At 41.9% G+C, this 144179-nt stretch overlaps 2 protein-coding genes and 1 non-coding gene across 4 annotated transcripts; 1 reads left to right on the forward strand and 2 right to left on the reverse strand.

The window, feature by feature from the left end:
• Nucleotides 1-1157: 1157 nt before the first annotated feature.
• On the reverse strand, nt 1158-79871 carry NCOA7 (nuclear receptor coactivator 7). 2 transcript variants are annotated; one of them, XM_058800907.1, is made up of 16 exons: nt 79741-79871; nt 61180-61311; nt 41862-42115; nt 25348-25427; nt 24446-24553; nt 23438-23536; nt 22241-22366; nt 19857-20041; nt 17393-18426; nt 15816-15984; nt 9332-9479; nt 5957-6085; nt 5677-5829; nt 5068-5163; nt 4364-4437; nt 1158-3442 (listed from the first exon to the last, which is right to left on the reverse strand). In XM_058800907.1, the coding sequence occupies exons 2-16, from the start codon at nt 61230-61232 to the stop codon at nt 3307-3309; spliced, it is 2844 nt and encodes a 947-aa protein (XP_058656890.1). In that variant the 5' UTR covers nt 61233-61311; nt 79741-79871; the 3' UTR covers nt 1158-3306. The 2 variants fall into 2 exon arrangements, with proteins under 2 accessions (XP_058656890.1, XP_058656889.1); XM_058800906.1 differs by having other exon boundaries at nt 17393-18459.
• A 6840-nt stretch (nt 79872-86711) lies between these two features.
• On the forward strand, nt 86712-86783 carry TRNAE-CUC (transfer RNA glutamic acid (anticodon CUC)). Its single transcript has one exon. It is a non-coding gene; the product is annotated as a tRNA-Glu (tRNA).
• Nucleotides 86784-97121: 10338 nt separating this feature from the next.
• On the reverse strand, nt 97122-108439 carry HEY2 (hes related family bHLH transcription factor with YRPW motif 2). Its single transcript, XM_058802249.1, has 5 exons — nt 108285-108439; nt 107047-107125; nt 106857-106940; nt 104176-104257; nt 97122-99346 (listed from the first exon to the last, which is right to left on the reverse strand). Exons 1-5 carry the CDS (start codon nt 108365-108367, stop codon nt 98661-98663), a joined length of 1014 nt encoding a protein of 337 aa, XP_058658232.1. The 5' UTR covers nt 108368-108439; the 3' UTR covers nt 97122-98660.
• Nucleotides 108440-144179: the final 35740 nt, after the last annotated feature.

Genomic DNA, 144179 nt, shown 5'->3' on the forward strand with positions numbered 1-144179 from the left:
GAGATTTTCAAAAATGCTTTTTTTTTTTTTTTTTTTTTTTTTTTTTTAAAGCAAGCTATGCCCATACAAACAGGACGTGGTTGGCTATTCTACCTGAAGCAGTTCACTTGCCAGATGTGCCAACCTGCAGAGTGCTAGGCAGTCCCTTTGCAATGGCCTCACCTGCTCCTTTCTCTGTTACAAACAGGCAAATCAAATCTTTAGGGTTTACGAATGAGGATTATTCTAAATATAACTAGACCTTCCTTTGCTCTAAAGCCAGCCTTAGTGCAAAACATCCAACATAAAACCTGCACTTAAACCAGCACCAAATAAAACATCTGCAGTTACCTGGGTACTGACAAGCCTGATTTGTGAGCCTGTGTTTGAACACAGTCCTTAATCAAAAATCTGTACCCAAGTACCACTGAAGGAACACATATTTCATGTTGCAAGAACAAGATCTTGTTCTTTCTGAGAGAAAAATGACTAGTGACCATAATTTTCCAGTTACTTTAGCAAAGTTGTTACTGCCATTTCACTCAGAGCAAGGCTCATGGATAGCACACTTGTTCCGTTTCACATGTAATTGTAGTTTGTTTTCTTTTAATGCCACTGTTGTATACAATGAAAACCAATAAAACCCAAGAACCAGGTACTTTTAAGACATCTTTGCTTTGCTTGGCTGGACATAAAAATATATGTGAGCACTTTGGAAATATGAAAAGGGTGCATACAAAAATTATGCACATGGGACTTTTGAATTTTGGGAAGAGGATGGTCAAAAAGATAAGGGGATACATGTCATTCACTGCAGCTGAGAGCAGCAGCAGGAACTACCAGGTAAACTGCTGTTTACTAGCATTTCTTAGCCCTTTGTCAGAGTCTATCTCAGGGTGAATTCAAAACACAGCTCTCTTTAAGGACACAACATACTACACACACAAAAAACCCAAACCCCAAATCCAACCCCACCAAAATCTTCAACCTCCTTATCTGTTTTTGTAAAATACAGTATAGCTGAAATCCTCTTTTTTATGAGGTGGCACAGGTATTTGTCAGCATAACCTGTAACTTAAGCTGCATCCTTTCATCTTTAAAACCGTCTAAAGTTTGTGAATAAAAGAGAAAGCATCTGTAACAAGTTTCTGAATGCATAAATTCCTTTATTGAAAATATTGTGATAGCACTGCATTACATATATTCAATATTCATAGTTTCAAGGGTCACAGAATTCTGATTGAACAACACTTTTGAATATAGACCACAGCATTTAGATATGCTTTGACAAGGATAATATAATGGAGTAAGTTGTAGGTAGCAAGAGTGAAATGTATGCAAAATGTTGAACTTGGTTTCATTTTGTTTGTTGTGAGGATTTTTTGTTGGGTGTTTGTTTGGTTGGGTTTTTTGAAACTATTAAGTGGCCTTCTGCCACCATTTAAAAGAACAGTGTGGTAGATATTCTGGGTATCTTCAAAGCATTATGCTGTTAACAACTTCCAAAATATTTTAAAGCATTACCAGTAAGAACTTTATTTATGGCTGTAGTGGACCACAAAGAAAGGAAGTGTGAAAAGCTCATGTGCAGCATGTTACAGGCTTACTGTGTATAGCATTGTTTTATTAGACTGTGAAACTTCTGTGCAAGATTAAGATTTAGAAATACTTTTGAACGAAAAGCAATTGGCTTTTTTTTTAATTATTATTTAATCTAGTCAAAAAGGAAAGAGCAGTAACTAAATTGAGTTGTATTACTCAATTAGTAACATTCCAACATTAGATTGTACTGCTTTAATGCACACTACTGTCTCTAAAACTTGCCTTTCTCAGGACAATGAAACACTCAAGTCTAAGGGCAGGACAGCATCCTAATATTAGTTAGGCCTGGATTGTGTAAACGAAACCACAGCTTAATGGCAATGCTGAATTCCCTAGCAAACAGTGAAGACTGCCAGTCCTCTCTCACACTCTCTCCATTCACCAGATGTTTTATAATTTGTAATATATTTTATTTGTAAAATAAATTTTACAAATTTTGTAATATAGAGTCTTTTCAGCTTTGGTGGGGGGGGGAAGTATCTGATAATTTCATTAAAAACAAACAAGAATAATTAGTTGACTGTCAAATCCTAAACCAGACTGCTGCTTGAAGTATTCTTTTAAAGAAAATTATATGTGTAATTATTAGGAAAACAAGTTTTACACTAACATGACCTGGTCTGTTAGGAAAAGAACTTTCTTCTCTAAATCTCAATTGTATTTTGTCCTTAACAAATTCTTCAGTTTGTAGAGAAATGCTCATAAAAGCATAGTGGGTGGCTTATTTTGAACCATTTTGTGATGATACAGAAAAATAGTTCTCTTAGAAATCTCCTTCATAATCAGTCAAATAACACTGAGGCAGGTGCTCAGAGCATGCTATCCCAATTCTGTGGACTGCAGCTGAACTGATGAAGTCTACACCAGGGGGCACTTGCCCAGTGTCTCCATACACTGCCAAAACAGTTATCTATTAACAGGAATGTGACGGCAGAGTTAAGAAGAAGCACTATCCACCTTCTCCCTCATTTCAGGAAAAGAAAATGAAACAGAATTATGCACTCAAGTGTTTCTGCCAGGAAAACAAACCCTCTAATTAGGGTATAATGAAAACCTAATCTCATTTACAAAATAAAAATATAAAAATTAACTTCAGAAATCAAATAAATTGATTCAGAATAAATGCCAATGCATAAGAAACCCACCTCAACAGTAATTATCAAAATGAGATTTGAAACATTGAACAAAAAACTCATAGCTAATACATTTACAAAAAAAATCTACTATACAGTAACAATAAATAAATAATTTTAAAAAACATGTTCCCTTAAGTGCTGTGTACACCTATTTCTGATTCTTTTCCATGGCAAACATTATACTGTAGATTTTGGTAAAGTAACCTTTTATTTTTGGTCAGCATTTGCATGTTGAACATAAATACACATGGAATGTACTAGACAGTTAAAGTTCTTCCACAGGATCTTTTTCACAGTTACATAAGAAGTTTTCAACTTATACATCATGAACATTTTCATAAGCATTGCATCTTCAATGGAAGAGTGCTGAAGAGGAAGTAAAAAACACTTCAGAGTGATCTCGCACTGTTCTGTCTCTTACTGCCTCTCAAAACCAATTCTTTCATTCTTGAGTTGTTTGGTTGGATTTTTTGCGCAGTCATGCTCTGGTACAAACTTGAGGAAAAAGCGTGTAACATTGTGAGGCAGCCTGCACCTTCTGGATAGCTTTAAGTGCCTAATGGATCCAGTCCTTAAGGCAGTCAGTGTTTCACTCAAATGTCCATACTTCTACATCTTGTATTATGAAATCTTCTTTCTTAGTTAAGATGTCATTATTGAAGGTGCTGCAGGAGTTGCTTCGCCCGTGATACAAATCTGCATCTAACCATAAACCAAAGCGGCCACTAAAGGGAAATACAGAACAGATTTGGCGTTAGATGGAACAGTAAAAGCACTGGAAGCTGTATAAACAATCAAAGAAGTGATACAGAGGAATCTAGGTGACTCTGAGGCCAAATGTGAAGAGCTCAGTACTGGCAAAGCACTCTCCAAGAAGCTCATGGAGCTGTTCCCTTGCTTTTGTTTGCAGCAGTGAGCGGGCAGCGTGCAGGACTCTGTGAGTGCCCACAGCCCTGGGCCACACCCAGCTGCTCACACTGCCAGCTGTGGCTATACCAGGGCACAGGCCTTGGGGTCCCTTCTCTGGCTGCTTGGATGTGGACAGACCTTGGGGTCCCTTCCCTGGCTGCTTGGATGTGGGCAGAGCATCTCCTGGTTATCCACTCCTGATGCAAACCATGCCCAGCTGTCCCATGGTGCAACCCCCAAGTAAGCTTTAGTTGGTTGTACAGTCTTAGCCCTTGATTTTATACCTACTGACCTTTGAAACTCATTAACTGATTACGCCCTGTCTGTATCCTTGCTCTGTGCATCAACAGAAAAACAACAGCTTAGTAAGGACCGCTTGATAAACCCTAGAAAGTGATGGCAAAATTGCCATTAGGGATTATCTTCCAGTGACAAACTGCTTCAGCAAGGAGTGATGTATCTACCCAAAACATCTGCTTTTTTTCCTGGCTAAAAGCAACCCCAACTCTGCAACAAACCCTACTTGCCTAACATCAGTCACTCTAAGCAAACAAAATTGCTTTCAGTCTGTAACCGAAATTAGATTGCTGAGGTATCTCTGCTAAACAGCTTACTAAAATTAAGTTCAGCCACTTTACTGCAAAGTTTTTCTTGCACCTACCACTGTCCCTATTTCCATTTAAAATTAAAAAAAAAAAAAGTTGGCAATATGATTTGAAAACCAAACACACACTCACCCTCCACCTCCAAGCTCCAGAGAGGTAGTGTCTCCATTGATGAAGTAAGTGTTTTCTCCACTCCATTTAAATACCTGAGAGGGGAAAAAACATGAACATATTTGGACTGAGGATTCTTGCAATCTCAAACTACTGGGTACCCTCTTAGCAGCTAAGAGGTTTGGTCATCTTTTATCTTTTTCTTCAAAGAGGAAAAGGTAAGGTAGAAAGTAAAAGATCAATATATATTTAAGACTATGAACAAAGCATCCCAATCCTTATTTTAAATGCTGCTTCCCTCTCTAAATCAAGTGGTACCCTGTTAAAAAGGAATAATGTGTTCAATATGGAAAAAGTGCATAAGCTATGAGCAGCAAGGGGTATTTCAGTAGCACTCTTATTTCTCTTTTTTGTGGTCACTGTGATCCTAAGAATGCATGGCATTATATCCTGTTCTTGATATCATTGCCTTCTAAGGTGAGTCTTTGACACTCTTTAAGTCCTTCCTGCTTCACCCTTCAACTCATTTAAAACTCTCTCCTCACACTTACAGACTGTCCTCTCTTCAGATAATTACAGACACTTTTGCTTGAAGTATTGCATTGAAGCAATGAATGATTAACTTCATTCATCAACATCTGGCACCTCTTGTACACTCAAAATCTCATACATGTTTCTGAAGTGGAACCCAAAAATCTTATTTCAGAAAGTGGACACTCACTTACCTTGAAATGTGGACTGAAAGTGTAGAGGAATGTTTCACCAGTGCCATAGTAATGGTCACTAAACCTGAAGGGATGAGTAGCATACGCTCCAAATATCTGTCAGAATAAAATGATTACACGACTTTAAGGGAAAGTGCAGAATTCAAGAGAAAAACCCCCAAAGATGTCAAAATGCTTTCTAATAACGACTAAGCTGATCTTCATGTTAGAAGAACCAACTAGTGAAGCGCATCAGATATGCAGGTATTCCTCCACATCTTCTGTATCCTGCAAGTTAAAGCAGATGACAACCATGGCAGCAGCATTGCTGACTAGCAGCTACTGAAGAATGAGACCCTCCAGAGAGGCATTGCTTGTGACAGCTCCTTAACTGAGATACCTAAGAAAGGTATTTCCAAAGGCACTACTGCACGCACTGCAATTCTAAAACTTTTACTAGTGCTGAAGTTCTTTCCTCTGGTAACTCTAGTTTAGGCAGTAGAAAATATAAAAGAATACACTAATGTCTCATTTTGGTATGACATGACTTCACAGTATGACTAGCATTTCATACTGATCACTTTACAAAGTGCTGCCCTTTCTGCCCCACCCCGAAGAAGCGCTCCTGACCTGGTTGTCCATATCCTTGATGACGAGGAGAACGGGGCTGTCGAGAGCGGCCGATTTGCGGTACAGAGTCTTGAGGCTGGTGCCGTGCTCCAGCGTGCTGTACGCCAGGCGCCACGGGTAGCCCTGCACCCGCGCGGGCAGGCGCCGGGCCAGCTGGGCAGGGGCAGGCAATGAGGGAAATGGTTACACAAGCAGCACAGCCAGTGCCCCAGCCTCTTCCTCGCACTCGACAGAGGCAGCACCACATCTCAGAAGGAAACCTGAGGGCTTTCAGCCATACCTGCTCTATGTGCATGTTCTCCAGAAGAGCGCTGTGATGCTTTAGGATAGGCAAGGTATCGTCATCTTCTTCTTCTTCATAGTAACTGCAAACGCTCTTTCGTCGTTTAGCTTCTTCTACGGTAATGATCTGTGGCAAGAGAACAAGTGTCCAACCTAAAGCACAGCTCTTACACCATCAATCCTCTGTTGAAGACAATTCATCTAAAACTTACTCCTCAGCTGTCACACTGTTTGGAGAAAAAACACCATATGGGATAATTTTATCAAGCACAGGTACCCTTAAGCAAATGGGGAAAATCTTTAGCTGGGGCTCAGTGCCACCATGGCACATAGCAAGCAACAGCAAAAGCTCTGAAATGGAGCTGATGAGAAAGAGAAGGGGAAGCAATGAAGCCTAGCTACAAAACAAACAGGAAACCTTAAACTGTCTTTTCCTTCCGTCAGTGTATCACCACAGTGGTCTTATCTGGGAGCAGGAATTTCAGGATGCAGCTGCAGAGCCCACTGTGCTCTGCTATGTACCTCGCTGCCAATAAGGCTTCCAAAGGGCTTTCATGTTACACACAGATCAAGTTTTGCATAATTCCTCCACGCCTCCACGATCACTGCTAGAACTTGCAGAAGCTGTCAACAGTCAAGACAACTGGGAAGAGATGCCCGGAGGTCCTACACACACCTGGCCCTCAGGCGAGAAAGCAAATGCAATAGACTGACTCCAGGTGTGGACTGAACCACACATCAAAGCACACAAGTTTTGCATGAGGACCAGGGCTGGTGAGGAGCTCTCACAGCCCTAATACCCTCAGTCACACCGGGCATCCCCAGTGGGATGAGAGCTACACATCTACTGCATGCACTCATGTCCAGTCCATGCTCTCCCGCAGATGCCTGGAGCTGAGCAGGGCTCATGGGCTCTGGCACTCCAGTGCAGGGTCAGGAAAAGAGAGGAAGGCAGATCACAAGGCAAAATCCAGCCTGCAGAACAAACACCGCTATGTGTCCCTGCACACCTGAGCAGTTACAGGTATTCCTGCCCATGACAGCAAGAGCTCTACAGCTTCATCCTGACCCTCTAGTCTCTCCTTCTGAGACTGCAGATAATCCTGTGCTGGGAAATTTTTCATACGGTTAATTTCAGGAAAGGTTTGCACTGCAAAATTAGAGTAATTAAAAACAAAACAAAACAAAAATCTGCCCACAACAAACTGCTCAGAAAAAACAATCTTTCTACTTGTATCATTGTTCTTTTTTTTTCACCTTCAGACTGGTTTGCCTTCGCTCCGCATCTCCCAGAACATGATTGTATATTTTTTAATTAACACCTTTTAGACATTAAATCAAAAATACACAACTTTCCTTTTGAGGACTTTCTTTTAGGAACAGTCTCCCCCCCCTTCAGGAGTGGGGGAAAAGTACCAGACAACAGCAAATCAGCCAAGAGGTATCTGTAGCAAAATACAACTCAAGTCACTTAGGGAACCAGAGAAAATCTGTTAACAATTGTAAATTGCAAACTGGGTCCAGAGACAGACAAGCCCCCCTCTTCTCTGCATACACATTTATTCAGTCTCTGAACTGAATATGTGAATGAAGTTCAGTCAACAACTGCAGAAAGAGGCATCTGCAAGATCAGGTATTTGCAGACCACACAAAGGCAGAAATGGATGAAAAGAACTGACCACTACAGAAACTGGATCTACAAAGTATTTCAAAGATTTTATGGGGCTGAGAAAGGAAGCCACCTGAGGTGGAAATGCCCCTCACCTGAGTACAGAGCACGTTTATTACCAGGACAGAAGTTCCATCATCAGAACCACACTGTTCAAATGGGAAATAATTCAACATACCTCTACAAAAGGTTCCTCCTGATCCGGTCTGGCATAGTAAACAATTTGAATATTCAAAGGCATTTGTCTCTGTTTCATCATCTAGCAGTTTATTTTCAGTACCCACTATTCTATCCTTGTTCTAGTGGCAAGAGTTCTCAGCCCCAAGAGTGACAGACAGCTACTGGCCATGGCATGCTGTGATAAAACTGCTTATATACTGCTCTACAATTACAGTTTCTGTTTCCCCGCAAGCGAGAGTGAAACTTTCACTCTCATCATTTCACAGTCATCATGCCCAAATTTGGACTTCATTCAATAGAGATTTCCTGGCAAACCTACTTTAAATTGGTGAAGCTGGAATATATTACAAATAAAAAGACACACCTTTAAAAGCAGTTTCCAGCTTTTCTTCCTTTCAATAAATATCTAAAAAGAACAATGAGAGACAAGCTCCCAGTGTGGCCAGATCTCTCCTACATCTGTCTTTAGATCACTGACTCTCCTTCACTGTGGTTTTATGAAAATGGCACGCAAATAACTGAACAGTAAAATCCAGAGCAATGTATGACTGCATTCAGCTCTAAGCAAAACAAGGATGACAGGTTTTTTGCATTTCAGCTCAAAAAGCACTAACATTGAGAAGCTACAAAACTGTAAAAATATTAGTTCCTTGGGAATAGAAGTTGCTACATTTAAAATGACAGGTCTCACTTCCAAGCTCCATTTTTCAACAGAACATACTGTGAAGATCAAAATGCTGAAACAAACAAAAAAGAGGGTAGTAGAATTTAAAGAAAACAAGTTTATGTTTAGGATGAATCATCAGATAACTTATTTAATCACCATCAAGATATTTCTCACTTTGGAATGTATGTGTCTGTTTCATTTATCCCATATTCTTAGCACAGAAAGTGTTTGAGCATTGAGAAATATGACTTTTAAAACTGTGTGTAAGCTTATTTCCCTTAGAAACTAGGCTTTGTATATAGAAGGAGGAGATAACAAGCATAGGCATGCCAAGTGGTTAAAACAGATTGCAGAAGACCACACATGAAAAAGCCAAAGTCCAATGATAAATTTATCCCACTTACACCCAATATTCAAACAAAACTGCTGTGTGCACCCTAGAAGCAAGGGTCTGGCCTATCACCACACAACAATCCATTTCAACCAGCACACAGGAGCCTGGGTTGATGTTTAGATGCATTATACATTTTGAAGAATTTATTTGTAGCATATAAATACATTAGGAATTTAGCAATGCTGACCACATATTCCTGTGTAGCTTTGCAAAAGACTAATATCACACGGTCAAATTATTTACACAACTTCTGCTGGTTGCACACCAGAGAGCTCCCAGTTGTTTACCTGCTCTTTCTAGGGAGAGAGGAAATGAAGACTGAAGGAATATGAATACATTTGTGAGACAGATAGAAGCCTTAAGGAAACACCATAAAATCCTCAAAAGAACAACTGCTGAGATTCTTAGCAGAGGATGCACACTTGATACGCACACGCTTCAGGCAAAGGCAGAAGGCACTCACCTCCCAGCTTTTAGTAGTGGGCTCACTAAAGAAGTTGTCAATCATGTCAAGCTCCTCCTTTTCCACCACAACAAAACCTTGGTCTTTGGCATCTTTCCCATATATTTCTGGTGACCACTGAACAAAAAATGTGTACAAGTGATCCACCCTGTGAAGAGAGGAGGAGGAGACAACCATTGTTTAGTAGTCCATGAACCCAACACTGTCACGTAGCACAGAGGTTTTGCCCAATGCCAAGGCAGGGACAACTACACAAACAGGATATCCATGTACCTCCAGCCTCCCATACCACACAAGGCAACAGCTCCCTCCACCTGGCAGCCTGAACCACTTCAAGGTTTCTCTGCTTGTATTTTCCTCCTCCCTTTGCTATATGCAAAGCCAAAGAATCATGGTAAAGCAATATGGCTTGTCCAGTCCCACACAATTCATATTAAGAAGTCAAATTGATTGATATTAGATCATAGTCATTAAAGTTAATTCTGTAAAACATTCACTTTACCCATTTAGTTTGACTTCAAGCATGAAACCAGCAATGAGATCACCAGTGAAATCTACACTACAGTTTTAGCTGCCCTTTAAAAGTTATAGAGGCTAGCCACAAAACAATCTTCATTCTCTTAGCATTATGAAAATAAGCTGTTACTGACAGCTTTGCTAATGATATAGTACCAGCAGCACACACTCTTCCATAAAAGTAGTCAGCTCTCAGCCACTGTTTTTAAAACGATATTCCTTGACAACTTCCATAACAAACCACAAAACAATTTCTGAAGAAGGAATTTATGTATTAAGTTAAAATGACCACATGCAATTTCAAACAGGAATACAACAGTGGATCCACTCTACAAGGAGCTAAATTGCCAACAAAAAAATCAGACCCACAGCAAAGAGGGCAGATAGAAAGATAGTAAGTGCTTATGACATCGGATCTTCCTTCAGCTTTTCACTAGGAAGTTACATCCAGCAACTCTTACACCAACAGAAAACAGGAAAAACCTTTTAGAAATAGACATTTCCCCCAACCACCATATTTCAAGTAACTTGGATTTATATGTATGCACAAATAATCTTAAAATACCCTTTCAGCACTATTACAATTTGTTAGGATCACTAGTATAATTCCAGACTTTTTCAAATAAGTCTACAAAAAGAATAAAGAATTTACTTTGCTTCATCATGGAAATAATGAAAAAGGAAAAAAATAGCATTGCTCACAGAGGTTTCAGAAAAAGCAGTCCGATTAGCTCTTTGCTAATTAATTTGAGCTTTAATTGAAAGAGACAACTGACTTGAGCACTGTGTATTTTATATGCAGTAGTCCTACTCTGGAAAGCCATCTACTTAATTCCTACAAATCCCTAAGAAAGGACAATAAAAGTAGTGGTTTCTGCTGTCTGGGTAAGATCAGTTTGAAAGCACATTTATGCAGGTGGATGAAGGAGAGCAGCACATTCATATCTCAGAATCACAGAATGTATTTATGTTTTAAGCCATCTCTGGAAATCATCTAGGCCAGCTTCTGCTTATAGCAGAGCTAACTTCCAATTTAGAGGAGGTTGCAAATTCTTGTCTATTTGAGTTGGAAAATCTCCAACAATGATTCTACAAGTTCTCCATGTCTTCTGGGTTTTTTTTTTCTTTTATCTTATCACTATTTTCTCTGAAGCATGCAGCACATGATCTGAGAAGAGTATGGCGCCATCCAACATTTTCTGTTTCTTGTCCCCTCCCCTCCATTTTTTAACCAATTGCCTAAAAGGAAGAGGGGATTAATGACTACATAAATTGTTTGGCTGTACTTTTTTACTTGAGTCAGCAAGAAGCGAAGCCTTTGTTACTGCAAGGACACACCACTGACATGTTGAGCTTGCTCTCAACTTTCCCAACTCCTTTTCAGCAGAGCTACTCCCCAGGCTGCCTTTCCCCACCTACTGCTGCAGCAACTGCTCCATCCCAGGTGCACAACTTTTCCATTTGCCTTTTCTGAACTTCCTGACATTTCTGTCAGCCTGTTGTGTTGAGGCCTCTCTGAATAGCAGCCCTGCCCTCCAATTATGAGCACTCCAAATTTTGTGTCATTCCCTAAAATCACAGAGGTGTGTTCTGTCTCAACATCCATGTCACCACTGAAGACATTAAGCAGTATCAGTCCCCAAGAATACCACTTGTACCTCATTGCCACTCAGACCAACTACCTTTGAGCCCAATGGTCCAGTCAATTTTACAACCACCTGTAACCTGCCTGTCCAGGTCATATCTTACCACTTTGGCTACAAGGATACTATGGAAGATTGTGTTGAAAGCCTTAGTAACGTGATGGTATCAATCCCTTGCTCTCTCCTTGCTCAAGGAGCTAGCAATCTCAAACAGAAAAGTTATTTGTTCAGTAGAAAAGCAATTTGCCCTTGGTAAATATATGACAGCTGATCCTGATCACTTCTTTCCCTCTGTGTGCTTGGAAATGGTGTCTGTAAGGACTTGCTTCCCAGGGACTGAGATGAAGCTGACTGCCCTGTGCTCCTACAGATACTTCCTTGATTTTTCTGACAATGGTTGCAGCGTTTGTCTTTCCAATTATTAAGGAACACTCCCCCTCAACACAACCTTTCAAAAGATGATAGAAAGCAGCTTTGTAATAACACCAACCAACTTCCTCAATATACTCAGAACGTTTCCTGTTAGGCCCCATGGACTTGTATATGCTCAGTTTATTTAAGTAGTACATAGCTAAGTTTTCCTCTGCAACGGACAGTTGATAAATCCAGACAGTCCAGATTTAAAAAGCAGCAGCATGAAATAGAAATAGGTGATTACAGAGGTGATGTCATTCTGAAAAGGGATGCTCTGCTAATAAAATCCTAACATTATGCTACCGTGGTATTTCCAAGCTACCAAATGTAAAACACTTGATCCAATTTTTAAATTGAAAAGCCACTTCTTGAGGAACTTTCTTACAGTCAACTAGACAGCTGTGAGAAAATTTATCCTAGAACTCAATAGCTGTTTTGGGGATCACATGCTTATGCGTGAATCATGCACTAAAAGAGACATCAATAAAACAAAGTACTTAGAAAAAGACTACTATAGAAACCTGAAGTTAGTAACTCCAGAAAGAAAATATTCAAAAGGCTCTAAGTCCAGCCACTGCTCCTGAGCCAGAGAAAGACAATAATCCAGAAGTATTCTATGACTTTTTTATAAATGTGCTTGACTAAATGATGATTCTTCTCAAATCTTGAGCACTGAGGTATTGTAAGCCCTCATATGCTTTTATGAGCTTATAGAGACTTCTATGAGTCCTCATTCTAAGACATTAAACTATAGATACAAACAAGTTTTCATAAATTTTCTCTGTACAGTTTGATATCTTATTATCAGGAGTCTAGCAGTATTCTCCTTATAAAAGGCTAATTTAAAGGGATTCTACGTCTAGCAAAAAAGTGGATGCCCTCTCAGCAGCACGATCTCAGTGCAGTGTCTTTTATATCAACTTCAGTGCAAATTATATATTCATAAAACAAACATGTTTGCAGAATTTACACTGGAAATTTAAACAGATTTACTTCTTGAATGAGGAACTAGTTAATGCTATTACTTACATGCAAAGAAATTCTACATTACTATCTGTGTCTCTGTGCAAGGCATTTTCTTGTAAAAGGTCTTCAGGAAATGTGTGACCTATTTACTGAGCTACTGCTACTCAAAATTCATTAGGGTGGGAAACCACACACCACTTAAACATAAATCCACATAGTAAGAGCACACACAGACTTACCCTCTAATGCTGTAAGCTATACCCATTGCAAAACTTCCCAGCAAAACAGTCAATCTCTATTTGTGTCCAAAAGCATGGGTGCCCCTCTGCTCAGCTGAACCTGGCCAGAAGCTGCCCTAGGCTGAGTAATCTGTATATAAGGCAACTCAAGATGCCCAGCATCCCCTCTGCATGCTGTGGTGAGCCCTGCTGTGACCAAGCAGGCAGCACAAAGCAGAGCTGCAGACACTGATTAACTCAGCCACAGCGTGCTGGCCATGGGCCGATGTGTGCCAGGACACACTCGGTGCCTGGGAAGCCACACATGGAGAGAGAGCACCTACAGCAAATGAGACAGAAGATTTAGTGCCTTTATAAAGAATACCAGCCTAAAAGTCTTCTTTCTGTATTCATAAAGTTTCCAGAGGCTTCCAACAAAAAAATATATATAAAAATACTGGGCCCAGAAAGTAGCTGGAGCTACTGGAGCTGGCATGTGGAAGAGCAGCTCTGCTGGGAGCTGTGGCTGTGGGACCAGGCTGAAGTTGGAGCCATTTTCACAACTGATGACAGAAGCTGCTTTAACAGCAAACACTATGACCATGGAAAAAAATGTAACTAAAAGCAAATCAGAGGAAGATTTAACTTACACTAAATATAGGCATACAGACCAATTTTTTCACAATTTCACTCCAAATTTGGACTTTTTTTTTTATTTTGCTTTGGTTTTTTTTTTTAATTACTACAAAACATTAAGATGCTGCACAAGCTACTGTGACTAGACTGGAGAAAGTGTTTTATTTATGGCTGCCTTGTGGCTAACAAGATGAGCGTTATTCTTGATATTTTCACACATGAATATAAACTGCATTTCAAGTAGTTTTAGACTTAGTTCACTATCTCCTATTTTGTCCAAAATACATGGCAAAGCTATCCCAAACCTACTGTTCATGGCACTCCCAAGATGCAACACAAGGTTTATATTCTACACAATACTGATTCAAGAATACTCCCAGAAGGTAGGAAGTGTTGTGTTTTGCTTTGGGAAAGCATCCAAGGGCTTGGAGAAAACACCATCTTGTTCCAGAGGCACAGACATGCCTGGCATTAACACAAAGGTGTGGGTCTCATGATTAATTTCTGCTCCAAGTTCTACTTGATCTGTCATGCAAATCTGGGGTGTTAAAACAGGCATGAATAGCACTAAAAAGACTCAAACTTACAACCCACCATTCAGCACTACTTTTGATCAAGATCCAAACAGCAGCCCTGACATCAAAGATCTGGTATGTCAGCCAGCATGGCCAGGTGCTGCTGCAGCAGCTCACTGCAGAAGTTACTTTTTTCTCATTATAAAAACTGAAGTACAAACCAGTTGTCAACACTTCAGTTTATAAATGGATTAGGTCTGCTCCCCATTCAGAAAGTTTCTGCTCATAAAAGGACAAGCAGCAAAGCTGTTTTCCAAGTCTGTGGTTAGAAGCTTGACATACTTACCTGTTACACACAGAAGTGATTAGATATGATCTCAGGCAGCTCAGCAGCTTTATTCACTGTTAGCTGCACTATCCCCAAAGCACTAACTGACCTTGTGTTGTATTTCAGCATCACTCCAACTCATCACTCCAGCTCCCTGAAGTATTTACTCAAACTTCAACCCAGAATTTTCTGAACCCACCCTTTTGCAATCCCTCAGAAGCCAAGGACTGGGATCCACAGATAGCAAGCACACCAAAAGCCATCCAGCTCCTCTCCCAAGGACCACATTCCAGCTGGATTAAACTCTCCCTCTCCTCCAGGAAGAGTTCCAAGACAGCAACTTCCACACTACTACAGACAATCAAAACACTCCTTTTCAAATCACAAAAAATATAAACACTTAAATCAACACACATGATACACATTTGGAATTAAAATTATTAAGTAAAAATTATTTTGAAAAAATTGACTGCATCTGAAAGAGACATCTCTGAGACAGATCACAAGTTCAGATTCCTCCTTCCTGGCTTCTAATTTACCAGAATCACTGATTTTGGTTCAACAGACCAGAGAATTGCTCTAGTTGCCTTCTGTCAACAAAAGAATCACATTTGATTTTTCACAGCCTGTGAAAATTCTTGGGTGATTTATGTCGAAGATCATAGACTTCCACTTCTCTAGTTTGTTGGTTTGTTTTTTCTAGAGTACTATTTATGCATTAATACATACCTATAGGAAAACATTTGTGTTCCTCAATTTTACTGCAAAGGGACTATTTTTAATGGGACAAAAGACAGAAATCCTCACACCTGTTTAGTTAGGAGTGTCTCCCTTTTCCCACATGATTCCCTTTGCTCATGTGAAATACTTATTTTTTTTAGCAGTGACACCTTAGTAGATTCCACGCCCCTCCAGCCACTGCTCCCTTTCCCCCACTTCCTAGACTACAGCAGAAACCCTGATCATCTCCCAGTTCTTTTCATATGTTAGCTGCATATATATCCCTCTTTCCATCTTCCAGTGGCACCTGAGGCCTTTTTCATTCCCACTGAGAGCCATATTAGACTATATTAGCAAGAAACATTGCTTTATGTCACTGGCATGCAATGAAATGAGGGCACCCTTCAGCATCCCTGCTGCACTTCACAACTTGGGCCATGTAGGCAATGTAAGATTCAGCTCTAGAAAGCACTTCACATTTAAAAAGTAACAAACAGACATTTCTGTGCTGACAGGAGTGCAGCTTACCTTTCCCGAGGAACAGCAAACCAGTACTCAGGTTGCTTTATCTTTTTGCTGTACTGCTGAGACATGGTTGTGCTCTGAGACACAAAGGACTTTCTCATGGGCTTGCCTACTTTAATGCACAGAAACATTGGAGGAGTCTTGCTCTTCTCCTCTTTTGAAGGAAGCATATCTGAACAAGACACAAAACAAACAGTCTGCTTATGTGAAAGCACAAATGCTGCAGCTGATAAAACACTGACAAAGATTAACAATCTTGTGCAAAGGAACACTCAGAGGCACCATACACAGAATTACACCTGACTTCAACAGCACAGCTGGTTTAGTAAAACCACATTCATCCTAAACTGAGGCCATTTATTCCCACTTTTTCACAGTCTGTTCCCCCTCAGCTGTACAGCTGTGTACAGAACAGCCCTGTAAAGAAATGGGTAAGATGACCAGGCCGAGTGCTGCCTGCAACACAAGGCAGGCAAAGGGGACATGTCAGGGTCCAAAAAACCTATCCAGGCTGAAGGGCAATCCTGCATGCACACACGCACGCACACAAAAAGCTCAATCAGTTTCTCAACTCTGTCAGCCACACAGCCACACCAGCACCTTTTATCTGCACAAGACAAGGCCAAGCCTAGAAGCAGTTCAGGCTCCTTAAATTGCTAGTGTGATAAAAAAAAAACTTGCTTAATTAAGTACAGCTTCAGTCACACTGAAGTTTCCTTGTTTCAGCAGTACACATACAGCCAAATACCACCAGCAGAAACCCTTATGAAAAAAAAAGAAAAAATCATTTTAAGACCAACTATTCTTAAAATAGAGACTTCCACTTTATTCATCCCCCACCACCTCATCTGACTCAAGGGTATGTCCACTGGTTCATTAAATTACCCAGAGAGGAGCATCAATGCTCCAGGACAGACTACTGCTCAGAGGCACTGGGCTGCCATAGAAATGGCTAATATGTGTGCACACGCTCTGAACGGAGATTGCATTCTGGTATCTACTCTCCTGGAACAGCCTGAATTATTTCTGATAATGCAGTGATCAATCAGGAGAAAACTGACCACTCAGTAGGACTATACATGTATTCCTATTTATCACTTTTTTAAGGGTTTCCATAGCATGAGAGACACCAGACACATGCAAATATTGTCAAGAATACTTCAGTGCCCCCCTTCACAGCAATGCTCTACTACTTTGGATACTATCGGAAACAAAACTGACAGACTTCAATGAGCCAACAGTGGTTACCAATACCAACAGTGAAAATTCCTAGGCCATGAAGTGTCCCTGCCAATACTGAAACTAGATGACATTTCACTATCCTTCTTAAAGCCAGCAAACAGAAGTCCAGATTGTATAAGCAGTGATCACTGAATGTGGAGAGAGCACACAAGCTACTTATCAAACAACAAGCATTGAGAACTTGAAAATAGCAGGTTATATAAAATTGAAATACACAAGGAGTAAAAAAGAGACCAGGTATTACAGAAAGAAGAAATTTAGAGAAGGCTGTCAATTCAAAGGTTACCGTCATAATGCTGTCCAAGTCTCAGAGGAAACAAGGATAACCATAGACCTACCTTCAATTGGCACTTGAATTTTCTGCAGCAGCCACAGTCTGATTTCTGATTGATTGTCTAACTGTGTTTCTTGACAGGTCTTGTCTACAGCTGGTACTAATGAAGAGTCCACAGACTCTTTCAGATCCTTTTCCTCTGCTGCTGCTGAGCTGATTTCTAATGAAGGTCCTTTCCTTTCAACACAGCAGGAACCAAGCTCCATACTTTTAACTGTATGGACTTCATTAGCTTGGGACTTTGAACAGCTAAGTGTAAGGTCTATGCCAATTGCTTTATTGTTTTCACCTTTCTGGATTTCAGCCTTGTGTAAGTCTTCAGATGACTGAGACCCATTTCCATCTTTATTGAGGTAAAATTCAATAAGTTTATCTTTCTCTAGCTCTTTCTTTGTGTCCAATTCAGTCTCCACCTTACCTGTTGGGGTACTGACACATTTGTTTACTTCTGGAATAACATCTTGCTTTTCACACAGCTCTAAGTCTAAGTCAGCTTTAGGTTCAACACTGTCCTTTTTTTCCAAGGAATCAACTGTCAAGTGCTCCTGGACTTCTGTAGTAGGTTTGGTTACCTGCTGCTTAGTTCTCCCCAAGTCCCTGGGGTCAGCCAGCAAGCCTTCCATTACTGAGATTTTCCTGTCCAACCCTTTATCCATACAAGATGATGTCTTTTCCAGGTCAGTGAACTCATCTTCTCCTTTTCCTAGAAGGGATTTTTCTTTGGTTTTGGTATCTGAAGCATTTTTTTCCCTGGAAGGGTCCTTGGTACATGCATCTGCATCAAACTTTTCCAAATGGTCAGTGGCAGTGATGTTGTTGGGAAACTCCAGAGACTTTGATTTGATTGAGCCCGTACTCTCCGATGACTGAAGAACTTCAAAATCAGCAGACTTTTCCTTATCTGAAGGCTTTATCTGTTTGGCACCCAGAGCAACAGATGCATCCCCACTCTGCTGCCTCTTTTCCTTGCTAAGGGATTTGAATTTGCTGAAAGGATTGATATCTTTCTCAGAGGACAGGTCTTCCCATTCTCCTGGCCTGTACAGAGGACAAAGATCCTTTGGTATGTCACTGTCAGGGGAAATGATGGATGTACATACGATGTTAAAAGCAAAATGGAAATGGAAAAAAATATGAAAATAAAAACTAAACATCAAATTAACTTAAACCATGAAACTCATTGAAAAATAACTTTCTCCAAAATAAACATACAGTACTTGAAATAAGTGACTTTAAAGACAATGGAGGAAAATGCTGAAAGTGTAATACCAAAATAAAATGAGTAAAGCACTTGGCAGAATATGCCATGAGGGTGAAGAAATGTAACACATGTAATAAGAATGTGCAAGTCATCAGAAGGTCCATAACAAAAAAACACAGGACATGTATTTAGCTGCTGGAATTTAATTCAAATCCTGTTAATATTGTAATTTCCCATACCTGACAATGAGTCAACATCTACAACCATCCATGCCTCCCTGTCAGTACAATGCATTTTTGAGAAGAAAAAAATCGGAGATAAGCTGTGTCCTGTTTGAACACGTTTACTGCAGAACAGTAACAGGCAACGCAGTTATTAGCTTTCTTCTATTTGTCTCCATTATTCAAACATACTGTTTGAATGCAGGCTTCCCTAAACATTTCTTTTTAAAGCAGGACAATCATAAAATATTTCAAAATGAAAAATTCTGAATAAACGTATCAGCATAAAACTTCAGCTCTTTGTTACTGCTAAAACTCTGAGGAGAATCAGACAACAAGATCCTCATCACTTAAAAATTACTAAGAAGTTATTAAATATTCCAGAAATGAGTGTACCAAGTATCTGGAAAGTTTTTCTTGAAATGAGAAATTCAATGAATTTCACTGTTCAAACAGGTATTGCCTGTAAGAACAAAATCCTGCTTAGAACAAATAGATAAGAAGTGCCTTGTTTGTGCATAAATGAAAGCAGCCCACCCTAGAAAGTCTATAATGTATTATAGATTATAACTATCGATGCATTTCTGGTTCTGAGATAGAAGTATTCCACAGTATGGTGTTTCTGTAAGTCCTGAAGATGGTAGCTATGGTGGTGTTACCTTCAAAAGTTTCAAATACTCCTCTGAGAACAGTCCTGGTAACACAGTAATGGTCAAAATCTAAACCTCTTCACATCCACTGAAAGGGCCCCAGAGACAGGTCAGTGCCACAGCCCGAGTGTGGCATATTACGAATGCTTTTATTAATTACTGCAAAGGAGTCTTTGCACTTGGGTTCTCATGTTTGTCACCCATTTGTGTTTAATGTCGCTTTAGTGTTCTAAAGAGAGAATTGTTCTGAAGAACAACACAAGTGAATCATTCCTTAGCCAGCACTTCACTCTGTTGCACTGAAACTCTTCCCCTCCATTCCCCCATTCCCCAGCCCTTTTCCATGACCCTTACTGAAAATCTGCAAATGTAAGTTCAGGGAAGAACACTCCTTACGATGGCAATGCATCTTTAATCTTCATGTGAGAGATGTCATTGTAGAGAGCTATGGAGACAACCTCCTCCATGGGGCAGATGAGCCCATACTCCTCACAGCCATTCTCAATCACCAGAGGATCAGACTTATGTGGGTCAAACATGATATTGTTTGGAGTTACTATCATGACTCCTCCAACGACGCCCTAAAACAGGAGAAGAAAGAGTCAGCACATCACATGTAATGCACTTATCACTGGGTGCTGGATTTTAGGCTACTATCCTCAAAAGCAAAACCACTTCCCTCCTTCTTTATATTGTGTCGTGTAGTGTTTGATAGCAAAATACTTTGCTTTCCAATACTTTGCATCAAGTCAGACATTATAAGGAGAGAAAAAAAAATTCTTAGTAACATCCAAGTTCCTGGCTGAGGAGGAAGAACATCTGACCTATTCAACTTTCAGTGCTGACTGCTATAAGCTAAAAATGTGATTGTTAATCAATCTCAAAACAAATTAGTGGATTTATTTTTTAAAATCTACATAGCATTTTATTCTGGATGCAGCTACTTTCATTTGATCCATGAATTTACATGCAACCAACACACTTGTATGCAGTTTTACTTATGGAAAAATCCAGGTTACTATGCCAAGCTAACATCAGAGGTCCCCTTGATCTACTTTCCCAGAGGTACACCCAAAAAGCTTCTCCATACAGGGATCTGGTATGAAGCTTCTTCCCACAGAAGCTAGAAACAACCTAGAAACAGCTCCTATGACTGGTCCAGGCATATTCTGCACAGCTGCAGAGGACTCATTTAATTTTTCAAAATGTGCTCTAGCAATGGATTTGATAAAATGCTGCTGCATCAGCCATTACTCATCATCAATCCATGGCAACTGACCATCTTCCAAGGTTTAGAAGGAAGATTGCCACTGTCTCGCTTCTGCACCGTCTCCTCCACGTGAAGTACAAAATTCACCAGACTAACTCAGAATCTGTTTGTAAATCATGACATCTGACAAATGAGAGACAGAGATCAACTGGAATGGCCCACACTGCAGGTACTATTAATTATATGAGGTCATCTGCAAGGCAAGCCAAGGAAGGCTCATAAATACACAGGTAAAAGACCACAAGCTTGGTTTGTGGGGCTTTTTTTAAAGCAGTTAAGATATCAGGCTGATGGCTTGGCAGTGGCAAATGAGCACATGAATGTCTGCTCCTTTATAAAGCAAAGTCTATTTGTATTCCCATTCACTTCTCCTGTATGACTCGCTCCTCAAGCTTGGTTTGTGTTTGGATGACAGAATGAAAACAAGTGCAGAGGCTTCTCCCAGAAGTCACAATAGAATACATCAGCAGGATGTACTTCTCACCCAGCCACTGCAGGAAGCCAGGCAACAAGGGATTTCAGCTAAACTGGCAAAGAATCCATCTCATTTTTGATTGCTCTGGCTGAAAATTACTTTTTTCATCCTGCAGCCATAAATCTGTAATTGGCAATCTGTATCCCCTGCATCTAACAAGCATCACATAGCAAGTGACAGTACTGCCCTAATTTACATGCCAGACATCACGCTGTCCTCTATTACATTCTACAAAATGCAGACTGTAAAACTGCAGTTGATAAATACAGCCTACATCCACTCAATGCAAAAGAAGCCAGAAACCCTAGGTATAAACACATCCATCTTACAAAAGTCAGGGCTAGGGGGAAAAAAATGTTGCAACTACAATGATTAGCATCTCCAGTGTTATAAATTCCAGAGAACTTGAAAACCCAAACACGCAGACAGCTAACTGAAGCCAGAGTCAACAGGGACAGATATGTCAAAGTAGGCAGTTCAGGAAGAAGTGTCTTGCAACCTTGAGAAAAGGGCTAAAATACTACCCAAGCTCTGTGCTTCTAAAACACTTGCTGTAATTTAGGATTACAGTCCTGGCCTATGTTACAAGAAACAGAAAGAAAAGACTGTATAATGGAATATTCATTCTTTTATTAGGCTTGCACAACATTCATTAGCAAGTGCAGAAGCAACATAAACATATTTGGAAACGCTGCTCTGGAAACAGTTAAAATTTATCTTCATGTCATAAATGAAATAGACTGGCATGTACTCATTTTATAAAGCTGTTGCTCAATTTGATGGAACTGGACCACTAATCCAGACATGTTTTAACTCTGAAGTGCAGTTCTCTCTGTGTATCTAGCAACACTCAAGCAAAAGAACAAAATTATACAGCATATTATCACAGTACCAACAAACGCAACAGTAATAGATAAAGCCAACATCACTTTTACATTCTTTAAAAACATTAAGCAGATTTGACTCCCCCAGTATTCATCTCTCACTTATCCAAAGATAATCTCAAACAATGCCCAAAAATCAGGTTCCACCTACCTTACCATCTGTGAAGTAACGACAATTCATTTTTAAAAATTTGACAACCACAGGCTCATCCTCTTCTGAAGTAGAGGAAAGGACTCTCTCCACTGGTTTGAAAGCCTTTCTTGCCAAATCAGCATCCTTAGAAAAGAAAAAGTTCAGTGCAGAGCAACAGGACAAGAATCATATACTTCTAGATTTTTGAAAACTAAAAGGCCAGTTTTAAACAATTATTTTCTGTTTGCATAAGGAAGAAAAGCAATGGTCATGTATGTAAGTATATATGTACACTTCCTACAGTGTCCTGTATTGAAAAAAAAAAACAACAAACCCACCCTTGTAACCTTACAAGAAACTCCATACAAATAACAGGCAAGAAATTAAAAAACATCAAGGCAGGTCAATTCACCAAAATTCAATTACACATCTCAGTAGGAGAGGGCCTGCCCTGACACATCATCTACACTGAAGACCTCTGCTCACAGAGCACTGGTGTGATTCCCCATGCAGATGGCACAGGGGTAAGGTTAAACACAATTATTCACTCCAAGCTTCTCTTCACTTTGGATTAGTGATGTATTTGAAATGACTAATTACTTTCATCTATGACTAATCACTTTCATCTCAGCAGATGTTAAAGATGTTGAAGGCAGCTAAACTGCCTAAAGGTACTATCTAAAAATCATCATGGCCAATCACCCTTCTAAAGAAAATGAAAGATCAGCTATGCCAAGACCTTTTACAAAAATTAAATCCAGCAGTCTTGTCTAAAGACAAGTTTGTATATGGGTACCACTACAATTTAACTAGAAAGAAACTGACTGCTCAGACTAAACCAACAGCCTCCCTGTTCAAGGATGCCAGTGCAGGATCAAGGATCTGGACTACAGAGCAGCATAAAAATCTCCAGTAGGAAACACTACATAATGTTTCATATTTAGCTTTCCATTCTTTAAAGATTGTGTACTACACTATTTTAGTAGTTTTGATAGACTTAGGGCCCAACTGAACCTGTAATGTGTTTCCACAAGCAGAATTCCCTTAATATGGAGTATTTTTAAGACAATGGTAAATTTTGTAGTACAGCAAACTAATTTAATGCAAGACACTACACACAATGCCTGTAAACTCAAAAAACACAGCCTTGTTTCTCAGCTTCAGAATCAGAAAATATTTTGAGAGTTTAAGACCAGTGAAGCATGTCTGACTTACAGGGAGTTTATCATATTCAGCATCTGATGATGAAGGAGAAACAGGAGCACCAGGACTAGAAGACAGCCTCCCAGCACTTGTATCTGGCACAAAGAGAATCTAAATACAAACAGGCATTTCAAAACAGTGAAGCAAAAGCTTTAAAAGGTTATTAACTATGTTATATTAGAAAGACAACACAATACTGATCACTCATATCTGCAATGTACACCTTAAAAACATTCAGAAAAATTAAACTAATTTCCTTATTCCAGCTTTTGTCTGCTGGGTATTCTTAGGCAAGTCACACCATCTCTCTGTGCCTCAGTTTCCTTATCTGCAAATCAAGACACTTCAACCTCTGCATGGCTGTGAAGCAGAAGTAGAGACCTGCTGTTTATGAACCAAGTGTTATTCTCCACACCTGCATTTCCAGTCCCGGAAATTTCAGGATTTAGGACTCTCCTAAAAAGTCTCGCTTCATTTATTTCTCATCTTACAGGAGACTGACTCATACCCAACATAATGGCACAAAGGCATTTCAATTTCTGTCTCTAATTCTTTAATGCATTATAGATTGCATTTATCCAGACTTCCCAATAATCCAACTCCTTCACAACAGCTGTATTATCTTCTTGAGCTTCAGAGTCATCTTTAGGCTATAGTGACAGTACATAAATAACAAGTCAGATATGGCAATTACAAAGATTTCCCATCACACCAATTCTAAGAAATAATCTACTGAGTTTCCCTTTAAGGGAGGGCTTTAAATTAGCATCCATTATCCTTGTATCCAAGTACCTAAAATATACATGTAAGTAGTAAAAAACTTCTAAATACATAGCAAATAGTTATGTTTCAGATATTAAAAAAACCCCAAATAAATAAAAGATTTACCTGGCCTGGCACAATTGTCTATGTGAAAAGCTTATTGAGCTCCACCAGCTTGTTTGGGGTGACGTTGAACTTCAATGCTATGCTGTTTATGTTTCAGATATTAAAAAAACCCCAAATAAATAAAAGATTTACCTGGCCTGGCACAATTGTCTGTGTGAAAAGCTTATTGAGCTCCACCAGCTTGTTTGGGGTGACGTTGAACTTCAATGCTATGCTGTTTATGGTGTCCTGATTTCCAGCCTGAAGAAAGAGTTGGTGACTAAGATACCATATTGAACACAGCACCACACATGAACTAAACTCATTTAGCAGACTGTTTGCAGGGATAGACTTGACAGACATCTATTTAATAGCTTAGGTGATAAGCCAGTATCAAAAAAAAAAAAAAGGACAGAAATATTCTTTCACAATATACAGTAGAAAAAATGTAGAGGTGTTACAGATGTCCCTCTCCTCTTCTCTTAAAACTTTAAAGCAGCACATCTGTATTTACAACTGGTCTGGCAAGGGGTAAGAGGTCATACACTGCAAAGTTCACTACATCTCCAGCAGCGACAGCACGTCAGCATTTCTGCAGCTCCCAGCTGGGACACCACCTCCCACAGAGGCTCTGCGTGGTAGAGGGGAATGCACTGAGCGACCTGAGGGCTCACACACAGAGCAGAGCTAGCACACTGCTGCCCTGCTCCAGCTTAGAGGAACACATCTCACCCAGCACAGGTCAGCTGTAGAATGGGAGTATTTTTCAGAATAACAAAATCACTGCTCTATTAGAGATCCATAATGCAGAAGTAAAAATGGAACTGGCAGCTGAAAGAGACAGAGATCCTGGGTTGAGCAGAGATTCAGGATGTGACCCTAGCTCTCCCCATTATGGTGGTATTTGAATGGTAACAAGAGAAGCAATCCCTATTGAGGTAAGTGCATACTGAGAAGGAATTAGTGCTCACAGTTTTGTGCCACTGCCCCCCTCTCAACCTCAACAACTCCACTTTCAAAAGGCAGGCATGAACATACCACACACCAGCACTTACTATATATTCTATGGTACCATGGGGCTTCTGAGAAACCATCTTCTTCTCTTTCTTTTCATTGCTTTTGTTTTGATTATCATCTAAAGAGAAAAAAAAATTCAAGTGACTGTCAAGATGGTTACCTTTCAGCAGGTTTTGAAAGAAATCTACATTATGTGCAAACTGCAGCTGTGAAGAAGAACAAGAGGACACATTAAAATACCTATTAGGCCTTAAGATTAAATTGTAAGGCAAGAAAACTTCATCAAGTACAGCAGGTTTAGTAATCATTCAGGAACTCTGCAGGTGTAATGTATATATAATACCATAGCAATACACAACTGCTCCCATGGTTTCTTGGTGATTCCTACACAGTTCAGCTCTGGATACAAGTACTTTGTACCATCAGGTGAATATACTCATATCTACTGCGTTGGTACAACCACAACAAATACTGGTTAGTCACCACTTCATAAGTACAATATGTTTAAACACTGCTTAAATCTCTAAAGGTAAAAATTTGCCAAGAGTCCTGCAAAGCATGCATGTATACAGCCAAGTAAGAGAAAGCAGAAACTTTGTGCAGAATGGTTTTTCTATCAGCTGCAACACACAGAACCCACTACAGCAGCAGAACCCAAACCCTTGCAGGACCCAAAAGGCACTCGTGAGCTGTGAGCACCAGAGCAGGGCAGAGATGTCCAGTTCTTACGACAGCAGTGGGTGAGGAAAGCCAAGGCTCAGGGAGGATGGAGCTGCCCAGCCAGCCCCAGCCCCAGGCTTCTCTCCAAACCCAGAGCCCAGCCCCACGTACCTGGGGGGAGCGAGGGCAGCATGCAGCCCCAGCTCCAGGAGTGGGGATGGGGTGCCAGGAGGCAATTCATGGCTCTCCCTGCCTCACTGCCCCCAAGCCCTCAGAAAGCTCCCACTGCCTCCAGCAGGATGCTGCAGCCTGGATGAAGCGGGGAGAGCCAAGAAGACCAGGCAAGGCTGGGCCCAGCAAAACCAGCAGCCGAGACCAGGAGCAGGGACACGCTGTCCAGGGTGAACTCCTCCTGTGGTCCAAGCCAGCAGCTCTGGAAGATCAGGGAGGAAAGGACTGGAAATGGCAGCGCAGGGCTTCTGACTTGCATTCAGGCTTTGCTGCAACCTTTGCTATTTCCAGGGAGCAAGAGGCCGATAGCAAAAGGAAGGGCGAGGACTCGCCTGCCACACTGTAATGTACACAAGAAACAAGGAGGGGCCCAGTGTGCAGGACTGAGCCTTCTGCTGGCCCATGGCCACAGCAAGATGAATGCTGTGGGGCTGCCTTAGTGTGGGGCTGCTCCCTCTGTCAGGAGAGACTCACACCTGGACATTCTTCCAGGTGTTACTGCTGGCATATCCCACCCACCAGCTGCCAGGGATGCATCATGAGAAGTGCATTGGTTAGAGACACTGCAATAAGGCAAAAGAGGCAGGAAGCCTCTTTGGTGTAGAAACCAAACTCAGTTTAAGTACATGCATATGGTGTACATGGCATGAAGGACAGCGGGAGGAACGGGAAGATCAGGATGATGCTGGCTTTTCCCTGACAGCATTTTGAAACACAGCATCACTCAATGATCTCAGACACTTCACCTCAGAGACTGGACACCCACATTGGAACTTTTTTAATTAGCTTTCTTACTGTGTTTTTCTGGCCATTTGTGTTTTCACCATTGTCACACCACCTTCTGCTGATCAAAGTGAAAGTGTGTGGAAAAACAGGTAATGGCAGCATCAGCAGGGCAGAGTATTAAACCATCAGAAACACAATGGCAACATGACAAACAAAAAATCTGACAAATACTGGGTGTTTTCTTTATCCATTACCTGCATAAAACTGCCGATATAGCACAATCCTGCCTGAAGAAACCCTGCCAACTACTGAGTTCACACTGTTTTGTGCTACCAGGAGAAACCACTTCAACTAGTCCAGGATAACTGTAATTACAACTACATATCACACATGAAGGCAAACTACCTGAACTTTTTGTGACCTTTCCCTGGAGAAAGACAAGAAAGGTAGATCTTTCAGCTAGACTTGTTCTAGGTGAAAAAAGCAGACAAGTTTTCAGATCTTTTACCCTTACTTATCTCTGAAACAGTACACAAGGTAGGAAACAGTTAAGAGCAACAATCTCACAGTAACTAGACACATACCAGTAAAACCCTGGAAGAGTTGGAATAAAAATAAAAGTAGGCCAGAGAGACGTAGAGAGAGAAAGAGATTTTGCACCTGCTGAATGGGAAAAAGTTTAAGTCTGCACGTAGATGGCAGGAATAACAATATGCAATAAAAGCAGTTTCTCTGAAGAGCTTATAATATTTGCTATGAGCTGAACATTTTTTGTTTCAAAGTTTTGTGTTTAAAAATGGAGAGCTGACCACAACAGCAACCACTATGCCCCTGTGGCACAAAAAAATCATAAAACAGCAATACAGACAACTTTCTCCCCTGCAGCTTCCTACCCGGGAGGCAGGACACCTCTGTCTCACCCTGTGAAATATCAGTATTTTCCAGGTCCTCCTAATTGCATTGCCTGCTAAATTTGGAGATAAGAAATACTATCCAGGAAAAGGCTATAACCTGTATAACATTTACATTACCAAATATACTGTATTCACAGGAGACATGTAATATGCTCTAGTTCTTGGCTGACAGGACTGTGAACCTGTTTGTTTAGTAGGATCCTGAACACAAGTGTAGTACAATAGAGAACTAAGCAGGCACACATAGTTAAAAACCTAACTGCAGGACAAGAAAAAGAGAAGTTTGAAAGGCAAGCTGAGTTTAGATTAAAGAAGATACTGTGCTTTTTTTGTCAATAAATGTTAATAAATCCTAAATAAGTTGAACAGTTAGGCAATTTTCTTTCACACCTATGTGCAAGAATACATGTTGTATAGTCTGTTTAGCTGCAGGCTAAAAGAAGTCACAGTCACAGTCTATGAATTTATTTGTCTCCTGAAACAAAATCTGACATTTTGTGTTTGGATACTTTTTTCTTCTACCCCCTACTGCTCCCTGTTTTTTTTTCTATCCCAGTAACAAAGGGTTGAGAACACGGTCCATACATTATGCCTAACTACTAGACAGGCCTGGGCAATTCAAAATAACATCCTAATTACTTGAATAGTGTGAATTCTTAACTAGCCTATGTTTTTAATTGTGCATATAAAGATTTAAAATAATGAATTAAAAATTCAGACCTCCAGAAGAAAAGACTGCAATGAATCCCATTAAACCTGACAGAACTGCTAAGCCCACATACCCTCATGTGCTGAGGCCAAGGTCACAAAATCGTGCTCAAGATGAATGGTTCACAGCAGAGTGACTGGCAAGCCAGCCAAAGCAGCACACTTAATATACTTAAACACACACAATATACTGTCTCTCCAGTTCCCCTGATCTTTTCCCATTTCTCCTCCAGGAAGCCAAACGTTTTCTGACATGATCTGAAGGTAGGCAGCTCTTGTATAGCCACAGAGGCACCCAGAGCACACGCAGGCATGATGGAAGCCTCAGGAACCAGGTTTCTTTCAGTCAGAACTCCATAAAGAACTCCACAGGCTTTAAACAACTGCCTTTGACTACTTTTTGAACTTGAACACTTGCTTGGTGGTGAAATGACTCACGGTTCTGAGTCCCAAATTTTCCTACACTGCTGTATGCTGGAGATGGGATTGCACACCATGAGAAGTGACTAGGTGTTAATGCAAATTGGATCACACCACATTTTTAGGCAAAAGGCAGAGTGGGTGGACTGAACCTCTCTGTGGTTTTGGGAAACTTGGAAATTGAGAATTATGTAAAAATAGTAAAATAATAAGCAGGGAGAAGAAGAATGCCAAGTGAGAACAGGCAAGAAAATACAGGCTTACTGAAAACAGACAGGTCTAGAATGGGAATTTTTCTGCCTGTAATGATATATTTGTATCTCAGTTTCCTAGCAGACTCTTGACATTTCATTTAGCAGTGTTACAGGAAACCTTACAAAAAAGAGCTACCTAAGAGTAATTTGGAAACCAGCTACGGAAGGAGTATGTTAAAGAGGTCAATCAGTTTATCACCCAGAAGACCTTGATGCATGATAGGAGAATTACACCTCTGCAACTGTGTAAATAGCTCTGTAAGTAGATAGAACAGGTCAAGGAGCTTCAGGAGTCTCCTGGGCTGCCCAGATGGAGCACGGGCCATCCCCATGCAGGATGATGCCATCAGCACTGCTGCTGCCCTGCCCCGATGAGCGTGAGGTGAGGCAGTGCTGGCAGTGACAGCTGAACCCGCCGGGCAGCTCCTGAGCCACCGCCAGCCCCAGGTCTGGCACTGCTGGCAGGAATGCCCAAGCAAACAGGGGACAAAGGACTGACCGCTTTCCACGCCTGGCAAACAAACTCAGTAGCTTGAGAGGACAGAGGCAAGGGCACACTTGGTGCAAAAGTCCATTTTACTCATTAATTTCTGTCTTACCAAAGGTTTAGGCCGCCTGTCAGTAGGGAAATCTTTCCCCTGATTAGCCCCAAAATCCCAGATTTCCCAGAGTAACACCATTCACTGAGCTGTTCGACTCTTTCAAGAGCTCCACACCACTTCTGTGCCAATGAACCCCACGCTAACATGTGCTCATAAAGCAGTGCTTCCCTTCTTGTACCTCATACTTGCCTGAACATCCTAATTAATGCTATTTTAAGGGTGAAAAAATAAATAGTCATTATTCACCTTCTGCATACCACTCATGATGTCACAGATTTCCAGCATCTTTTCTCAGTTACTTCACTTTTTCCAAGTGACTAATACTGCGATACTTTGGACTCCCCTATTTCTCTGATCACACAGGATGCCCTTTTTGCTAGTTTTTCTTCTCCTACTACCTCCTTTTTGAGTTGGAGGAAGTAAAACCAAACACAGGTTTTAAGCTATGAGAAAACCAATAATATATGATGGTGACAGAAAAGAGGGTTTCTTTAAGCATGTATGATACTAGTAATTTTTCCATATCATATACAAATAATTTTTCCATGCTGTTCAGTATGTCACTGCTGTTTCAGAACACTCCAGTCCAGTCCCACATCTCTACTACAGATTTGTTAGAAGCAATAAAATTATATTACTATAGTGTAGCCAAGCACCAGGACAAAGGAGTGAAAACTTACAGGTAGCTTAAAAGAATCTGAAACACAATAAATTCAGGGGAGAGCAGTTATCCCTCAGAGTAACCTAATCAGGGTAGTGATAAGAAATTAAGCAAACAAAGCTTCCTGGGTAGCTTCCTTATCAATGAATGAGGCCTGATACCAATTATGGTGACAGAGATGGAATACAGTATCACTTAAGTGACTCTACACACAGAGATCCCAAGAATATGAAAGACCTACTTGGGATGATAGAGGGGAAAGACAAATCAGTTTATCTAAGCAATTCTTTCCATTCCTTCTCCCCTGAGATTTTAATAACTTTCAGCAATTCTGCTATGCACCAATTTGTGCACAGAATGATGTAATTGTGATTTAAAATATCTTTCTGGCTTTTCTCATTACTCTCAAAGTGATGAACTGAACAGCATTCACATTAAAATTACTAGTTTTAAATAAAAAAATCTTTCTTTTAGCTCCTGTCAAGCGTGGGTGAACCCCACCACCACAGGGGCCAGATTCCTGGTTTGGGACACCATCCACCCACTCTGATGTTTCAGCTGCAGCAGCCTCTGAGAAAAGAGACCCAGCCCCTGCTTCAGCCAGCTGCAGCAGTTAGGGGGCAGGCATATAAAAAAGTTTTTTAGCCATCTTATCAGACCTATCTCCCTGAAGAAAACCAGCAAGTTAGGCAGACACATTCCCTACCCAGATTTGGGTAGTGTACTGCTACCATGTTAAATGAGAAACAAAAAAATCCCAACACTTTCTCACCAATTCAGGTGTCTGCTTTTCTTTTCTGCTTCCTGCTTTCCCCAATCTCCTGAAAAGCCCTCACCTTATTTCTGCATATTTTTACTCTACTGAATCCTATCAGTTGGTTTTCTCCTTTGCTGCTGTTGAAGTCACATAAACCAAAAGGGCAGCTGTCACCTACCATGATCACACTTGTGCTCCTTCATCAGTGGGACTTCTCCTGATACAGGAACATCGCAATTCCCTGAGCAGCACAAATCCAGACACATGACCCTGAAATAGCCATGCCTTGAACAACTTTTCTCCACTCTCAATAAAAACTGACTGTCCACTAATTATTTGCCAAGCAATTCTTTCAAAGGAATAAAGAGATCACTAGAAATTACTGAGCCTCAAGGGAAAATGACAATCAGTTCAAAGAAGTGATAAAAAAAGTAGTAACTCCTTCTGCTATTAGGCATTTTTAGGCACACTTCAGTAAAAATTTTACTACTGATATTCATGCAATATTCACATACTGCAGCTTCTACACAAAAAACTGCAAATATTTAAGGAACTTAATTTTCCTCTTTATTTACTTCATCCCCAAGAAAGGGCTTTAGCTCCTTTGTGGTCTGACAGCATTACTTGTGAATCCTATTCAGGAACACGTCAGCATCTAAACACATCTTTCACTAAAGTATCACCATAAAATTTCTGGCTATCCACTACATTAGGTACTTAAGGACAATACAGAGCGAAGAAAATTAACCTGTCAACAAAGTAGGGCTGAGGGAAGGAACACTTAGGTATCACAAGAGAAAATATAGACATTTTAGAAAACGGTTAACACTACGCATGCTGGCTTTCTTAATTTACTTTGCTGCTTGAACACAGCATAGCTTGCCTGGGAAGGAAGGCTATGCCATGTAAGTCAACCTGGACAGAGTCTCCTAAAATCAAGCAAGGTACTGTCCTGTCTACTGAATGGTATTTACAAGGTCAGAGGCTAAAAATAGAGATGAAAATCACAAAGATTCTAAAGATACAGGACACATGCTCTCTTTTTGCATCTGGAGATGACACCAGCATCTGATGTGCTGCTGACTGTCATCACTTCATCATGCAGATGCTCAGAAGCCATAGAATAGAGCAACTCAGTTTATACAAGCTGCTGCTGGATCCCAAGCATGACCCGACAAGTTGCAACAGAGATGTCGCAACAGACTGAGAAGATATCAGGAAATGTCAGTAGAGAAGGCTGGGAGTGAGGACGTTACAATCAAAAAAATCTGGCTTAACTTTGTATTATTATTTAAACGCACATGAAGAGAGTGCTGCTTTTCAGAGCATTTATATTCACTTTCAACAGTGCATTTCAAGCACAATATGGGAACTTGGTGGAGAAGAGAAATTAAAAGCCTGTCTTGAGGATTCCATGCCTCAGTTATGCAGACACCCTAAAAATGACTGCCTCTGCCTCTGCTTGGAGACCAAGATTTGCAACATGATTTCAAATGCACTATATTGTGCTTTTTACATACTTGGCTTATGAATATTCCTGTCTTGGAGAAGAATGTCTGAAACCAAAATGAGAATATTCTGCCTATTCCCTGGGGGCAGAAATCCCAAGAGAGCTACGGTGAGTCACTGGGCAGGGGAGAGAGCTGACACACATGGGTGCTGCAGAGCACTGCTCCGCAGGCACTCAGGGTGCAGACTCTGAAGCCTGGGTAGGGCAAGAGGCAAAGGATGCAATCTGCCTGCTTGACAGCCCTCCAGGAAACATGGAAGAGAAAGACCTGTGAAAGTCCAACTCTTTATCCCAGCACAGGGCACACCACTGAAGAGCTGCTTGTGCCTTGCAGGTACTCAAGGCTAACTCCACAGGGCACCCGTGCTCAGCAAGCACAAGCCTCAGCAGGCAGCTGGCACAACCTAGAAAAGCCAGACTACCCCAGGCATGATGAGCCAGTGGATCCTGGAAGTGATGAACTTGCTAACCACAAAGACTTGTTTCCCTTCATTATCCCTGGCAGAAATATGACAACTCTCTTTATTAATTCTCCTGACACACTTCCTTTTCACCTCCTGCACACACACACCTGTCACAGCCTCACCCTGGGCTATGGGACCAACTGCTCCACAGCCTTCCTCTCTTCCTCTAGGACCACTTTTCAGAGATGTTAAGTGCATCTGAGTTTAAATATAATTAAGAACTTAAGTGCTCCCTCTTTCTGAAAACTCAGGCCTTGGGAAAACAGGCAGCCCTTGGAAACACACCTGGGTCTTTCAGCAGTGAGATCAGTTTTAGCTAACTAAACACCAGCCTGTCATTCCACAGCCTGACCTTTCCAGAATAGATCACAAGATGTCATTGACTGACAAGATGTCAGTCTTACTTTGAGTAATTGCTATAGTGGAATGTAACTTTGTAAAATAGCAAATCCTGATATTTTTTCCCCCAGGACAGAAACACCACTTTTTAATTTTCTGCCTCAGTAATTTATGCCACTGTTAAAAAGGTGTCCCTGATTTCTAATCTCCACTTGTTTCTCTCTATGTCCTGGTCTGCTGAGCCCGTCAAAGCTCTTTGCTATGATATTTCAATTACACAATTAATTTAGGATAAGGGTCTTGGGTTTTTTCTCCCTCAAGAAGAGTTATAACCAAGGTAGTCTCTCACAACTCCCTCTAGTCTCCAACATTTTCCTTCTTCCCTGAGCTGTGCTGAACAGAACTCACAGTAAAACAAGTCATAGAACCTGAATTAAGAGTAAAAACATCCCCTGTTCCAGTATCCTGGGTCCTGGAGGTCCAGAGAAGGCTAACAAGGACAAGCAAAGCCATGAAAGAGCATACATGTAAAGAATGCTGAAGATCTTCAGCCTGGAAAGGAAACTATGTAAGAGGGATATTTTATAGAGAGAAAAGAACAAACAAAAACCCAACCAACCAGCCAGAAAACAACAAAGAAACACACAAGAAAAATCACCGGAGTCTTGGAGATGGTGACTGACAGTTCCGTTTCTTATACAAGAACCCATGGGTACCCAACAAAGCCAGCAGAAGCAAGATTTGCTCTTTAAGAAAATGGCAGCAAACCTGTGTACACTTCACCAAAAGATCCTGCAGAAACCTGCACAGGCCCAGGGAGAGGCAAGAAAAGCACATGGTAGAGCACTCTAAATGCATGAACTATGAGCAGCTCAGAAGAGGACAGTACTGTGGAGACCTTTACAAAATTCACTGCGTTCATAATCTTCCCCAGACATCCACGTGTGGCTCTTGTGGGAGAACATAGGCTACCCTAAATGGGCTCTGGTCTGGAATGGGATGGGCTCTCCTACTGCCCCTCTCGCACTTCTTCCCCCTGGAATCACACACACCACCAGGCTTGGACACAGAGGTTCAGTAGCATTGTAGAGTAGCCACACTGTAATTTCTTTTACTCACCTGCATAAAACTTCCAAGTACTGTAGGATTTTTCTGCCTCCAAAATGATGTTTTCCAAGTTGACAGTCAGGTAAATAGGCACATGAAGCACTCCAAGTAATTTTTAACAGTTAACAGGCCATTCATCCTGGAAAGCTCTGTTCTACAACCTACCTTAAAACATGTAATCTGCCTGTACTCAAGTTACCACTCAATTCACACAATTCAGCATTGGTAACCTGTGATGGGCACTTTCCCCCCTCACCCAGAAAGCTACTGACCCCTTCAGAGCTAAACACACTTGGTCATCCTACCAGAGTGACCTACCATCCAAATCTTAAACTTGAGACATTCTAGAATATAAACTCACAAAGTACTAGTACATTACATCAGCAATGTAATGCTTACAAATGAAATTTGCCTTGATTGACTATTTGAAAATGAAGGCAGGAACATAAAAATTTTGTATCAACCTTTTTTAAAAGCTTACTGAAAAAAAACTACATCAGTTATCCTGAATTCATCAATAAACTCTCAGGACTTGTATGTGAAAAACAGCTCTGTCAATTAAAAAAAAACCAATTTGTGTCTACTACGCTACTGTTTACCTCCCTTTCTAACTGAGTGGAGAAAATCACACCACAGCATATAACTAGATTAATTCTTCTTCTATGTCCTTTCATCTTCCTTGCTGTCAGAAGCACCAGAAAATTACTGAAAATTCAACTGCTTAAAATTATTTTTAGTTTCTCTTTTGTTCTTAACACAGTTAAGAAATCTCTTCTTTTTTATGTTCTGGGACAGTTTTCATGTTCTTCTTTCACTTTCCCATTCAATTCCCTTGCTTTCTACTTGAAATATACATTAGATTACTATCAACAGGTGAATTTACAAGTTGGTTTTATACATCCATATGGCTTCATTTCCTTCTAACAGCAGTCTTAAAACCAGCTCAGTCTTCCATCTCAAGATTAGGTGCCATGTGTGCCACTCATTTCCTCTGAGCATGGTGCAAATAATGCCAAGGTTGTGCTGATGGGCAATACCTAGTTATTACATACAAAACACCAACTTTCAGCTATTTGAATCTTTTACTTAGTTAACAACAAATAAAAGCTTATCCAAGATGAGAATTTGAAGTGGACACCATACATGGGGAGCTTGCCCAGTGTTAAGATTTCCATACAAATTTTCAGAACTTAAATGCTAACAACATTATTACTGGTACTTACTGCTTAGATTGAATTCTCCTGCCTATGGACAAGGAATCCCTTCTCTGTGCAACTGTTTCTAGCAAACATCTGTTAACAGCACAGCTTCCATATAACCTGGTGGCCTTAACACTGATCCTCCAGGATTCAAGACCATTTGTTCTCATTCCAAAACAAGTCACCTGAAAACAGCTGCCTTTCAGTCATTGTCCATTTTATTGTTTCCATATGGTTTCCATGACCAGTGCTAATAATTCCTGAAACTTCCCAACCAGCCACTGCCCAGTCAGTACTTTCATTTTCCCCTCATATGCAAGTTATTCCAATCCCCTTGGTATTCTACACAGGCAATTATAACCAAAATGACTGTTTCTTACGCTGCTTCAATTTTATTTGAGATCTTCTATGTAAAACAAACAATTCTTTACATTTTCACCCCTCCTTATATCCACAGTCATTTCTGGGCTGAAGCACAAACACTAAGGCAAGGTCTCAGAACCTGAAGAAATTTAGACTCTGTTCTTACTGCTGTATTAAACAACTTAAGACAACACTGAGTAGTCCACTTTGTAAATCAGTTGGATCACTTAGAATAGAAAGTACTTTACTACATGAATAGGGCTGACCAAATCACGTCCCCAGAAATTACAGCTGATTACAGTTAGCTAGCTACAAGCAATATTTTATAAGGATTTTCTCTTTTTTTTTAAAAATTTTTCTTCTTTTATGAGTAGCACCAGAATTAGATCCTCAACTGCATCTTACTGTTCTGTACCAAGTAATACAAAAGACAAAACCAGGACTCATAAGCAGAAGGAAATTTCCATTTTTAACTCAATAAGTATTGAAAAGTCCACTTCAGATTAAGCCTGCTTAGCAGATGACCTAACATTGCAATGCACATTGCAATGTGCATTCAGGAAGTATCCCACCATTTCATTACATTTAATTCTCTATACATTTTCAACGCATTGCAAGCAACTTTCATCTTTGAAACAAAGTACCTCTGGTATCATGGGAGCTGCCTCTGCTGTTTGTGTGCCAGTCAGGGCCAGTCTCACCACATAATGCATAAGGAAAATTGTTATGCCCTCTCTGCTTTGCTTACTAAAATTTGTTCTTGGTCATTTATCCAGAACATTCAGAGGCTTGGTGACTGCACACACACTGCACTGCTCCTCCATCACTCCCTGCTAAGGGATGACAGGGAGGAAAAGTAAATAAAAGGCATCCTCTTTCTGCCTCTAGGGAGATACTCTGGCACCTCCTGCTCAATGTGTGATATACTCTCTCATTAAATGGACATACACTACTTTCCTTCTCATGGTGTTTAGGAATCCTGCTTGTTTTGATGTAAATCAGAGCTACACTAAGAGGGGGTTTTGTTACTCTCACCTCCCACTCCTGCAGAAAATGAACACCCTGCAATGAATGGGAAAGGATGGCTTTATGATAACAGAGCAGAATGATAAGCTGGTCAGCTGGATTTTATGTTGTTAACAAAAGTAACTCTGTGATATGGGACAAACTCCCTAAATCAAACTTTTCTTTATGGCATATTCTTTAATGGAGACCAATTCCTCACATATGTTGCCTGCTTAGGTTTTCAAGCAAAATCAGTGGAATCTAGGAATATTATGCACATCTGATATAAAGACACATTATATCGCGCTGGAATAAATACATGGATGAAATTCAGTGTTGTTTTTGACCACTGTTACACTGCTTGCTTTCAGAAGCTCACACTTTTACCTGCCTCAGTGTCTTCAGTGGCACAACACAAATGCTTTCATCCAGTTCAGCAACTCCTGACAGGAAGTTGTGGTTTCCTAATCTTTCAATAAAAACAGGCTTCCCAGAGATAGCACATCAAAACCAAGAAGCCAAGCTGCAAAAGTAGGTCAGCTGGGTTATCCCAAGAAGAAGGGGAGAGCATCCTGGGCACCAAGTACAGCAACCACTGTACTGTGCCAGACAGACAAATCCCCCAGAAGTCTGAACGCTGTTTACAGCAGCAACAACAGCAGAAAGAGTGAGACAAAGTTACAAAGCAGACTGCCACATAAACCAAAAGATTATAAAATATAAAAGTATAGAGAAAGGGTTGTTATTTTCATTGATCTTCAGGAAAAACAACATGCAGTATTAGTGTCTCTTTTGCCTGAGAGCAAAAGAGCAAGGGCTGTATCTGCAAGGCAGTGTCTTACAGGGTGAGATTTGGAGACTGAATGTTGCAAATTATTACAGAACTACAGACCCACTGAAGAACGGTGCAAGTGCTGAGAGAAAAGGAAGCTATGAGACTACACTGGAGAAACTTTCTAGCAGTAGGACCTATGCAGCCACTTAGCAGTGCCTCAAGGGAAATATCATTCCCGTATACCATCAGGTTATTTGTACAGTGTAAGCCGATGTGCTGCACTGGACAGTCTTGGCTGCGAGAGGGATGCTGGAAGATCCCTTCCTAGAGGATGCCCCAGTCGCACCTCTCCTTCCTCCTCCCTCCTCCTCCTCGGCCCGGCAGTGCCACCCGCCGGCTGCCGGCATTAACGCAACGCCACACCTGCACGCGGGACAGGAGCTCCTGGCTGCACTGCTGGCCTTCCACCTTCCCCAAACAATCCAAGCCTTTTAACCACCTAACCCGAACCCTTCCCCAGATAATCCAAGCCTTTTAACCACTGTCTCTTGTACAAAGCTTGCCAGGGATAACCAAGTTCTGCACAGCCTTCAGAAGCTGTGCTAGTTCTTCCACCAGAGAAGAGGAATTTACTGAGTCAACAAAATCCCCCTGACAGCATTGGTGCCTGCAGGAATCTATTAAAAAGCTATTAAAATCTATTAAAAAGCTCAGCATTCAAAGTGAGAGTCAGGATGGCACTGCATTTGCAAATTCAAAAAGGCAAACACATTCACGAGCCTCTAATGAAGGGATTTTGGTGTGCAAGGAACAAGTTATAATGAGATGTTACGATCCTTCCCCCAACTTTTAGAACAATAATGAAAGAAGGATTTATTGTCCTCTAAAATATGAAAGGAATATTATTCAGAAGACAGTGGTCTTCATTCTGTTAGACTGACAGACACAAGCCCTCTGGACTCAAATCATCTAATGACAGAACCTCCATTAATCCACAAAGCTTGGTTGTATCATGGCAATATGCAAGGCTGTTGCTACATTTAATAAATTTTCCTTCTGAGTAAAGTTAAACATTTTGATAAAGTGCAGAAAGCATTTAAGGAGAAAAGAAGTAATTACTGTGTCAGATTTTCATAAAGTTATAATTATAGAGCTGTTTAAGTTGAAAGGGACCTTAAAGATCATCTAGCTCCAACCCTCCTACCATGTTCTAGACATTAGTCAAAGCTGGCTAGTTGGGCAGGAACAGACACCAAAACTCCCAAACCCTTCAGAAAACATAAATAGAAAAATGGTTAACAGAGAGACAGTGCATGCTTTTTAGTCAGAACACTTCCAAAACATCAATAATGGGACAAGTCAGAGGGGAAAAAAAGAAGGGAAGGGGGGATAGGGAAATGAGACATATATATCCCTGATATTAAATAATTGAGGTATATGTATCCCTGACATTAAATACCTTGAGGTACATGTATCCCTGACATTAAATAATTAAGACACACATATATACATGGATAATCCCTCTCAGACACTTTCATATGAAAGCATATCAACAATGAAATGATAAAGTCTTTACAGATTAGTCAGTGCCTTCCCACCACTGCAGCTGACACATCTTCCAGCAGAGAATTGCTGAATGTACACCTGACAGAACTCAGCTGAGCAAGACAGATGGGTTTGACCTCTGCCACGCCATGTGCAGCTAAAAGGCAAACTACTTATACAAGTCGAGTTCTTTCAGATTGCTGTGGGTGCGCAGACAGCTCTCAGAAACTACTCAGGATGTTGGCAAAGGTGGCAGCTTTCTGGAGAGCAGCAGTGACAAACAGCTGAGCAGGTAACCCTGTGAGCTACAGCTGCAGTGGGTGAAGGCAGTGTAAGCCACGTAGCCCAGTGCCATGGCAACTAACAATTCTACTGAAAAGACTTCATTTTGAAACTTGCACATGGAACCACGGCACTTGTTTCACAATCAACTCTTTTCTGCCTCTATTTACACTTTCACTTCTGCAATTTGGTGCTCCAGCTGGGTAAAAGCCTTTAGGCACAACTGGAAAGAAGGCATTTACACAAGGAGGAAGTTTTTATCTCTCTGGATTTTGCCAGTTGAGTCTGTGCTCAGCTCAACAACAGCATTAAATTATTTCTCAACAGAAATTCTGTATTTCTGCAGAACCCAGAAACTCTGCACACCTACATGATGATAAGTAGCATTTCAAGTCACCCTGTAATGATGCCAATCCACATGAAACCAGGGAACGCTTACAAAACAGACATAAGTACAACCTGAGTTTGTACTGACTGTTGGATCACAAGTAAAAGACAGCTCAAAGACATCAAAGACACCTTTACATTCTCCTTAGCTAGCACTGCTGCATTCTTTAGAGACAGAGAGTGATCCCATTGCCCCCTATCTCACCACACCTAATGTCAAATGTTGCAGAATTTTTAAATTTAATTCCTGAAAAATTTGAGAAAAAAATTCAGCTACCTCACAAACACCTAAATTACCCTAGATACAAAGAAACAAGTGCTTCTAGAAGAAGCACTTTACTAGGAATGTAGCAGAAGCTTATATTTTGGTGTGTTTGGGTTTTTTTATATCAGCATACTACCAAAGCAGAAAGAATTTACGGGTTTGTTCATTAACAGTTCGACAGTTTTCCTTTTACAGATCTTATTTGCAGAACAGTGCAGTCAGAACTTCAGACAGAGAGAAGTTCTTTTAGTTCTCAAATAATTATCTCATGACATTCAAATCTGCCAAAAGTTATAGCCTGATCAATAAATCACTGCAAACCCCAGGAAGCATTACTCCAGGGTTTATCTTCCCTATGGCAAGGCCATACTGCCTCATAAAAGGCGCTTTTCGGTTGTGGGCTAGTCTGCACGACCACTCAACACAACATTTTCACTGCAGATTTCCTTTTTTTATCCTAAAATAAGACTCCTCCTTAGAAGTCAGCCATCCATGCATATACTCTGTGAGCAGTAAAAAAGTCTGCTTTGAGGATAGCTAGAGTTTTCTGTTCCATCTCTTTGGAAAAGGATTCCTTACAAGATGGAACCAGAGTTCTCCAAATCTAAGAATTCATTCCAACAAAATACCAAGACAAAATCTGGAATGAGAAGTAAATAATATAATATATCTATATCTAAATCATATCATATAAATCACATCTAAATCATATATCTATATCTAAATCATATCATATAAAACATATCTAAAATCATTTAAGAGTATCTAACAAATTACAATCCAGAAATACAGATGTGTGTATGACTCACCTCATATATCAATGTACAAAAAATTTTTTTCACAAGTACTTGCAAAAAAAATCTAAAAAGAAGTTTATAATTAATTGAGTTACTTTGACAGCTGCGGGGGAACAAGCCATCACACAAGCCCTTTGACATCTTGTTTAAAAATATGTAGTTAATTTACTTACTTCCTTGCACTTCAACAGACAAACATGAATATGAATTAAGACTGAAGCCTTGAACAGTATACATCAATTTATGAAAGAAACAGCCCTACCAAAAAAAAAAACTAAATCCCATAAAACATTGAAGACTAATCTTAAAAATAACTAAAACAAATGCAAAAATAAACTAACTGCTGCCTATAACAACACTGACTTTTAGAACTGAGAAACAAGATATAGGTATTTTTGTGAGAAAGCAAGGTTTAAGTTAGTACCAGATATTTTGAACTATATAATTCTATTTGCTTTTATAGGAAGGATATCCAAAGTTAATTATCCTTTTAAGAAAGGCCTACAGAATATGGGAAAAATACATTAGCAAACTACCAAAACAAACACATTTTAAAATACTATAGCATTAATAAAACTCACCAGTACTATAGTATCTTTTAAGTTCTGTGCGTCTGATGTCTTTCAGTTGATTGTACTTTTTCTTTTTCTTTTCCTTGTCTGGAGCAGTTTCCTTTTCCCCAGGAAATTTACAGTTGTCTTCAGAGGAACTGATTTGCTCCAAAATAACTTTACTTTCATCATCTTTCTCAGAAGGTGTTTTGGAAACAGGAGATCCAGGGGAATTGGCAGAGACAGTCTCACTGGTTTGTTTGACTTGCCTTTTCTTTTTCAAACTGTGCATAAAGAAAAGAAACCCACATTAAGATTCAGCCAACCTCTAGAGACAAGTAAACTCATTTTCTAAATTATCTTTTAAAAACTTAATTTAATATCAGAATTCTTTACAACCCTTTAAAAATCACACACTTGGCATCAGTAACTTGGTAACTCAGATGATCTTACCTTATACTATTTTTTCCATTATATCATAATCTTAAGGATACTTTCTCAAGAATAACTAAAAAGTTTTTACTGTTGTTTACTGAGGAGAAGGAACAAAGAAAAACAAACAAACAAACCATTGAAAATCTGTGGGTTTTTAAAAGGACCATACATCTAAACGTAAAAAACAAGGTACTGAATTAATGTTTTCAAGATGAAGCTTGGTATAAAATAAAACCTCAGATCACAATGTACTATAACACAACAGCTAACAACAATTCCACAGTCCACTGCTCCTGCTTTATAAAACCATCTGTTCTCATATAAACTTGTTGGTTTTTTCCATTTTGTCCAAGGTTATCTCCTAGAGGCCACTCATGCTAGTCCACTCAGCTGTTCCGGCACAACCCACACTAGCTGGTATTCCAAGTGTCACCCAGGAGCTCCTTCTGCAACATTATCAACGTGGCCACAAACTGCTTCTGCCAAAACATTCTCCAGCTGCCTAGATTTCTTCTGAGAGAAATCTTAAGCTACCTATAGATCTTCCAACTTATCACTATAGCAACACGAGTACTTTCTTTTTAGAAGACTCCTTAAAGCACAAATCAAATGAGAAAGATGCTTCAGGAATCCTAAAACAGAATTTTCTGCTAAATCACCATCTATAGCTCTGAATTTGCTTAGTGAGAGCGAAGACTGACTTTATGGGTTGAGGGTCACTGTCACTAAAATAGCTCCCGATTAATCACTGACTCATACCATCCAAAATGAAAAACTAATCTATCTAATGCTCCTTCTCTTCAGTACATTAACTTATTGGTTACAAGGTACCTAAGGGAGTGAGTAGTATATTTATCTTATTGATGCCAAAAGCTTTGCTTTGTGCACAGGAAGAATTATGCATAGAAAATACAGACAACCAGTGAGTCACCACAAATGGGAAAAGGTCTCATGAGCTCACAGCAGTAGCTTACGTAAGTGAAAACTTAATACAGTAAGTTATTAATATACTGCAGGAGTTTCAGAGATTCTTTCTTCCACCTTTTACATTTATATCCTTTTCAAGTATTCTTTTAGACTACAACATAGAAATACATAGAGCAACTGCAGATTTCAGAAAGACATTTCAGGCTACATACCTTTTTTTAAAAATAAAATACTAAAACCAGTTCCAAGTTCAGAATATTTAGACTGAGAAGGGTCAGCGTCTCAGAGTACATGTGACCAACACTTTCCAGTGAGACACTTCAAAACACGACAGTATTATTGTATTGTTTGTGTTACAATTGGTCTCTATCACACACATATGTATACATATTGCTTTCATGCGTCCTAAAATAAGAAGATTCACATCCTGCAGCCAATCCAGCGAGGATGCTGTGTTCCCCGTTCACTTAAATTCACAGATCTGTAAGATAACTTGCAGTAGTAGCTCACGCTGATGCTGTGTTCCCCGTTCACTTAAATTCACAGATCTGTAAGATAACTTGCAGTAGTAGCTCACGCTCTGCCCAGCAAGAGACAGTTACTGTATATTAAATTTATGGATTCAGTCCTGACTACATATGAAAATACCACAGAGCGTGTTTTAGAAAAGATAAAAGTGACTACATCTATTTAACAAATGAAGTGTTTAAACTGACTAAGTGTTAAACTAGACTAATTAAAATTTGCATATGCAAATGAGGCTCAATTTTAACTAGTAAGCCATAGCCCTTCTAAAAGGCTGCTGTAGCAATCACAAAACATTACAAACACTTTGCATGCACAACGTGTATATTTAGCTCTGGTGTAAATCTTGGCAACGCAGCCCTCTATGCTAAAATGGCATATTCCTACCATGGTTATACCCAATTACAGACTTCTAAATGAGCCACATTCCTGACTTTTGACTCCAGTGACTCAATGACCTTCCTGTGTGGGTGCATATCACAGGACACCCAAATCACCTGCTTCAGCAGATGAGAACTAGCAAGCATCCAGTGGCACCCCAGTTCTACTCACACTGCAGCAGAGACTTCTGTCTTCAGATTCACAGTCTATTTGTTTTGATCACAAACTGTTTAGTAAGCTTTATGTAGTATGAATGTAGTATCTCAAAACAAGAGGAGAGCCCCTAGTGGAAACACAGAACCCTTTCTGGCAGGGGCAAAAAAAGAATAAAGAGTAAAACCTCTCTAGAGGTCAACAGTCCTTCTGACAATACCAACAGCTTCTGTCAGGACTTTCCTTAAAACATTCTCATTTTAACTGGAGTTTTCAAAGATGTCCCTGGCAACTTTTAGAATGAAGAGCTAAAACAGAACTGGCCCATTAGTGATATTAAAAAGAAAAGCAGAAAGGAGAGTCTGAACTGACTCACTGCAATGCAATTGACTGGTTCTTGTCCTCGGTGTTTAATCCTGCAGCACACTCCCACTCCTGCAGCACACTGGGGGCTCACTACACAATGCACAGCATCCCCAGCACACAGCTGCTGCTGCTGCTGCTGTGAATGGGCAGTGTCACTGGTACTTCAGGTACAAGTGATCAAGGGTCTGGGGACTCTATAATTTCTATTCCATCACCATGGCAGCTACCAGATTTTCAGATGGTGCCAGGCTTATTCCTGCCCACTGCTCTCTTTCAAGGCCATGACCATCCAACTCCAAAAGCGCTCATCTTGGCACTAGGAAAAAAGATTAAATTAAGACCAATTATCCATGACATTCCAGGCAGGACTCAGAGTAACTGCAACTCTGTCAAGGGTTATGATCTCTGCTTGCAAGATGATTCTTCCTGAGGTTCCTAAAGCCTGGTAAAAATTACCAAATTACCCTCCAATTCACCACTCCTGAAAAGCCTTGCCTGTAATATATCAAGGAAAACAAGATACAGCATTTAAAGCCATAATGGCAGCCTCAAATCTACTATGCTTTTTGACATTATGCACCCTCTTAGTAAAGCAAAGCCCTGTATACACACAAGGCAATTCACCATTAATGTACTCTGGTACAGGGCAGCAGAGACTGGGCTGTGAAGAGCACGGATGAAGGGTTTGGTTTACTGCATCCTAAACTGCATTCCCTTGAGGCACCTCCTTCAGCCTCCATTCACCCTTCTCTCACACTGACCTCTACATCCCACACAAGCTGCCAGTACTTCCACAGCTCAGATTTCAAACCCATCACTCCCTAAAGAAGGTAGGGGCTGAAAGTCTAATCTACTCTTCTGTCAGGTCTCAGGTATTTGCTAACCTTCATGACAAGAGCTGATATGAACGATGGTTTTAAGAACATAATTTGTTGAATTATTTCTTTTTTCAACTATTTTGGAAGATTTTCAGTGGGTTTGTTCAGTTTCTAAGGGGATATCTGTGAACAAATCTAACATTCAGTTTTGTCCTAATAATTATAAAAGTAAAAGGGAGCTGAACAACAACAAAAAATTGAAACCCCCCCAGTTTGATCTTGTTCTGCAATTAAACCTGCCTTTCAGGCAAAACAAGATGCAAACAGTGAATTCATAAAGTGTTGCTGCAGAAAATGCTTGGTTTTCAGTATCGATTGATGGATATGTTGTGTTCCACAAAGAAAGCTGCTGGGGGAAAAAAGAAAAAGAAAGAAACAGGGAGGTCAGGATAAACAAGCATCTTATCTGCAAAAACACTCCTGTTTATGAAGAAAGTCTTACACATCTGTACTTTCATTTAGAAACAAGATAACATTTTTCAAGCTAGTTGATTCTGACAGGCAAAACATTTCTTCTGAGTTTATACAGCTCCTCAAGTGCTTTCTGAACAACAACCAGTAAGGCATTTTTGAAGTTTGTCCAAATACAAAGTTTGCCAGTAAAAGTAAAACTTGCTACAATACAAAGATAATTTAATTTAATAAAGACTAATGATCTGAAATGGGCACAATCTCAGAGTAGGCAGGTAAAAATGCCAGGTTAGCAGCGCTGACTTAAATTAATTTGCAACTGACTGTTTAATACCTTGGGCACTGACTTACAGGAAAACAGTTAGGAAGCATTCCAAGAAATAGCCTACTTCATCTTCCAGACCCAACTGTATTTGACTGCCTATGAAAGACAAATAACTAATTTTTAGAATAAAACAGCCTGAATTTCCCATTACACTTACAAGGCAGGTGGTTAGGATAAAAAGAATTGCTCAGAGAAAAGAGGGGTGATTTTGTCTGCCAACTTCCACTAGAAACTACAAGCAACCAGTAAAGCAACTCTGACACTGTGACAATAAAGACATGGAACAGTAACTTCTTTCCTAGAAATTTCATTTTGTTTTGCTTAACATTTATTCAATAGAGGTGTCTAACAGACAATTCAATAGGACCTCATTCAATACATAATGGCACAGTTGAAGAGCACTAGGTACTAATCATAGGATGATCTAAAAAACTCCTGTGATAGTAAGGCATGTTTTTTATGATGTATTAGATTAATAAAGATCATACACCATGAACAACTCTTGCTTTAGAAACAAAAGCATCTAATAAAGTGGCCCTCCAAAAATATAAGCAAAAGAAGGGGGAAGGGAGAAGAAATCTTTTTATCTTTTGGCTGACAAGCCAAAGTTTTCCTTTTTGGACATTTTCCACAATGTGCATCCTCTAAAATGTGCCTTGATATCTGGCATACAATCATGTTAACATCCTGCAGAGCACAAACAGATCATGTTTCTCAAATAGAATTTTTAAAAATCTATTTATGCATACAAACAATAAGATTACAAAAAAACCCTTTAAAACACTTCAAACACCTTTATCTGTTTTGTTCCCATTAGGATTCCTTTAGATAAAAATGATTTGTACCCCAATTATTTACTTCAGAATTAATAATTTTAATCTTAATTTAAATATCTGCATTGATTATAATATATACTAGTTTCTTTCTACCCTCCACGCCTTTCTCCACCCATCTGGAAGAGCTAAATAAATCAAATGTCATGTCAAAAAAAAAAAACAACCCTACCTACCCACAGCAATCTGATAGTAAAAATCTCATTAGTCACCCACTGGTCTGATCTTAATCAGGCCTTCTCTCCCAGCCTGCAGAGATCACCCCTCTCCCTTTTACCCAGCTCAGTGCCAGCACGACTCAGCCAGCTCCAGGCATGGCCCTGCTCTCATCCCACCCTTTGAACCTGAGGAATAAGCAAGTCTCAGACAAAATAAATCATTGCTGCTTGCAAAGCCAAAGGAAGTCAGACTGCTTGGCAAACCATAACAATTAACCCAGACCTTCCCAGTGCAGCTACTTTCACTTCAGCACAGAAACAAATACAAAGCCTTTCACCCTCAGAAATCTTCCTAAAACTGAACAGCATCCACCCCACAAGGAAGCACACTCCACGGAACACCAGCCATTTCAGGCTGGCACATGTCCTGTTTTAGAAACAAGCAAGCCACAAGGCTGTGTGTTTACCATCAAAACAGACTATTAAGGCAAATGTAAGGGAGAGAACACATCTTTTGGCAGATATTTAAAAAATACCTTTATATATTTATATCTTTATATCTTCCACAGAGAGGAAAAAACTACAAAAAATCAAGTCTGAAAAAGTTATCAAGGACAACCATGTGGTCACAGTATGGTGGTTGCAGACACTCAAAAGTGTCCATAACCTGGTCATTCCAAAGGACAAAAAACAACTCCTGAAAGCTCTGATGTTAGTAGCGCAGGTCAAAGCTGGAAATTTCCACTTTTATTGGAGCTCCTGTTACTGATTGACAGCAAGTACCACGACCAGGCTTCACAGATGGTCAGCCAGCAGCAATGCTCAAGAAAGCTGGCATGTTCCAGAGAGTGAAGTGCTGTACTGACAATCCAGGGTATGTCTATTTTCTTCCCAATATTGCCATTAGCTTAAAAACCAAGTCACTACATGCATTTCATCAGCTGCAATGTGGAGGGGAGGATTTGCAGTAAAGTTGTTCTGGAATTTTAAAGACACTACACTTTCTGATGAATTCTTAGATTAAGTAAAATATGTTCATCTCCCCTCCCAGTTTTCTGACTTAGATCAGGGAATTTTAAATATCTCATCCAACGTATTTTATGTTTATTTTAGGGGTGGAAATAATCTCTGTTTCCCTGGGTAAAACTCAAAGAGGGTTTTGAGCTGTCTGGAAGTTTTTGCTTTCCTAAATTTAAGACTACAGTGCTCCCATACACCCTAACAACCTTTTCATTTTCAAAAGCAAAAGTATCCCCATCTTTTCTGTTTACTTAGCAAAAGAGGTTATGATGTATTCAGCACTCGGTTGCCATGACAACAATTTAATAAAATCTTTTCCATAGGAAAAGGATTCTGGAAAGCTATTTTGCTTGCTTTAGACATCTATTTGATTCTCTCCCTTATAACCTTAGTTACTGCAAGCTCTCAAAGACCAGCCTTAGGCAGAAGGCAAAATGAAGAAGTCATTCCCTTCAGATGACTCCTTTAACTTTGCCAGAAGTTCACTTAATAGGCTTATTCAGTCAGAGCAGCACCACAGAACTATTTTGTCACAAATACCAACTTGATTTTTAACACACTCCCATGGCGCTCCTCCTGCTTTCGTCTGCTGACAGTGCCAGACACTTTCTCCTACTGTGGTGCTCATTCATCACCCCAAAGGGCTCCTACACATGCCAGGAATTCTTCTGAAAGTAGCTCAACTAGACATTCTCCCTGCACTGAAGGCCTGGCAAGGGAGGGATGGCCCTGCCCTGTCACCTCCTGTCACCCTGGCTGGCTCCCAGCTGCTCTCCCCCACTTAATGCCAGCCCCTGGAGCCAGCACTCCCCTCCACACCAGCTGAGGGAAACTGCAAGGAAACTGCAACTGCAGTCACACAGCAAGGCAGTATCTTACAGAGAAGCTGCACAGGAGTCACACCATAGTAAACTTTTCTATTTTGATGAGGACAGTAAGCTCATCAAGCTGGCTGGCGCATCTCAAGTTCCTCCAAAGCTTTGGTAAACTCCTCACTCCCTGCCTCGACTGAACACTCTTCATAAAACTCAAATTCCATGAAAAAAAGAGAAAGGTCCTTTAACATAAATATTTAATTAACATAGGGAAACAAGATGCAAGAATTGAGACCAATCCCAAAGGCAACAACAGAGTACATGGAAAGCTCTGGGGGACGTGTGCTACTCCATACAGTTGTTGCTCCACATCCACTTTCTCAGACCACCCATGTAACAAAATTTCCTGATAACAGAAAGCAGTTTTAGTATTGATTAAACTGCCTGAAAACAGAAAGAAATTTAGTGCTCAGTGACTCAAATGGCAATAAACATCCGCAAGGAAGCAATAAAACAGGTGAAAAATCAATGGTCATTTACAGAAAACCCACAGGAAATGTGCCACACATCATGCAGCAGCAATGTAGCTGGAAACCACCTCCAGGAAAAATACCTCCAGGGGTGCTATCTTAGTATCTCTTATATGAGAAGTACCAAAGATACCAAATTAAATTCTTTCAAGAATTACATTCAGATAAAAGTGAAATCCAGACAAAAATAAATAGCTTAGGCATGTTGTTTGCCAAAGATGTAAAAAGGTACAAAGAGCCGATATGAAAATTCATCATGGCAGGGCCATGGAGAACACAGTGACAGGGATACAGTCTTTCAGTTTTGGTGATTTGGTTGGTTTGTTTTGGTTCTAGGGGCTTGTTTGTTTTTTTCTTTCTCAGAAGGACACTACATGGCAAACTGTTAGAAGGCAGTACACACGTGGGCAGACTCTTTAAGGATACCTGCAGGCACTCCCTTTCTTTTTCCCACCCCTCATTCTAGAGCATGGGTGCCTGGACCCCAGCAGAAATCAAGAATGGTGAGTGCAACAGTAAGGAGGCAAAAAGCACAGCAAACCTCCAGAGCTACACACTATTTGAGGAAAAGGAGACTTGTCTCAAAGCCTGTAGCTCAAAGCAGCACCTTTAAGCCACTTCTTTTAGCAAAAGAAGGTGCCTCCCTCTCTCTCTGCTCACCACTGATTCTGGCCCCAGGAGATGTCCCCATTCTTGCACAAACCCATTTGTTGCAGCTGCACAGGGATCAGATCTGGGAAACTGTGTAGGTTAAAGGTAATCCAGCAAAAATAACAACACATGAATTAATTTTTCAAAATTGGATCCCCCATTAGATCCCACCTGGCTGTGCTAGCATTGGCGCCAACACAAAAGGAGGCAGCCTTTTGTAAGCAGAGGCAAGACTGCTCCTCCAAGCAGGGACCTGGCTGAGATGGAAGGGTTTGTCAAGCAACAGCCTCTGCTATGTTACTTGAGACCAGTAAAAAGAGGATGCCAGAAAGCCAAACCACAGGCACACACCACACCATGCCCAACAGACCTCTGGACTGGAGCACTGAAGTGGTCATGGCAGATTCTTCCCACTTATCCAGAAAAGGTGCTTTGATGATGGGAAATTTTCATAAACATTGGCAGCTTCCCCTGCTGCAAAAAGGAAACAGTGACTTTGTTCCTGCTTTTCCAACAGCAGCAGAGAGAGAAGAAAGTGTTGTTTTCTCCACAAAAAGCATCTTAATGTTGAGTAAGTTGACACAACTCAGTAAGTGAAGTCACCTGTCAGTGTTTGCTGACCAAAAGGGTTGGGGTGACCCAAAAGTTGCTGTGGTTGAGAAGTCAGTGACCAAAATAAAGTCAAAAATTCAACAGTTTTCTTATTTAAATGACCAATAATAGAGATATCTTAGAGAGGGAGAGGACTTGAAGTACCTGTTTTTGCATTAGCCTTTGCTTTTCTTAAGAAAGTTACTTTGCAAATTACCAATTAAATTTCAAAGTGCTCTGCATCACTGCATCAAACTATAAGATTTAACACAGCTTAAAAAAGAAAAACATGAAGGAAAAAAAATACACTTTCTCCTTTATATCATTAATAGACAAGGCCAAGGTTTTTTCTTTAAAAAAAAAGTCCCTAAATGGAAGCCAAACTAACGGCTTTAAATGCTAACTTTCATAATAACACCAAAATTATCCAAATGTCACCACATATTTCTCAAGGATTCTGTTAGTAACAGCTGGATATCACAGTATAAGAGATGCTGTGCACAAGCCTACAAACAGGTTGAAAACTTATCTATTCAGGAACAAATTTCAGCAAAAAACACAGCAATGTGAGTGGAAAAAGGCTTTATTTAAAGTATTTTAGAGTAATTGCTAAAACCAATGTCAACCAACCAAATGCATATCTCATTTCTCAACATTGTCCTCAAACAACCTGCATTCATTGTCCTCAACTTGCAACCTATTTTGCATGTTGAGCAGTTTGATGGCTTTCCTAACAGACTTCCCATGAACTGGCATGCAGCACAGAAGAAATGTCCAAGTTAATTTAGGATATTGTAACATGGATTAAAGTTCTGAAAAGACACACAGCCATGTTGTCGTGGAGGAATAAAAAGGAATCTGTAGTTTCAGTGTTTAGAATAATGGCTGATATTGTCTCATACAACAGATATTTCATAAGTGAGAATCATAATCAATCTACACCCTGAACAGGTGTCTGCATCATATCTGTACAAAATAATATGGCATCACCTTTTTAATACTGTAGTGAAAAGGCCATTAACGACAGGTATAAAGATGACAAGACAGGGAGAGCTTGTCTGCATGGAACAGTCACATGGCAGGCATGTACAAATGTAACTTCTAACAAGCATATACCTTAAAATGAGAATTTTACATGGTCTGATATTTTTCAGCAGCCATACCATTTACATTAGTGCAGTCGGTCCTCAATTACACTCATCAGAGATAAAATGTGTATTAATTACTACTTCTTAAAACTCCTGTGTGGGTTTTATATCAAATATTATATTATTTTAAATTTATTTTTGCCTGAAGAATATTTGCATTTTTTTCATTTTCTCTTCAACTGAAACTTTTAACCTGCAGTCAAAATGTATATGGCTGGGAGGGGAAGAAGCAATGACTTTAGGGAAAATGAAAAAGCCAAAAGTAAACCTTGCCCTCTGTCAGCGTGATGGAAGATGGGAAGACACAAGAGGCTCTGCTCTAGCTCCATGTTCTCTGGACTCTCTAAGTCCGTGAGGCCTCACTGCACTTGAGGCAGTAGCTGAACTAGAATAATATGCTGAGGAAAAGAGGAATGTAATCCTGAGAGGGAGCCCGTCTGCTCCTTGCAGCAGCACACCCAGGAGGCCGAGTGCTGCTGTCCCCTCCCTGCACATGCAGAGCAGGAGGGTGGTGGGGACAAGCAGGCCAGGAGCTATCTTCAGCTCTCCTGGTACTTTCAAGGACAATAACCTCCTATCAAATCCAGCCAGCCCACGCCAGATAAAGAAGGTGCTCTGTGACACTGTGTCCTGCTGCCTGCCATTATTCCCTTCTGGGCTGGGAAGGGAAGCTTTCTGGCATGCTGGCTCCTACCCCTGCTATGGCAGGTGGGTAAGGAGCTGCTGGCATTCCCTCCCCTCCCCTCTGGTGCTCTGGCACTTCTCCCTGCAGCCACAGTGCTTTGGACCTGCTCCCACCCCTCGTGCCTGCACAGCTCAGCTCCTACAAGCAGCTTTCACTGTTCTGTAACACCTAACAGTCTGGTTCCTCACACGCATAAAATTGCTCGGATGCATCTGTTCATGGGACCAGAGTCATATGCTGTAGTTTTGGATTGCCAAAAAAAAAAAAAAAAAAAAAAAAAAAAAAAAATTCGTTTTGGCAGTATTTGCAACAACAAAAAAATCCTTCTTAGCCTCGTGCAAGCAGAACTGCAACATGCAGCACCTGCTGCGGTCCAGGTGGAAAGAGCAGCATCATCTTTTTAACATTTAGCTCCCTAACAGATAGGGAACATACAGATAAATCTGCCTGAGGAGATTTGACTTTTAACAATTGTCTGATTGAAACATGTGATTGACACCTTCAAGCCATTTATTTATAGAAGCAGTACTGAAAGTAAAAATCCGTTATAGAAAGGCATTGTTATGCCAAAACCATAATATAATTTAAACTAAGCTTACCCATGATTGGCTAGCTGTTAAGCTTACACCTACTGAAATAAAAATAGCCAGTCCAGAAAAATAGTAGCAAAAGCCTGAAGTTATTAGCAGTATATTAAGTGTTTTACAAGACAAGTTCTCTGTGCCAGAAACTGCTGCCTCACAGGAAAATACTCAGTGTATTAAGACATCCAGAGGGCTGATTTATGGCTTATTTACATTACAAAGGTTTTCCACTATAGGGACAATTATCTCCCTCCTCCCCAAATTCCTAACCACTCCTGCTGCTCTCCTTGGGATATTCTCTCACATAAATCAATAGGAGGAATCCCACAGATCTTGGTGGACTAACATAAGAGACTTAAAGCATAGGTAACATACATCTTCAAATTTCAGATGATCCTAGGAAACTCTCCTTGCTCAGACTACAGAGTAGGAGAGAAAAAAACACCAAAAACCTACACTTAACAAGTCACCTCCAGATAATCAGATTGGCAGGCACAGGGTGGGGTGGAAGAAATCCCTTCCGAACACTGTCTGGCAGCTGGATTAACACTGAGGGCATGAGAGTTTACCATGGGGAGCCTAAGGCCACCAGGAATATGCACACAGCCTCTTACCCTTTGAAAGCTCCAGAGCAGAGGCAAAAAGCTTCATTTCCTTGGGGAGGCAAGAGTGGGGAGCCCAATGCCTAAAGGCATGCAGCAAAAACTTCAGAACGTGCATCTAGTAGTTCAGATGCAGTGCAAGCAAACAGGTGTACCCACAGTATTTCCCCTCTTACCAACAGAATTCCCTTAGTTAGCTATATAGTGCTTTCCAGTCTCTCATATAGAGGGGGAACACTGCCCCTTTCCAAAAGCATGTTCCTGTAGGTATCATTCATCCCTTTCCCCTTAAACATGCAGCACTCTTCGCAGAAATATACTATATAATGTAGCATGGCATATGGCAAAACCATACAGGCAAAAGCCTCAAATGATGGTAGATACAAAGGCAAGCAATTTTGTTCATGAGCCAGAAACACCTTCCCTGAGGGTACATGTCTGTCTTCTTATCAACCTGTGTTTTCTTCAATCCAGCAAACTCTAACTTAGCTCACAATGCTGACTGTTCTCCTTCTCAAAATACTGTACAGCCCACTCCCTACTCCCCGTGGTACAAAGCACAGGAGAGTTGACCAGGACTGCTGCCAAAAGGAGGTAAGACAGTTGCTATTTATCAGAGCATGAGCAGAAGCTGATTAACAGCACCACTAAAAAGTCAGTACCATTAGGCATCTCTTTAGGTGGCTGCTTCTGGAAGGTGCCTTCATGCTGGGGCAGCTCAGTGATGGCAGCTCTGTCATCCACAAAGACATGGCAAAACCAGAAGGCTGAGTGTGACCACTTCCTTCCAGCAGCATCTTACACAGCATCACTTCAAAATCAACCATGCCACCACACTTCTGCCAAGTATTATGCTACATTTCCACCAGTGTTTAAGCTAGACTTAATTTTAAAACAGTTCACTGGGGTTAAACAGAATTTTATGCAGTAGATACATCAACTGCCTAAGAACAGAAGAGAACACCTGGGAGGCTGAAAGGACAAGACCATATCTACAGACACTACAGAAACAGTACAACAATTTAAAAATGTAATTATATCAGATACAGTAAGAAGTCTGTATCTCACCTATCCAGAAAGCCACTCTGTAAAGCCTTACAAATTTCATCATTTTTAAGATAAGTCTTTAAATCCTTCCAAGAGCAAAAGGGTAAATGGCATGGCCCAGGAATGTCCAGGAATGGCTGGACCAGGAATGTCCAGCACAGCCCTCAGTGCCTGGCATTCCCAGCTACAGGCTGCAGGAAAGGGAAGTAGAGGAAGACAAATTACATTGCAACTATGTTAATAGCCATTGTTATCCAAACTGCACAGATGTCTACATTAAAAGACCCATGGTGTAACTATTTATGTTCTATAAAGAAGGCTAAATAAGTTTCTTCTTAAAGGCTGATTAAGAGACACCCAAAGGTCCCTTTGGGAAAAGCAAATTTAAGGTCATTGAATGCTTCTCTCTAACAATCCAACCTTACAAGAATCTTGCAAGGTGAAAAATTGTGATATTACTGGTGTGACACAGTACATTTGGAGATTAACTAAACTCTCTTCTCTGCCTAGTCTGCTCTCAAAGAAATCAAGAATAACACAAAATTCCACCTTTCTTCTCTGTCCTAAAAAAAGCCTCTTCCTTCAGAGGCCACACTGTTACCCAAGACTCACTTCACATGCAGGGGGAAGTGAATGGGTGAGGAGGTTAACCACGCTTCCTGTCTTACACAAGCTTTGTATCTCCATAAACAGCATTTCTGGTACTGGAAAGTTTCAAAGAAGCCTGAGGAAAGCCTCAGGGCCCCATTAAGTACTTTCACTAATTGTTAGCAGTAACAAAATTCTTCCTCAATCCTAAATGACTCCACTACTCTTGAGGATGAAAGCACTGGAAAGAACCAAGACTACAGAAACCACTATCTTGTTTATGTTTCCCAGAGGAAGCACTCACATTGGGAATAATTCTGTGATTTAAAGACTAAACAGAAAATGGTGATTCATGCTCTTTTGCTGAATTCTGTCCTGCACCCTAGAATTACAGGACTGCTAACCCAGAAACCTCGGCATCCAGAAAGCAACTCCAATGTGAGATGAGGAAACAGTTCCCAAGATTAACAGCTGTTCAACTTCTCCCAGGCAACACTTCAGAAAAAGCAGGTTCAATTTTCAATTTCCCTCCCAACTCTCATTCTCCAGATTTACACTATGATAAAAGAAAACTTTATATACATACATATATATATATATATATATATATATATATATACATCTATACATATACACACACACATATATATACACACAAAACACACAAAAAAGTTTGTAAGCAATGACTAGCAAGTGTCTCTCAAGCATCTGAAGGACCTGACCAACCTCCCAAAGCCCCACCTAACAGGCCCCAGGGATGCTGTCAGTGAAATTCTAGACATTTTTCCAACTTCTTACACGACATTTGCAAAGGGCAGCTAAAATACTGACCTGCAGCACAAAAGACAGAATGTTTGCTAAAAACATTGAAACCACTCAAGCATAAGTACCTGGCAGGGAAATCATAACACTGTGTGTTTCAGAAAATATTTTATGGGTTTTTTTCAGCTATCCACCATAGCAAATCAACTATCCTGCACACACACACCCTAAATAACAGAGCAAATAATAACCAGTGTGCCCCATAAATCTGAAGTAGTGATATATTCAGCCTTTTTTACAAAATAGAATGCCTCAGGCATACATGATATTGCCTGAAACAATATGAATAAAATGCAATACTGTTATTCAGTTTCAGTAACTCAATTATGAGGTAATGTTTAGATATCTGGAAGCAGAGCTAAGATATTTTCATTGTACAGATGAACTGAAATGATGTATTATTTCCTAGAGCCATTTAAAAATATTTAAGCATCTCCAGGATCTTGGCTTGACTATTCTTCACACCCAAGATAAACCTCCATGATGGTTTAAAAACAATGTGTGGAAAACTTTTCCTCCTAAAAGCAACAAATAAAATATGGGTGCTACAGGAAACCATAATAAACATCAACACATTGGCTCAGGAGAATGAGAACAATTGCAAGGAGGCAACTGCTGGAGGAATACTGAGCTGAGGAACAGCCAATACTTAAGTCTGTTACATAGATATAATGAGCCTGGCCAACAAGAACCACACCTAACAGAAAAACTTATTAAAAGGTCTCACATACATGAGATGGCCTCCAGGAAGTAACTTTGTACATATATATCTTATCTAGGTTTTCCTCTCTCCTAGCCACCACTGATGCCCTTTTTCCACACAGCCCCTCTGTGCTCACTGTGTTTTTATTTCATCATCCTACTGTGTCTTAATAGCCACAGGAATAAAAAATATTAAGTGCAGAATTAGTGAATATGGGAACAAAACAGAAGACAGGAAAAGTCCAAATGAAATGCTTACAAATCTGACAGCTTGCAGTATACAAAAGACTGACCAAGGGAGTGACCACAGCCTGTCAGACCAAGGGTCTGTGCAAGCCAACATCCTGCCTCCAACAGCTGCCAAGAGCAAGGATCAGGGAAAAACAATAACATGACAATTACATATAATGCCTTCCCCAGCTCAGCTTTCCAGAATCTAGGGGCTAACAGCTCAGTAGTTATGTATCAATGATTCCTACTGTTGGAATTGTTGTGAATACTTGAAAGGAAAGCTATGGTTAGGTCATAACCAGCTATGGGACTGAAAAACTGAAAACCATTTGTTGTATGGTTTTATTTATTTTTAAGTATCAAAAATAATTGGAAGGGGAAAAAATCTGTAAATTGGAGCTGGTAAGAAGTAAACAACAACTGCAGTAAACACTTATATTTATCTTTTTTAAATCTTGTTTTTAATGTATAAACCTTCACCTGTATGATGTAAATTTAGGTATCTAAGCCAAGAACCTAAATCAACTTAAAACATGCTGTGAATTCCTTTATTTCCCTTAGATATTGGCATCATAAGGAAAGAGGAGGTGAGCATCAAGCTATACAACTGGCTTCAGGTTCTAAAAAAGTATTAAAAACCTGGAGCTAAAAGGAGTCTCTGCCTACCGGGATGGTCTTTGGAGCATGTCCTAGACATTTATGTGGTTTTCTCAACAGAATGATGGTAGCAAGACCAATGTAAACTCAATAAACACAAAGGCACCCAAATCCCAGTGAGAATATTTTCCCTAGTACAAGTGCTTCGTTTTTGGCTTCAGAAATACGGCTCTCAGTAGTGACCAAAAAGAAACTGAAAACTAAAATTCATAATTCCCCTGGAAACTATTAAGAAATCATTCAACATAAGTATGGCTTTTACAGTTCATCTCCACACAGATTGTTCAGATTAAGTCACCACAAGTTGAAGACACAGCAATTAATAAAATTAATGTAAGTATTTTGGTCAACTTGTTGAAAAGCAGCAACTTTTCATATAAAGTACACTTATTTATTTTCCCTAAGACAGTAGGAGACAGCTACTTAACACAGGATTGTACAAAGCATGGAAAATGCTCAGCAGCTCACTGCGATGAATGCTGAGACCCAGAAAATCTGAACCTGAAACAGCTCCTTTTCTCATTCTTCCAAAACACTATTCAAACTCTTCCTTTATGATTTCTCATATCCTTTAACTGCTTGTCCAAAGATATCCAGTATCACACAATAGCACATGCAAAATATATCCAGCACATGCAAAACAATTCCACTTTCGAGCTGTACATACAGCCTTCCAGACTACCAATTTATATCCAAGGCAATTCTTTCCATGTGATACACAGCACTCATTCTGGTAGTTTCTTTCTAAATTAAGTTGAAAATTTAATGGCTACTCAATTTATGAGGTGAAGTACCCCTAAACTCAAACCTACATAAATGGCCAAGGGAAACAAGGCTCTACATCCTGTGAGAGGGAAGATGCACAGGCAGAGGGAAATAGGAGGTTTTATTTGGGTTCATGGCCCATAATCCCAATAAAAAGCACCAAAAGCCACAGTAGAGCCATTACACAGAAATGTGCCACTGCACACGCATTACACTGTTCCATCTGTTTTTGGACTTGCTGAATACCAGCACAGATCCTGGTCCATTTGGGAGCCAATGACACAGAAGGCAACAGAAATGCCTAAAAACATGATTGGGAAAAAAAGGCAAAAAATAAAGACTATTCTGTGTAGTTAAGTAGGAGTAGCAGTTAAATAGGGACGTATTGCATAAGAGAAATTTATGCTCATGTTACTCTTACACTTTCACTTCTTGCCTGTTAAACTCCTACAAGCTGTAACATTTTATCTACACATGGAATCTAAATCACTCTTTAAAAAGTTTTGAAGACATTACTGTTTTGTTTGGAAAAAAAATCACTTTTTTGGTTTCCTGAGAACGAAGGCAAAAAATAAGCCCTTTACCCCAAAACACAGTGGGTAAAATTGCATTTGGTAAGAAGCAAAAATGGATGGGGAAAGTTTTATTTCAGCTTCACTTGCCACAGGGAGGAGAGAAGACCTGGGAAGACTGAGGCTCTGTATCTGTAGTAGAAAAATATGATGGCTGAGTGGGTGTCTTCAACAGAGCAATTTCAAATATTTTAAAGGACAAATGTGTAAACAATGCTAAATTTGGGGGACAGAGATGCAGACAATTTCATGTTCATCTTAATCTTGCAATTCAGGAGCTGGTTTGTCAGCATATATTTTGGGATTCTCAAGCTTCCCTCCAACAATTGCAAGCACAACCACTCTGACATTGAGCACCACCCCTAGCTAGCTAAGAAAGAATAAGCTGGCTAAACTATATCATCTTTGTAAATAAAAGCAAAGCTTTTTCAATAATTTTTATAATTTGGACTCCATGATTGGTGATTTTTAAAAAATAAAGGATGTTGCTTTCCTAATAACTTGTCTTTGTTAATTTAGCAAGTCTCTAATCATCTCTGAGCTCTGACGTACAGGAAGAGCCAAGACCTGCAACCTATATAAAGAAAAAAGAAGCAAGCTGGGAGGGAAAGAGGTAACCTCTCCAAAGTTACACAGCAGCTAAGTGCTAATACTACGAATTGATTTCCCATCTTTTTGAACCTTGCTCAATGTCCTATGCCCATACAAGACATGCTGCCCCTGTGAACTTTTAAAAGAGAACACTCACAAGATGACAGAGGAAAACAGATTAAATATAATTGTCAAGGACCCTCCTGAAAGCCTCTTGAGGATTTCCACTTGTTTAGCAGACAGCACTTAGAAGGAACACAAAACATTCTCAACACTAAAGCATCTTACTCAGACATCCATCTCAAAGCCTGAGTCTTCTTTAACAGAAAATTTCTTGTTCCTTAGTACAATCCCTTTAGCTACTTCTGCTTTATCCTTCATAAGCCTCCTCTGTTTTAGGTGCCACTATCCACTTCCCCTTCTCAGAATCCCAAACTGCAACATTCTGCCAACATCAACATAACTGCATTTCTCCAAATAGAAAGCAAGTCACCAGACACTAACACATGACCAAAACTTCCTCCAGTCTTCAGCCACCATTACATAGAACCTGAATAGCAATAAAGCAGCAGCAACTTCTCCCCACACTACTTCCAAATGTTGTGACAGGCATGTCTCTAGATCTAGACTGCAATGCACTAAGGCTGCAGTTATTTAGTACTGAGTGGAGACAGGATACAGTTCTCCTCTTCAATACAACAGAAACATACTTGAGGCAAAGATGCTTTTTAAACCTATTTCCTATCCCCTCACAGGAGTAAGTGAGCTTTGGTTCTTCTTGTACATCAGAGCTCAGAGATGATTAGAGACTTGCCCAATTAAAGACAAGTTATTAGGAAACCAACATCCTTTATTTCTTAAAAATCACCAATCATGAATTCAAATTGATAAAATGATTGAAAATACATTGCTTTTATTTATAAAGATGGTATGATTTAGCCAGCTTATTTTTTCTTAAGTAGCCTCACCTAATGAGATAATACTATTTAATCTGTGCTTTATGTGAAAACAAACTTCAGGTTTAGACACACATATGTTTCAGATATGCTTGGTTTCATCAACACTGTCCAGGAACTTGATGCCAGAAGCTCAAATACAGTGCAATTTACAACTGAACAGCCAAGAACAGTTAAATATTACAAATCAGAATTATAATTCAAGTATCCTCTACTACTCAAAAGAAAAAAATCTCCACTTAAACATCAGGGATAGAGCATGGAAAGCACCTTCTGGATACATACTGCAGCACGGGCTTAATTTTTACAAATACTTGAAAAATCACAAAGCCTTATCAAAAAGGCAGAATAAGGGGTTCTGCATTTTAATCAACACTGAAATAAGCCCTGTGAGCTTACCGAGCAAAATAGCCCTGTCGCCGTTCCTTCTTCTCCTCCTTGGTCTCCATCATTCACAGCGCAGTGGGCAAGGTGAGCAGCCACGCGTGATGCTCCTTTTCCCCTCAGCACCTCATAACCAGGCAGAGTCTCCTGTATATAACAGTTAAAAACAGGAAGTTCATAAATCAACATGCCAACAACACCTACAAAACCCAACAGGTTGTGGAAATACAACTGACCCAGTGACAAAGCAAAGTAAAACTTTAACCAGTGTTTGCTGTGAAGTGCCCATCAAGTATACAATGAGACAAAGCAATAAATGCACTCAGGCCAGTTTCTCAGCAGTGGAAGACATTTTGCAAAGCAGGTAACTCAAAGGGCAGCATCAAGTTTTGAAACTCCGGAAAGATTAAACTACTTTCAAGTACAAAAAAAATCTTCCAGGTCTCATGTGTTTCCTAGACAGGTAGATCAAGAGAAATTTGGAAATATATAGTACAAACAGAATAACCAGTAAGACACACAATGCTTACTTTGAATTTAAATTTTAAATTACTAAAAATACTATAAGATTTTGAGAGATCTGAAAGTTTTAAAAACAATGTAAAAGAAAAAAGAGTGATCTACATTCTGTACAAGGTTTGACTTTGTGACCAATACACAAGCTCAAACAACCATACAGAGAGAAACAAGATGGACCTCTGGTTCTCCCAATGAAGTGTAGTCACCTTGAAATAGGCATGACTAGGAAAGGTTATCTAGGTTATCTGAGAACTTTAAAAAAGAAAAAAGGAGACCAGTAGAACTGTTTTTTGACATGAAAATCACCACCTCTTGGTGGAATGCTGCACCAAGATCCTTGGAAAACAGAAGCTGAGAATTTCCAAATTGCTTTATAATTACTGTAATTAACAACATGCCACATAAACTGCTGCCCAAGATCCCTGCCAAGATGTTTTATCATTTTCCTCTCCTCAACATACGCTTAACCTACCCTGATGGCTTGTGCACATGCACAAAGTAAGTTAACTTTAGAGTTTTTTATCAGTATTTCAGAATAAACTCAAATCAGTAGCTGCTATTAAACATTTTAGTCTAATGGGCCGTATAACAAAGAAATAGAAGCCACATAATTATGATTCATAGCAAAAGAAGAAAAAATCCTCTGGGACCTAATCAGTTTCCATTATTTTCCCCTGCATTAAAAGATCACAAGCTACAAGACTGCCAGATGTCAACAAAAGAGATGATGCAGCAAAGACAGACTAATCTACTTGAAAAGCCCAAGAACAAATCATGCTAGAAATCCTTGCCACAATTTTCTCTCCTTACTGATGGATGATTAGTCCACAGCATATGAAGCCCATTGCTTCAAAATGCACTTTTTCTAACTCATTAGTTTTGAATTAATCCAGTGCATCAGAAAGAATCAAATTGCTCTCATTTTTACACATCAGGTAGTCTTACAGTAATGGGTAGTCTTTAAATGGCAAATACCTGACATCTCTAGCTTTATGAAGAGAATACAATTCTACCTCCGCAAGGTAACACATGATGGAGGACACAGCTGGACACCTAAACCTCCATGACAGAAGCATAACAGCAGCATTAGAACAAGCTGGCCAGCTCAGATGTTCAGCCTGTATGAAGACACCACAAAGTTCCTGAGAATTCTGATGCATCTCTATGTTCCCTGTTGGGGAACGTTCTTGGATCTTCAGAGGATCAGAACTGGTGGCTTCATTAGCACTGCCTTTAGAGTTACAGTAAGTCTTCCCAAGTGTTCAGCTACAATCTCTACAGTGAATTACAAGAGTTCAAAGGAGGAACCACTTTTCCCCCTTCACCTGCTTTGCCTTCACTACATTGTGATGTGCCATGAGGGCACTGACAGGCCAGAGCTGAATCTCACAATGACACCAAGAACTATCAAATAACCCCAAAGCATCAAAATAGTGTTAAACCCATGACCACAAGGACAGCAGGACCCATGGGAAGGGGAAGAGGAAGAGTCCTTCATCTCACTGAAGCAAGATCAGTTGAGATGAAGAGAGGCAAGAGAGACCTATCCTCACTGGCTAATCCCATGCAAGGGTCAGTGGTATGCTCTTTCCAGTCATTCTCTTCCTCTCCCATGATCTGACATCCCCAGCCAGGGAAGTCACTGCCCAGCTCCAGGCTGGCAGACAGAGAGCTCTACTGCCCAGGGAGCCAGGATTAGAAACCCCCGCCTGCCCACAGCCCTGCCAGGCCCAGGGCCAGAGCAGCCACCCCTGCTGCAGCAAAAAGGGGCACAAAAAAGGAGAGAGGAGGTGAAGCCTGCACCTAACCACAGACGCTGCAGGAGCTGCCAGCACCAAACCAGAGAGGCACTGCTCAGCTCCCCATGTGTGAGCTGTGCTGTTTGCTTCCATCAGTGCTAAACAAAGCCAGCAATGCCAACATGGGTATGGAGCCTGTTCTTCTCATATCAAATAAATCCAACTCCAATTCCTTTCACATGGTGAGGAGGAATAAAGCAAGAATTCAAAAAAATTAAATCATTGTATTCATAACAGATGGGCACTGAGAAAATTGGAATGTTATCCACAGAGCAGACACAGCAAAGGCATTCAGGCTTTTTTTTTTCTTTCACTAATAAAAATACCCAGCAACACATATCCAGTCACCAAACCAAGTAAATTTTCATAATAACATAATTCAATGTCAGATCCCACTCTGTTGACCTAAAACTTACTTAGTTTAACTTCTTAGAAGAAACAGCAGTGTTGTTCTAGAAAGGCATATTAAGGTCTGAAAATTATACTTTGAAAACATAGTACTAGAATTACCAAACTGATTAGGAATGCTGACTTCTTAACTGCTGAGTTTACCTGTGTTGTTGGGAATTTTGCACTAGTTGCCTCAAAGGAAAAAAAAAGAGAAAATCTGACAGCTAGGAGGAACACAGCACAGCCTGCAGTAATTGCTACAGAAAACTAGTATTTAGTATTTCTGAGAGGTCCTTTTCAATTTTAGTTTTTTAAGCAGTTACAGCACAAAAGTCACATTTACTTTACAGGATGTCACTGACAATTTAAAGTGACATCAAAATAGGCAAACCTACTCCACACTTCTCCCTTGTCCTTTGATATTTTACAAGAAAAAAAAATTCAAGGTAATCTTTATCATCTGCATAAAATGCTATTAAGGCTATATGATTCAAATGAATCTTGGTTTCCTGGCAGCTCCTTTCTGGTACAGATGAATACTGAATCAGCATACCATTAAAAATGTACGTATTTGGGGATATTTATATGCTGAGAAACAGACAACTTACTCATATATCATGAGTTCAGTCCAAACTCAAAGGATGACAAAGCTGATTTTATATAAATTTCAGGCTCAGTTTAACCTTTTCTACACCCTGAACAGAAGCAGACTGTGAAAATCTTCTATTATATGTTTACAGCAGTGCTAATTCTTTAATTAGGCATTTTCAAGGCAAACCAAACAATGCATTTCAGTAAGGAGCCTGTTAAATAACTGCCACTCTCCAAATTTAGCCAGTGTCAGCACCTGATAATTATATAAAGAAAAGAAAAGAATAAAATACATAAACATACACTGTTCTTCCCTGATTTAGCCCTACTGCTCTGAATATTTTATTTATATTTACTCATTTCTGGATACTTGCTGTGTCTCTCTAGTGTTGCTGCCAGGGAATTCTGGGGAGTTCACTGAAAATTTGTAATTAGAATGGGAATACTCCAACGAGGCCAAAAAAAATTTTGTTTTTTAAATGTTATAATCACAGGAACAGACTGAACTCCTAACCATGGATATCCACACCCCTTCTACTGTCACCACACTCTCAAGACCTCCAGGAACTGCTTCCAGGTCCTGCTGTCCTCCCTGCAACCTGGCACTGCAGGACAGCAGCCTCCTGCACTGGTACATTCAAAGTAGCAGCAGAAGATGCTCTAAGTGCAGGGATAAAAAAAGGGAACAGAAGATTAAAAGTAACTTAGTGTGTGAATAGAGCACTCTTTAAAGACTGATAAATTTACCAATTTTTCAAAATTATTTTTTCTCCCTTTTCCTTCCCTTCTCATGCATGAAGAATGATGTACCTTGCTACTTGGAGTTTAAGTAGTTCACATTTTCATGAAATGAGAAAAAGTCCTGCTTGCTGTGCTCAGGAGTAAGCACCCAGAAATCCCGTCTGCTTCCCTAAAGCATCAACAAGCAATCCTTTAGTCATGGGCATTACTTTCCAAAACTGTGCATGTGAACAACAGTACATCCAACAGCACAGCAATGCAGAAACCAGTGAAGCATCTGACTATTTTTACAACATTCAGTGGACTTGATAGCTTTTCTCTTGGCCATCTGTGTCCACTGCAAGTCCTGGAAAAACATATGGAGAAAAAGAAACATTCAAGATCATGCGATTCTCTAGACACATTTTTGATGACCCTGTAGAGTCAGTATTTCCCAACCTCTCATGCGGTAGGAAAAGTATGTAATTCCCTGCTTTGCAAATGGGGAGCTGAACTGTAAGAATTACCTCCACATGCTCCAATGAGAGCAGAAGAGCAATGTGTGCAAGTGCCCTCCCAGTAGCTTTAATCCAGCCTTAACAATGAGAACATGGGAGGAGATTGCTTTGACAAGGAGATAGTTATTATTTTCTGTGAAATTTAAACTGACTGACTTTGGAAACCAATAGTACAATCTCGATTTTATCTGGCTCTGTGGGCATATACATAAGAATAATAGCTCAAAAGAAAAAAAGCCTAACTCTAACTCCTCTGAGGATCCAGGCTCGCTCAGCCCGTTCAGCAAGGAGCAAGCATGTAGAAAAAAGCAATTAACTGGCTTCAGGAAAACCAAGTCAAGGGTAGCGTACTCCATAACTTAGCAGGACCCTCAAAATGCAAGAGACAGTGGCAGCGATCACACTGTGAACAGCAAGCAGGGAAGGTCTACAGTCTACACACAAATTTTCCACTTGGGAAGGCAGAGTAGATGAAGGTACAAGACTCCCAGCGAGACAGCCAAGCAGACATGGCCACAGCAAGGATGCAACAGGGAGACCCCACTGTGCTGAGGGAACAGGATGCTGCCCAGACACACCACGTAGCTCTCATCTGCTCTCTGGCACGGTGTCCCACACAACAGTAATTTTTTATTTTTGCTTCTCTATTATACCTCTGCCCCTGAGATTACAAACACCACACACATCTGCTCACAGCAGGGCACGCTTCCAATCACCTGCTGTAATAACAACATTCAAAACTGGTCATATCAGACACCAAGCATTACTAATGATCTGGCTTAGGTCTGCAACTCTGCAACAGTGTCTTCTTACGAATAACAAGTCTTCTGGGTACATGTGCCAATTCTGACCCCTAAAAGATGCAGCATGAGAGATGACAAGGGTTACACCAATAAGCCACTACTAAGACAAAAAAACTGAAAAGGTATGTTTGTACTACCTAAAGAGCAATACTAAAAATATCTCTCAAGTTGGAAGAGTAAGAAATTGTAGAACAAATCACAGATAGAAGGGAAAGGGTTTCAGTGTATTAGATCTGAAATTGAACCCTTGGGGGTTGCTAATTGTGCCTCTGACGAGCCCAAAGCAGTTACCAGAGCACTGTGCAGATGCAAGTAAATAAACACACACTCCATCTTTAAACATAAGGCAACAGAAACAGTTTAACATGGAAGAGGAGAGTAATTTGCTACTGGTCATATAAATGCCTATTATTAAGCTTCAAAAGCCAGAACACTAATAATAACCCTTGCATTCATTTCCATAGACCTCCCATTTTTAAAACTAGGAAAGTGAATGCCCACTTGCACTTTATGAGAAATGCTAAATGTTGCAGCATTTCATTAAAGCATCACTGACTGGACTAAGGCTGAGTTCTACTGTTTTTAGGTTCTGCTAGTATATGTTACTTGGTATAATAGAAAAGATAAAAGTTTCTGTATAAACACTACAGCATCTCAAGATGAAATGTAACAGAAATATACAGCCAGCAAAGAGGAGAATAAGCTACAATTTTATTTAGTCTTGTCTTTAGGCAGAATGACCTAGGAAAAAGTGAGATTGGAAGCTTTCAGAAAAGTACCTAGCAAAGAAAGTAAAACATAGCACCAACTTAATACATTCAATACAATGGACAAAAGAATGTTTACTCTAAAGCTAACTGAAATATGGCATTATTTTAATACAATTATATAGTTACATTACAGTTATGATGTATAGTGTACTGTTAATTCTAAAACACTAAGAAACTCTGTAAAGAAGTTCCAGTCCATTACACATCACTGGAGGACACTAAACTAGCCCAGGAGAGCTACTCCACCTGAGGTTCACTCAGCCTTGGTGAGGCGAATAGCCTTTCTTTATGCCTCTCACTTTTGAAGTATTCCATCTGCCATGTTTCTTGTGACAAGGGTGCACTCTTAAAATACACAAAAAAATAAAAATACAAAAAATAAGAGATGGGAAAATAAGTGTGTAAGCAGAAGCAATTTCTAGACTTCTTGTTCATATTAAATACAGAACAGTCACAATTTCTGTGTCTACAAATAGAGAGAAACAAAGAGATTCAATGTGGCTATTTGCATGCTGTGGGATCTCAACGACAGTGAAGATAAGACCTGGAGATAAGACAGGCAAAGAAAACAAACACCCTCGCTCTTGAGGAACCGGGTACAATGTTTAGGAGGTTATTATTCCCCCTACAATGGTGTAGTAAACTAAAAGGTCAAGCATTTTCACTCCCTACTAATAAAGTAAGAAAAGGCTAAGCCTAGCTCACCTCCAGTGCCCCTACTGGATTTCCAACAGTCTGTCCACATGAACAAAGTCCAAATAAAATAAATGAAAATCAATGTAGCAGAAACATTTCTGATTCAGAAACAGAAGAATAACAAAACTTGATGTTTGATTATTATGTTTGTTATAACTTGATGTTATTGTTATTGAAAGCCGATTCAGCTCCAAAGAGTTCTCCAGACAAATGATTTCTGTTTTACTTGGGAAGAAGCTTTAACCCACTAACTCAGGCTGCCATGTTTCACACAGAGTAAGAGGAAGCAAGCACGCTACCAGGAATTCCACATCACCAGTCATGTTTTCACGAGACAAAAACATTGAGATTTAATCTTCCGTCATTGGCAGCTGAATATCACCAGATGCATTTTCCATTCACAACAATGCATTTTACTGTTTAACTCAGCTTCTAGACAGAAACTGGTTACAAAACACAGTATAAACTATTAACAGGCAGAGTGCTATGCTATGCCAAATGTGAAAGTGCAGTGCTGTTGAAAATCAGGCCACCTGGGAAGATTTTCATTTTTAGGTCAACAAGAACATTGCTGTAGATGTTTTAAAATAATTAGTACCTTCATCTTACTGTATCTCCTGTTTCAACCCACCCCAATTCAATTAAGCATCAAGTCCAAGCCCTCTGCCCCCTCAGCTTTTCACACTCACATTGCACAGGTATACACAGTGTTTGCTGGAAAGAAAGAGCTGGGGAGGTGGCAGTCAGCCTCTTCTCCCAGGCAACTAGTAATAGAACACAAGGAAAGGACTTCAGCTGTGCCAGGGGAGGTTCAGGATAGATATTAGGAAATACTTCTTCACTGGAATAGTGGTTAAGGATTGGGTTGTACTACCCAAGGAAGTGGTGGAGTCACCATTCCTGGAAGTGTTCAAAAATTGAGCACACATAGCACCTTACAATATGGATTTGGTCAAAGATTGGATTTGATGATTCTAGAGGTCTTTCTCAACCTCAATGACTCTGTGATTATATCAGCCACAGAAGGATGAAGTTAACCATACCCAGAGAGGGTAAGATGGAGATCACTGTTTCCTTACCTCTGCCTGGAGCATGTAGGCATATACACAAAAGGCTTTTCATGGATGTGCTCCCCACTAAAATCCCATGTACTTGCAATTTTCTAAAATTCAAAAAACTGGTGAACATTCAACACATCAACTAGCATTTAGACAACACTCTTAGCACTACCTGGCTGTTTTGTTAGTCGACACTATCATGTTCCTTGCTCATAACAACTAATTTCACTAATTGTTTAGAAAGCCTTGCACATCTGTTTTGATAAGATCAAGAAAGATACATACAAGCAACCACATCACACCCAGACCCAATGAATTACAGGTTCTCTACCAGGTTTATAAGGGCCATGATCAAGTCCTCCTTAGATTCCCCTCTTACCACACTCAGAATGCTGCTAAAGGCCACTTGATCCACAATGTCACACATTGCAGGCCTGGCCACACTCCAGAGTTGTTTCTGTGAATTAGACTACATAGGCCACAGAGTGGGATTTGCAGTGGCAAAACAGCAGCATCACAGTAGACAGATGAACAGCAAACATCCTTTGGTGATTAAGGCGACCATGACCAGTCAAAATGCCAAGCCAAAGAATTTGGGTATTCTCTTGTCTCAGGATGTTAGAATCTGTCCTTGAAGCAAGCAGCTGCCAGTTCCAAGTATAATCTGTCCTTGAAGCAAGCAGCTGCCAGTTCCAAGTATTACTGCCCTTTGCCTTTCTCCCTTTTGCCCACTTCAGCTGCCTGATAACACTCCTCCACCCAAAATTACCACACCAATGACTTGTAGCAGACTCAGCAGAAGTGGCTCTGTATCTGCATTTCAGTTTATATCCCACCAGGCCAGCTCACACCCCCTTCCAGCAGCCTCTGCTGCACACAGCTGAATTACAAGCACAACATCAGACAGACCTGGGGCAGAAAGCTTGGACGGAAAACCATCAGTGTGACTCCCTGAGCAGAAACTCTGCTCTGTAGGCACTAGCCAAGCACACACGTGGAAAGATGAGTGCCAGCATTCATGGGATGACAAACAGACTACAAGAGACAAACACCTGACCTCAGCTTCACAGCAAACTTGCTCTTTTCTCAGCTCTTTTCTCGCCAACACAAGAAAGGCATTTATATGAAATGTAAATAAAGCTGAGGTAGAGCAGAAAGACACTGGTGTTTGAAGATTCCTTAAATCACAAAGATGTGGCTTGATGCTTGGCACAAATATCTATATTGTCAATCACAGGTACCATTAATCACTTTCTGTTTACAAGTATTATTTAGTTTAGGTCCAAAGATTTATATTAAATATTCCCATTGTAATCAATGAGACTTGATTAACATGCTCCTAACGTTTTACAAGACAAGACCAGGCAACAAGAAACCCATGAGGAACAAATCCATCAGTCTAACAGAAAGCACTAGAAATGGTCAGGTTTTTACATCAAGCACATTCCCAGCAATATACATAATCATGCTGGGAAAATTATTGGAAATGTCTCTTTATAAAGTACCCCATCATTTTCAAGTGTTTGGAAAAAGAACCCCAAATCAACAGAACCTTAAATCAACCCAGAGACACAACATTGTGAATGATAAGCATTAAATTACGTCATTACTTGAAAAAAGTAACTAGATAGAAGAGCTACTTTAAGGTAAAATTATTATTTTTGAGTTTCAGCTCAACATCTCTTTTTATAACTGACCCTGATTCATGCAAATTCCAGGTCATCACTGCTTCTCTATCATCTACCTCCCAACTGAGAAGCAAAGAAGCTGAAGAGTGGGGGCAGAAAGGAGTCTAGCAGTAATGCAATGCAAATCTTTTCCTATCTGAAACACTGTTAACAGAACCAAAATGCCAGGTTTCCATAGCAACCTGAACTGTGTCAACGCTTACACTGTATACTAAGCAACATTGAACAGTTTAATCGTAATACAAAATCCTGTAAATTTGTAATGTAAAAAATTAACACTGGAAACCTTCACTATTTATTTTTCAATTGCTTAACTTGAAAAATGTATTGCAGTCTGTTCAGTGTGACCTTGTATTACACCTACGCAGCTTTACAGGTGTTCCAATGCTGGCAGTGTAAGGTGCATCAAAATTACAGTGATCAACAACAAATCAAACTCTCTTTACACTGCATAGACTGAATCCTGTTTTTAAAAGCAGCAATATTTCTAATTATTTCCTTCTTCCTTGCAAAATCCCCTTTGGGCATTGTGTAACACAAGACAACTACTTAGTTGTCTTGTCCTTCTGAAACATCCTGAAAACCTCTATTATCTTACCTTTTTTCCTTCCTCCACCTCCAGATTCCTGTAAACACTACACACAGTTGCTGACCTTGTACCAAGTCACCCTGCACTATATGCAGTGCAGAAACTCCCCTCTCAAAAGGAATTCCCCTCGCTATACACCAGACCACATCACATGTACCTACTAATTAGGGAGCAACTCTTTGAAGAGCTGCTTCCTTCTTCAGAACCAGAAACAGAAAAGTTCTTTATAGTTTTGTGTGTTCTAACAATGTGTGCACAGTTAACTCTTTAAAATTATTCAGGTAAGTAAAGTTACCTATGTCTATGTAGACAGAAAAGATGGAACAATGTCTTGATTCATGCAAAAGTGTCATATGCCATCCTTCCTTCAGCATATCTAATTGGGCTTTTACTTGCTCAACTCTGCATGCATTCAATCAGTGAGATGGTTCAGGGCTTAACTGAACAACAAAAAAAATAAAAATACACCTGAATTAAGATTGAGTACTGTTGGATAAAAAACAGTTGTGTAGAAGTTTTCTGGTAGCAGTAGCAGTATATATTCTACTTTCAGATTACTCAAGTGTTTTAAACATTCTTATAGAACTGACTAATTTTGAAAGTAAAATTCAAACTTCTTACACTGATAACATCAACAACATAACTCAGCATTCTGAAGCTAGATATCTCCTTTTGCTGGAGGGTACCAAACACCATGAAGTCAGAAAAATGACAAACAGCTTCAATTCCTCCAGTGTTGCATTTTCAGGAAAGCCATCCATCTCAGTGACATTAACCAGGTGCCACAACAGAGACTCTGAGCTCTCTACTCCCGTACCAAGTGCACTCAGAGGGACTTCTCACACAGGTTATCCTTGTGACATGTAAGCAAACATAGGGCCCAAAGATGAAAGCTGCCAAATTTCTGTTCACCACAGGTTATACCTGACATAGCTGCTCACATTTCAAACAAAACTTTGTATTTGCTTGTTTACAGCTACATCAGTGTAATTGCTTGCCTCTTCTCAAGTTGAAGCCAGCCAAATTAGTAAATGCATTAACAAGTTTTAGATTTGGCCTTGCTTTTTTCCATGTTAAAGCACTTATTTTTGAGGGGCCGTAGTCCTTCCATTTTTGGTGTTAAAATTTGTCTTTGAAAATCTATTAAAACTGGACAGAGACCTACACTTTAAAAATAATACAAAAATCAGTTTGCACCTACCCTAAAAGGTAGTGGTTAAAAAAGACTGACACATTACCTGTGAAAAGGGTATTACCTCAGAGCTAGATTCATAGAATCAAGAACCATTTAGGTTGAAAAAGACCTTTAAGGTCATCAAGTTTAACCATAAACCTACTCATGTTCTTGCCAATAATTATGACAGGACCAAGGATTAAAACTCATACGTCTAATCCCAAACATATGGCCAGGCTAACCTCTTGAATAGGTCTAGCTTCCACAAGTCAAAATTACTTTTCTGAGATATCTGCATGCTGGACTTAGGGAAGTAAAAAGAAGGGGCAAAAAATAAGTGAAAAGAAGCAGGAAGAGAGATATGTTTCAAGGCCAGATGAAATAAATTCCAATTTATAATGGGATTCTGTCATCCTGGAGCCTTTCAGTGAAAAAATCATTCACAGGTCTCACATCACAGAATTCACAAAAAACAGTACGTGGCATTAAGAAGAAACCAAAACTTGAACAACAGATGTAAAACACAGTACTGTAGAACTTTTTACTTTAATTGCAATATAATGCTGACAGTAAAGCAGTTAAGATTTGAAAACTCTACTCAGTGAAGTCCTGATTCCAGTTACAGCCACACAAGTCTGCTTCTTTACAAAGCTTCTAGATTAAAAAAAACAAACAAACAAAACTCAACCAAACCAAAGCAAACAAACAAAAAAGAAAATAAAAACCACAAAAACCCAAACAAAGAAAACAACAACAACAAAAAACCATAATCAGAGGAGAAACTTTTAAAGGACTGTTACCATTTACTAAGGGATGGCAGGTTTTCCCAAGAAATGCATTTTGTAACTTGAAGTCTTTACATCCCAAACTCTACACTGGTCCAAAACAAAATGAACATGTCACAGCTACCAAGTAAAAATAAATACATGTCTCCTGAGAAGCACCTCAAAAATCAGGTGCTACAAGCAGCTCCTTCAGCTGCACCACCTTTCCTTTTGCAAACCTCCTTGGCTTTCTGCTTGCATTTGCACACACCACCCACAGCACCCTTCAGTCATGGCTCATTTCTAATGGAGCAGGTGCCACTCTGCAAGGAGCAGCACCGCTCTGCTCTGCCAGGTCTGAGCCTACATCTGCTCCCTGGAGGAAAACAAGGAAATGAACGCACCTGCCTTGCTCGTCCCATAAACACAACTTGAATTGTGTTCCTAGTTGAGCAGAAGGGCTAGGGACTGCTGTCCTGGATGCAGTGTTATCCCACAGCTCAGCACCCACGGAGGCCAGGAGAATCCTCCAACACATGCCAGTGTGTAAGGTCTGGTTCATCCCTAGGGTTCACCTTCCTCGCTCTTTCCAACCTCCCTGTAGAAGATTCATTATCTCTTGGTTTTGCTGTACCATTTTGATTTCAAGATCAGTCTCTAGTCCCCTACCCTAAAATCTGCCTATTATATTCCAGGCTCAGCCTGGGACTAGGAACCACCAGAGCAGGGCTTAGAAAAGGACACAAGTTGTTGACAAAACACTGAAACTTCCTCCTCACACAATAGGTCAGGTGCACAGTGTCAACAGTGCAGGAGAAAAGAAAACTAACCTTCATCTTCTTAATCTCTTTTCATGACAACCAGTGTGTTACTTGTACTAACAGAAATGATGCACTACAAACAGAATCCAGTTTTCAAAACAAACAACGCACAAATGAAAAATCTGTCCACAGAGGGATCAGTTAGCAGCAGAGACCCTTTTTAAGGAATTTAGAATTCCAGATAGAAGGAAACAAATGGACATTTGATGAGGTGTGACATGAGCGATCACATTAGCACAAGCCCAACAAAGGAGATTTTCCTTTCCATTCTGTAAGCATGACTGTAGTAGGACACAAATGCAGATGTCACAGAAGTTCTTGCCTAGCCTCTGCACACTGATGTGACACTACCCTCTATTCACCCCAACTAAAAGGCACACCTAACCAACACTGCCCACCACCATACACTAGAAAAAGACCCAATACCACAGAACAAAACCAAATTACCTGTAAATCAAATGAAATTTCTTCAGTCGATACCTAACCATGACGACTGGAGAAAGCCACCCCTGTCACTCCTTTGTGGTTCTCAATTTGTTTCCTAACTGGCCTGATGATGACCCAGGCTGCTTGTGACTTGACCCCCATATTTGGGTGGCAAAAGAACTCTCATGCTCATCAGCTGTTAATCATTTGGGCCAGATCTGCACAAGCGACTGGCTCACAGCAGGCAAAGTCCATCTGTCACCAAATACTTGGCCACATTTCAGCACACTGTTCTGTAACAAAGTAAAAGTTTCATCTCCTTGGTTCTTCGCCTATTGTCACCAAGATATTACTGCTTACATGACACAACTACCACACAATACCTGCATTTCAGAAGTTTTCAGAGTTGGGACAGAAGGTACAGACCAGATTATATATCACGGATTACCACAGCTCCTACCTTTAGGAGTCTTCACAGCTTCACTACAAAAGGCCTGATCAGCAACCAGGATGGAAAAAGGGACTACAAAATGTCAAACACTGCTTATATAAGAGAAGAATTTATTTTTAATATAAATTCTAAATATCATGCAAAAATCTTCATGTGTAAAATTATTATACACTTCAATGCTTCCCTGAATTGTCTGAACCTTTGTGAGAAAGCATGAAAGAAGAAGTCAAGACACTCTCTGGTCTACAAAGTTTTGTTGAGTTTGCTGCAGCTACCAAAAATCTGCACACAGATTAAACCCAGCTTTATCACAAGTACTCATGCCTTTGGTATCACTACAGCTGCTTAAAAAGCATTCTAAAAATGATACTTGAGAGTAAAATAAAGCCCTTGCCACCAGACTGGGGCACTGCTTAACCATGAGACAGTTAACTACAGCAGAAGCCCACTGACACAGCACAGAAGCAGTGCGAAGCCACTGACAACATCAAGTTATTCCACACAGCATCTCCTCCAAAGTAACAACCTAGGCAGACCCAAGGATTTTCTGCAATCACAGCATCACCTGATCTGGCAGAAAGCCATGCACACCTCTTCCCCTCTGAATCAAAATGGCAGTGATGCTTTGTGAATATTCATACTTCTTTTTTATCCACTGCATTACCTTAGAATACTTAAAAAGAAAACAAACTGACAGATGGCATGTGGGGCAGAAAGCAGAAAAAAACAGACTGGAGTAACAGCAGACAGAGAGAGTGCTGCTAGAAAAGGTTAAATTTATTTGAAAAAAAAATGAGTCAGGGAATATATTACCTTTTCTTAAGATAAGGTTGAGTTCAAGGAAGCAACAGCTCTCACTGTGAACTTCTCTAAAACAAAGCTGTGATTTCCTCTATCTGGTGCACTGGAACCAATCCTTGCCTGCAGTATCCTAGATTCTGAGGAAATGGCCCTCAGTTCTCTTCGGAAGCTATGAGAAGATCCCAAAATCAGTCACTAATGGATGAGAATAAGAAAATTTCCTTTCTAGAAATAGTTCTAACAAAAAGCTTTTAAATCCTAAAGTGAACATAAAATGAAACATAAACAGTACTATTTTGACACTGTGACCAAAAGATAAACACATATCCTGCCTGTATAAACAAGTATAATTTCCCTGCTAAGCCTGTATGCTTTCTGCTCCTGTAAATCAGCTTCATACGACCATTGCTTAAACATGGGTACTCATACAACCCACATTTCAAGTAGGATGTTGAAAAAGCCCCTTGAAAAACAAACAGAGTAGCCATAAGAAAAGCAGAAACATGGAAGAAATGGCACCTTGGTGGGCTCTACACACAGCATACCAAAGAGAAGGCCAAATGCTTAATTGCAGCTCAGGAGTACTACAGGGCACAGAATGACTGAGCAGGAACAGCCTCACTGAGCTCTGACAGGGGCACTGGACCACACAGCACCAGGAATCTGAGGCATGCAACTGAAAGCACAGTCCACCTCTTATGACAAACAGCAATCAGAAAGGCTTACTGAGATTATGATGAGTACTCAACACATTGACAAATTCAAGTCTAATCCAGAAGTCTTCTCAAAGGCTCGAACCTTTGTGGTTCCATGACAAGTCATCAATTCTCAGGTAAGTACAGGAAGGTCAGGAGGACGCTATAGGGCACTGAGCTGAAATATTGGTACCCTTTCTCCCAGCTGGGTCAGAGACTGGGAGCGGCGCAGGTGCAAGAGCAAAGCACTGCGCCTGGTTGTGGGCACTTAGCACAACCTTCTGCACAGACACTGCAGATACACAGCCACAGTCCCATGCAAGGCTGCAGGGTGCTGCCCACCCCAAAACTGAGCAAACAGTTCCCAACACACATACAACTTCCAGCACCAGCACAACCACTCACACCCACCTGACATTTTGACCAGGAACAAAGACATACAGATTTCCACCTACAACAGAAGGGTTTGCAAGGAAAAGCAGGGAGAAAAAGAAAATACTCCTCTGTATGTGTTGAATATATCAATCTGAAACATTTTGTTTGGGGAGGGAAATATAATTCCTCTAGTCTGCTGTGAATTTTGTCACTAACTCATAAATCTGGCTAGGGAAAAATGACAACGGAATAAGATTTTTAAAAGGAAAACAAGGAGGAGAAGAAGAACTGAAGACTTGTTTCTCCTACTCTGCTTTCTTTCCTAGTCAAAGGAGGTCACTTGAGTGAGCATGCTTACTGCTGACTTCAGTCATCAAATGCAGCATTACATTTTGTTTTTTTGGGAAAGCAATCTAACCCCCAGGACAAACTCAGCGCAGAAGTGGCAGCAACATGACTTGGACATCTCCTGCCATGAGGGTGCAGATCCCTCACAAGAGGGAGTGAGAAGCCATCAACTTTGTGGCAGGCAGCCACCTCCACCATCAGTAACTCCACCAGCACCACCTCACTAAAACAAAAGTTACACCTATAAAGCCTTTGACTATTTTGGCTTATTGATCATGACAAAGAAAAGGTTTATCAGTCAGCTGCTTTTTGGGTGATGACACTGAATTTTTTGTGCCAGATGAGCCAAGGACCACGACTGCCTGCTGCTGAACTGGGTACCCACTGAGACACAGAGGGCACAAGGCAGGTGCTGGACAGAGAGCTTTACCACTTTTCTCAGCATTGGTCATGTTCCAACTTTCCTTTCACGCCTGCTGGATAGCAAAGGGAAATTGAGTCCCTTTGTCCTTCATTTCCATAATTATTGTTTGTGAGCAGCTCCAGCTGCCTAGAACAGCAATTTCTGGTGTCAGATCCCGCTGCAGAGGCTCACACTATGTTCTCACCTTTGAAACACTCACCCAAAAGGGTGACTGCAGACTCACTCTGGCTGCAGTAACTAGCCACAGGATCACCACAATTTCTTTAATTACCTTTCTGAAGACACGTTATCCTCCCATCCAAATCACTCTCAAGGGAATTCACTTCTGTTTGAATAGCAGGGCTTATTCATTAACACTTAAAAGAGATTTGCCAGCTGTCCCCTGAAGTCAGGACCATAAGGTAGCCAAATATCTACTAGAGTCAGCCTCCAACCAATTTCAACCTTCTCTTTCAAAATCATGGATACACAAAGCAACAAAGCCATATTCCTAACAAGACAAGGACTGTTCCAATCAATTCTAACTCACTTCATCTCCAAAGGGAATCACTTATCATTTCAGCAGCAGATGTGATGCGTCCAAATGTGAGCATGGCTACTGCTGCAGTAAGAACAGGGCATTGGGCAAAGCCAAGGAATGAAATCCAGAGACTGCCTCATAAACAACTTGGACAAATCAGGTATTCCAGTAGTGTTTATTTCCCATAACATAATATGCAACAAGGAAAAAAAAAACAAAGCAAAAGACACAGAATTTCCCTCCGAGCCCAAGATTTTGATCCACTACTTTAAAAAAGGCAAAAAAACCCCAAAAAACCCCCAAACAAACAAACAAACAAAAACAAAAAAACCCAAAACAAAACAAAAAAAACCCAGAAAGCCATCAGACAGCATTTTGCCTACAGGCATGTACTTCAATACAACTCTTCAAAGGATCAACATTACTTGACTACTTAGGTGCTTAAAAGATTTTGCATACCTTTATGGACATTCTCCAGGTAAAAAGATGAAAGAGAAGGCAGTCTAAAAAGCACTGCAACTTACATATTTTTTATCATGGTTTACATTTAAAAATATATTCCTGATAAAGTAATTTTCATTCAGAAAGTATATATTCACGCATACTTATACATATATTCTTGTCATTTTCTACCGCCCTCTCCATTAATTTTCTGAAAGTCTGTGTGTGTACACATAAGTGTCAGATGGAACAATATCAGGAAATTATTATTTCCATACTGTGTAAACACTGGCTGATACAATAGGCTGGCAGAGTTCATCAACACACATTTTAAGTATCACACAAACACAGGCCCTTAGGCTGGGTCATAGCATTTTAAGCAAACCATAATCGATTAATGGGCACCTACCCATCTTAAAAGTCCACCACTGCGCATTAATACAAGAAATGTATGACTACTTAATGGGAGAACAACAATTGTAGCATGTAAAGTAAACACATGCTAGAAGCCTATTACTGAGTCGAAGCGTTCATCATCTCATTTCATCACCTAGGGGATGAACAGTTACTACATCCTTAAGCACCACGATGCTGCACACACATCACCCAAGATACAAGTACGCCACTCCACCCGTAAACCAACTCTGAAGCAGTGTATGATGAAGGACAGAGGAAAGTCCATTGCACTGATTAAAGACACAAAAATCAATTACTGACACACCTTTGGAACCCGGCAGCACTTCGCAATCATGACAACCAAAGGCTATACAAATTAATATAAAGAGAGAGAGCCTGGAACATTCCAGTAATTCATCCAAGACTCTGAGAGGGAGGAAATAGACGAGGTTCGAACCCGCGAAAGCCATCTCGGCTACACCGGCTGGGTAGCGGGAGCACGCCGCGGGTGCCCAGGAGCAGCACCCGGGGCGGGCGGGCAGGTCCCCGGAGCCGCCCGCCCCCCGGCCGCGCCCGCACGGACACAGCGCGCCCGCGGGGCCGCCCCGCGCCTCGGGGCCGCGCTGCCGGGCTGGCTCCGCGCACAGCGAGCGGCCGAAGCGCTCCTCTGCCCCCACAGCGCCGGCCGCGGCCCCGTCCCCGCCCCGCCGGGCTCCGCGTCCCCCGGCCGGGGCACAAGGCCGCGCCCGAGCAGCCCCGGACGCCCCGCGGCCCGGCGCGCACAGACAGACAGACAGACCTGCGGGCGGGCGGCATGGCGGGCCCGGCCCGGCGCCGCGCCCCGAGCGCTCTCCGGGAGCGCCGCCGCCGCCGCCGCCTCCACCGCTCTGCGCTGCTCTCCGCTCGGCCACAGCGGCGCCGGCCCCGCCGCGCCCCGCCGCTCCGCCCCGCCCGGCGGCCCCGCCTTCCCCCGGCCCCGCCCGGCCGCCCTGGCCCCGCCGGATCGCCGTGGCCCCGGGGCCGGGGGCGGCGGCCGCGCTCCTGGCGCTCTAAGCCCTGTCCTGGGCAAAGGGGGCGGTCTGCGGAGCCTGAACTCCTACGAGTCATAGAGCCCAAGCGCCGGCATCTTCCTCTGCATGGCAGTTTTCTCAAGGGCGGCGCTAAAAACAAAACAGCCGGTTTTGGAAATTGAGGTTAACCAAAGCCTTCAGATCCGTGGGAAACTGAAAAGCCTAGATACCTCATCCGCTGTTTCTACACTGTCCGCCAGTAGGCTTCTTCACCCAATCCCAGAAAACAACAGCCGCTACATTTACCAGAAACTCCACTCCTTTACCCGAGATAACTGCAGGCAACCCTTCCAGATGCTTGTGGCTAGCCTAAACAACATCTAGCTTCTTTGTTTTTCTTCCTCAGGTTAGTAATCAGCTCTGAAAGACTGATTTCGGGCATTGTCTTTCGAGCATTTGCACAAAGGCATTATAACACCATTAAATTCCAAATTCTGCAAGACAAAATGTCAAGCAGATAGCTGCATAAATGAAAAGCATACACAAAGCGTACACATATATACAGAGATGCTAAGAGAGTGTGTCAAAATAACAAATGGTGCACAGGGGTCTCAAGAATAATATTTTTAGTAGTTACAATGTTATGAATCCAACAAGTTTTAAGTAAGAGATTTGTCAGAGGCTTGTTTTTTGTTTCTTTCTTTTTTTTTTTTTTTTTAATTTAAGAGCTGCTTAGAAAACTCAATTCAAAAATTGTCAAATTCAAAAAGTGTCATTTTCAGGACCAAATACATCTCAATACAGACACAGCCATCTCCCACCATTGCCATTATCCTATTTGTAGCATGTGCTTGCTACCACTCAGTGTCACTACTGGAACAGCAACTGTCTCAACTCCTCCACTAAATTTGCTGCTGCATTTTTAGCTAAAATTGAAGTTTCCATCTCATTTTTTTTTTACCAAACCAGCTTCTTTTACAAGGGACGGATTTTCTTTTAAACACAGTCTGCTGCTTAAAGGATACATTCTGGTAATACACTGAAGTTAGTACATCTTATTATTTCCCAGCAAAAGATGGACAAACCTAAAGTTACTTTGGTTAAAATCTCAAAGACTTCACTGGCACAAGGATTCTCTACCACAACACGGAAGAAAGGGGCCCTGCTCTCAGTTACTCTTCTAGCAGCGCTTAGATAACAAAAATGGGAAAAAAAAGAAAGAATAGTAATACTGTTTACCCAACCACATCTGCCAAATTGCAGGAGCTATGAAGCCCTATCCATCAAAGTGGTGGAAGCCCTATTTATCTCTTAGCTGCACTTGCACGACAGTGACAGTGACTAACAGCTTGTTTTAGCTCCAGAAAAGCTATCCCTGTCCTAATGTACCAGTCTGCTGTCCATCATCATTCCAGCACAGTCACCTCTATTGTACAGTGTAGAAAGCTCTATGAAGACAATGCATGAACTCCATAGAGCAAAGAAACTGTGCATTTCTATAGTAGTTATGTTACCCTGAGCATATCAAATACACATTCTAGACTGATGGCATGGGCGAGAAATCAGTCAAATTCCTGTCAGAGCAGCAGGATAAGCAGGCTAGGACTGGTACAGAAGCACTGTACAAGTTCTGGTTATGGCACTGTAGGTCATTGCCTGTGGCTCAAACCCACAGACTTCATGTCACTGGAAGAAGTCATTATGTGAGTGGCACGTCACACACTCTTTTATTTTACTGACTCTGAAGTACTCAGCAATGCCTGCCTCTCTGTTGCGATGATGAACATGAGATAGGCAGATAATAGGTAAATTAGAAACACACACATCACCCTTGAAATAAAATTTAGTTTTAGTCTCACGGCAGTATAGCAGACAGTCTGAATAGTTTGCTCTTTCCCATGGCAATATGTTCCTTGCCAATTCATTTGAATACAAGTGCTCTAACACCATTTGATTCATTTACTTCATGGTATCAATGCTTAGAATATCTTTACCAGAGAAAATCTTAAATTCATGTTGCTCAGTAAAAATCAGTTGCTCATGTTTTCAGTATTGGGCACATTTGTTTTATCACTGTTTGCATTATTTTGATGGAGACAAAATGTAAATTTGCTATTTTCATCACTTCCAAATTGTGAACTTTTATCCTAGAAAAATATTTCTCACACAAACACACATGTAGAACCACACATGAAAGACAGAGCAGATTTGGGATACTAAAATACTACATTTGTATGGGTTTTGATCTTCTGCTTCAGTGTACATTAACAGAGTTACATTCAAGAGAAAAAAATGCTAGAGGCACAGTAAACATACTGTATGTGGCCTGCATTCAGATCAGCTTACACTAATAGTAGAAAAAATACTGTATTGCTCGTGTAGTTCATGTAGTTTTTGTTTCTTTTTTTACATCTGTAATTGTTAGCTTACAGCTCATTTATTTCAGAAAGACAACCTGCCATAAAAAATTACACCGACAACCTCGACTGTTATAACAGTCCAGTTTTGAAAGAATACAAACATAAAGGTGACACCAATCTTTCTTTTTATTTCCATTATCCCTTCTGTTTTTGCCTATTACTCCTACCATTATTCACCATGAAGTAGTCACAAAATAGGTTTTTTACAGACAGACTTTTATGCATACATAATTGAGGCTCTGCTTGATCCTTCTGCACCGAGGGCTATTCTTAGCCTGGTTTCTTTGGTTTATGTAATGATGAATTTTCAGAGTGTCCCCAACTCACCCTTTAACTTTGAATTGATTGTCTAGATATAACTCAATGTGACTGAGGTATTGAAATTTTCCACAAGTTTTACAAAAAATGAGAAAGAGACCATAGCTTGAAACTTTTATAATAAATTCTCCCCTAATAACTGATTCTGTGCACCTATTTCTCTGTCTAGAAGAGCAAACCAGAAGTAGCTCCCAAAATGCTCAACCGAAGAAAGACTATAAAAAGAAACAGAATTTGCTGCAATACAAGAGGAGATGACAAAAAAGTCCTATTTGTTTCACCTAAGGTAGCTCAGTGGACACTGCATGAAGCCCCTCACTGCCACACTTTATCCCAAACCCCAGAATCACGTGCATTTTAACATGGGCTAAAAGGGAAAAGAAGCTGGCTCAGGCTTTACTAGATGAAATAGTGCCAGGGGAAGAACGGAAGCTGAAGAAAAAGAATACAAGAACGTGTGAAAGTACTTCTGTAAAGTAAGTACTGTAAAATATTGCTGGTTGCTCCCCGTCTCGTTGTTCAGGACCATTAAAATATCCCCCAGGAGCGGGACTGCCGCGCCCTGCCGGCCCCGAGCCGTGGCGCTGCCCGTCCCCGCGTCGCATCCCCTGGCGCGGCGAGCGCCACACTGCAGGCACAGGGAGCAGGCACCGCACGGCCGGGAATCTGCTCTTGGAGCTGGGACCTCTGGACAACGCCTCTTCAGGTTCTCCTCACTTTATTTCCATCAAAACACTACTGCGGTTAAAACAGATATAATAAGATACGAAGTACAATAGCATTTTCCTCCAGAAAATTGTTATAATCCAACAGTTAGGTCACCAATCTGACCATACATGGAAATTAAACATAAAATAGCAAAAGACTGTGCATCATCTCTTCCTTCATTCTCCTTTCCACTTCCTTGAAACTGGGATGATGTACAATTACAAGTCAGGCGAACTTACAGACAAAAATCTGATACCAAGACTTTACATATGAAACACACAATTGAGGAAAGAGAGGACTGATAAATGCAGTTTCTATGCAGATCAAGGGTTTTCACTATAGCTAAAGAATGTACCCCAGGTACTAAAGAAAATTTGTACTTACCATTATATATTACATGCATACTCAAATTACATACTTTCCATAACTTAGCATATTACTCTGATGTTATTCTTACTCATTTTTACACCGTAAGCCTACTGTCACACATCAATCAGCATGTCAAATTAAAGTTATAATAATATGTAATGTATTCACAGGGAACAGACAAGTTAATTGCACGCTGCTGTACCGCTTGCATTTAAAGGAATTGCTCTGATTTTTCAGGTTCCAAAATTCAGCCTTATTTACCAAAATGTGACAGCTCTGCTCCAGCATCTCTAACACTGAATGCTACTCACTCGGTTTCACAGGCACACCAGCGTTAGGTGAAAAGAAACATGGGCCTCTGACATTCCTTTCCTAGTGCCTTTGGGAAGATCATTCTTCTCCAGCTACCATCTCAGGGATGCAGGCACAGGCACTGGCTGCTTCTGTGCTGGCAGGAGGCTGAATCGCTGTCAGTTTCACTGATGCACTTCTCTATCGGATGCAGGAAGCCAGAGGAGAGGCACAATCTTTTGTCAGTGCACATGACTTGTACAGCAAAGAAAGCCATTTCTAAAAATAACTAGGCAGCATATGACTCTCAGTGCTATTTTCCTGATGATCTAGTGGTCAGCCCTCACCTCAGAGGTTAACATCAAGGAAAATATTTGCTATTTCAGTAAATTTCTCTTGTACATACCTTAGTTCTCACTGCTCCTGTGGCTGTAATTAACAACCCTTCCACTACTCAAGAGAAATTTAGTAAGATATATTACTCATTTGGAAAGTGGTTTGCTAACTGTCAAGCACAACAGAGCAGGATTGCTTTGCTTCTACATCTAACAGCTACCTAGGGCATGGGCAAAACACATTTGCCCACCCTGCCATTGGCACAAGATCACATTTTTCGTAGGCTCAGCGACTTTTCTGAAATCGTCAGGGGGAGTATTTTGTCTCCATCATTGAGGCACCTTAAGAACCAAGGGACTCACCCCTGCCTTCCCCTGTGGTGTCACATAACAGAGACATTCTTAGGGGTGGCAATGATCGTTCTGTTACATTTATCTTCAATCCTGCCAATGCAGCTGCTGTGGGCCTTGAATTGTTCTAACCTAGCTGTCTGCAGTGCTGCTAACATCACAGCCACAGAAGTAAGTACCCCTCCAAAACCCACCTGAGATGCACAGCAAGTGGAGAAGCCTATGCTTTTAAACACAACACTGTGGACTTAGTGGAGTATACAAACTCTTAAGGCTAACTCAGTTTCTGCAGTATAACCACCTCAATATCTGGCTGGTGTTCCTGGCAGGTTCACTCTGTAGGAAACCAGGTCCCGCTTCGGCTTTCTCTTCAGCAATGGGCACAGATTACCTGCTGGGACCAGCTGACCTCTCTCACCTAAGCAGACCCACCTCTGTGAAGTGGCCCCAGGCCACAGTGATACCTCAGCCTCCAGCCCCACACAGCTTTGGCTCCTCAGGGTCTGAAATGCTTTTGTCTTACCAAAGGGGATGCTGTCAATCCTATGAGAAAAGCTGTTCCTGCATATATAAGACATTTTTCACCTCATATTTTGTTATCTCTCTCACTGCACAGTAAAATTGCTGAATTTAGACCAAAGAAAGCTTCATCACAATGAAGACACCCATTTTGTTCTAGACTGCTACAGTAAATGTTTTGTGATGAAATGAACCATCAGCTTAACAGGGATGCTGATGAGATGGAAACCAAACACCTTCCACCTCCTTCGCTTCTCCCAGAAGAAAATTATCCTCTAAATTTGTTTTCAGACTCTGAAGCTTTTGAAGATCAGCTAATGCATATTTGCACAGTTGACAAGCATACAGTCTGAAGCTTATCTATCATAACACAGAAAGGTTTTTGCATTTTAGAGGCAAAGGGTTTCAGAACTAGAGAAATTTGCTCGGGCAGAGCCAGCCCTCCTGTATCGTTGGACACTGCCTAAATAGGGAATATTATTTTTGCTAGTTCAGCTCCTAGATCTTCTATGTTCATGAAAACAACATGCCAGAGGAAAGAGCTTTTGCACAGAGGTCATCCACAGCACTGGCCACTTTGATTCCACTCACACAGACCTTACAAAAAAAACCAAATTCACAAATTAATAAATATCGTGTGAGGAGGTCGCGGCAGAGCAAGGCCAGCAAACACCAACTTCGATCCCCTATGTGGAGCCACTGGCTCCCAGCTGAGAGAGGCCTTTGGAGCCGCTTTTCCCTGCTGGCCTAGCACCAAACCCGGACAAGCTGAGGTGTTCCCACAGCCTGCCCGTGCAGCGACCAGGCCGGCGCGGAGGGAAGCGCCGCGTTCCTCCGCTCCCGGCAGCCGCCGCCGGGATGTGCGGTGCGGAGCGCTCGGCTGACAGCCGCGACAGCGACACCCCGTACACAGACGACGGTGTCACGACCGGCTTGTAAAGGCAACGCGAAATGAGGGAAAACAACCGCGCGAAGCCCGCGCCGGTTGGGGGCAGCGGGAAGAGCGCTGGCGGAAGAAGAGACGGAGACCCGGCAGTGGCCACCGGCGCCCTCCTGCGAGCCCCCCCGGCCCTGCCGCGGCCGCGCAGCTCTTGCCTGTGGCGCTGTGGGAGCCGCCCCCGCTCCCGCTGCGGCACCGCCGGGCTGGCCGCTCCTTCCCGCCCGAGGCTCCGTCCTGCCCGCTGCCCCTCCACCATCCCGCCTTCCGCCCACGGCCAGGGCCCTTCACCAGCCTCGCCTGGGCGGCCCCCTCTCCTCCCCAGCATGCCGCCGCTATTCTCTTCCGTGGGGTGGAATACAACGTCCTTCTCCATATCTACCTGCTTCCAGGACTTGGTACTGCCTGGAAGGTGGGAGCACAAGAAGAAAGCAGCGGCAGAAAATAATTGAAGGAGGGAGAGTGGACTATTACTGCTTCTTTAGAAAGAAGTGTAGATAGTCATGCAAGGATCCCTGGTGGTCTAGTGGTTAGGATTCGGCGCTCTCACCGCCGCGGCCCGGGTTCGATTCCCGGTCAGGGAACATTTACTTTTCTTACCTTTACCACCCCCCCCTTCATCTCTGTTTTGTTTTAAGACTCTCTCCGGCCCTCTCCTTCTGCTCTTAAAATTCTGGCACCATCGGCCGGCTGCTGTGCGAGCCCGAGGCGCGGGGGTAGTAGTTCGCACCTGACAGCCTGGAGCAATCGTGCACAAATCGTGCCGGAAGTGTCAGCGCCCTGTGCTGGTGGGCAGGGGAAGGTGTAGCATTAGCAGGTGCCTGGAAATCTTTCAGTCAGTCACAACACTGCCTATAGACACCCATGCCCACCCACACGGATTCTGGAAGTCAGCAGAGGCCTGCCTAGAGGGCCACATGCATTTAGAAATAACAACATAACTCCTTTTTTTTTTTTTTTTTTTTTTTTTGACTTCTCTAACAGCTTAGGGTGCTCCCACACCTCCCCTCCCCCCCCCCCCCCCTCCCAGAGCTGAATGGTCGCTTAGTGCTATCATGAATCTTTGAGCCACAGCAGCAGGGACCTAGTAGGGGCTGGAACATCTCTCTTATGAGGAAAGGATGAGGAGGCTGAGCCTGTTCAGCCTTGACTGAGACAGCTGAGACGGGACCTCATCAATGTCTGCAAGTACCTGAAGTGAGGTGCCAAGGGGATAGAGCCAGGCTCTCCTTAGGGTGCCTGATGCAAAAGCACCACTGGAAATAATGGCTTTGGCTGCCTTTCCCAGGGCGTGCCAGAGCCTAGGCTGCCCTCCACTGCAGACAGGAGTGTCTCCTGGGAAAGATTCTCCACTATATTCTTTATGAAAAAGAATCTTCAAGGTGATTCAAAGGGAAGGGATCACCTTTGCTCTAAGGCAGAAAGCAAACAGTCAAAAGGGCTATTGTCATCCTTAAGATATAAAGAAAATGTGCCACCAAATTAGAGTTAAACAGCAGGTCCACAGGTTGTCACCCGAGGAATTATTGCATTCCTATGGCTGGAGGTTCTTGAGAGTGGGCTGGACAAGTTATCAAGTCTCTCAGACTGGGCAAGGGGAATGGCTCAGTGGATCTCCTAAGATCCTGAAAGTCACAATTATGTTATTTCATCCTGCACTTTCCCCTATAATTAACAGTTTACCTGCTCATTAGAACCGTGTAGGGCTCTGAGATTCTTCTCTCCCTCTTCGATCTCAAATGAAATCAAGTTGGTGGAAGAAGTTGCTGCTTTCTATGTCAGAAAATAATGGACAATTTAGAAGCAGCTAAAATGAACTTCAGGTGTTGACTACCTTCCCAGAAAAGGCATATATTTGGCTTTACAGAATAGGAACAAAATAAGCATTTCCTTTTGCTTTAACTCATTTTGTAGTAGGACATTTGCACACCCAGGACTGGCAGAGCCATCAAAAGCACATGACAGAAGTGATCTGGCAATAGCAGAGGTATTTCAAACAAATATAAGATTATGAATAACACATTTTCAAAGTGTAGCTGAATTTGCTTCTCACTGTGGTAGATTTTGAGATACTGGCTCGCAAATATTTTCACTTTCATGTCTGTTCTTCGTCATAAGGGCGACGAAGTGCTTTCCATGTCACAGCAAAGTTGTGGAAGGGTTGGAAATGAACTGCAAAGGTATGGAAATGACCTGCAGAAGAAATAAGAATATAAGAAAAATACCTGAACTGTAGATCAACTTAAACCAGCAGCTGAGTCAACTTTTCTTTCTTGCTACCTCCTTTAAGTTATAGTCCTACATTAGTTCCACTTTGTAAGTTTTTTCCAATCTTATATGAAGTATCTTGGCTGTGAGTGAACATAAAATTTTGCATGAGTTTTACAACTAGCAATTCTTTAGAAAATGGAAGTTCCCACTCTTTTTTTATAGTCGTATTTTCTACTTGCCGTCATATTTCACTTCTGTTTGAAGGGCATAGAGTCATGCAGTCGTTAGATTTATTCTGTTCCCAGGACATTCTCTTGGCCACTTATCGCCTTTTTGTCTGTTTTATTGTGGATGTAAACAAGTGCAGCTCCGTGGTATCCTCCCCAAGGGAAGGAGCCTTTCTTTGCCTAGCGATATAAATATTGTAGGAACACGCCACGAGGTGGCATCCCGGTCCTTTGTCTGCCGCCACCCGCCCGCGGTTCCCAGAGCAGCCCCTCCTCTGGAGGTTTCAGAGCCAGCTCCCTAAGTTAACGTTGTGCCCGTTTCATTCCAACGAGCTGTAGAGCAATGTAGGACTTGTATTTGCTGATGAAGCAAATTTCATGTACAAATGAAGCTTTTATTAAGGCAAATCACGGCATAGTTTCTGAGTCGAATGCTGTATATGGAAACTTTACAAGCTGTCTTTAAACAGTCAATATAACATTAAAAAAAAAAAAGGTCACAAAGTATAATCAGGAGTGTGACTCAGACTCCATCACCTCATCCTGTCTGTGGCATTAATACAGTGAGGACACATACCATTACCAGAGTGACAAAGACCATGTGTCCCTGAACATGTTCACCCCCAGAGCCACTCTGTTTTTCACCCCCACAGCAGCACCTCTGCTTTTCACCTGTAGGTTTTGAACTGAAGGTCATGCACAAAGTTTGTGCCAAGGTGAAGAAGGGAACTACAATTTCTGCATCCCAGGTCAGGATACTGGGGCATCACCTGCCCAAGGACACAAGATAAGGTTTCATTCCCTTCCCTTCTGCATGGATTCACAAGGCTGGTGAGCCATGGGAGCAGTCTGTGCTATATTAGTGCTGTCACCATGGCAGTCAAAGGACACAAACAAGACAAAGTGTTTATTAAACTGGTGGGGTGGAAGGAAAAACAAACCCAAAAGATGCTTTCAGGCACACAATCCTTTTTCCAGGCTTTTTTCCCCCCGTCCTATTATCTATCCCAATATTCTTTCTATATAATATTGATGTCATAAAACACAACTGTAAATTTCTTCCCAAGCTACAGATTCACTTCGAAACATGTTCTAGACAATAAGATAAAAAAAATATATGACAACCTCACTGCACAACCTGCCAGGACTGTTCCTTGAGAACTACAGTTGGAAAATTTACTCTAAATTATGTTTAAAGAGAAACTATTTTATGCAAGCCAAGGCAGTTTATTTAAGGTAATGTTATTGAAAGTCCAATACAGATTTAATTACCACTCCCAGATCTAGATAATACTGTCCAAGGACTATTTTCCAGCAAGTCTTTTTACAGGAGCAGTTGCCATGTCCTATTAAGAAGTACTCTGATCATGAAATTATGAAAGCTCTGATCCTTTTAAAAGTCTGAGTTTTTCTCTTGCATGCTGCAAATCTGCTTTCTAGATCCTTTTTATACTGCCTTGTGGCTACAGTCAATCATTACCTTCTGCCTTTCCATGCTTTGTTTCCCATGTGCTCTTTTGAATAATCACACTTTAGTAAACTATATTGACAACGTTATTATGCTGTGCCTAATTTTTGTCTTGCTAGCAGGAAAACAGAGCTGGGAGATTCCAGTTTTCCCCCCAAAGCAGGAAAATAATAACAGACTATAAATTGGTATTACAACACATGCTCTGGCTGGTGGTGCTGTCTGCTGCATGTAGCTGGGAATAGCAGCAACCCCGACAAGGACAAGGCAGCTGGGCTGATGGAGGGTAGCCACAGCAGGGTGCCTTTGTGGCTGTCCACCCAAACTGCCCCTGCACCCTTTGCAAGGGATTTTTTTACAGAAATTACAACTTTGTATTCCATAACTGGCATAATTTGTATTGTGTAACCTGCAGTTCTGCACAAGAGAACCAGCAGCATAAATGAAAAAAAAAGGAATGATCTCCCTGTCTGCTCAGATAAGAAACCACCTGCCTAATTCTATCAGGATGACGTTTTGCAGTTTGTTCATTCTCTACCCCAAGCCAGGTAGTAAGTCTCAGTTTCAGATTTGTCGGGACTGTGGCCTTGGTTCTATCAAAATGGAGCTCCTTGCTGTAGCCTGCAAGGGCTTTCATCCCTCCTACCACACTGCACTCATCTTCCCTTAAGTTACCAGGCTGAAGAAGAGTGTGAAGCACATGAGAAGATGAATATGAGCTCCTGAGCTTCTGTCACCATGACTCCCCTACCTGCTACAAGGCTCACAGGGAGCCTCTGTGCACATGCCAAACTCAGTTCTGAAGTGGTCTCTCTTGGGTTTACATCATGATCCCCTTAAGTGTGTCTTTGGTGGGAAAGGAGTGGCTGGTGCTTCTGCTGTGGATGAAGGCAAATTCCAGGTATCTTAAAGATAAACCAGGTATCTTAAAATCTCATGTAACTACTGCTTATTACAGTTTGCTGATCCTCAAAAACAAAAAAAAAAAAGCCAAATGATTAAATGCAATTGCATGAATTCTACTTCTCTTCTGGTCATACATTCAAAGGGGCTTTCCTTCCAAGTCATTCATTATGCCATCAGAAATTCGCCTCCCTCAGTAGCACCCGGGCTCCAGGAGAGTTACTACCTTCTATTAATCAAAGGCTTATGGTAAGGGATAGAAACTTGAGTTAAAAGTGCTCCTAAGGTGATGATGAGTTAGGAACTAGTCTTTCCCCTGGGGTCTGTGGTCTAATTAGACAAGATCAAGGACAAATATTAATTAACACTATTCCCACTTTACAGGTGAGTAGCCAAGAAGTAAATTAACAAACAAGTTGTATTTCCTATGTATTTAAACACTGAAAAAGTAGCTTGACACCCAAAACTTTTAAAAATTGGACAAAAATTCATCCTCTAAAGTTTTGGTCCTGCAGGGGGCTTAAAAGAATAAAGAATTTTGTTCACACAAATAATCACACTGAAGAGGAAGAGTTCCCCTGTTTCCCTCAGAAGGACATCCTTAGTTCCTTCGGATAAGTCATATTGGTGATGAACTGTTACACTGATTTTGAAAAGCAACAGGGAAAAAGTCACTCATGTCAACAATAGCTAAAAAATCTCTCTAACATGCCTAGTTCTTCTTTACTTTAAAGGTTATGTAAAGGAGAAAAAGAGCTTTATTTCCCCTTTTTTTTTGCCTCCAGTTTGAACCACAGGCACAGAAACACTCCACTGCAAAAGCTGGGCATATGGGCAAGCAGGTCTTACATATTTATATTGAATTATTACTTCTCTTTTGTTTTGTTGGTGGCTACTGCTATCGGGCATCCTTGGGTTTTGACGGTCACATCAAAGGAGCGGCTCTGGCGTGAGAACCAGTCAAAGTGAGGCAGATAATTAATGGATTTATTACTGAGGTCGGTTCCCATGATCGTCGGTGGGCAGCAGCCACTGCTGTGTCGTAATCCTCATTCTCTTGGTAAGGCACACACTGCCTTAAAAAGGTTTAATGATCCAATAGTGATTTACTAACGGGAATCTTTTTTGTCTGTTTAGCAGGCCTTGAAGGAGGACAGGGTGGCACATGAAGGTCAGTTTTCAGCAGCATCAAGAAATGGTTTTATTTGTTTTGTTTTGAGATTCCTGTTGGGAGCATTTTGATTCACTAAATGCAATAATAAATTGAAGGGTCAAAGTCATTGTAGCAGGGCAGGTATCAGATTCTTGATAACATGAGGAGGGAAGGAAGCAGACAGACATTGGCCACAGTAGATTGTGGCTGAAGGTCTGAGATAACGATCAGAAAATATTCACTTCAGCTTGTATGATGGACAAAATGACGAAGTGTGTAAGAGGGACTGAAACAGCCTCATGAAACCGCAGGCTGGCAGCTGGTCCTCGCCACCAGCCCCTGCTGGGTGGCTGCCTGGTTTGCAAAGGTTGCATCCCCTTTCTGCTGGGAATGGAGGGAGGGGGACTACCAGTGGGACAGCTGCCCAAAAAGAGGGCAGGGGAGGAAAAAGGAGAGGAAGGAGCTTTGTCTGGTAGAGGGAAAGAGATGCTGCTGGTGCCCAAGGAGCCAGAGTCCCCACCACCGCTCCCCCTTGCCACCCTGGTGCCTCTTCAGAAAAACAAACCCCAGAAAAGCCAAGAAAAATAAACTTCCTTCTCCTCCACCAAAATACATTTTGAAAGCAACAGAGGGAGAGGGGGTGGGGAGAAAAACAATGTTATTTTATTTTAGGGCTTGTATTAAAAAACCAAGGGCTGTGCTGGCAAGTAACATTAAGAGCTATGTGAACAATCCACACACAACAGACCTTGTCCTGTTAATCAAGTTGTGAAAGTGCACCTTAAATGCTTAACTTTTCTTTTAAACTCGTCGAGGAAGAAAGTCCTTTTTCTCAAGAAAATTAAAGTCACTTTTCTCTGAGATATGAAAAAAATACAGCATTCTGAGTTAAATCAAAAGTAAGGGGGGAAAAGTGTATGTAGGCCTTTATATAACTACAGTTTTGTCTCCTTGGGTTTATATATTGCCTTGTATTAATTTGTTAGATTTTCACTTCCCATGTAGTAATATCTATGGGTATTCCTTACAGGTAAAACCATTTCCTTTACATCTTCCATTGGGACACTGTTTCCTGGAGTGGGTGCAGAGGTCTTGCAGTTCACATAGGCAGTGTTCAAAATTTCCTTGCAACCACAATTTCAGTGTTGCATCCAGGAATTTTTTCATCCTGAAAACTTTCTTTGTAGAAGAGAAAAATCCTGAAAATGAACTGAGTGGAAAGCAAAATTCAGGCACTAACTCAGAAGACTTTCCTGTAGAATAAGTAATAGCACTGTTAAAACATTGTCTAAAACAATTAGCTTTGCTTGAATTCAATATTGGCAGTTGTATATCTGTAGAAAAGGAATCTGCCTCTTCAGACCTTGAAAATAATTCAACCAGACATATTTCATTTTATTTCCCATAATCACTTCCTTTTGCTTCTGGTATTTGAGTATCTAGGGTACAACACTAAATCATGTGTCCCAGATTTACATTGCCACTATGAATGCAGAAAAATATGCCTTTAAAAACAAATTATATTGATGTCATCTTACAGTCATCACCACTGCTGAAGTCAGAGCACTAAGAGAAGTTCTAAAATTGATGCTGATTGAGGTGTTGACTGCTCTTAGTTCTATGGGAGTGGCAGATGATAATGCATTATCACCAGATGATTTTGATACTGTTCTATTGTTTCTTCTGATGAGGTGTCTGATTCTTTGAAAAAATTAGATCATATGTGAAAATATTATTAAGCTTCAAGTCCTGTATCTCCAAAGATGATGCAAGACAGAGAGAAATTCAGTTGCCTGGCCTAACACATAGCAACTTGTACTTCCCAGGCATCTGCACAGGACTGGCAGAGGTGACACAGTACACAAGGGAGACCTACCCCCTCCAAAGTGATAGCTGGAGCCAAACTTTGGACATGGCAAACATTTAGACAACTGAATGATGACTAAGTGATTGTGTTTGCACATTCATAGCGCTTTACAACTTCCAGTAAAAGCAATTACCAGGATAAAAAAAACAAATCAAAATCAAACACACCTTTTCCCAAAAAAGAAAATCACATGTATTTTATGGAAATTATCTGTCAATTATCTGTCAAAATGTTATTTCATTTATAAATCAGGAGAGGTTTGGTTTACCCTTGAGTGGAGATCACAGCATTTCTAGCACCTGCCTAGTGCTCCTCTACTTATAATTTCTATTTATGATCAGACGTGTTGCTGCACTCATTCCTTTGAGATTTTTACACACTAATGTTTGAGTATTTGCTGGATCAAATGATGAAGCAGAGTAACAGTGCACAGTAGAAAGTTCAGTGTTGAGTAAAATTAACTCAGGTTCATGCAGTGGCCTCACACAAATGAAGCTTGGACACATGAAGCTTGTGAACAAACCTATATCAAGGCCTTCATCTTTTCTAGTTCTGAGCAAAACTACCAGTTCAATCCCTCAGGTCCTCAGTTGTGTGATCTCAGGCTATCTGTGCCCACAGAAGCAGATGAGAAATGAGGCTGGTGACTACAGAGCTGGTGAAATCCACTTCACATATCAGTATTTTCTTATGTTGTATCTTTTGACTAAAAGGGGCTTGTGACCTTTTCCTGTTGTAAAGCACACATTCCTCATTTACAATAGCCGTAAGAATTTGCCAAAATCCATGTCGCAGACTTCTCTCATGGCATCCTGATTGAAGTACCATCTTTCAAAACAGCTGCAAACATTTTCAAGGTTCACACTAAGGAGGCAGCAGCGTAAGCTGGCACCTCCTGGCAGTTGTTCAGGCAGAGGTAGTCACAGACAATTATTCTGCTTTGAATATATGCATTCAGCCCTCGGCCACAGTAGCCGGTTTTTCTTCTAGGCAATACCTAATGCCGGATTTCCTCCCCTTGCAATCACAGCAAAGGGAGGAGAGGCAGCACTGCCTCTCAGTTGCCTGTCTCCTCTCTAGGGTAATAATCTTCTCTCAGCAGTCTAAGTGCTTTTTATTTGCATTGCTGAGGGCTAAGGTTTTGAGCCTGCTAATGCTGAGTGACAGAATTGGTTTTTAGTTTTTTCCTTTTAAGAAAAACATTCTAGGAAATTGCATAACCTGCTTTGATCCTCCTGATAATTGGAATTTAAAGTTTCAAACCCACCCATTGAAAAGTTAGTCAAAGCCAACTGCTGACAGTTGAACAAGCAGCCTGAATTGTGTTCTTGTAGTGTGCCATGATCTACTCTTAAATTATATAAATTACTCTTACTATCCTTCATCCAGGTCCACTCCTCATTGAATGCACAATAAAGATAGAAAAAGGCTGAAGTAAGGTTGCATGTGCACAGTCATGGGTCCTAACTTTTGCATCTTGGTTATGCCAAGGAAAGAGCTTTCCCTTGCTCCTTAAAGACTGCATAGATGCCTTCAGCCCTGACCTGTTAGCACAGCTACAGCCAAAGCCACCAGAAGCTATTACCCTCTCATGTCTTTCCAACAGCACACACCAAATACGTGTCTTCATCGTTAATTTCTCACTTGGGAAATCTTCATCCACTCTCAAAGAGGTAACATTCCCAACAGCCTAGGAAAAAGCAGGCATGAAGGATCAGCTCCTCATGTCTTCTATGTGATTTGATTCAAAGCAAACCAAAAGACAACACAACAAAAAAGAGTAGAGACCAAAAGCCCACACAAAAAACAATAGAGGATGCATCAGCAACTGTTTTTTTTGAAAGTGAAAACGGGATAAGCACAAACAGGCTGCACAAATCTGTCAGTGCCGTGTACCTAATCAGTGTCTTTTCAAACTGCCATTTTTTTAGAACAAGGCAGAATATTGCATTTTGGGAAACAAATGATGTTTTGAGGCACATCAATTAGATTGAAGACCTTAGATGGAACCAAGTCAGTGGGTGCCTATTTTTAAGGTGATACATGCCTGAGAGACCTCCTACCAGGCTCTTTGAGAGCAAGTTAATAGCTTACTGTGAAGCAGGGCTGCAACCTGCTCTTTCATGCAAATAAACCCCACTTTTTATCTACCAGCCATTAATGCCCTCTATTTTCTTGAAAATACACATTTAGAAAGTGAATGATACCTCATCTGTATGCTGCTAAATATGCCAGAACAGCAGCACAGCATTTCTGCGCTTAACAAAAAAAAAGTCATATTCCCCCCAAACAACACTATTTCAAAGAATATCAAGGTTGTGTAGGGGTTACAAGGGGTTCTTCCCCCTCTTTTGACCATTTTTTCAGGTGAATGACAACCCCTCCTCACTTAAGTGCCAGAGACCAGCTAATTGAGGCAGGGATGAGTTCCAGGTTTAATATTTGGGAGAAAGGATGACAGGAGAGTGAGCCACTGAGCTGAGGCTGCTGAGGCTTTTGGTGACGAGTGAAGCGTCTGGCTGGCTGTGGTGTGAGCCCCTTTTTCTGTGTCTCAGTCTTGCCAGCTGTTATTTTGGCATTCAGACATGTAAGACTGTGTGCTCATCCTTACAAACAGAGCTTTCCACACTTTCCACAGAGGGGCTTAGCAGGTCTGATGAAACAATAACAAACCCTTGCCTCAGTGAGAAGTGTCAAATTAGAAGACCAGAACTTGTAAAAATTACCTCCTCTCATTCCATATATTTATGGATTAATGATGTCATTGGGTTAACATTTTCACCTTCTAAACCCTGTGGAAAACTGAACCTAGAAACCTCAATGATTTTTGGGGCTCTCCAGGATGAACAGATATGCTTGCATCATTAAGCATACCATCAATGCAGGGCCAGTTTGCAAGCCTGAAAACCAATGCTGCTTTGCTGTTTTCCCCTGCCTATTCCAGAGCACGCTGGAGAAGGTGGGCTGAGCAAGGGGAGCAGAAGAGTACAGAGCAGCCAACAGGCTTGTTATCAGGGGCAGAAAACAACTCTGAGTCCACAAGTATTCTTCAAAAGCAAACAAATACTGTAACAAATCATCCATAAAACGCAGTCAAAAAGGACTTCATTTAATTAGTGATATGTAAAGACTTTTGCATAGAAAAAAGGTTAACAAAGTAATGCATAAAAGACCGACTAGGTACAGTATTTTTAAAACAAATATTTTAAAGTATATTTTGCATAATGTTTAACATTTTCAATGCTTATTGCTTTCTCCACACAGCAGAGAAATCAAGTGCATAATAATACATGCTGTGTTTTATTTTTATTTTCTTTTTTTTTTTACATAAAATCTCTAGTTCTTGACTGGTTGTATTAAAATACTTAGGTTATTTTAAGTCACTGTAATAAAAATGAACGCAAACCATTTTATGCAGCACTAGTTATCTGGGTATTGACAAAATAATTTACTCACATCCCATTAATACATTCATTTTGGTTTGGAATCAAACCCACATTACAATGTTGGCGTGTTAATAGCCAATTTAAAAGTCGTCCCTACCATAACTTCATTCATACCCAGAGTGATCATTCTCCCAGAAGTTGATAGTGAAAAGAAGAGGGATCTTGCACTGAATCGGCTAAAAGTGAATGTCCAAATACAGCTAAATAAGTTAAGTTGAACTCTTACAACACTGAATCTCTTGTATTGGCATGAATTACTCTATCCAAGTGTGCACACTTTCAATAGGTGGCTACTTCTGGGTGCACGACAAATTCACTGTTTGTGCAGATAGGAGCTAGCACCAAGTTTAAGCCATAAAAATGGGTGCCTCAGGGCTCACAGGCAGTACTGAAACATTCATTAATCCCAGCACTGATAAGATAATTGCTTTTGCCAATGCTATGCTAGACGTCACAATTTGGCAAGTCTGTACAAAGAAAGTGAACTAAGCGAGAACTAGGCCTGTCAAACTAAACATTCTTCCTCGGCATTCTTTTGGCTAAAAAAACCTTTCTCCTTCAAGAGCACAATCTGCCCTGGAAAAGTATCCTAGTTCTGGAGCTGAACGCAAAACTTCCCCTCCCTCCCATACCATATTCATACCTGTGCAATGTTATTTGTTTTAGCAGAACACACACACATATATATATATTTATTTATTATTTTTTCAATGTCAGGCACTTATGAAACTGGAACTCCTTTTCTAGCCTGGGGAGATCTGGTAGATGCAACCCTCACCTCTCTGCCAAACAAGGATGCATAGCTGGAGAACTATTAGTTCTAATGTCTACGTATTCCTACGTATGTTGCAGGAAACCTCTACATGCCGACATGGTCACACTGTTATGAAAGCCATTGCTGCTCCCTCAAGGTGCCTCCAGCAAGTGAAACGGAGAAGAAGAAGAAGAAGGCGTCTCCCCATGTCCTCTCCGACACCGGCAGTGAGGATGGGTAATCGCCGTTCCTCGGTGGGCCCGCCGGCACCGCTCAGGCCCCTCGGGTGAGGCTGAGCAGGGAGGACGCGGCAGCGCCGGGGCTGGGTGCGGGGATGGCGGCTCGTGGCTGTGAGCACATGCACGTGTGCTGACAGGGAGAGGAGGGAGCTGCAGTGGGAAGAGCTGTGTGTGGCCGGGGTGGGGGGGGGACTTAAAAGGCTCCAACTTCAGTCCCCCAGGGTCGGTAGGGTTTCGTGCCGCCGCCGGTGCCAGCCTGCTGAGGGCTGGCAGAGGCTGACACGGCCAGCGGAGGGGTGATGGCGGTGGCCGCGGCCACGGCGGCGGCGGCCGCGCTGGGGGGCAGCATGGGGAAGGTGCCGGTGAAGGAGAGGGGGAAGCTCTGGGCCGCGGCTGTGGCTGCTGCTGCCGCGGCGTGAACAGTGGCCGACAGGGACAAGAGGGAGGTAGAGAGAGGAGGGACACAGGGAGCGATGCTGCCGGCGGAGGGGACTCTGAGGGCGGCATCGGCGTGGGCGAATGTGGCCGTGAGCAGGGCGGAGCCGTGAGGGGGCACGTCCGAGGAGAGTCTGCACGGGGCGGTGTCGGAGGCGTGGTGGAGTCCGTTCGGCTGCAGCAGAGCGGCCGGGAGGTGGTGGAAGGCGGCGGCCCAGTGGTGAGGGTGCAAGGGGTGGTGGTGGTGGTGGACCATGGAGGAGGTCATGGCAGCAGCTTCCCTCTGAGAGGCGCAGGTGCTCAGGTGGGACACGAGTCTAACGCGCAGGGGGTCGGACGTGTCGAGGCCTTCCACCGAGGTCAGGTACCTCGCCACTTCTGTCAAGCACTCCCGGAAGCCGATGCTCATGAAATCCATAGCCAGGGAATGGGCGTCAAAATAACCTGCAAGGGGAGGGCAAAATACGTGTTGAATATGGATCTGGCCAACCGAGCCCTGGCTCAGCCACCGCATTTCCCGTTTGCCATTTGTGGGTTAAGATGTGCAACAGAAGTCTGTTCTCTGGTCTGTAAAATGATCTCTGTGACCATCCCTGTAATGTAATAGGCTGCAGTTGTTTATGCAGACCATATACAAATGAAAATAAGTAAGTCCATAAGACACTTAAAAAGATACATGATGCCTCTCCTGAAATTCCTCAGCAAGCTGCTGCAGTGCAATGTTGATCCTGTATGTGTGAATGAGATGCTTATCCACACAAAGAAACAGGCTGGAGATCAGAGAGCTTGCATGTACTACCCTGCCTTTTCTTCCCTACACTGGCATTCATCCTAATGCTTTCAAACTATTTCTTGACATTGTGAGATAGTTGTTGTCGCTGCTGCTGGGGTCCCATCTACTTCACAGAGTCATTAAGACAATATGACATACGGTGTTGCTTAACTACAAACAAAAAACATCTTGTGATGACTCTGCACACACACAATAAAAAGCTTTACTGAGAAAATGTTTTATGTAATGCCATTGCTAATTTGGAGATGGAAGACTGACAGTCATATGGCCCATGAGGTATTTCAACAAACAGCAACTGGAGCTCCATAGGCTTGGGACAAAAAAGCATTTGAAAAAAAAAGTTTTATTAAATGCACATGAAAGGATAAAGGGTTGAGCATAAAATCTTGCGTTTAACTTGCAGCTCTTCAACCACAAAAACCTATTCCACTTTTTGGAATTTTCCTATTTTAGTTTAAATGTTGTCTCCTTGGGGGAATCCTATCCTATCCATTCCCAAGTTGGCATGGTGTTTTTCCTCTCACTTTCAACGAAAATTTTTAGGTATGTGATGTGTGTCAGTATATAAAGATCAAGTGCCCCTCTTACGGTGGAACGTGGCACCAATGCCTTGTACTCTGTCATGAAATAATCTCGGCCTTTCTGAAAAATGCTAGCACTTTAGATGGCTTTTTTCATTTTAATCAATTTTCAGGCTAGAAAGAAGCACTTCCACCACTGCATGCCCACATTATAGAATTAACTCAGGCACATTTATCCATGTTGCTCCAAATCCCCTGCCCGCTATAGACTCCCTCTAGTCAAATCATGACGGTGCTTTTGCTGCAAGCCTACTTGCTCATCTGAACCTGAGTGAAACTCTGGCTCAGCCAGCAGATCAGCGAGCGTGAGGAGTTGAGGACTCCTGTCCTCAAGTGCTGACTCCTCACAGCTTTCTTCCTGCTGGGTCCACTGCGACCAAAGGTTTGAGCGAGCTCCTGAGAAACAGAGGCCAGGCATGCCTGGAGCAGTGAGATAGCAGGGCACCTTCTCGGCTGCCAGTCAGCCTGGCGTGGGGTCTGCTGCTGTGTCGGAGGCTCCAGGACTCCAGCAGCTTCAGAGGGGCTGACGCAGAGCCAGAACCACTTCCCAGTCCTGGCCACGAGTCAGCCAGCCTGGGAGTCCTGAGAGCACTCGGCTCAAGCCAGGGCTTCCCGGCCTCCCTCCCTCCTGGACTGGAAGAGATGTGGGGGATGTGGTTGTCACCAGCCTCCCCTGAGTCTGAGCTGCTGGCTCTGTGACAAGCCATCCCAAAGCCCTGGCGATCCTGGCTCCCTTTCAGTCTCCTATGGTGGCCGAGGCATGAAAACAGAGGCTAGATGAGATCTGGGACTCCCAGGCTCCATTATATTTTAATGGTTATCTTTTCCCGGTTTGCCCTTCATCAGCTTCCCCCTTCTGAGAGAGACTTAAAAATGTTGTTTCTCATTTCTTTCCCAACCCACAAACGTCCTCCACCATGTGCACATGCCAGTGTTTTGCAGTGAACAGGAACTCTTGGTTTTACCTCATCTGTCCTGGTAACCCACCTGCTGCACACAGGTCACTTAAGGTACATGAACCCATGCACTGACCCAGGTGTCATTCACTCAAGATAAATTTGTAGTGAAGCTTCAATAAAACCACACTGAGTTCTCTGCAAGCAACTCACTATTGATAAATCACTCCTCCCCTGTGCTTGCTTGCACCACCAGCAAAAAGCCCTGGCCTTTGGCCAAAATAATAGCTCAGTGTGAATAGAAGACTGTCCACAGAACTGTCCACACCTGCGTCAGGGCGGCAGAAACACGGAGCCTGCATAGGACCTGAGAGGCATCTGCCTGCCTGCCTGCCCAGGCAGCTCTGAAAAGAAAAGAAGGGGCAGAAGCAGTGTTGGGTTTCTCACCTGCACTGCCCACCTCGGGATCAGTGTGCTGAGTGGTGGCCAAGCCCATCCCGACTTGCCCAGTCCCACCCACTCCCCATCATGGATGTCCTCCTTTCTGTGTGAGGAAGAGGACAGTCCTTAATGCAGGGCAGCAAATGGGTATCAGGACCCATTTCTCCTTTCCTCAGAAAGAAGTGATTGTCCCTGGTAAAAATGAAGAAACTAATTTTTTTGCTGATACAAAAAAAAATCCTCTGGCACACAAGATGAATTACAAAGAGGGAAATCAATACAAATGAAACAAATATCTACTTTAAAAATACTCTTAGAAATTATATTTAAAACTGTTAGATTGCAAAGTAAAACACTAAGCAAGCAGGAAATGCAGGCTTAAACTTAACCCAGTACTCATTCTCAAACCTCTTTTTCTTACAGTTTCTTAATCTGTGCAGTGAGATTACTCTTATCTCTAGGACAGAAGGAGCAGATAAAGTTGTAGTATTTGTGAAGCGATCAGGTATTATTGTGATGGGCCACCCACTGTGGATCATGGTGTGAAAGGCAGTAGCAGAAATAAGCCTGCATTGCCTCTCCCTGCACCACAACATTCATCCTTTCCCGCACTGCCACAGCTATGCCAGTGTCAGCTGGGGCAGGAGGGACAAGGAGCAGAGACCAACAAAGGAAGAGAAGAGACTGCAAGGCCTGGGACTGCTAGCAACATGCAGTTTGTCCAACTGGAGCCAGAGGCTGGGCTCCACCAACACGTCTCTCTGTCCCGCAGCTCCCATCCCAGGCATTTCATCCCCTGCCCCACTTGGCCACCTGACCTGACCCATTTATATAAAAATCCTCTGCATACTTTTTTTGGGTGGGGAAGCTGGGGAAGGAAGCTTCCTGATAGTTGAGGTCTCCATTTGGGTTCACCTCCAGGCTGTCCCGCTGTCAGTGCAAACATTGGAGGGCTGGGAGCTGCTGCAGCTCCTCAGAGGAACAATGTGCAGCGTGACACGGGGGTCAGGCTGGGATAGCTGAGCCACACATCGCATGGGGAGGGTGAAACGAAACAGCCACCACTTCCCTCAGCAGCCAAGCACTCTGTGCTCCCTGCAGCAAGGGAGACAGAGCTTGTGGAACCAGCACACAGCCACACACTCAGAGAAGGCACCATCGCTCGGACACACAGAGGATCCAAATCACCTGAACACAGATTGCACAGCCATGATCAATTCTGGCATTTCATAACTTTCAAGAGTGTATCTTTAGCAACTACAGTGCTTTCTCAAGGACTTTTTACATATATGTCAACCTTCTTTAAATTTAGTACATTTCCTGAGGAATCGAGAGACATGTCTGTTACCTGATGGGCAATAAAATTCCTTTCATCTCTTATCAAACAAGTTACCCATAACTTTTAAGCTTAAATAGACTCCTAGAAAAAACTCCTTAACACCTACAGAAAAGGTGTGTCAGCTTGGCGTTAATTTTCACAAATAACAAAACACCAGCTTTTAACATGCTTTCCTATAGCCATCTGCTGTTAGGCACGCACTGACTCTGAGCTGAGTTTTTAATTGCTGCAAGGTACGGAGAGGAGCATAATTCAGTCATACACTAAAAACTTTGGTCAAAAAACAAGTAAGAGAGACAGCAGCAGTTTCTTTTCTAGCCTTTACCTATATGGTATAGTGGGTGAGTGAAGAATCAGCTGGCTCCCATTACAACAATTCAAAGCATGATCATGGTTGATGGCACGGGACGTGGGACCATGCTTATGGAATGCCAGCAAGTTTTTCGCTCCAAATAAGTTCCAAAATCATGACTACACAGAACACCTCGTGGGTGGCTGAAACCATCTGGCCTCCAGCCTTGGGACTGTCAGCTTGCACAAGCAAGGTACGCTCGACTCCCGGCGCTCGGCTGATCTAATGGGTCAGCGAGTGCAGCCACTGCATCATGCCAGCACCCATTAACAGGGAGCTATGCCAGCCTCTGACACACAAATATAGCATAGAAATGTGAGTGCAGAGAGTATTGCCTGCCTACCCACTTCATCAGATACCTGCAGATGCACAGAGCAAGACTGGGTTTTGTTCAGGTGAATGAGATGGTCTAACCTGGAACTGAAAAGTCTTTCCAGAACAAAGAAAATATTTAAACATAAATTAAAGTTCTTCTTCGTTCACTTCCTTCAGTATAGCAGCTCAATAATGAGGTTTAGCATCAGGCTTTCTGCTACACAATTGTTGCCACAAACCTCCTGTTTATGTTTGGTGTTTGTGTATTTGTTTTGTCTCCCTGTGCAGATTTCAGTGCTCTTTGGAAACCCCAAACAAATCTCTGACTGGGCTGCCTGTGAATGAAGCCTTTACTCCCACAGTGTTATGAAAGCAAACACAAGCCCAGGGTCAAGTGCTTCTTTTGTCCCAGTAGCTCTTTCCCACGAGTTCAATCCTGCCATTAGCATTGATTTCCACTCCTTTAATCTGGAAACGCCTATCACAGCTCCTCAAAGCACTTTTTTTTATGAGATTTCCCCAAATATTAGAAAAAAAAAAATTGTTGGCTCCTTACCTTTCCCTCCTGTTGCCTGCAGCATCTTCAGATGATCCACTGTCATTTGCAGTATTTCCGCTTTTTCTAATTTGGCTGATCCCTTTGAGATAAGAGACACATATAAATAAAGGCTTACGAGTACTAGAAACTTCAATTTGATATACTTTCCACTGAGCTCAGCCTTATGGTTTCAATTTCCCCTATCATTAGGACATTCTCTGCTTAATTCTTTCGTGAGCATCTGCTTCCCAGACTTGGTCTAAGGACTAATACCGTCTCCCTAATTTCCCTTTATTAGGGCTACACCTCAGCACAGCTCTGGCCTTGAAGGCAGTGTACAGATGACATCTTCAAGAAATAAGAGAAATACGCAACTTTCTGGACTTCCCTTTTAATAACAAACACAAGGGGAGAGCTGGCAGGAGGGTATGTGTGGCCACAGGTTAGGACCCTGCTGCAAGGTTACTTTTTGTGCTCTTACCGGTAGGTGTCCCTGCGGACACACACCCAGCACTGTCCCTCTCTTCATGGCCTGTTAATTTGCAATGTGTCATTTGGTTGCTGAATATTCCATTCTCATTTTTTAAATTAAAAAACTGCCACGCAGTCCACAGTATTTTAAGTTAGTGAGAGGCCTACTTTGCAATGACTAAATACTGTGAAAGAGTGTAGCTCCTCTGTCAGTAAAAATATTTTCTGACACTAAGAGTGGCTCACAGAGCTACAAGAGATACTGGAAAAGTACAAAATAGAACTCAAAAGGTAGTATTGATATATCAATGTATAAATAAAACTATTTTGCTTGGTAGCATTCCCTTGGATATCTGGAACACACCCAGACAAAACAAATGTTATTCCAGTGCAAGAGATCATCCCTTGGCATCAGTTAAAATCAGGGCCGCGCAAGCTGCAGCCACCTGCGCATCACATCCTGCCAGCCAATTTTTTTTCTCTTAGTTATCACCTGGGCCACCTGAATGTCTCGGCCAGCTTCTCCCAGGTTGCACATTTTTGAGCTGGGCAAAGCTTACCCGGCGCTGTGCAGCCGTGCTTCAGAGCGCTCATCTCTGCCACACTCAGGAGCAGCACGGTGGCTTGGGAAGGGAGGGAGGCGGAAGCGAAACTAAACCTCCAACTTGGAAACTTCAGTGAGCTGAATGTCAAGGAGCTGGGCAAGGACTGATGACTTTGTCCTTGGCATATTGCGGGAAAATGGTGGGACTTTCTGATTCAAACACAGCACATGCTCATTTTTATGGCAGTGCCTTTTTTTCAATCTGCTTATTGCTCTCAACATACCAACGTTGATGTGCGTGTGAATTTTTGGTCAGAATTCCCCGTTTTACATGCAGCTACATCCTGTAACTTTCTCAGACTTCATCTTTTCCATAGACACAGTACAAGCCGTCTCAGTGAGAGTGACTAATAGCTGAAAACTGCATGGTGCTGGGTAATTTCCAAAGGCTCTGTAGGACTTGTTTTATAATGTTTGTGGTTTTCAAGAAATAAACAATAAAATGGGACAAACAACTGTTGTCTCTTGCCCCTGTTTATCTAGCTGAAAATATCCCTGTCACTGTTTTGCCAGAACCAACGCAAGGGCATAGTGACAACTACCAGTTACTAAAAATCATATTGCAGGTGACACAAGAGATGCTCTCAACCAACACTTCAAATTTATTTTTTTCAGCCAGCTTTTGCTCAGGCCAGGGATGAAACAGGCCTAACACGGTGCGGTGTTTGCCACGTAGTTACTACTTATATTCAGCACCTCCCAGTCCTGCTCTCAGATTTTACTTTCTGGGTTTTTTTTACTATTACAAGGAAGTCAGGTTATTTATTTTCAGATGTTTCATTTTTATTGAAACATAGTGTCACTTGCACATATCCAGCAATCTTCAGACACTTCCAGCAAAACAGGAACAAGGCTGAATATTGAATCAAAGCCCCCAAAAAAAAATTCAAGATACGGAAAAAAAATTTGAATGGAAAAACCAAAAAGCCTTTTTTTTTTTAATGAAACATTGTATTCCAATCTCTTGGTCTGTAATTTCATAACCAAGGAGCTGAGTTGAAGTTAACTGGATCCTTTCAGACTTCCTACTAAATACTTTCTCACTGAAAGTCTGAATATATCACTGACTTCACTAGCTGACAAACACGGGCCTATTCCACCTCCTAATGCACTGGTTCTAAAGAGTAATCTTAAAACATGAATAATCCAGACTGTATGCTCCCTTTTCAGGAAATTGGACTGATTTGCTTGCAATGGAAAGTATAGATTTGAGAAAAAAAGGTCTGTTAAAGTAGTGACAAAGTAAATTATATTTAAAGACTTAGACAGAAAGCTAATTTACTTACAGGTTTAGGGACTTGTGTTGGGTTTGTGTATCTTTATTTTTTATTTAATATGGAGTAAAGCACATTTTTAACAAAACCACTACTGGAATTCATCGAAAGAACAGAGGCAACATGAACACAGTTACCCTTAAGGGAAAAACAAGCCAAAGAATGGAAATGTTTTTCAGCCTTATAATGAATTATGTTTCTAATAGTTTTGCCACAACAAAGCATTTTATTGAAATGCCTGCTTTGTGCCAGATCAGGACACATACAGTATTATTTTAATGACATTGACAAGAGAACTAACATTGCCAGATGAGATACAGAATTTATATTAAAAAAAAAAAAAAGCTTACTTGTTTTTCAAAAGCAGTTGGCACAAGCCGCCTCAGCTCTGATAAACTGTTATTTATACGATCACGGCGCCTTTTCTCTATAATCTATTCCCAAAAAAACAAAACACATTAAGTTTATAAAAATGAAGGGCAAAATCACAATACACAACATACAAATTGTCAAATGCAAAAATAATTAAATGAAACATACCCCTCTTCTTTTCTTTCTGGCCATGATCTGAGATGTTGTTGTTGGGGAATTTGATCGAATGACAGAACTATTACTTTGCCTGTGAAACAATAAAAGCACATCAGGTGTTGCACAACTTGACACCGCTCTTTGAAGACACCTTAGGTCACCATATTACGTATGCATAGTCCCTCAAATGCCATTTTCAATGCTTTTAAGAAGTGCCTTGCATTGCACAGTGTTTTTGAAGGCAGCAATGCATTTCAGTTTTGACTACCCCAGCATACATTTTGAATTGACGCTTTGAATTTTCCAACACTGTAGGAAATAAAGTCCTTTTCTGTTGACAGTTTACTATCTAGTGCAGATTTCATTTTCTTCGCATATAAAGTCCTGCCTGCCAAGCAGAGGCTGAAGAACCAGGCCCAAATCCACATGAACCATCTCTATATGGCAACAGCAGTGGTGAGGGGACATACCCGATGACACAACCTCTGCCAGGCCTGCTGGGTTTCGACATTGCTGCCCATTGCTACACAGTCAGTAGATGGTCAGTACGATGCCAGGTGCCCAGCCCGGCTCTGCTGCATTGTCCAGGAGCAGAATTCAAAATCTGCTTTTAAAACTACACTACCCACGAGTACAAAGGTGCTCTTATTTCATCATGAGCGCGCAAAGAAAAAAAAAATCAGTATCTTTTAATACTTATGTAGCCACCGATGAGGAAGAGATAGGGCTCTGGTCATGAACCTCTAAATTGGCAGGAGGAGCCCTGAAGCCCCTCAGCGTCCCCGCAGCGCCCAGCCCGACCCTCACTGGGCAAACACTGCCCGCCCTCGGCTCGCACGGCGGGTTTGCTGAAGTTCAGCTGCTCAGGATCCCTGCTTACTTTCCACGGCTCATTTCCCACTGGCGCCGTGGGAAATGAGGTTGTTCGGCCTGATCAGGAACGATTTTGGAAAAGGTCTGATTGCAAATGGCAAATTAAGCGGAGCTAATGAACCGCAGCCCGGTGGCTCACACAGCTACTGGAGCGCTGCGCGTAATTTCGAGGCTCGGGCACTCCAAGCGCGGGGCTAATTTTTGGTGGGCTACGAGCGAGTTGCCAGCTGACCTGGAGGGGGTGAGCTCGGGGGGCCGCTGCCCCCACTCCCATCCCAAGGGGGTGTCCGGGTCTCCCCCTCGCCCTGCCCCAGCTCGGGGCGCACCCCGGCCCGCGCCCCCGACGGAGACGGCGGCCCCCGAGGTGCCCCACTTACCCCGAATAGTTGTTCTCACTCCCCACGTCTATAGTCTCGTCCATATCGCTGTCTGAGGTAGTTTCCTCGCAAGGTCGCTTCATCGTGCGCACGGCGCGGGGGCAAAGATAAATAAATCCGGGGGGGCTGCGGGCACGGCACAACTCGGCACAGCACGACTCCGCACCGCCAGCAGAGGAAACCCTCTCTGAGGCGCTTTCCCACGCCGCGGCACAGCCTCAAGCCCGACGGCCCGCCCCCGGCAAGGCCCGCCCTGCCGAGGGTGACGGGCGGGGGCCGCCCACCGCCGGGGCGCGGAGGCGTGCGGAGGAGCGGCGGCCGCCCGGCGGGGGCCCCGCCGCCCTCGGCTCACGGCAGGCGGGGAGCGGAGCCGGCACGGGGCTGGGGAGGGAGGGGTGCGGGGTTCCGAGCATCCTCAGAGCTCGCCCTGCGGGGAGAAGGAGCAGTACTGGATTGTCCGATGCTGCCGGAAGAAGAGGGGTGGCCGGTGTCGCCCCGCTGTCCGTCTCTCACCGGGCATTTGGGACGATCTTGCTCCCCTCCACCCGTAGCACACGAGCCGGATCAGCCCCCTGCCCAGTGCTCCAGAGCCCCCGGCGGTGGCAGCAGCCCCGGTCTCCTTTCTTGCGGTGCCGCGAGTTGTGTTATCGGGCACACGGGAGTGCGTTCGAGAGTTGTGTAAGTCCCGGGAAATGTATAAATTCCCCCCGGGCCGGGCGCGCCTCCCCGGCCGCCCCGTCCCGCTGGGTTCCACGGGCGCGCCGAGGGCTAGCGGGCGCTTGCAGGGCCGGGAGCCAAGCACAGCGATAATCCCTGCTGGGAACGACTTGGGAGGAAGTTTAGCGTCTCGTTTACCGGAGGATCTGCAGCAGGCGGGTTTTATTTTGCTTTTGTTTGGGATTTCCCCACCCCGTTTGTTTGTGTTTTCAAATTCCGGATTCCTGACAAAATACATTCGGAGTAGTATGTTCTCCGCAGAAATTTAATCTTTCAACTGCGGCGACTGCCCCTGCCTGCCTGTTCCCCCCTGCATCCCCTTTGCCACCTTCCTAGGAACGTTTTTCTCCCGCCCGTGCTGTCGGACGCTGGCCGAGAGGGGCCGGGACGGGGCGGGAGGGTTCGGCACCAGCTTGGGCACCTCCGCCTTATCGTGGCTCTCGGCGGCACACGGAGCGGCGGTCGTTCAGTAGCCCGGAGGACTTGAAGGCTAGCGGCGAGGGAGCTGCCCTTGCTATGACTCGGTGCCTTGTCGGGACAGGGGCAGCCCCCTCGCCGCCCCGCCTGGCCGCTCGGGGCTCCGGCAAGCAGCACCTGCCGGAGAGAGAGACGCGGGCAGGAGCTGCCGGCGTCGCCGCAAATGACAGAGCGGCCAAGAGTCTCCCTTTCAGCGCGGCGTGGCCCCGCCGCCCTCACCGTGGCCGCACTGCTCTCGCCTCTCCGGGTTTCCAGGCGGCGACAGCGCTGCTCCGGACAGAGGGAGGGAGGGAAAAGGGGCCGGAGCGGCCGATGACTCCGGCTTTCCTTGCGGGGCAGGCTGCGAGCTCGATGGGCCGGAGGGAGCGGGCACCTTCCTGGCGCGGGCCCGCGCGGCAGCGCCCGTGCCGCTTCTGCCTGCGGGCGGAGTTTGCCCCGGCTGCTTTATATTTAGCAGCCGACGGTACCAGTGACTCAGTTTTCCACTCGGTTAAATCCCGTGGAAGGTACAGGTGGTTTGGTTCGTTCGCGGGTGTGCGTGCGGCACAGGGCCGTTGCGAATGAGAAACCCGTGCCAGCTCTTTTGTACGCCGACATCCGCCATCTCCGCAATTATATTTGGTGGCACGTCGGGTGTTTGCCCTTTCATGTGGATGTTGCTACTATGTAAAGGAACAGCGGGATTTCATGCCTCATTGCCCTACCGGGACATCCTTTTCATGCGCGTATTTGCAGAGTTACTAAAAGCTCCGCGGCTGCTCACTCGCAACAGAAGAGAGCGTCTGCGGGAATGGCGAAGACAGCTCCAGGGAACTTGGGACGCATTCCCCACAATGGCCCCTTTGATGGGATCTGAACAAAAAAACAAACCAAACCAAAGTACAAACCTCGCCCTCAAAAAAAAAAAAAAAAAAAAAAAAAAAAAAAACCAAAAAAAACCAAAACCCACGAAATAAATCCCCAGGAACAAAAAACCCTAAAATGTATCGGGATCTCTCGGGAGAAGTGGACTAGCAGGAGCAGCCTGTGGCGCCCGACTGCAATTTGAAGCACAAACGCTTTAGGAATCTGGGATTAGGCTCAGCAGTTTCAGTGCTCGACGTCGGAGTTTCTAGAATATTTTTAAAATCCCAATAAACAAAAAAAAAAAAAAATTACCACCCCAAATTATTTTTCGTTGTCTGTGCTGTAACGACACAGGGAGACCTGAGATAGCAGGGCCTGCTCCCGTCGGGACCCCCGTGCTGGGCGCCCCGGGAGCGGCCGGGAAACGCTGCCCTGCCTCAGACATCGCCGTTCAATGCAGGGCGAGGTTTGGCAGGTCTGACTTTGAGCCCGAGTTACCCGTCCTGGGCTGCAGCTGCTCGAGAGACGCCTGCACACACGGGGAGGGAGGGGGGACACAGGCTCGAGCGTGGGTGTCCGAATCGCCGCTAAAGCACGCGGATCACCCGGGGATGTTGGTGCGTTTCCGAGCTGTCTCGGGGCTTTGCACAGAAATCTTTCATGTCACGCGTCGGTGCCGCTGGATTTGTAATTTCTGCTCACTCTGGAAATAGCTCCTGCTGCTTTATGGTATTTTTTTCCCGTGGGGCACAACTCCCGCATGCTGTTTTCCTGCAGAAACCTGAGCTATCCTATGGTAACCTCCCCGAGCAGAGCTTATGTCAGCGTCGTCGATCCGGCTGCTAAATCCTCCTGGCAGCCTCGCTAAAGGCCCTCCTCCGGGAACTTCTTTTTTATTATTGCCCAGATTAGGGATTTTGTTTGTTTGTTTTGTTTTTAATTATTTTTGAGAGATCTGCCTGCTCCTTGGGTGAGAAATTTCGGCCTTTCCCGGGTGGCAGCGAGGAAGGCACGCCCTTGCACCTCTGCCAGGTGTCAGGCTCTCTCTGCGGCAGGTGCGCTGCGACAGGCAGGGGCTCCGTGGCGCGGCACCAGCACCGCGACCCACGGGCCAAGCCTCTTGTTGTGCTTTGGTGCTGGCTGTACGGCACACGTGTCTCTTTCTCCAGTGGCCGCAGCGAGGATCCCGGGAATCCTCGCTGCGGCGGCATTGCCCGCTCGGCTGCAGCACGCAGCGCTGACAGCCGCGCAGTCGAAGCGCAGAGAAACGCATCTTTCGCCGTTCCCCGTTGCTTTTCCCTCCAAAGGGAAAAGGCCGGGCGGACTCGCCGCTCCCCGCCAGCCTGGAGGCCGCGGGACAGCCCCTGCCTTCACCCACCACCCACGCCAGGCAGCTCTCCCTGCAGGCCTCCCTCGCTCCCGGATCTCCCGGCAGCGTTTCCCGGGAGAGGAGGCCCCGGCCGGCAGCTCCGCGGCGAGGGCTCCCCGGCCCGCAGGCTTCCTGTCCCGGCCGGGGGGCGTCGGGGGGAGGCCGAGCAGCTCCGTCTCTCTCCCTCCCTCCTTCCTGCTTTCTTGTGGGTTTGTTGTTTGGGGGTTTTGTTTGTTTGTTTTTACTCTCGTGGTGCTGGCGGTGGCTGCGGGGCCTGGTGGGTCACACGAGGCCGGCCCGGCGCCCCGGCCCCGACAGGCGCTGAGCCGTGGGGGCGCTCCCAGAGCCGGCTTGCCAAGTAAGCAAAGCACTACATTTCTCGCTACGTCTAGAGAGCCGGCTCCCGTGGGGAAGTGACTCTCTTCTGCTCCGTTCCCGAAAATGAAATTTCCTATCCCCGAGATTTCAGGATTTTACACGTCTCTGTGAGCCGTTTAGGATTAAGTAGGGAGTTCAGAGACTATTTTTAAAATGTGCATGGCCTTCTGAAGGAGCTGAAGTTTTGTTTAGCAGCTCTCTTCAAGGGGACTCAAGATCGTCCCGAGTTTCTTTACTGAACACGGTAGGTACTCTGACTCTAAGTCTTTGAGGATTTTTTTTTTTTAATTTACTGTCTCCTTCTTAAAAAGCCATTTGCATCCTTCGCTCAGTAAGCAGCCTCTTGGGGATAGCTGTTCTACTACTTTTAAGTTTCTTTCTCTATTAGGAAACTCTTGAGAACAAGAGAGAAATGCAATTCCCATTCATGGACTGTGGACCATGATGCTGGCTTTGTTGGTTTTTTGGGGGGTTTTTTGGGGTTTTTTTTTGGCTTTTTTTTTTCCTTGATGGACTCATCACTAACTGCCAGGAAAACAAGAGAAAATGCCTTCTTGATTTTTTTTCCCTGATGTGATTGTAAATAGATGATTAAAATGGTTTCTGGCCACATTCATACCAAGGTGGGATGGACAGACTGAAGAAAGAGCAGAGAGCTGAGTAAACCGTGTGTGACAGCTGAATGAAATAATGCTCAAAAAAAAAGTCTTTAAAATGTGGCTTTGCCTAGACAGTGGCTACACACAGGTGGAAGTGGATGCATGACATTCCATGCAGGTCTGTATTGTGTAAGAGCATTTGACTATTAGCTGGGGTGAAGGATTTTTGACAATGGATCACAGTAGGGCGTGATCCACAGGTGATTCCTGTGGTAGTACAATAACCCCACAGATACTGCTAAAATTGCAATTCCCTGAGATGGATGCAATCACTCCAGTAGATCACTTCAGTTTTGGGAAGGATAAAAAGTGCACAAAGACTTGCTACAATAAATTTTAAGCTAAAGATGATGGAGGAAAAAAACGTAGGAAGGAAGATGCAGTGAGTATTTATAGACCTTTCTAAGTAACAACTTTTAATGTATATCACTGAGCTACACCTCCACAAATCTGATCTTGGTCAAGTAGTGAAGCTGACTATTGGGATTTTAGGCTGATGACAGAAAATGTAACTCTGCATCTCCTGCAGTGTGTCACACTGCTTCTCTGTTTTCAGTGCCTACAGGGGTCAATGAATGCACCCTCCTGGGTCGAGTGCTTCCTCCTGGCCCCTAGTCAATAGGTGCTGCGTGTTTGTCCAGAGCATGAAATGCTCTCCCTGAGAGCTGTCACTACATTGTAGGTGACACAGAAAGACAGAACACCTCCTCTGGCTCCCACTGTCTGGTGATAACGAGCGTGATTGAACAGCACCCCAAGGAAGGGCAGCTGGAGAGGACAAACCCTGCAGCTGAGCACCTCATCCTTAACTCTTTGTACCTTGGCACACTTCCTGTGTGAGCTCAGACATTCAGGACAATTAATTTAATTAACAAAAGGTGTAAATGAAAAGTGTCTGTGAACTGTATTGAAACTCAGTTTGCATGCTCTTATTCACAACAGAACTGGCTGCAATTTGATTTAAATTAACTCACTTTCAGAACAAAATAACATTGACTAAAATAAAAGCAGCTTTAATTTTGAATGGATGTTTACATAGAATTGTTTGTGGTTTAACTAATCCACTCTAAATATTAAGTCTGTTGATTTTCCCTGGCACTTCCATCTAGGCTAGTTTGCTTTGTGCCTCTATTTTAGGCTCCTATCACTAAAATGGAAATAGTAATTGCCTGCTAAAGTTTAAAGTCATTGTGTGAAGGATCTTGGTAATGACAGCATTTTGCCTGATACTCAGTATACATGTTCTGCAAAAGCCAGGTCTATATTTTCTATACATGTGCAAAGTTCTTGCCAGGTAATATTTTACGACTGTACCCAGCTGTGCATGACCAGGGGAGACATGCAGCGGTGGAGAATTAGGGCATCATCGTGGATTTTAGACTTTCACTGAATATCTCCTGGGATTTGGCTCTCTGGTTTTTTTCGAAGACTATGGGCCAAGATTTAAGAACTCTCTAACTTCAGTCATCCTAATGAACGGCTTCAATGGTGTTGAAGGGAACTAGGGCACTTCCTTTTCTAGTGGAAATCAGGCCACTTAATTACCTCCAGAACCTAATCTCACAGTTTTTTGCACAACATGAATAATGAACTTTAATCTATTTTGGCGGTAGTGCTATTAAAATCCATAGATTTGTATCAATAAAACTATGCTATTATAATGGAAATGGAGTACTTGTAAAAATGAGCACATAATCACTTTCTCATTGAAAACTCATTTCTGTTGAAATAAATTTTTACAGTGGTGAGGCATGGTTTAATTCACTAGTGACTGTGACAAGTATAGATAAACACATCCTGTGTCAGAAAAGGGGAACTTCTTGAATTTTTGTAATAAAAACTTGGTTGATTTTGAACTAAAGCAATTCTATCTTTTTTTTTCTTTTCTTTTTCAGTTCCTTCTTCCTTGTCAGCTTTTTACAGCATGTTCCTTTATTTCTTTTATGTTTTTCACGCTGAATGGACTTTTCTTTTCTTTTTTTTTTTTTTTTTTTTCTTTTTGGATTCCAAAAATTGGAGAATTGTCATTTTTTGAGTTTTATTGTTGATTGCTCCTCCAAGATAAAAAAACCCCATGCTTCCCAGAGAGTTAAGAAGGAACCAATTTTCAAAGGAGTGCTAAGGTTTTATCCAAGATTTATTTATGAAAGAAAATAGTGTATCATCTCCAGGCTTCAAATCTAACTGTTACAATAAAGCACTTCACCTAATGCTCTAAAAATACTCCTTTATATAAACTGGGCATGTGATAGAAATAAACAACCTCAGATATTCTGGATAGATCCATGGTATTTTTGCAAACTTCCTCAGTAACAGCAGTCCTTATTGGCACTCGGAAGGGACTTTGAAACTACAGATCCTGCAAGGCTAGCTAAGTAAAAGGACACACTGAACATCTGCTTGTCAGTAGAAGAAATAAAAACTTTTTAATGGAAACATCTCCCAAGTCTCTGAAATAAAGCATGTAGGATCAACATGAATACTCAACTGATAAAATTTATACACAAATTAAACAGGCAGACATTCAGTCAAGAGCCAGGCTTGGATCAGAAGTTTGGATCAGGATTTTCAGCCAAAGAGAAACAGTTTTTCCCCAGACTGGAAGTTAGATACTTCCATGAATAGATGTCCATGTAGAGAACAGTTAATCTAAACTACAGTGAGTTCCCTTTTGTCACCTGCTGTCTAAGGGAGAGAAGTTGTCTTTGTTCCATCCTGATGAGTCTTGTGTCTTACGACTGCCTGTGCTTAAACAAGTATTTTCAGGATTCTTTAGTTACTATCATGTTTGATCCTGCTGAGCCTAATCAGGAAAACCTGTGTTAACTGGATATGACTTTTGCTTCAAGTAGAAAATTGAAAAGCTCTCTCTGCAGGAACTGGGCCTAATTCCAATTTTCTTCTTACTTCTTAAAGCAAACAAGTTTGTAAAGGTATTTTTGATTTATAGTGATAAACATTTTTCTCTCATTCAAAATATTATATTACTTTGGTAGTATTTTATTTTAACATATTTCTAACTAATTTTATTCAGTGTATACTTTTTGTTACACATGGTTGAAAATAAATATGTCTTATTACAGCAAAGGTAGATCAGACTTTGAGAGGAAAGCTCTGCAGCTCAGAGGACGTGTCAGACTTAAAAAAGTGTTCATTGTCAGTGACTTAAAAAGTGTTCACTGTTCTTTCTGGTAAAAGAGATAAAAAATTCTGTGCAGACTGAAGGCTTTCCAAAATGCTAAATGCTTTCCTTTGCTTGGTAGGTTGTTTCCTTGTGTTTCATTTTTATGGCAGATGTTAACCAAAGCACACTTAAAATTAATATGAGAGCAGTTTGCTTGTGGTGCTTGCTGGTTCTGTGTGAGTGCCGGTGCTCACCTTTGCAAGGGGCAGAGGTGCCATTTTCGGACCTGTGCTGTTCCTTTTTTGAGCTCCATCACAGGGCCTGAGGTGGCTGGCAGCACTTCCTGAGCCCTTCAGCCTGGGAGTCTCCTTCCCTGGATGTATTCAAAAGCTGACACAATCCCCTAATGTGCCCTAGGGGGACCCTGCCTGTGCCAGGGGGTTGAAATAGATGCCATGCAGTGGTCCCTCCTGACCCGATCCTTTCTGTGGCTTTGTAGCCCTTCTGGAATTACAGAAAATGGACACCCCTCTGCCAAAACACCATGAGGTGCCGGGGTGTAAAGGATAAAACCAGATGCTGCTATTTCATGTTTCTTCCCTTCAGCCTCCAGCTCAGCCGCTGTTGTATTGTTTTTGACCGTGAAACACTTTTTTAACTGAAGACTTTAGCTTCATTTTTCTGAGCCGAATCTCAGGTCTCTGAAACTTTCTCTTCTTTCAGTCATTGCTCCTACTTGGAAAGCTGCCCTGGCCTTCTGCAAACCTTTCTCCTTAGCTTTGTTTCTGACTTGCTTTATTTTCTAGTGCTCTTCATGAAACATGCTGCCTTCATTTTGCTAGCTCCTTCTCTGAGAACAACCTGATGATGTCTTCTGGATTGCAGCTCACAGAACTTTCTAGCAATGACTTCCCAGTCACAGAATGGCTTTTATATGATGTCTCTTTTGATAGACTCCTTCTCTTCATATGTCCTTTTCCCATCTTTGTCCTTTGCACAGTCAATATTGAACTTCTTAAAGCTCATCTTCTCTGCTTCCTTGAACAAGGCTGAGGACATCAGTTCTCTCAGTCTTGGAGGGAAAGGCTTATAATGCTGGCGTCTTCTCTGCCCTCTTGTTTGCTTAAATGTGAAAGTTGTCTCCAAGTGCAGCTATCAGATCTTCCTACAGAAGCAGAGGATAATTTGACTTTTCTGCTAGGTAGGCTAAACTTTGTTAAGGCTTCTGCCTGGCTTCCCAAGCACATCTCTCTGTATTTCTGGGCTTTTAGAAAAGCAATTCAGTTCATCCTCCTGGTAAATAGATCTGCCCACATTGTTCCTGTCACTGTCTCTGGACCACTCATTCCTACTCTGCCTGAGACACCCTGTCTTCAACATCTTGGCCCTTCTCCAGCCCTCCCTGGCCCCTGTCTTTTCTCTTACCATGCTCTCTCCTCCCTTCTTCTGGTAGTCTGCTCAACCCAGACTTACCTGCCTTCCCCATTTCGTGTGTGCAGTCTCTGAAGCTTTTTGGTGGGTTTTCCAGACACACTCAGGATTAGGAGTGGCTGTGCAGGGCTCCCACCACAAGGGCTGCGGTTATTGTCTGTGACATCTGCTCAGATTCACCATACTGATTTTCCAGGCTTAACAGTTGCTCCCCAATGCAGACTAGCTCCATTTTTTTTCAAGTTATATTACAAGAGCACTGCTAGTTTATCTCCTGCATTACCTTTAAATTGTCTCTGGGCCTAAGCATAGGTGCTGTAAACCCCAAGTGCACCCAGGATTACTAGGCATGTCCATGTCCCTAAAATGTCAGCCTTGGATCCCCTTCTGTCTGGAATCTGCACACTGAGGTACTTCAGCATGCATGAAGCTCTTTTTGTGAGGTGATATGTCAGAGCAGTGGCACTTAAACTCCATCACCCATCCATCTCTGTGGGAGGTTTGGGTTTCTGCAATCAGAGGGGATTTTTCTTCCCTGATAGGGGAATTCCAAGCTGGCACAGCAGCCCACTGGCTCTGTCAGGGAAGAGAGAGGTGAGAGGGATGAGCTACAGAAACCTTCCTGCTGCTCCCTTCCTGCCAGAGGGGACAAACCTTCCTGCTGTGAGAGGGAGTCTGACAGTAAGGAGAGCAAGGAAAGCTATTCTTGCTGGCATTGAGTAAGGAGAAGGAATTGTCATGCAGAGCAATTGCCCTGTTGGAGGCAGTTACTGAGCACCTGCCTGTTTGAATTTGGTTAGTGCCCACACAGTGGGTGTGTGTAACTTGTGTCACTTGTATGCTCTGCTTCTGAACCCAGGTATCCTGCAGAGCTCAGGGCCTCAGGGCAGTTTCACACAGAGTGAGATTTTTGCTGTGGTTACAGAAAGGCCGGAGTCCTTGTGTTCTGTAAGTCTGTGGCATCATCTAAAGTCAGCTAAATGTGTGTTATTAACAAAACAGCCTCTCATTTGTTTCATACAGTAAAACATAGCACAAATAACACATATTTAGATTTCCAGGACTACTCTGTCATGCAGAGTTTCTCCAGGAATTTTAACTTTCTTCTAATTAAAATAATCTCAGATAAAAGCACTGCAGTAAAGAGAGAAAGACAGCTAACATACCAGCTATAAAGAGAAGGTGCCAGCAATGCATAATGGTCTGGAGAGGAGCGTCTGTGGGAATTGTTGTGTAGTCCATTGATTTCTTCTGTATTGATCTTAAATGGGAAGTAAGGAGACTACAGGACTGATGTTAAGTAGAGCATATAAATTTATTTAAAATGTGGAAGATCTGGCAACAGCAGATAGGGCATGAGAATGAGAGAAAGCAACCTGAGGAGCTCAGGAAACACAGCCCAAGTGAGGTGAATTATGAGAAAGAGGGGTGCATTCCAGAGAACAGGAGGGCACAGAATATTTTAGCATAGCATGTCTATAAAGTGGCCACTGTAGCTCAGCTGGTGAAATGGCTGTGCACTTGTGGAGCACGTCTGATGCTGTTATGTCAGAGACAGGCCATTCAGCCCAGTCAGAAGGCTCAGGAAGAAGGGGGTTGGCACTGGTTGCCTTCCTTTGTGGCCTCCATGCTGTCCTTGTCTTCTTGTTCAAGTCACAGTTTTTCAATTCAAAACATGCTTTGTGCAGGTATCAGAGTCAATACAGGAAATATTTAGAGGGATGATAACTCTGTATAGAAAGACAACAGAATTTCATTGCTAGGGTCAGGGGTAGTACAAAGTACACATGTCCACAACACACCTTAGTCCCCACAGCTGTTTCTCACCTTCCCCTTCCCTGGGGCATAGAGAGCGGTTTATTTCCTATCACACCCATCTCCTTTTTCACGTGTGCCTGCAGAGGTTAAGACTCTTTAGTTGGGAAAAATTCAAGCCCTTCAAAAACAATGGGAGAACCTGTTGAGTTAATTTTCAGTGTAGCCAGTTTTTCAGTCTTGGGTTGGCTGGACTTGTGATATTTTGCTGGTGTTTCATGGTTACTGGCAAAATGACTAGGCAAGTATTTCACAGAGTCATCTAAGGAAGAAAAGAAAACATCCTAACAGAACACATTCCAGCAGATGACAAACTTTTAAAAATACATTTTGGTACTTGCTCATACAACTCTACATCACATACAAAATAGTAATGGATGAGAAAATGCACCAGCATCTCTTTTCCTACATCAATAAGCGTGTTGTTCAGTTCAAATATCTCTTGTGAGAGATATTATGAGCCTTAGAGCATAGGGTATGATAAACTCCTGTTCTAAAGTCATGGTGTAACCAATCTGCTGTTATTTTATACTTCAATAAGTTTGAGAAGACACATAATGCCTTATACAAAGACTTCTGGTATTTTGGTAATAGGAACATTTTCATTGATTTATATATTAGCATCATCACATGGTCTAGTTATAAATCACTTCATCAGTCACTAATTAACGGAATAGCTGGTGCTTTAAAATCTGCATCTTGTCAATGTACAGTAAGTCAGTTTTTAAGTATGGTAGCAATTAATGTTGAACTTTCCCTTGTACTTTTAAACAGATTGAGTGCTCTTCCTAGACTCAAAATATCCAGACTTAATGTCTCCCACATAATAAATAAAATTGTTCAAATGGCAATGCTGCAAAACTTCAGTTCAAAGGGTGACAATTTTGCAAAATGTTGCAATAATAATAAATGTAAATTTTGCTGTGACCACTTGGTGTCATCTAGTCAGGGCTAGTTAGTTTCTTGTTCTAGACTTGGTTTTAGTGTTAAAAAAAATCATATTAATTTTGTTTATCTGAAACCCGGAGGGCTGACACCAGCTCTTATTTTCTCCAGGTGAGTTCCTCAGAGACAGCATTGCAGTATCACCAGTAGACTACCATTCTTAAGAACTGTATTCCCTCTTAGAAAGGCTGCTTTGGCAGACTGAGGCACATGACTGAGACTTTTTGCCCTGATTGCAAAGATATTTTGCTGCCAGTGCTGCTGGAGAGCAGACGGGTGAGTGCATCCTGCTTATTACAGCTGAGATGATACACAAGGGTCCAGTGTCCAGCAGACAGAACTATTAGGTGGCACAGGTGCAGCCTGCAGGAGTTCTCATGGAATTCTGGTGTCAGCTCAGGACAGCTCTTCATTCACCCTGCATCTTGAGCCCTCTCCTTTTTTGCCAGTCTGCTAGCAACAGGAAGATACTCAGCCCTCAAATGAGCCAAACAATTCCTGATCTCTGAGGAGTAGCACATTTTTCAAGAATTCTGTGTGAGGTGGAACGCTTGGAGTAATTTTTTTTTCTTTGTAAAGAGCCTTCTCTGTTCTCCTCTCCAGTTGGGTGATCCTGCATTGAGTTACACCCAGCCAATGTGTAATTGCTTGAAACTACATCCAAGGCTTGGAAAATCTTTTTGTGTTTAAATCTGTACCTAATAAAATATCTACTCACTCTGTGAGGAGCAAGAATATAGAGCAGAGAGGGGGAATATTTCCCATTGCTAGAAATGAAAGGCAATATTTTTGTTTGGTTGCTTTTCAGCCACTTAAATTCAGTTTACCAGGAGACTAGGTTAGAGAGAGGATGCTTCTGAAAGGGTTTTAATTGTTTCATATATCACAGTTTGGTGTGTTTTAAATATTTATGTCAATTACCTTTGCTGCTGACAAACTAAGGAATCCAGTTGTGTCTGGTGCTGCTTACCACAACATTGTATAATGAAACTGGGAAAAAACCAGAGGTAGAATTAAGTGCAATTAGTAACATGCAACAAATGAGCAGTTGATTAGTTATAAAAAAGAACCTTGTCAGCACTGCGACAATCCAATGATTCAAAGATCAGAACGTTGTTGACAAACTGGAGGGAATTCACATAAAATAACCCACTGTTGGACTTAAAAGACTGGTTTATGGGAAAGATTAGGATAGCTAGATAAAGCCTGTCTGTCTAAATACTTTCATAACAGTAATGAATGTGGTATACAGCACTGTATGTTGAAGAGCTTAGTGGAAGTTGAGGGATCCAGTAGCCCCTTACAAAGTTGTAGCCTGTAAGCATGAAGAAAGGATAGAAGTGGGTAAGGGTTGCTGAAGGAGCACAAGTGCTTAGATGAAAAGGAGAAAAGCTTGTGCCAAACACTAGGAAATATTACCTCCTGTGAGAACTGTTAGGCTGTGGTCAGAGATTATACAAAACCCCTTAGCTGAGTCATTTAAAACGAATTGTAAAACATGCTAGAAAATATGCTGTACTGGCAGGGAGCACGCCTAGATCAGGAACAGCCAGCCTACTCCCTGGTTTCCTTTTCCCCAAGGGCCCTTTTCTGCTGGTGGGGTAGATATCAATAGACTTAGCAGGAGGCAGAGCAGGGCTGGCTGGAGGCAGAGAGGAAAAATTCAGTACATGAGTTTTGTGCAGGGTGGGGGCTCAGCATGGCTGCTGTGACGTACACGCAGCGTCCCCGTGGACTTGGGACATCACAGCACCGACCGGCCGGAGCCATGTGCCCTGTCCCACAAGGAGCTCTTTATCAGCTCGCATCTAATCTTCCCTGTATTCTGATCAAAGGGGTCAGCATCAAGAGGAACCACCACGAGATATAAATGGAGCAAGCTGGGGAATCTGCAACAGCTGCTGCTATTGCAGCTGTGCTGGTGGCTGGTTGTGCCCATGGAAAGGGGGTGAGGAGTGAGAGGCAGGAGGCTTGCAAAGACATGTCATTGTGCCACACTGATGTGTTTTCACCTCTTTCTAATACCCCACCACCAATTTCACACATTTTTAGTTAAGAAGAAAAAGGGTTGTATGTCAGTTTGTACATTTTGTGTTTCCTTCCTTTTTTTGTATTGATAAAGCTGGAGTTGCAGGATTTTGGGGCAGTTGCAAGCAGCCTGGAAAAAAGAATTGCTCTCTTGGGAGCCTCAGAAAAAAGCTACAAAGTGAAAAATATTCTTCTCTGCTTCATGGAAAATGCTGGATGAAGTTACTCATCCTGCTGAGGTCACCATGAAAGCTTGGTGGTGCCCAGCTGCACCCATCATGCACATTTAGTTATTTGCTTCTCCAGGAGATTTCTTTCCGTGGCTTTACTCCTTTGTGACCAGCGCTATTTCACCTGGCTAAAATTAATTTAAAACACAGTTTTTAGCACCAACACTGTCTTTATCGTGAGAGATTATTTGTGATTTTAGTGCTTGAGAGTTTGTGAAGTCTCAATTCTCAGTCTGTATTTGTTGGGGAATTTGTTTTTAATTTCATTTATGAAGGCCACCTGAGAGTGACCACACTTCACCACACTGTGAAGGTGATCAGCAGGGAGTTTCATTTCTGTATAGCACCTATAACTCCCTCATAGCCAAATGACCCCAAAGACACAAAGAGTTAAGCACATTAAGTATTTTAATGTGTTTTTTATTTACTGTATGCCTCCAAGACGCAGAAATGTTTTCTGTGGTGAAAAATGTTATTTGTATTACACAGCTGGGCATGGGTTGGCCTAAGGAATAGATTTACAATGGGACACTGGAGTTTTGACTCTCAGCATTGGCTGGCAAAGCCCATGCCTTTGAGTTGGGCTTCCAGGGATATGCAGGCTTGTTATGGGGAGAGCACAGCTCCTGAGCAGCATTCCCACTCTGGCATGTGGAATGCCATGTGTAGTGGATGTAAATGATGGGTATGTGTTGTTTAGCAGGCTAGTAGGACACACCATGGGAATATCCAAGCTCCAGGCCTTTCTGGATCTTTGGTGCTGATGCTGGACTGCTGTGGGACACATACTGAAACTCTCCCCTCAAGGCAGAGCCCAAAGCATCCCATGCTCAAAGTTTTCAACAGTGCTGCCAGCCTCGTCTGAGGCAAGTGATGAGGAGACTGGGCTTGCCCTGGAGAGAGATGAGGGAGAAGGAAAGTGCAGATGGGAGGCAGAGAACTGTGGGAGAGCCCAGCTTGCTCTTCTCGCTCAGGAGTGGATGCCTGGAGTAAGGAGCAAGGGCCCCAGCAGCAGGTGCTGGTCATGCAAGGCCAAGGAGCAAACTCAGTTTCTCAGGCCCATGCCACCAGCAGAGCAGAGCAAGGTGCTGCCATCCTCTGCAGGCCATGGCCCTTCTCAGCTGCTTATGGCCAGTCCCAGCCCTGTGATACAGCCAGTTCTTTGGAAAACAGCCAGGCTTATCTCTTTCTCTACAAATCTACTTAGAGATGAAGTGCTTGTTCCTTCCATGCTTCAGAATTGATGGATGTGGGAGAGGATGTTCACTTCCACTGAAGTCATGGCCTTTTGGTATGAACAAAAAAAAAAAAAAAAGAAGCAGACCTCCTTCCTCTCTTATGGCCAGCACTCTGTCTGAATGAGACCTGCTGCCAGCCTGGCATGGAGAAGGAAAGTTTCATGACTTAGTGACATGTGACCTTGAGCCCCACCAGCACAGTCCTTCCTGTCCAGGTGTTTAGAAAGTAAGAGTAATAGTAATAACTTTTAATTAGACTACTTAATACTTCTCAAGTGTTTAAATGTTAGAGAGTTTTGACCTAGGTATCTCTTTTCTTGTCATGTATTACAGCAGGGAAGAGCAAACACAGCCAGAGAATTTTTGCACGTGTGAATATACAAGTTGTAAGATGGTGGGATGTTCTGCAGAAGATGTCCTCTGGCAGAGCCTTTGACTGAGTGTGTTAAATTCTCACTGAAATGTAAAGGACAATCCCTTTTCTCTCTGTCAGGCTTACAGGATGGGTAGCAAAAAGTGGACCTGGAAAGTTTTAAAGTTCAACAGGGTCTGTGGACTGTTCATTTGATGATGTGTTTTTTGTATAATATGATAGGTATCCTGTTCTGGGAGAAAAATTCAGTGAATAAATACAAGTTTTTGCTTTCAACAGTCTCCTCCTGGACTCCTGCTGTCAAGTGGCTGCAGAATTCAAAGAGATTATTTTGGTGGTTCCAAAAATCTGTCATACAGATCTGAGTTTTTTCCCTTGTATTTGTCAATGTGTGACTAAGCACAAGTATTACAGGAAACGTGGAAATGTTTCGGCTTTAAAGAATGGCTGTGGAAAAAGACCTCCTACTGATTAACAACTGTTGTTTAATAAAATAATTTTCGGATGTCCAAATTGCTGATTGTTCCAGTGAGGGTTACATTCTGACCAGAAGGGATCCCACCAGTCCCATGTCATCAGCCTGTGTGCTCTGAGAAGAGGCTTTTCTGTGGCCATTTCCTGCTTCAAAACAATGGAGCATGAGAGATGCCCATCTTTGCTCCCCAAACTGCTTAGCCCAGTCCCTAGGGTGGCATTAAAACCATGGGAGAGCAAACAAGGAGAGGAGCTGTCGTGTGAGGAATGTCTTTGTTTCAGAGATGCGACCCAAGGGATGAAAGCCCAGCTAAGATGGGAACAGAGAGGATCCCTCATATTTGGGGCACTGAGGGTCAGTGTGGGTGTATCAGGTGCTGGCTGGAAGGAGAGCAGAGAGGGCCAGGGACTCATAAGTTCACCAGGAGCTTTTCTGTTCTGAATTTCTCCCTCCATAGCAGGGGCCAAGCCTGGGTCCTCTTATGCTGTCCTCTGTGGGGCTGGTACTCAGAGCCTGATGCACAGACCCCAAAGTCCTGGGTGGCACTGGGGGTGTTTTGCTTTAATTGTGCTCATTCAAGGGCTCACACAGACACACACAGAGAAACTTTTATTTATCTTACATTTTGTGGCTGTTCTTGCTGTGCTGTGAGGCTTTCATCTGGTTTGTCTGTCCTGTGAAGTGGCAGAGTGCTGCTGCATGGCCTTTCACAGGTGATGTGGGCAGTGCTGCAGCTGAGCTCTCCACCTTGAACCAGGGCCTCATTGAGAGTGTCACTCAGGTCTGACACTTTCCTAGCAATACATGTTCCCTCTGCCACTTATGGACACAATACTTCAGCTCCATGCAGCTGGGTATTCTTAGTCTAAACGTGGCTGAAGGCAACAAATTAATGTCACTGCCCATGTTTAATGTTGGTTTGTTTGTTTTGGGTTTTTTAATAGGCAGCCAGCAGATGTGCACAAGGGTTGCTTATTGACATTAATCATTACCCTGTTGATAGCCCTGGGCAGGCAGCTTTAATTGACCAGAACTGAATCCAGTAATCATATAATGGAAAATATACATCACATTTATTTCAGTAGCACATCTGAATTACAGTAATATGACTTCATGGCAAAATTCTCAGTGACTGCATTAGAAGCAGGAGCAGAGCCATTGTCTGATAGTACAGATGTAACTGAGCTGTGCCCCACAGTCTGCTGCTGTGCTTGGGCAGGACAGTGAAGCCATGTCCAAAAAGTCATAAAATTACCCTCCAGGATCTTGCAGACCAAGCCCTGTTCAGACAAATAAAGAGAAGTTCGTACATGGTGGTTGTAGAATTGTGTCTTTCATTGTTTTCTTTGAGTACAGCCCTTCTATAGAAGGGATGGTCTTCAATCTCTTCAAAGAGCAAAAAATGCTCCAGTAAGAATACATAAAAGAGACCATGCAAAAAAAAAAAATTACGGAAGTCTTCCCTTTAACCCAATTACCTACAGAAAATTATAGTTTGAAAAATGACAGAGAAAGTAAAGCAATGTAAAAAAACCCTGAGATTTAGTTTGATCATTTTATGACTGGGGAAAAATCCCAAGAACTTAATAAACAAGCAATATTGATATATTGACTAATCTGTTAATGACTTCAATTTTTGTTAAATATATCAAATGTTAGATATTACATGGAAAAGAAACAAGGATGAATAGATGGCCAACATAGTCAATTGAGCCTATTTTTTCCATGGCGAATACAAAGTCTGTGACCTTTGTTCAACAGAATGGTTGAGAGATGAGGTTTGGGACTGTGTTAAGTTACCATGAATGGCAGAATCCAGGCAGAGAAGATGTGATTAGTTGTCTAAATTTGACTGCGGATATATTCCTGTGAACCTTTTCTCATCCTGTTCCATGCAGCAACATTCTAATAGCTAAATATTTACTATATTTATATATAAAATGTGGATGAAGGTGCTGATTTATAAAAACAGATATCTTGAGGATGAGCAGAGCCCTTGGGTTCAATCAATATGAATATGTTATATATGCTTCACTCTGTGCATTAACTATATGTATTTGAAGTTTTTAAGGTGGCTTGCTGACATTAAAGCTCCAAACAGCCAAGATGTCTCTTTTGAAATGGTAGAATTATAAATCAGTAGGATTATGTACAGTATGCAAATTAAATTACACTTTAGTGTAACTCTTGTTCAAGGTTTTTGTATAAAACTAAGACCTTGTTTTACATGGGAAAAATAAAAACACCAAAGGCCAGTGAGAGTTGTACAGTTGTTCCAGACATTGCAGTAGTTTATTAATATAGGTTTTTAAAGCAATGCTGATGTAACTCCTAATGTAATTTTAGGTAACGCCCACCCCCTTAAACTTTGATGTCTCTAAGAAAGGACATAGACTGCACTGAAAAACAGAGGACACACAGGCAGCAAGATGAACAATGCACACGTGTACAATGTACATATGTGCATGTACTGAACAGGTAGGTAGTCTTGAGTAAGATTGTTGCCTCCTCTTTTGCAGAAAAAGTTTTAATTATTGGGAGACATCTTCAAGGGCTTCCAATGAGAAATTGGTGAGGATATTGGTTAGATGGATCAGAATATTTTGCTAGTACCTAGTACAGGGAGGTTTGAAGGAGAGGTAAAACGGAGGTAGTTAGGAAGTTTTTTAAAATTTATTCTTTATTTATTCTTTTACTTATTCTGAGACCAGAAATTGTTTACTTTTCTTCATATTGAAGTGATTTTGTACAAAATACTTTAATTATAGCCTACTTAGTAGGAAGAACAGCTTCTTCATAGCAATGAGTAAACTTCTGGAGACAAACTGATGTTTGTAATCTCCTTTAATTCAGGAGGAGGTGCATTTTTGGGGTTCTTCAAAATTCAAAATTTCATTGATGTTTTCATTTTTCTTTTAAGCCATCATGATAATGCATAAAAATTAGAGAATACCAAGATTTTAGCTTTTTTATTTCAGTCCCCTAGTAACAGAAATATTGCAGCATGTAAGACAAAACAATTCTCAGAAGATACAAATTTAATTGACTGCTACCTTGTATTTAGCTGTGTACTAATTCAGATTTTGGAATTCATGCAGATTTTAATGGGGAATCTCAGTTTTCAAACCTTTTTTTTATGTAGCCAGAGAGGAACGGTAATAATGATTTAAATTATTATCTAACTTGATCTATGTGGGATCTCCTTAGAAAAACTCACTGTGTGTAGTTTAGACACATTCTTGAGTGATTTGTTGTCCCAGAGCCTCTCAGCCTATGCTGAATGTTATAGGGATCATGTGATTTCCTTGTTGCAACCCTTGAATAATGAAATCAGGGACACAGTAAAGTTGGAACCATCTTTCCATGTCGTTGTCCTAACTCTCCTTTCTCTATAAACTTATTCTTTACAGTACTGGTGAGAAAATTCGTGGTTCTGCTGACTTCCCTGCATTCTAGAAATGACTGTCAAGTTGGTAAGTTATATACCCAGTGGAAATATTAAAAGAATTAAGCTATCAAAACTGAATTTATTTTTCTCATACTTCCAGAAAGGATTGAATTACATTAGTGATAGTTTCATGTTTAAATTTGCAAAGTTGTAGGGAAGAGTTTGTAGAGTTGTAGGGACAACATGTGAAGGACTTTCTGTCAGCAAAATGCTCACCTAACTATCTGTGTTTCCAGCTTTTCCTCTGTTAGTCCTCATTAAATGCACAAACTGGTTAAAATTCACCTCTTTCTGTTTAGATATTTGGCCCCATGTTGACTGTTTTTCTAAGTGTAAGAACTTTTACAAGGAAAAAAAGAAGACCCTGAAGAATGTAATGCTACTTTATGGAGGACAAATCTTCTATTTCTACCCTGACATGAAACTCTTCAAGGTGAACAAAGAGGGAGACATGTCTAGAAATGCACAAAGAAGCCGAGCTAATTAAGAGAGCTCCCACTGCCTCCCTTCATGAAAGCTGCTATGCTTTTGAAACCCTGGAGATGGTTTGACTGTGGATTTGTGAGGTTAGGAATACAGCTGGGATGCTGAGACTGTGGGCTGGGTGGTATGTATACAATGTGTTTGATCAGTTTCCCTGGTTGTATTAGAAAGAGATGGCATAAAACAAATGGGGTGGAAATAGGCAGAAAGGATGAGGAGCTCCCTCTGGGATAGGTCTGAACTGATTTACATTGTGGGAATTCTCTGTGTGTGTGTACTAAATGTATTTTTCCTGGAGATTTCAGTGACAATATTTTTTCTTCTAATCTTTATCAATGTTACAGAAAATGTATTTGAGCCTTCAGCAACATGAGGTTCAAACCTCGCAGTTCATTCCTGCAGATGTTTGCATGGCATGCTACAGCCCTGCTTTCTGTATGCTGACATGCAAATAGCTTGTCAGTCTCGTCTTGCACCATTACTGTGATTCCTTACTTGGTTCCTGTCACTTCCAGGTATTTAACACTGTAAAAATACTTTTCTTGTTTGAAGCACTATCATAGATGGTGTACTTGAACAATGCTATCTCTGGGATAAATATGTGTGATTGTGGCATTTTGGATAAACAGAAGCTGGGTGATGCAGGACACGGTGCCTCTGTTCACAAGCCATTGAGGATCAATAATGAATATTCAGTGCACCACATTAAATCTGCCTATGTTAAGGCTACCCAGGAGACCACAACAAGCTGGTGGGTAGATTCATATGGCAGTCAGTCCTTTTGGTCATATTCACAAGCAACAGCTCCTTCACTCTTATACTTTGAGAAGAAGAATATTAACAAGACCTTTACACTGTCTTGAAATGCATCAAAAATCCTTGTGTCTCCTCTTCCCTGGTGAGACTAACCCTGATCATCTGATTTCTGTATCAGCAGAAGGATTTCCTCACTTGACAGGAGCATGGATAAACTTGGCAGAAAGTAAAGAGCATTAATAAAAACAGATGTTGTAATGTTTTTCTGTGTTTACAATGCACCTGTGTGCTCCATGTATAATTTCAAATTATATTGAAATTATTGATTTTTATTTAATTACTACAAGATAAAACATTTTCAGAACAGCTTGAGGGTTTTGGAAAATTAAATAAAAACATCAGAGTCTGTCTGAGAAATTCTGTGTTTGGACCTGACTCCACCCATTAAAAACAGGTACTCAGTTAAATGGAAAAATATATTTTTACTTTAGTTTTATTTCTTTTCTGTTGTAAAGATAAGAGCTGCACTGAAATTCTACTAGGAAAGCAATACCAATAAAACATCAGAATTAAAGGGAAAACAATTTTAAAGTTTGCTTGAAAATTTTATGCAATCATATATGTCTGCCTCTATCTATCTATCTATCTATCTATCTATCTATCTATCTATCTATCTATCTATCTATCTATCTAATCTTCCTTTTGGCTTTTATTCAGCAACCTGTTTTAGCCTATGTCTCACCTTAAGCAGGCAGCAGGTTAAAATCCTTGTTGAACTGGGGTAGGCACAGTTGCATGTTAGTTCAGCTCAGAATGATATTTGCTCATATTAGTGCTATGCAAAACCTGATTTTTAACTTCATGGAAACTCTGTGACATGAGCAAATTACTCGGAGACTTGCACAAGCCTCTTGAGGAGAAGTCCCCCATGCACATGATGCATGAAGAGTACCTGTATTCAGAAGCAGCCATGGATCTGTAGATCTGTGATGATTCATTGAGCAATTTCTAGTGATCCTGGAAACCTGAGTTTCCTGGGGCAGCAGAAGGACTACTGACTCATTTGACAAAGGAAATGGAGTAACTTTGCTTTTTCTGCCAACCAGGGGACACTGCAATCTCCCTTAGGGTGTCAGCAGAGGGTCTAGCAGTCAGCCTTTGAGTCTAAGCTCCTTCCTGCTTTCCCACGGGATGCTTGGCAGGACATGAGTGAGGGGGCACTAGGGCAAGGCATATCCACTAAAAGCAAATGTTGATTGAGTTTGCAGTTTTCATGAAGTGAATCAAATAATTTCATTTGAGCTGTAAAACTTTGGTTGTAAAAGACAGAAAACCCTCCCCAGCCCAAAGCCAAAATTCTGACCAGAATGCAGCGATCAGGAGCACTCTATGGCATTGCTGGTTTTGCAGATTTGGCCCTGGTGAGCCAAATTTCCCCCAAGAGGCAGAGTCTCCCATTGCCTACCCTGTGAGAAGCTGGAGTGACAGAGCCTCCTGTGTCACCCCTGAGAAGCCTGGGCAGTGGCAGCACTGTCCCTGCATTGGGATGATGTGTGCCACAGCTATTGGGATGCCACTTGTAGCAAAAGGCGAGGAAATTCAACATAGTGAAGGATTAAAACCTGTGCTCTGCATTCCCACTTAGGCAAATACCCTCTTCAAACTGGAGAACCACTCTGTATACCCCTTTTTAAGTACACCCTTCCAAGAGGCAGAAATCTTCTCTTTCCTTTTTAGCAACTGGAAGATTTTTAAAAATGCTTTCCTTCATCAGGCTCTGAGCAGACTCAAAGTAGTTGAATCACACTTCTCACAGGGCAATAAAAGCTTGCTCTGGTTCAGCTGTTCTGCAGTTCAGCATATATCAAAGCCCCTTTTTTATTTTTTGTCCTACCTATCCTGTAGACATTCTACCACCATTTCCAAAACTGCTTCTTGCCTATGCTGCTGAGAAGCCTTGATCTAGCTTTACATTAAAAAATACTGAAGTCAGATGAGTACTTAGGAACGTAGAGGCTGTGGAAAATTTGAATCATAAGCAACAGTATTGTTTGAATGATACTCTGAAAGAAATACTGACATTTTAGGTATGGGGTAATTTAAATTTTTTTTCCACTGTTCTCTCCCAAGGTTGTAATTTTATAGCTTAGTCCTTGTATGTCTCCAAATCCATATTGTCACCCATAACTCACTGTTGCCTCCTTTGCAAGTGGCTGGGTGCTCCATATAGGTGGTGCCTCAGTCTTGAGGTGCCTTAATCCAAATCTCAGCTACAGCACCAACACTGAGGTAGAGCTGTGTTGCCAGATTTGGGATCTGTTGTGTTGCTACTCTGAACTTTGTGGGAATCCAAGACATTGTGGTATTTTGGAGTAAACGTTTCAAAGAGAAGGGACAATTTTTGGTAAACTGTAGGGAGTGTGGGAGAGCAGCTTTGTCATTAGAATAGGAAGCTGGAAATAAAGGTTTTTGTTTATTCCTGCAAGGAGAGGTCGCTCAGTGCCTGAACTTCCAGTTACCTCCTATAAAAAATATTACAGCTGTTAATGTGAACCATTGTAGTGCCCAAGTACAAAAGTGGACAAACTGAATGGCAGAGCTGGGCTTTGAGTTTGTTTTTTTCTGTTTGTTTGGGGGTGGGTTTTTTTGGGCTTATGTGTTGTTGTTGATTTGTTTTGGTTTTTTGTTTTTTATTGGTTTTCTTTTTTTTGGTTTTGTTTGGGGTTTTTTTTTTTTGGTTCATCTGTAAGGAAGAAAAAAAGAAGAATAAAATAGGTGCACATTTTAAAGCCTTTTCTCTCCATTTTAAATTGGTGTAATAAAAAAGGCCAATATATAACAGCCACATGAAGAAAAACAGAGGGGGAAAGGAATTGTAAGGTTAAGAAGCAGAGCTTATTAGGCTGTGTGCATTATGACATTAATCATGGGATCATAGAATCATTTAGGGCTGGAAAAGAAAGACCTCTAAGATCTTTGAGTCAAGCCATTTACCCAGCACTGCCAAATCCATCACTAAACCACGTCCACAAGTGCCATATCTACACATCTTCTAATACCTCTGGGGATGCTGACTCAAACCCTTCCCTGGGCAGCCTGTTCCAGTGCCTGACAACCTTTTCCATGAAGAAATTTTTCCTAATATCCAGTCTAAACCTCCCCTGCAGGATTAAAAGTCCCTCCCTGCAGTAGCACATTTGTGAGTGATTTGAGGATCTCTGCAGGCTGTTAGCAGTCCTGTGCCTTGGGATACCTGTTTCCTGGGTCTGTGCCCCTGCTCCTGGGAAGTGCTCAGCTGAGAGCAGCTCCTTTCCCATCACAGTTCTGCAGCTGGGGGCAGAACTAGCCCAGGCAACTTGGCACTGCCCCACAGGTCCCTGGGATGGGAAGATGGTGGCCAAGGAAATGTACGCACTCCTGGAACAATTCTGGCCACCTGTTCTTGATTAGCCTCTGTTTTCAAGGGCCTGCTAGCTTTAGGCATGGGTCTGTCTATCCCCCAGCTCGGGTGACGAACCCAGCTGTGGGGTTAGAGGGAGGAGAAGGAGGCAGCAGGGTGAAACTGCTTCTCCTGGGCAACCCAGCTGGGTTATATATGCTCCTAACCGCCTCCTGAAAAGGTGGGAAATAGAGGATATAACTTGTTTCCTGCACACCCAATGCCTCTGCACAAGCACCTTGGTCAGTCATTATATTTTCTCTGGAGTCCTCTATTTTTCTGGCAGAGAAGCTGGCATTGTTATGGCATTTGCTGACAGCCAGCTGTCCTACTTGGAAAGCAGCACTTTGCTTCTGCTTCCTGGTTTGCCAGTCTGCCCCAGCCACAGAAAAATCCTGTGGAAAAAAGTTGAATATCAGGTTTGTATCAGAATAAATGTATATGAGGATCTCAAATTAACATTATGTGAGGAATCATAGTTTTATGCTTCCTAAATTTTAAGTGCCTGACTTTGCACCTTATCAATATTCACAGCATTTTTCTTCTTTTACATTTTGTTGTCATGGGGAGCTCTTGGCTGGTGATTAAGTACTATGAGCAGTCCCAAAGAAACCCGCAGATTATTGGGAAATATATTAATTTGTTCCAGATCTCACTTTAGTTATCATCATTGGTTTTGGAAGCCAATAACTTTAAAGCAGACTTGCAAATCGTTTCAACATGTTAAAACCTACAGTGATGTGTAAGTTCATGTGTGTATGCCATGTCTTAAACACAGATGTACATTTTATGTCAAACACTCAAATGACCACTTAAGAAAATGGGAATTTATTTAAATTTTGGCTGCCTATTAAGTATTTGAGTATTATTATTAAGTAACATTTCCACTATATAATAATGAGATCAAGAGCTTTGTTAAACTAACCACAAGACCAATATGTATTTCCTGTGGCTTTCTCAGGGGATGTCCAGTACCCTAAAATATTCCAGTACCTGAAATATTTTAGTACGTTGCCTTCCAAAAGGCAAGATACTAAATATTTCAGGGACTGAGTACATGCAGAGCAGGACTGCAGCTGACAAGTGACTGTCAGGTGCTAAAGTCCAGTGTAGATCTATGTAATTTAGGATTATTGCTGCTGTTCTGGAATGTAAAATAAATCTAACACCAGTTTGATGTCAGCCCTTTGAGGTGAATTGATCACTAGAATGTGTGGCTGAGGACGCTCTGCTCACACTGGGAACTTCATGGCACATCTGTTTTCCTGTCTCTTGTGTCCTGTCTCATTGGGTTTCAGTACTGAAAACTGCTGCCCCAGGCCATGCACACAGGCAAACATTGGCTGCTGGTTTTCATATGTGTGAGTAAGTCTGTCTTTTCTCAAAGATTCAGTTAGAAATGACTGCTTCAGTTCCACTCTCTGTTGATGAACAGTTTCAGTTTCTGGTTGTAGAAATAATATCCTATGACTCAGGCATAAAACAAATAGCGTATTCCTCAATAAAGTGTTGCAGTGAATTTCTTGCAAGTGAAAAAAAATAGAAGCAATGCAAAGCTTCAACATAAATTATGAATAGGAAAAATGGCTGGAATTATGTTGTTGGCTACAAACAGTTTGCTTAACTGTGGTGCTGAATCAGGCAGGTAGTTACTGCAGTGTCCAAATGGTGTTTGGCGCCAGGATCTTCAGCCGCTTTGCTAAACGTAATGGAGGACTGGGTAGACCACAGCATTTCCAAGGTCTGATCCTCTCCTGTCTTGTCTCTTCCCTTTGTATGCAGCTTCATAGCAGTGATCTCCAGGAAGGACAATAACTAAATGCCACTAGAAAAATGCTCTTTACAATTCTTTTATTCCTAACAGCCAGGAATACTGCAGATTTACAGTGACAATGATGACACCTGTAAACACTCGTAGCATGTGTGCAGAGTGTGGAAAAGCCAGGGTTTTGTATTGTACCTGCACTGTATATTGGTAATAATGGTAGGGGTTCATTATTGGTAACAGTGGCTAGAGTTCAATTAAGTTTTGGTGCAATACCTAAAAAAAATACAAAATGACTAGGCTTCCAACAAGTCATTCCTTCAGGGTCCTTAGACATATGTATCAGTGGTACATCATCAAGATTTGGTGAGTTCCTAGCAAACAAAATGGAATAGTTGTGCTTTGGCCTAAAGTATCAGCACTTTAAAAGATGACTTATGAAAGAATAGAGAGAGTCAGATAGGTTGGAAAAGACCTTTGAGATCATCGAGTCCAGCCTATGATTTAATACCACCTTATCAACTAGACTGTAGCACCAAGTGGCACACCACTCTTTCCTTAAATACCTCCAGGGGTGTTGACTCCACCACCTCCTGGGGGAGTCCATTGCAGTGCCCAATCTCCCTTTCTGAGAAAAAAATTCTTCCTTAAGTCTCCCACTTCAAAAGGCAGATGTTGTTGGATTGCCATTACCTAGCTGACTGAGCTAATTTGGCTTGCAAAAGTGGTAATTGTCTATGTAGCCTCCTTCAGTGAAGGCAAATATTCACAGCCAGGATGTTCCCCTTGGCAGAGTCATGGATACATCAGTCAGGCAGTGTAGCACAGGCTGGGAATCACTGCTGTAGGGTTAGGCCTTGACACACAAAAAGCTGCCTGCACACTCACTTGTCAGGTATCCAGGTGAGTCAGTGGTGTGTCCCGCTGTAGAAACCATTCTGGTTATGTGTTCATTATCACTGTCAGCGTACGGCAGTTAGTAAAGTCATGATTTTTTTAGGTATTGGAAATGCAAGACAATAAATCTGCATGCCCAAGTGACTCCCTAGAGTATTATATTCTGTGGTAGCAAGGTGTGCTCATTCCTAAGGTCTTAGCAGAGCGGCCAGGACAACTGCGCTGTAACACAAGCTCATGACAAAGTGATTTTGGGACACTTGCTTTGTATTGCCCGTTTAACCATGAAACACCAAATACAGTCCACTCAGTGAACAATTGCAAGCAAGGGAAGACCACATTTGTACTGAAGAGGGACAGTTTCTGGTATTTGTCCACTAGATGGCTGCAATTGTTGAAGGTAAGTACCTTACTTGTTTGAAAGGGGCCTCAGATGCCAAAATCTACATTCCATCTCTCCTGAGCTGTTGTCTTTACTGTCATTGCTTAGAGAACACAAAGAACTGAGAGGCAGCAGAGTGCTGGAATTTCTCAATTCAGAGATGTAGTATTTATATCTATGTGTAAAACATAAATAATCTACCTCAAAGATGTAAAACGTATTTCATCTTTGGCAAGAAAGGATCCCACTTGTGGCCTAATGATTTGTTGTGTCAAACAAGAACTTATGAATGAAACTTGAGGGCTAAAATGAATGGAAGAAGAAGGATCATGAAATAAACCTTTTACTAATCTTAGAAAATATAGGGACAAAGTGAGAATTTCCAGAAGTCAAGCTCTTAAAAAAGGGAATTACAAAAAATGACAGCAGGTAAAGCAAGAAATGTAAAGGAAAAAAAAAAGAGATAATTTTAATCTAATGCGCCCTAAGGATATTACAAGGTTTACAATAATCTGTGTATCCTGTAAAAGCTAAAAAAACACTTTGTCTCAGCTTTCAATAGTGATGATATTGTCCATGGGGTAAAAAGTGGGGAAGTGAATGAGAGTAGTAATTGTGGAATGAATGTGGTGGAAATAAGATGCAGTCATGAAATAAGGAAGTGTCAGGAAATAAGACAGTCAAATAAGATATAGTAGATTACATAAATATGTGAGTCAATTCATTGTGTTTGTTTGACAATCCATCTCACCATGCTTCCCAATGCAGTATTGGTTTCTGAGCCTCCTGCAGTTTGTGGCCCAGGGACTCACGTGCCCAGTGTCAACATGGGGAGAGTCATAGCTGTTGTCCTTCAGTTGTTTTCTCTTTCATTTGCTTGTTCATGTACCTCCTCCCTGTTTCTATCTTTAACCATTCACAACATGTCATGACAAGGAATTCCAGAGGTTACCTGCAGCTCGATTGAAGTGCAACCTTCTTGTGTTTGCTTCAAATGTGTCTCCTGCTCCTCAGATTGGAAGAGACGGTGAAGAACATGTGGTCTCCAAAGCCTCTCCATGTACTTCAGTTAAGGCACTGGACAATCTTCACCAGTGAGGCCAGTTGGAGAAGTGTTAGTACAATTAGCAAGGATTTTTAGCACAGCTTACTGCTGACATGCAGAATAATTAAGCAAATGGAGATAAATAGAAAGCATGATTAAAAATTACCTTGGTTGAATAAAGCATCACAAAATGTCTCTTTGAGATAAATAAGTAATTTTCTAACTGAAGAAAATATAGTGAAATCATGGAATCATTTTGGTTGGAGATCTTTAAATCATTGAGTTCAATGTTAACTCTGTGCTACCAAGTCCATCACTAAATCATGTCCCCCACATCTTTTAAGTACCTGCAGGGTTGGTGGCTCCCAACACTTTACTGGGCAGACAGTTTGAATATTCTGGTCTCGACTGAAATATTTTATATTGTACCAGCTGAGAATCTGTCAGATTGGAAACAATGGAGATTAATATGAGAAACCTGAGTTGCACATAAAAGGGACGGGACAACATGCTGTGCTGAAAAGAAACCTGTCAGGCTGCAAGGAGGTGTCTTGAGACCGTGTCTTGGCACTGGTGTCATTCAATATGTTTGTTTCATGAGTTTGGAATAAAATACAGGAATAAGCTGATGAAAACTGCCAGTGATAAATAAAAAGAGAAGGATGTCAATACAGATGAAAATCAGACCATTGCATGAAGATGACTCTGAAGACTACTTTGTCGATGACTTGAGCAGAAATGAGATAGAATTTAATATCACAAATAGACAATCATTGCATTTAGGAAGTCAGTGAAACCTCTGTTATAAGCTGGATCTCTGTTAGAGGTAATAGAAATTAGAAACATGAGTGTGATTTGGAAGAGATAAAGGCATATGCTTGGAGGTTTTATCAGATCTAGCAGCTCCAGTGCAGGTAGAGAGGTATCATTTTGCAAGGTGCTTGTGAGCTAGTATTTGGAGTTTCATTCTCACTCTGTTTACCCCACTTCAAGAGAAACTAGATTAGACCAGAGTCGATGCAGAAGTGTAAAAGGAGAATGATCACAAAATAGAAGATCTTGTATACAATAAGAAAATAGCAGAGACTGGTGTGTTAGCTTAGTGGCGGGGGGGGAGGGGATATGGTTACTCTCTGTAAACGCTGGAGAGGAGAAGATAAGCCAAGTAAAGCTAATTTAGAAAGAAACTATATACCAGTGTAAGCATAAAAACAAATGGCTATAAACTTACTGTAAGTAGGTAGCAAAAAAAAAGCCAAGCATTTTTCCCAGGAGTTAGATAAATACATAAAAATATGTTTCTGTCAATTCCTCTGGTGATAAGGGAGAGCTCAGGAAAGTCTTTGTTTTATCATTTTTCTGTCACAGGCTGATGAGCCATTTGCCTCTGATCTCTGAGGAGTTTGAACTGGTAAAGCATGCCCCAGAGAAGGGCACTGAATACTTGGTGATACCTTTCCTGGTATGGATTATGTGCCAGCCTTGAGCAAAATGCCAACAAAATGTACAAGAGCCTTGGCACATTTGTTTGTGGTTGGTCACACTAGTTTCCAGAACACAGTGTCCTTCCCGCTCTCTTTTGGAGAGTCCTGTCTCATGCTTCCTATTTTTAGATCCCTTTTTGCCCACTGTCTGTGGTGGAGGATTGCCTTCAACCTCTTAAAATGCTCTTCGCGTTCTCCTTCCATTTCCTTAATTTCTTTTTTCTTTTTTTTTTTTCCACAATCCTCTTTTTTCCTCACTAATTGTGAAGCCCGCACAAGGCTGTCTTTGACATATTTCAAAAGGACACAACAGTTCCTAAACAGAAGGTTTTCAAATGCCTTCCTCCTTTCTGTCCATGGCCATATGATCTGGTGCATCTACATTTTGTCTGATCAGCTTGGTTGCTTACTGGTCCTTTTTTAAGGTTCTGGGATTTTTTTTTTTTAATGGAATTATAAGGCTGGTTTTTTGGTTTCTTTTAAATGACCATTGAAGAGTGGGATGCCTGTGTACAGAGAAATCTCTCTTCCCTTTCTGTCCTGGTCTGCTAGTTCATTAAACATGGCATCTGTTGGAAAATGCTGGAGCTGTCTTCTGCAAATGCATGTGCCTTTCCTCCCCTTGGGACTTGGGGCATGAGGGAGGAAGGGAGGCTCCACTTCTCTGTCTTGTTTTGGCTGCCCCCACAGTCAGAGTGAGGATTGTGGGCTTGCCTCAGGAATGGAGCTGGTACTGGGGGACTGGTCAAATAGCACAGCCTGGGGCTCAGGCTCTCACCTGTGATTAGTGTCAGTTCATCCCGTGGTCGTTTAGGTTTGTTCAGTTCATTTTAAGGGAGAGGCATCAGAAGCACAGAGAAAACAGCTGCTTTGCCCAAAGCTATAGCACGTCTGGTGAAAGACTTAAGGAAACCTTAACCCCAGATCTAGAATGAAAGCCAGATAAGCGATGAACTCATCAGTGTCACATTTGATACTGAGATTGTTTTACGTATTTTCCCTTTGTATGACCAAGCATGCAATCTCCCCACCCTGCATTTTTGTACATTGCATGCCACATGATGAAAACCCACACATGTATTTCAGCAAAAGAATGTCTTACCATGATTAGGGAGGCATATGAAAAGATGCCCTTGGTTCTTGTGCTGTTTCTCATTGTATCACATAGATTAGCTACTGTGATGTTTTAGCAGGGCTAGCGAGGAAGAATGCCTATGTAAAGTAAAAGGTGATAAGCTGGCCCATGGTCAATGTTATGTCATTCTTCTGTGAATTGCTTTGCACATCACACTTTAAATGACAAATGGCGACTCTGTATCAAATCATTCCATTTTCCATGCAAGAGATACAAATATAAATCAAAGGGGTCTTTTGGAAGCTGGCTCTTATTTTCCGCATTTCTTGCAACAAAGGACCTGTCTCAAATGTCTGTGGGACATCTATTCCAACACAAATACACCATAGTTAATGCTTGATTTGAAATCCATTATAGACATCTGAGACTAGAAAACATCCATCGTTTGTTTCTTAGTTTTTGTGCCAGTTTGCTAAAAGCCCTCCCAACATTTTCTATAATCCTCTTCTTTTCTATCTCTGTGGAAGGGAGCATTCTGAGAAAAAGAGTCTTTTCCCAAGATTCAAAGTGTGTCAGTGCTGCAGGCTGCAGGATGTAGAGAAATACCTGGGAGTGTTTCTGTTAAACTGATTGTTGTTAGGTAATTTTAGTGGAAATGGAGAAACTATGCTGATGTTACAAATAACAGCAACAGCTGTGAGCTGGGAAAGATCTGGAAGGAACTGGCTTAAACTACCAACTTGGTATCTCCAAAATGCACAGAGATTAGGAAAAAGATTTGTTGAACTATTTAAAGGAATGTATGAACATTTTGAACATATGCCACCAATCACTAGTGAGCAGATGACCCTGGGTCACAGTGACCATCAGAGGGACACCAGAGAGATACTCTTAAGGAGGACTGTTCTGCTTTGGCATAGCTGATGCTTTTCCAACATAATGAGAATATTACTTTGAACAACCTTTGAACAAACTTTGTGTTGATACTTGATATTTTCTGAAATAGGGCAATGGCTGTTCTGAGATTGATTTCTTGGATTGAACTTCCTGCATGACTTCTCCCAGCAAAGCTCCCCCCAGTGACTCAGAGCGCTGGCTAGCGCAATACTGGGCTCATGGCAAGGAAAATACCACTCCCTTTTTGTGACTGAGTCCTTGTAGGCTCCCCTTAGTGCATCTCCTGGCAATGATTAGGAACATCTACTTGTTCTTTTAAAGGCTACTCCCCCTCCCATAGACTTCAGTCCTGTGAAGTCCTTAGGAAACATACCAGATCTGAAAAGCTATTGTTTGGTATTTCAAATCCTGGTCCTTTTATGTCCAGCTGGTGGGAAAGGAGGAGAGAGAGACAGAAAGAAAATAGGAAGGCGGCAGCGGGGAATGCGGGGGAGAGTTAGAAGTGTAGCACAAAATGGGAATAACTAGGGATAAATGGATCCAAGGGACAGAGAAAAGTGGGACAAAAGTAGAGGAAAGTATGCTTAGTCCTCATCCCACCGGATGTTCCAGTAGAGACTTTATGCAGCCAGGGGGAGGTTTTCTCTTATGAAATAGCCTGTAGGAAGAGGTAATTAAAAATACAAGCACCTCAATAAATGACATGAAGATTAAAAAAAAGAAAATCAAACAAAATACTAGCAAGAAAAAGAAAGCAAAAATATCTAAGAAGTATCTGGATTATAAAGGCAGGAGTAAAAAATGAACAAAAAGCAAGTATTCTGTAGGTGGCCTCCTGCCAAGGACAGATTATTTTATCTCTCTGTGCCGCAGTTCTTCCCACTGCAGAATGGAGCTATGAATGCTCTTCCAATTTTTCAGAAATATTTGAAGTCTAGGAGTTGTTTGGATTGCTACTAACACTGAATAATGTAGAGTGGGAGAGGCTTGGTGCAGAGATGGAGTCATTTTGGGACTATCAAGACAAAGGAAACAGCAGTATGTAATAGCACTACTGAACTTTAGGGAAGAAAATTAGGACACTTTTAATGAAGATGAAGAAAGCATTTACAACATATATTAATAAGAATCATATTTGTATGCAAAGGCTTGATTTGACATGTAACATAATTTAGCATTTTCCCCTCCCATATTTAGAGAATTTTGGTTTTAACACTTTGAAGTTTAATACAAACTTTTTTTTTGCTTTGACTTATCCTTCCCATTCCCATCTCCAAGCTGGAGGTCATCAGCTTTGTTTACCATCTATGACAGAAAAATCTTCAGAACAAAATATTGTCTTTGGCTGTCTGGGCCAAACACACACAGTACATTTAGGGAGTCTGATATTCTGTGGCAAAGGCAACCACCATCTGTCTGGTAATCTCACATTGTGCTTCTGGTAGGCACGTACGGAGATGTACAGACTACATGGGAAGCTTTGTATGGAGTCTTTTGGCAGATGTTTGTGTCCTTTCTTGGGCTGAAATAAGTTTGTGAAATGGCTTCCTCTACTAACAGCTGAAAATCATAATAATTTCTTTCATCTCTGACACCACTGAAAACCACATGACTATTGTCCATTGCAAAACTCTGATGGTCTCTGTCAGTTTCTTGAAACTTTGTCTATGGTTGTATCTTTCTTACTGATCCCTGCACTATCTAATTTCATATTTACCTCATGTATTCATATTTACCTCAAACTCTTGGGTGATGCCTTATTTTTTGTTCAGCACCAGTATGCTTAAACTTCATTTGAGTCATGGCAAAGTTTGGGCCATGCTTGGAAAAACAATGTCAAAAGAAGTTTGGATACGCTTCAGATCTCTCATATTTCAAACTGTATTTGGCTGCAATAAAGACAACAAATTGTGACCAAAGGATTTTATTTTCAATGCTTAGGAAACTAAAAAAAAAATACAACAGATAAGAAGAAGTATAAAAGCATAAGGTTATAGTTGCATTTGTACATGAGCAGCAAAGCATTGAAATACCCATATTTTTGGAGGAATGCAGATCTGTTTCTTTGTCTCACAGATAAGTATGTGCAGAACTGTAATTAAGGATGGAATTTCTTCTGAACTCCACTCTTCTGGCTGCATGGGGAGACCTGCTGGTGGTTTTGTTTAATGAGAATAGTCCCACAGAGTTTCTGTCTTCAAAACTCTGGGATTAAAAAATAAAGAATGCAAAAGCTATGAATACTGAGGAGACTAATGTTTTTCTTATTCCAGTGATTTACAAACCAAGTGTGACTACTTGTTGTCTGGAGCTGGCCTATGGAACTGTCTCACCTATGAAGTTTTGAATGAAGAAGTTGATGACAGTGTTTCCTGATGGTCGGCATGACTGCCTGGCATTGGGATTTACTCATTGGTTTGACATAGATTTTTATGTATCCCTCGTGGTGAGAAACACCTGGGTGTGTTCTAGAGATGCTTAAGTGTGTCTGTACAGCTGCAGCATTGGCTTATTTCATTCTTTAATAGAGCTCCATCTTAGTATGACTGAATTCAGGATGCTGCATAATTTTAATTGATGAAGGCAAAGACAGTTTTCCTTGTCTCTGGAAGTACAAAAAGTTGATGGAAACTAAAGTAGTACTCCTCTCTACAGGATGACAAAATAGCTACTAAGTGCTTTTAAATACTCTTGCTCCATAATGAAGAAATTAGGTCATGCTTCATGAGCTATGCTGTGAAGGGCTGAGCAAAAATTATGGTTTTTATGAACACTGGATTCCCTCCACAAGTTTTACCTCTGGCTTTGTGATCCTTGTGATCATTGTACTGGTACAGCTTATGGTGAAGCCAGGAATGAAAGGATTGCCCAGATGCACAACATAAGATAATTTCAGGTTTGATTGATATGTCAGAATCTGTCTTTATATTGTGGTGTTAGGGATTGCTATAGTGTTACTTTCAGTAAATGAACTACAACCCCATGGCCAGAGATATTAGGGTGGAAAAAGATGTCTATTCCCTCTATTTATGAAAAGGGCAAAGTGCTGCACAGCTCCGTTGGCAGAAGAGAAATTTGAGAGGTAACTGTTCACAGTTGTACGTGTGCTTGGAATTTAACCGATGTGTGTTCTTGTAGCAAAGACTTCATTTCCATGCTCCAAGACATTCTACTCAAAGCTGCTACAGAGATTCTGGGGTCTCTATTCTAAGGACTGAACTATGGGTGGGTGATGGTAAGAACCACCTTGCAGTGGGAATGTAGCACACAGGGCAGTGGTACCTTCCTCACCTCTCCCACCCCTGAGGGAAGCTGGAGCACTGAGTAAAGGAGTAATGCTCACAAAGTGGTCTAGGCAAGATGGTCTTCCAAGGACTAGAGACAGACTTGCCACGAGAAACCTGGGCTGCTGCCCTGCCTTGACATGGTCTGTGAGAGGTGGTGAACCTGGTATGGCCGTGGGACAATATTCAACTCAAGGGAAAAGAGAGTCAGAGAAGTCTTTACTAAGGGCATTAGAAAGCTAAGAAAGGTATGAGAGTGATACTTTTTTACCTTACTTGCTGTATTTCAGTAGGGTGTCTGTTTGGCTTTTTCCTTGGCCTGAGTTCATGATTGTATTCCCCATCATATTCTTAGGACTTTGTTTCTAAGTCTTTGTGTACTGGAATGTGAGAATTGATGTGAGGAATAGTCCTAGGGGAGGAACACTGAATTTCCCCATATTTATGAGTTAGTCCAAGCCTACAGTCTATCAGGAGAAACCCCCATGGGTGCCAACATCTGAAGGGCTGATGGGAGCCCGAGGGTGGCCAGCTGCAGGCTGGTAGCAGTGCAGCCGGGGGATGCTCAGGCAGCTCCTTCCCTTCCCAGGCTGTTCAGTGTGGCACGGTCTCCAGACAGCTTCCCAGGGCTCATCTCAGGGACTGGCGACACCAGGCTTAGTGCAGCCCTTCTCAATCATTGTCCTCTTTTGGGGTGAAACCTCACAAACTAACCAAAGACCAGAAGTGGAAAGAGAGAGCACTTCAGGAAATATACTGATTCCGTTTTTTTCCTCTCCTTGCATTCCTCCCAGCAGCTCGGATGGGACCTGACGACTGCTTTCTGCTGCCTCCA

Source organism: Ammospiza caudacuta, chromosome 3 (genome assembly GCF_027887145.1).
Source record: "Ammospiza caudacuta isolate bAmmCau1 chromosome 3, bAmmCau1.pri, whole genome shotgun sequence".
Classification (NCBI taxonomy): domain Eukaryota; kingdom Metazoa; phylum Chordata; class Aves; order Passeriformes; family Passerellidae; genus Ammospiza; species Ammospiza caudacuta.

Excerpts from the sequence above, each read along its gene's own strand:
- NCOA7 (XM_058800906.1), bottom strand. The coding sequence starts at position 61,232 with ATGATGGAGACCAAGGAGGAGAAGAAGGAACGGCGACAGGGCTATTTT. Across the intron at positions 23,537-24,445 it reads AGACAATTGTGCCAGGCCAG|ATTCTCTTTGTGCCAGATAC; the intron begins GTAAATCTTTTA and ends GTTTGTATTTAG. Across the intron at positions 5,830-5,956 it reads AGAACATGCACATAGAGCAG|CTGGCCCGGCGCCTGCCCGC; the intron begins GTATGGCTGAAA and ends GCCCCTGCCCAG.
- HEY2 (XM_058802249.1), bottom strand. The coding sequence starts at position 108,367 with ATGAAGCGACCTTGCGAGGAAACTACCTCAGACAGCGATATGGACGAG. Across the intron at positions 106,941-107,046 it reads CCAGAAAGAAAAGAAGAGGG|ATTATAGAGAAAAGGCGCCG; the intron begins GTATGTTTCATT and ends TTTTGGGAATAG. Across the intron at positions 99,347-104,175 it reads GCAGGCAACAGGAGGGAAAG|GTTATTTTGACGCCCATTCC; the intron begins GTAAGGAGCCAA and ends CTCCCCTTGCAG.